We start from the raw sequence: 143,398 nt of genomic DNA, 5'->3' as shown, positions 1-143,398 counted from the left end.
ATTTTGTGTTTAATTCATGTATTAAATGCAGGAGTGGGACAGTATCATGCTTTGTGCAAGATGTTAGGAGGTAAAGAGGACTGTCCTTTACTGTGAAAAACAGAGGAAGATGCACTTGTGCTCCACAGATAACATGGGAGATAAGCTAATGCTGCACAAGTAAAATTTTGTATTACTCTGACCCTGTTGAATCTTCCCTGAAAAGATCTGAGAAATATTGTTTCCCCACTCTACTCCCTTTTAATCTGGATTGTCACTTCTCAAACCCAATGGTACAGGATTTATTTAATGAGCCTGAAGTGTTGTAGGAAGACTGACAACACCACACTGGCTTTGTTCCTGTTGCTCAGCCGTCTTGGGCATGCCCCATTGTGATTCTTCACTCCTTATGCAAAGGGACTGAAAAGGTCAGTCATTTCTAGGTAGTGTTGACAGGACTGAATTATAGCAAGGCACATTCACAAGATTTGCAAAGCTTTTCTAAAGATTAAATGTGGTTTAGACAGCTGGCAGGCCCTTCAAGCTGACACAGTTTGAGGAGAGCAACACTAGCACAGTCCAGGCACCTTCTCCGTGGTATGAGGAAAGATGTCACTTCTACATGTACAAGGATCATGCAAAGTCTATCCTAGTTTAAGTCAAGTCTCTAGTCAAGTTTCCTGTGGTTCTAAAATACATTTGTGAAGCTATTTATTTGTTTCTATAATACCAAGCCAGAGCAGAGCACATATAGCCATTCATCTGTTAGAACTGTTGCCTTCATGCACATTTGTTTATAGATCCAACTTAATGTTTTGTGCCAAGAAGATAAATGTATATCTGTCTCCATTTGCTCCTTTCTGATTTCAGTTTTACCTTAAAATTCATAAATCCCAACTGAGTTCTCTCTTACAGCCAGTATATCACTTGGACATTTAATTAATAACTCTTCGGATTAACTGCTTGCTTTAATGCCTCAGCTTACATGCTTTGTATTTAGTGGTCCTTCGAGGATCTCTATGCTCCTTCTCAGCAATCTCAGAAAATACTTGCTGATGGAGTGGAGTTGGGTGGCTTAAGGAATTGCTAATGAAACACAAAGCCTTCAGATTAGGTTACTGATTCAGAAGGAAGCGGGAAGTGAATTATGTGCTCTTACTGTCTGCGGGATAAAGCAACCAGTGCAAAATTAGGAGTCTATTCGGTCATCATTTGGGTTCCCTGACAAATAGTGCCATTTGTCAGGGATCGGGAAATGGATTTAATCTATACTCAGTGCAGGCACACCGCACAGCGTAGTGGGGGGTCGCAATGTCTCAGGGAGGTTCCTAAAAGGCAGCCCTGTGGAGCACGAGTCAGCAGGGCAGGCTAACAGGCCGCAGCATGGCAGCCAGAGTGTGGCAGAGTGCTTTGTGTGTGAGGGCCTGCAGGGACGGCACTGTCGCCACCTCTTCAAGTGGCGATTGTGACCCGCTCATGAGGACATCCAGTCATGGCATCCCCCCGGCAGAAAGCCAGGTCCTCTGTGTCCCCTGTGGCGTCTCCAGCCACAGGAACCGACACAGCTACTCCTATAGAGCTCCCAAGGGAACACGCTTGGTCCCAGGCTGCAGGCTGTGCCTGAGCTCTCTGTCAGGGTCAGACGGCAGCAGTGAGCACGCCTGTGGGAGGTGCGCCCAGGTGGAACTGCTCAGCATGGTGGCAGAGCTTCGGGTGGCAGAGCTTCTATAATCTTTTGGATTTCAGCAAAGTTTTCAATACTGTTTCTCACAGTGTCCTTCTGGACAAAATGTACGGCATATAGCTAGAATAAAAAAATCATAATGCTATGGGTGAACAATTGGCTGATGGCTTGGGCTTAAATGGTTCTAGTAAATGGGGATACATTGGCAGCCAGTCACTAGTGGGGTTCCCCAGTGCTCCATTTTAGGGCCTGTTCTCTTCAGTGTTATCATAAATATTGGGATGCTGGACTTGAAGGCATACTATGTAAGCTTGTGGATGGCACTAAACTGGGAGGAGCTGTTGACTCTTGAGGGTAGAGGGGCCTTGCAGAGAGATTTTCTTAAACTAGAAGGCTGGGAAATCACCAACTACTTGAAGTTTAACAAGAGGAAGTACCAGATTCTGCACCTGGGATGGGGCAACACTGTCTGTACATGCAGACTAGAGGACAAGAGGCTGGAGATCAGTCCCACAGAAAGATGGAGGAGCCTCATGGGAAGAGGAGCAATGCCAGCAAGCAGAGTCTCACCATGGGATTAGGGGATTGCTTGGGCTTCCTGCAGAAACGGAAAGCTGCAACCATCCCTGCCTGGAGCCACCAGGGAGCAGGAGCTCTCCCAATAAATCTGTTTCCAAGCGACCTCACGTGTATCTCTTCTTTACTACGGAGGAGCAGAGGCACCATTCCCTGCTCACTGCTCGTATCTGATCACATGAGCAAGGTGGGCAGCTCTGTTAGCACCTTTTGGAGGAGAGGCCAGGACTAGGATGGCGCTCCAGGTGCCTGAGAGCAGGGACATAGGGCTGGCCTTCCACCTGAGGCCTTCAGAGGCAGCGTGGGCTGCCCCCCTCCCTGGAAGTCCCCTGCACACCACAGCTACGGTTTGGGTCTGGGAGCAGTGTAGGTCCTTCAGGACAACAAGTGGCAGAGAGAAAGCACTCTGTGTGTCTGCAAAGCAAAAGAAGATGGAGGCCCAGTGCCTGTTGTTCTGGCTGCACTAGGACAGGCAGAACAGCAGACAGACGCCTCTGTGGGCAGGACTTCTGCTTCTTGCTGTGGAATGGGCTGGGCCCATCTCCTCCAAACCCCTGCCTCTGCCATTCAAGGAGGGTCGGAGTTGTGGCACGGAGGTGGTGATCTGAAAGTCCTGGGAGGGTGCCAGGATCACAGTCCTGAGCTCTGGGTCTCAGCAGAAGCTCTACCTGCCCTAGCATATGCTGAGGCGAGCAAAAGGCCAAGGAAAAGGACATGAGCAGGATCCCCAAGTCAGAGGAAGAGAGCAGTGAGAGCTGATATGGGGGAACGCCAGGGAAAAGCTCTCGCAAGTCCCATTGCATTTCACTAAGTGTGGAAACGTTTATGACCTTCACTTCCCTATGCCAAACCAGTAATTTGGTGATTAAATTTCAGTTAAATTCCCCAAGCTTAGTAGTCTATCCCTACGAAAATAGTCAGTGACCTATTGCCCTGCTTTTATTTCAACACAGTTTTCTCACTGTTGTCCTCCCCATTATCTCCCTGCTACCACTCGGAGAAAGGGGAAGGGCAGTGAGCTGGCTGTGGGGGTTCCTGGCTGCCCAGCCGCAGGGAGCCCTCCCCACCTTAATTCCCCTTTCAGCAAAGGACCGCTGAGTGGTCACACGCTGGGGAGCAGTGCTCCTCCTGGCTGGGGTGGTCTAAATGGGCTCCCTCGGGCCTTCACCATTGTCACTGTGTAAGCATCGTTGATTTGCCGGACGCATGAGGGCCATGAAGCAGTTCATGGTCTCTCAGAAGGGGGAGCGCAGCCCATGACCAGGGGTTCCACCCTACCCAGTGAGAGTCCAGTGGCTTTGCAGGGCCCTGCACAGGGCCAGCTCTTGGCACTGGGGTGGGTTGGCCATGGCCCCGCTGTGTTGAGCTGGCCCAGCTGGGCTGGCTGCTGCCTGGTGCTCAGGCGAAGGTCACCTCCTGGGGTTTAGCTCAGCTTGGGGAGGGCCACCTCATATCCACTGTGCTTGCATCACAAACGTTGCCATGGCTGCGCGCTGCTGTCATCACAGCTGGTGAGGGATGACAGCCCCGAGTCCACGCGCATCACAATCGGGGGCGGATTATGTAAGTGGGGCTGAGCAAGGCTGGCTGCCATTTTGCCGCGAGCTGACGAGCGAAGAGGGACAAGCTTGAGCAGAGCAGGTGGAGCAAGGGGACCGTGAGTGCGGTCCAGCTGATCCTCCTCAAGCCAGCCGAGTTTGGCTCTCTGTGGCACGTCACAGGCATGGCTGATGCCTGGGGAATGAGCTTCTTCCCCAGCCAAGAAGCCTTCTTGGTCTTCTACTCCTTCCTGTGGCTGATGTTGCTGGTGGTTGCCTGCTACTTCTTGATGCCCAGGGCGAAGCCGCAGGTAGGAGTCAGGGCTGGTGCTGAGGCAGGCCCTGCCTGGGAGGGGAGGCCGTGTCCCAGCCGGGCCTGGCCAGCCTGGGCCAGGAGGCTTGGGGCAGGCACGGGCCTGGCCCTGGCCATGCCTTGGGTTTGTGGGTGCTGCTGAGGCTGCTGGGGACTCCCTCTCACCCGCTGCTTTCTGTGCCCATGTAGGAAGGGAGGAAGACAAGGCACCACTACAGAAGGCACCAGGAGAATCACGGAGGTGAGCAGCCCTGGGCAAGGGCAGGTGCCCTGCAAAGACACCGCCTGGCCCCATATTCCCACCGCCCCCCCACAGCCTCCCCATCCACTGACTCTCTGTCTTCTCTGCCAGCAGTTTGGACCCCCCACAACTCTTCACAGCGCAAGAGGAACCAGTAAGTGGAATCATCACCCCTGGCATGTGACAGCCCCCTCTAGTCACTCCCCACCAAAGGAGGTCCCGCTAATGCTGCCCTTTGCCCCTTTGCAGATGTCCCGAGCACGCAAAGGTGGATGGAGTACGGGAACTAGCCGAACTGTTCAACAGGAACCTTGAGGACCTCAACAAATACATGCAAATGTGAGACCACTGAGGAGGGGAAGGGGAAGAGGATGGGAGTGGGAACAGGGACAGAATTTGGGGGCACGGATGAGTGCAATGGTTTGCGGGGGCACAGGGAAATTTGCAGACTAAAATCCAAGGAGCAATGCCCATGCAGAAGGATTTACCGCTGACGCACAGAGATAGCAGTGTCCCCTCTCTTTCTGGGGCAGATGGAGCTTCTGTGCCCAGCCAGCAGACAGGGAGCCTTGGGCAAGGGACCACAGGGTCTCTTGGGGGACCCCAGAGAAATGACACAGCCTGCCAGCTCCTTCGGGACAGAGGGAGTACCAGGGTGCTCAAGAGTGCTTGGCTCAGCATTCCCATCATCTTCCTTCTCCTCCTCCTCCTCACACAGGCTCGACCTGGAGTTGCCAGAGGACAGCAGTGAGTCTACCACTTCTGACACCGAGAGTGAAACCAGCTGTTCTTCAATGATGTCTCTGGATTCTTGGAGCACCATCTCCTATGCTACCATCATGGAGAATGAAAGCAGACAGATTTCACAGGCATCTACCCCCACTCCTGTGCAGAAAGCAGACTCACTTCATGTTCGCCCACCCTGCAGGAAAGAAGTGGTCAGATGCCACAGGGCCAGCAGTGTGCAGCAACATGTCCAGGTCCAGCAGGCTGCTCCCACCCATCTTCCAGCAGTGCCCAAATTGCAGTCTACGAAAATGAAGACATCTTTGCCACAAAAGAAATCCAAGGAGGCCTTGAACTACATCACCCCAAAGAAGAAAAAGGAACAGAAACTGCGCCTGCCAGCTGATGGGGACGAGCCTCCACAAGGTGACCGAGCCTCTGCTTCGAAAGTATCGAAGCGAGAAGAAAAGTCTAATGAGAAGAAGATTCCCACGGTGTGGGATGTGGCCTTCATAGACGAGGCTGCGAAAAATCGGCTGGAGCGTGCAGTGGAAAAAATGTATATACAAAAGCAATTTGGACTGTCAGAGATGCTGTTGTCCTCCGAGGAGAGCTTTTCAGCCACTGTCCTGGAAGCAAGGACAGCTGTCCCAACATCAGCGCCTCAATCACCCCAACAGCAAGCAGAGCCACATGTGGTGAGTCCTGTGGAGAAGGACCCACCCTGTGCGGAAAAGACTGTGAACAGTCACCCGGAGGGGTCTAATGGACAAAAGCAGACCAAAGGGCTCTTTGGGCTACCAAGAAGGATCCTGGCTTCAATGAAAAGCTCTTCAGACCCCGTCCTGGGACAGAAAGACACCCAGACTGAGGCTCTGCAGAGGAACACCAGGCAGCGCCACCGCTCACCCAGGATGCGCTTTCAGCAGCACGCTCACACCACGAAGTCGGCAGTGCAGCTGTCAGAGCAGACCCCTGGCCCTCAGCAAGAGGCAGCAGCCCCCAAGGACGCATTGACCCAGGGGATGCAGGAGCCTGTCCAGTCTGTGTCGGCACCTATTCTGAAAGTGGCACAAAAGATGAAGCCTCAGGAGGGTGGGGACAAACCCCGACAGAAAACGGGCTGTGGAGCAAGAGCCAACGGCAGCAGCACGACCAGCAAGACGACCCTGCCTGGCACCAGCAAAAAGATCCGGGGCCCTGGGGCAGCAGGGGATTCCCCTTCCACCCAGGCAGAGCAGGCGTCGCAACAGAGCAAGGGAGCTCCGGGGGCTCAATCAGATAAGAAGGGTGATGGCCCCAGCATCTCCGCTACGGGGGACATGGGGACACCAGCACCTCCAAGAAGAAGGCCCCCATGGAGAAAACACAGCTTCAGTGAGGACAGACCCTCAGCTCTGCCACGGCCTCCACACCATGTTTGGATCTGTCTTGATAACCCCCACACGACAGAGGTTCTTGCGGCACCAAGAGACTGCCGCAAAGCCAAACAAAATGATAAAGATCTGCAGAAGCAGGTGCAGGCTTCACAGTCAAAGCAGCTCCCAGACAATGCGGGGCAACCAAGGATGGACACAGCAGCAGAGGACACTGGGGCTGTGCCACGCAGAAGACATAGAGGGGCACAGAAGGACAAGGGATGCTCCCAGGACAGACCTGTCTTCGCAAGACTCCGCCCTAAGTGCATCAGAGCACCAAACCACAACCTGCCTGACACAGAAAGCTCCCAGGATTTGGCTCCGTCGGCAGCTGCAGTCCCAGGTGCAGCTGGAGGAAACACAGTGGGAGAGAAGAAACCATCTGCAGAGAGGGCCAAGGGGCAGCAGGACCCAGCAGGGCACAAAGCCAGCAAGCAGAAGAAGATCCCTGCCAGCCCCACGAGGGAGCGGGGGCTCTCTCAATAAACATGTTAGTGGAAGCAAGCTCATGGGCTCTAATTTCCTGGGGAAGCACTGCAGCTCCCCTGCTCACTGCTAGGCCCTCCTTGCATGGGCAAGGCTGGCAGCTCTGTTGGCTGCTTCTGTGGGGATGAGTGGGATGGGGGTGGCCTTTCCCTGAGGCTTTCAGAGGCAGCATGGGCTGCCAAGCTCCCTGGAGGTCTCCTGCATACCACAACTGCATGACCAGGCTGGGAGCAGTGCCAGTCCTTCAAGGCAGCAAATGGCAGAAAGCAATGAGGTGGGGTGTCCAGAGTGTGACGGAGAATCATAAAATCATAGAATCATAAAATAGCTCTGGTTGGAAGGGACCCCAAAGATCAACCAGTTCCAACCCCCTTGCCATGGGTAGGGACACCACCCACTAGATCAGGTTGCCCAGGGCCTCTTCCAGTCTGCCCTTGAACACCCCCAGGGATGGGGCATCACCCTCTGAGAGAAGAATTTCCTCCTAACCTCTCATCTAAATCTCCCCTCTTTTAGTTTAAAACCATTCTCCTTTGTCCTGTCATTATCTGACTGAGCAAAGAGTCACTCTCCATCTTTTTTGTAAGACCCTTTTAAGTTATGAAAAGCTGCAACAAGGTCTCCCCGGTGTCTTCTCCAGGCTGAACATCTCCAGCTCTCTCAGCCTTTGTCATAGGAGAGGTGCTTCAGCCCTCTGCTCATCTTCCTGGTCTTCCCCTGGACCTGCTCTAACAGCCCCACATCCTTCTTGGGCTGGGGGCCCCAGACCTCGATGCAGTGCTCCAAGTGGGGCCTCACAAGGGCAGAGCAGAGGGGGACAGTCACCTCCCTCCACCTGCTGGCCACTGCTCTGCTGATGGAACCACAGGACGCAGTTGGCCTTCTGGGCTGCAAGCACGCACTGCTGGCTCATGTTGAGCTTTTCACCCACCAGAACCCCCAAGTCCTTCTCTGCAGGGCTGCTCGCAATGAGTTCTTCTCTCAGTCTGGGCTCAAGTCTGGGATTGCCCTGACCCAGCTGCAGCACCATGCGTTGAACCTCTTGTTGAACCTCATTAGGTTTCCGTGGGCCCACTTCTTTAGGCTGTCTAGGTCCCTTTGGATGGCATCCCTTCCTTCTGTTGTATCAACTGCACCACTCAGCTTGGTGTCATCTGCAAACTTGCTGAGGGTGCACTCGATCCCACTGTCTATGTCACTGATAAACATATAAAACAGTGCTGGTCCCAGGACACGCACCTGAGAGGCCATGGTTGCACTGCACTGAGCTGGCCCAGCTGGGCTGGCTGCTGCCTGGTGCTTGGGCGAAGGTCACCTCCTGGGGTTTAGCTCAACTCAGGGAGGGCCACCTCATCCCCGCTGTCCCTGCATCACAAACACTGCCATGGCTGCGCGCTGCTGTCATCACAGCTGGTGAGGGATGACAGCCCCGAGTCCACGCACATCACATTTGGGGGTGGTTTATGTAAGTGGGGCTGAGCAAGGCTGGCTGCCATTTTGCCGCAAGCTGACGAGCGAAGAGGGACAAGCTTGAGCAGAGCAGGTGGAGCAAGGGGACCGTGAGTGCGGTCCAGCTGATCCTCCTCAAGCCAGCCGAGTTTGGCTCTCTGTGGCACGTCACAGGCATGGCTGATGCCTGGGGAATGAGCTTCTTCCCCAGTGTAGAAGCCTTCTTGGCCTTCTACTCCTTCCTGTGGCTGCTGCATATGGCGTTTGCTACTTCATGATGCCCTCAAGCTCCTCAAGTTCCAAGCTCAAACACTTGCCCCCATCAAACAGACATTTAGGTGGTTTAAGTCCCCCATCAGGATGAGAGCCTGCAAGTGCAATGCCTCTGGTAGCTGACAGCAAGGCCTCCTCAACAGGCTCCCCTTGATCAGGCGGCCTGTTTGTGGCCCCAACCACAAGCTGTCCTTTATCAGTCCAGTCACCACTTGAGGGAAAGGCAGAACCAGTACTTCTGAGGTTGCTGACAAGCAGATCAAGGTCATCGAATCCCAGTCATTTCTTAAAGCCAGATCTGCCCGCGTGCTTGGTGCTGCATGGTATCCAGTGTATTGCAAGAATTAAATGATATTCTTGCATGTAATCAAACAGCAGTGCCCAACAAAACAGCCAGAGATGAAATGTGATGTAGAAGCAGCATTAAAGATCTGACAGTCCCATAAAAGAGAACAAATATGGTCTGCTGGAAGGACTGACCCAGGAAACTGGAGAAAGGAAGCATTTCCTCTCTGGGTGAAGGAGAGAGAAAAGGCAAAGAAGGAGGACCTTCTGCAAGTCTGCAAGGCCCAGGGGGTCCAGGCCAAGTGGGATGGAGAAGTAAGCTTTCAGCCTTCAGCCACTCTGTGGCACGTATAAAAGAAGTTCTGATCAAACTCTCTCCTGCTGAGCTGAGAGATTTCGTGTCACAGTGTGGCAAAGAAAAAAGGTTCTCCACCAGCCCTGAAAAGTTGGCTGTGATTGCTTACAAAAAATGTGACTTTTCTAACAAAATCCTCCTCTGTCCCCTAGAAATGTCACTGCACCAGAAAAACACAGCTTGCTTCTAGAGGATGACATGACTGAAAAACAAACCGTTCACACTAAGGCAAGCCAGAAATATCCTTGGGCTTGCACACAAGGAACATGATGCCAAGTGGGGACAGGATGATGATGGACAAGATGAATGGCGTCATCATGATCTGGCACCACTCTCGCACGTTTGTGGTTTGCTAAAAGGCACTACAGAGGCAAAGAACAAAAGCACAACACTTTCCCGGTGATTTAATCTCGCTGCTGAATGAACAAGGGCATCTTTCAGATTCTTGGGCTTTGAACTGTTTGTTAAAATATCTGAAGAGCAGCCTGGCAGTTGTGAGAAGAAGGCTGGTTTCAAAGGATGGTAGGGGTAAGCAGAGAGTCTCCCAGGAAAGTGAAAAAGGGATGAGCAGACTCTAAAACACTGCACAGCAGTGTGGGCCAGTCCTTGTAAAAAATAAAAGGGGAAAAAGGGGAAGAATGGGTGTAGGGTAACATTTGAGCGTAATTTAGGCAAAGCCTGAAAGCAAAAATAATACTTTGCCGTGATTTATTAAGCAGGATGCCATGCTTAGTTGTGTGGACAAGGCAAGGCAGCTAACTGGGAGTAAGCACACAGGACCAGGAGGGACAGTGAGTGTAAAAGAAGTAGGGAAGGCTGATGCATTTGAACCAGGGTCTGAATGACCCAAATGTTATTGGTATGCAAAATGCACAGGAAATTAGGTCTGGTTGCAAGTTTGTTTGAGCAAATCTAACAAGAAGGGATGGCTTTCTGGATGGCATCCAGAGCTCGGTTTTCTTAGCCTAGGAAACCAGAGACTAAAAAGGTCTGAAGCTGCTTTCTCTAAATACATCAGGGAAGAAGGGGAAAGCAAACAGGGGAGAGGAAAGGATTCATTTAACCTAAAGCACGGTGTTGGCAGGAGAACAAATAGGTACAGACTGTCCACAAATATATTTAGGATGAAAATTAGAAGGCTTCTTGCTTCTGAAGTGATCAGGTTCTCTTCCAAAGGCAAAAAATAACATTTCTTTGAAGACAGACTTTCAAGCTGAATTCTTTCAAAAGCTTATAAAAGAGATTTGTGATAGCAGGGGAGTTGACCAGTAAGCTCAAAGGTCTCTTGTTTCTAAAAACAGCTGTCTAGATCTAGAATAGTCCTAAGGAGGTAGGTTTTGGAAAATATTTATTTTGCATGTTTACCTAGAAATCACTCAGCAGGCAGTTATGCAAAACCTCCATTGCTTTCAGGGAGCTTTCGATCAAGCCCTGTTTGTGAAGGGCTCACTGGCTCACCTAGCAGTACATCAGGTCCCTGAGAGCAAAGAACACCAGGAGAAGAGCCCCACAGAGCTGACACAAAAATCAACAACTGTGTTTCTTTGTCAGGATCGTATGGGACAGGGGGAAAACAGGAGCTGCTGTGAGCAGCAGAGCTGTGCTGCACCAAGGCACATAGAACAAAAGTGGAGAGGGACACATGACGTATCCAGATCTTTGCTGTAAAGGGCTTTGAAACAAATCAATAAATGGTCAATTTGCCAAGTGGCAGCAGTCAGAAGGCAAAGTACCAAATTTCCCTTGCCTTTCAAGGGGAGCCAAAACTCTTCCTCATGGCAGCAGGTGAAGAGGGAGACAGCTGAGCATCTGACACACGCACTCGTTTGGCCACTAAGAGTTGTTAATGATTTTTAGGGGAAAAAAAAAAAAAAAAAGTCCAAAGTCCAGTGAGTTTGCTCCCTGTCCCTCCCCAGCTAGTCTGACCACCTCATTTGCTGGGACTTTTTATTGTGATGGAACACTTCATGTGGCTCATTCTGTGTTGAGGTATTTTAGCACATTCTTCAAGATGCAGCACTTTATTTTCAAATAAATGACTCTGGATCGGCCAGGGGTATTTTCAGTGCAGTCCTTACCTGAATCCAGACTCACTTCCCTGGCTAAACAAGGTGGACAGAACCCCTGTGAAGCCATGGGAACAGGAGCACTGGGTTTTCTGTACCCTATGCTTGTGGCAAAGCACCCGCTGCCTGCCCTAGGCCCGAGCAGTTTGGCTGAAATAAATGAAGCAGCTAGAGCAGGTTCGTCGTGCCAGCATGATTACTCTCAGCTCACATGTTCAAGGGGACCTTCACATGGAAAAAAAAAAAAAAAAAAAAGAAATTGCAAGCAGAGATTTCCAACCAATCCTGCTGATTGTTTCTTGCTCCCATATCACCCCCTGGTCCTCTATAAATTGTTTCTTTCGTAATTTGTTTCGATATCTTTCCAGGATCTTAAGTGGAGGTTGCCTGGTGTCGAATCCATGGGGTCTCCTTCTGCCCTGCTTTTAAAGGTAGATGCTACATCTGCCCTCTCCCAAACTGCAAAGGTTGTCCGTGTGCCTCAGGAGCTCCCTAAAATAAGCCTTAATAGTGCAATATTTCATCCTGCTGGTGCTTCAGTATACTAGGGTGGATTTCATTGAGCATTTCCTCATTTGAATTCGTCTAACCTGACCAAATTTAAAGCCTGAAATATGATGGCTTAGACCTCTTCTAAGAGCCCTCTTCTAAGAGCAGAAAGCTTTCAGTTCCTCAGCAGAAAGGATAAATTATCACCCTGAATGAGAATTTTCACTTTTGCGATTTTTCATGGGCTTTACTGAATCAGATGTCCCAAATCTGTCTCATTTTTTTTTTTGTGGAAATTGCTATTTTTTTCCTGTAATTTCCTGATTTATTGTTATTGTCGGTTTGCCCTTAGCACACTAGTCCAAAGGCTGCTTATTGTGGGAAGCACCGATGTGCTGTTCCCTATTAAAATCGAGTACTTTGGGTTTTGCTTGGCAATGCTGTACAGCAGATTCCTGCCATTTCTAGTAGCATCATAAACGTTCCTACGCTCAGAGCCTGTGAAAATTTGTTATAACACTTAATTCGCTGCTAGAAGGTGCTCAAAACAGAGCAGATGAGCCTCGTATAAAGGGCAATGTAAATCAGGCCATATAAATAAAAATCTAAATGCTATTCTTGGCTCCCAGTGGCTGCATGGAAGGAGCCACGGGACCACTCCTGGCCACAAAACAGGCTGAGCTGTACGAAGGACTGGCCAGGGTACAGGCCACAAGGGAGAGAAGGATGCCAGCTACTAAAGGGACATGCAGTAGGACCCCCAACAGCCATAAATAATGCTTCAGGCTTAGTCCTCTGCTCACCCCACCCCACTCCCCAGGAAGTTCTTGCAATTGTCCTCAGAGGTCTTTATGATCATCGGACATAACAAACTTGGATGGCATTTCAGGTGTGGACCATGGCACTCTGCCTGAGGTCTAGCATCAGTCCATATTTCTACAAACGATTTGGATGATGAATCAAATGGTATATTTTTAAAAATTTGCTGGGAACAAGAACATCCCAGTAGATAAGTTCAGAGCTCAAAAAGCTTGGGAAAAAAAAAAAAAAAAAAAAAAAAAAAAGAGGAATGAACCAAACCCTGCAAGATTTAATTCAATAAATAAACACACAGAATACCGAACTACAGAAGGATGAGCCAAAGGCACAGACACAAACAAGGAACAAGCAGGCTGGCTGCAGTGCAACAGAAGAGAGCCTGGGGTTATAATGGATCAGAAAATGAAGATGTGTCGATTGTATGAGGCTCTCGGTGAGACAGGAGGCAATTATTCTGCTCTGGCTTGCTGTGTAGAAGCCTCGGCTGGACTGCTGTGGCTCAGTCAGGAAGGTCGTAGATAAACTGGAGAGACTGAGGCGCAGCAGCCAGGATTCAGAACTAGGACCTACAGGCAAAGGCTGAAGAACTGAGGTTTGCTTTGTCTAGAAAAGAGGAAGATTAAAGGGTAAATAATCGGAGCTTTCCATTTTGGAAACAGGGCAATACTTGGTTATTCCCTGGGTAAAGTGGAGGAAAGACAAACTGAAATAATCTTTGCAGCAAGAGGAAGGTTGGGTGGTTATTAGCAAACTTGCACAGCTGTACAGGCAGGGGCTCCTTGGCATGAAGGGGAGATTTCAGACACACTAAGTGTAATTAATCCCATATCAGGATTAACCATGCTTCATCCCGTTCACAGGGAGTTGCCCCCCGAGCTACACCTGACTTGGTTCATATCAGAGCCAGCATCCCCAGCAGATGCAGTTAGTGCGGGATGGGGAAGGGGAAGCAGCGATGCCCTGTGCTGGATGCCTGCTGGGTTCTCTGCCCTGCTAAAAGCACAGCTCAGGTGTGGCCTCCCCTCAAATCCTGCACCTGAGACCTTGGGAAAGCAAACACACGCCACGTGGGAGCCGTCCTGGGGTCTCACAGGAAGGCTTCTTGATATTTCCTCCACGGAGGGAAAGGATTTTGCAGTAGGACAGGCGAGTGAAAAGAAGAAGGGGCAGGCCTTCAAACCAGAGTGTGCAGCACCGTGTAGGCAAAGCTTGACTTTGTAATGCAAGCAGACATTTGAAACAAGGCCATAGCTGTCCTGAGTAAGGCTGGTGTTTTGCTACAGCAAATAGCTACTTCCAACAGTATCCCCCTGTCCTGGCATAGCCAAAGCCTGACACAGAGCAGTATTTATTGAACTTCTGCCCTAATAGCCCCCTAGAGCTTCAAACCTGCCAGGGGAAGAGCTTGCTAATACCTGCAATGCTCTCCTGGCTCGAGTCAAATCCACCCAAAATGGAGGCAGGTGTCACGTCCACCTCCTTGCTGGTGTTGTACCCAGCTGAGCTGCACCCCGAGGGGGGACTTGTCACCATCCTGCCCTGCTCCTTGCCACAGCAAAAGGCTGGGCCCAAAGCCTTGGAAGCAAACCGAGTGGCCAGGTCCTGCCGAGCAGCGATTTCTAGCTCCATACCCTCCATCTCCGTGTCCTGTTGGCATAAGAGAGGTTTGGCCATGCGAGGAGCAGGTCATTGAACACTTCATCTGGAACCACCCGGGACCATTCCTCCGTGCTGTGAGCAACCCAGCACTTATCACCCCCAGTAGCCGCACTGACAGGATCCTAAGTCCCCATAATTAGGTCTTTAATGTAAAAATCCAAAGCACAGCCTTTCAGTTTTAAATAGCTCTCCCCTGCGCTCACCCCGCTGCCTGGGTTTTGTGCTGCTCTGCCTTGTGTCTCTGGAGGCTGTGTCATTATCCACCCACGGCAGCAGCAGCACATTTTCTCGGGCCCGAACCTAGCTTTTGTTTTAGCTCCGCTCCTGACACCTCGCTCCCACTGGGGAACAGCTGCAGAGAGGGTGAGACATCTCGCAGGGCTGCAAAGTGGGAGTGAGATGCCCGCTCTGGCTCCAGCACCTCCCTAAAGCAGTGCGTGTGGTCCCACCTGCAGCCCCTGGAGCTGTGTGACCAGCAGAGATGGAAGGGTGGAGGGTGGCTCCCTGCCTCTGCCCACAAGCCCAGAGAAAACCAGAGCCTTTGGACATGCAAACACTTTATCTTCATGCTCCCGTGCCCTCTCTCTGCTGAGGGACGACCACAGACAGGAAGGTGTAAGCCTGTGGGTTGGGCAGCACAGCAGCAGTGGTGGCTGCATGACCAGCTCCTGGTCCTAGCAGTGGTAGCAGCTCTTGATGCCTTCTGCTGTGGCTTTTGCAGGGCTCCTTCCCTCTCTGTTCCCCGAGCTTTTTCAGCTGGTTTCACCCCCTGCCTCCACCTTAGTGGTCTCTTACTGCCATGCTCTGTGTTGTTACCTGGCAGCACCTCGGTCACGGGGCTGTCCCACGACCTGGCAAGGTGGTGGTGGAGCTGCTGACCACCTCCAGGCCCCCCGCTTGGTGAGAGGATGGTGGGGAGCTCTCAGGTTGGCAGCTGACAGCCAGGAGCTTGCTGCAGACTTGTCAGCAGAGAGCTGACAGCTGGTAGATAGCTCCACAGACAGAAGCGAGCTGACTTGAGGGACTTTTTAATGACTGGGAAGCGTTAGCAATAAGGTCTGGACACAGTCTGCCTTTCAAAGAGCTCCTGCTCAAAGCAGGAGACTGAAGCAGCTTCAACAGCAGGTAATCACAGCTCTCATCGTTGACACCAACTCTCATCCTTCTTTATGCGTCTGTATGAGCTCCAGGGTCCTTCAAAGAGGGATGAGAATTTAAATATCCTACACGCACGTGAAAATGAGGATTATTCACAGAAGAGCAATGTAAGGCTAACCTAATTGCCTCACTGTGCCTGCAAGATCGTCCGTCTAGTGATGGCTAATCATCAGAATAATTAGCATTACGGTTTAGATAAGCATGGGAGCTCTGGACATCAGTCTGCACGCTCTGAGCCCTGCCTTTGCGAACGCAGGCTGGCAGCCTCACACAGCTGGGATTTCTTGAGAGTCCCCTGGCACTACTGCCTGTGTTCCTGGCTAGGAGAAACCTCTCCGGGATGAGCTTGGCAGCCCTGCCTGCAGCCTGGGCCAGGAGTACAAAGGAAAACAAAACTGAAATGCACGTGTTATCCGACCACTTCTAAGTGTTGCAGAAGCATTTAAGGTTAAGCAGCAGTGCTGGGTATAGATATGCAATAAGAAATAGCAGCCTTTGGGAGGACAGGGCAGGAAAGCCTCGTGTGGGTTGGGTGGTTTTAATCCAGATCGGCTTTCCTGTCCCCTCGGTGCACCCAGCACCAGGAGAAAGGCACAACTGCGTGGACCAGGAGGAAGAAAGTCAAAGTAAAGGTGATCTCTGCTGAGGACTGGACAGGTGGGTGCTGCAGGGTGCCACACAGCTTTTGTAGCTGACATGGTGCTGTCATCGAGCCCTCCATAGGCATTTCCTCATGGGCATCTCCTCTGCTACGTGTACCAGAGCCCCAAGCATCTCCTCTGCTATGTGTACCTACAGACCTGCCCATTTCTGCCTGTCATACACAACCGAATAGGAGAGACTGATAAAAGCACAATGTAATTAGGCACGTGTTCAAATCGCCATGTCAAACCATAACATGACATAGATATTGGATTTAATTATAGAACTTTTTTTTTCAACCCACCCACGTGCTTTTGTTCTGCGCAAGCTCACACCTCAGTCACTCCTTGCCCAATGAAGCATTATGCAACTGGCTAATTAAGGCAGGCAGAGGCTTTGTAATCCTGAAATCTGCCTGAGAGGCCATCCTGTGGCACAGGGCTGCCCTGGGCTCCTCAGGGAAGCAAAGACGTTTGGCCATGTCAGGAGGAAACACTGCCCATCTTCCCCAGCAAAACTCCCTTTTTGCAGCATTCCCATGGCAACGGGGGGACTAACCTAATGTACTCACTGCCATCTGACCCTATAGAAGCAGGAAAGTCAATCCTGTTTGAACTCAGACTGTTTGGAGTGAGTGCAGAGCCACTAAGGGATGTGTTTTGTCAGCATGCGAGACTGGCAGGTCCTGGGTTTGCAGAGAGCTCGTGTGGTTTTGGGGGTCTGTGCTGGGTGAGAGGCAACTGATCTCAGGAACCAGAGCACAGGAAAGGGCACATTTTGGGGTTGGTGTTGGAGTGGGAGATGCTGCCTTCATGTCTCCTCCATGCTGGAGGAGCCTGATGGGGTTTCATCATTGCTCCCAGCACAGCACGAAGTCTGCAGCCCTGCCCAGGTGAGGGATGGTTATTCATTCACCGAACTTCAAACGCCAGAGCAAGGTCACTTAGCACCTGAGCACACGCAGGCAAATCACCAGCTGTGTCAAAGAGCTTTAAAAGGCACCCTGCCTCCTCACCCAGCCCCCCTGGTACACCACTGGCCTTTGATAAGGGGAACAAAGAGAGCAGTGAGCAGCAGAGGCCAAGAGGTAACGCTTGGTGCCAGCTTCAGCCCTGGGTTCCCACCTCACGGTACAGCTTCCTCCATCAGCCTGCGGATGGGGAGAGAAAAGAAGGCTGAAGTGCTATCCTGGTTTTAATGGTTCATTGCTTCAGCTGGTATTTTGGGGGGAACAGCAGACTGAAGGTAATGAGCATGGAAAACTCAAGGGACAGGGTGCCCCAGCATGTGTCTTTATGGCTGCTCACTCTTGGCTCATTTGGCATTTAATTCCTAAGACTGTTCCTGCTGTGTCTTCTGCACAGCAAAACATAAGGCTGGTCTGGAGAAATGAAGGTCACGGATGGGTGGTGGGTTTCTTTACCACTCAGAGGCCCACTGCCAACAGCAGGGAGTCCCTTAAAACCTTTTGTGGGTCTGAAATAAGGGATTCAAGCGATGGAGGAACAGGGATGTGTCCACGCATCAGGTTCTCCCCGCTGCATGATCAAAAGGGGAAGGATGAATCTCCATTCACAGCACACCCTCCTCCCGGGCACCCCTCTCTTTGATGAAAGAGTCAACACTTACAGGGCTGTACGTTGCCAGTGGCTGGAAAGAAAATAATACAGAAGCACAGTGAGATGTCCCTGCCTCCCAGCTGGCTTACAGCAGCCAGGGCTACTGCGGGAGAGCTGAGGGGTTTGTGGATCAAAGGAAATCCTGTCCCTTCTTACTCGATGTAAGATGCCTTCGCTATGCAGGGAAAGGGAGAAAAGAGATAGATGGTTCTTGGGCTTTGAGGGAAAATCTGGCTTATAGGAGCTCATTTCCCCAAGATTAAATATCCTTTTTAGTTTAAATGTCATCCCCTGTGGAAAATTTTCATGGAGGAAGGGAGATTGAAATGAAGTTCAGGTGGATCCCTCAGACCAGGAAGGCCCCTTGAATTCTTTGCAGCCATGGTTGTGTGATGGCAGCTTTCTCAGCCAAGCCCCTTGGGTCTGAGGGAGGTCCTCTGGATGGAAGAGCAAGAAGTGCTCTTGTATGAAACCAAGGCTTTGGTCTCTCCAGCTGCACCCTGGCCACCCCCATAAGCAAACAGCTTATGCAAGCCAGAGGCAGAGAATGTAAAACAGGGCAGCAAATCACACCCCATCTGAGGAGAGATAAGACTGCATTTTCTTTTTTGCCCGTGTTGTGGTCAATCCAACCCAACAGACCACCTGTGTTTGGGGTGCATTGTTCCCAGATGGCCCAGCACGAACTGGATGTTGGAGCAGCACTGCCCCGTGGCAGGGTGCGTGTAACGGGGCATGGCAGAGCAAGAGTGGGTCCTCGCTGAGGCTGCAGGGAGTCATTTCAGCAGGCAAAAATGAAGCTGATAGGAAATCAGGCAAGGCTGAGCTGTGCTGGACGGTCACTGAGCAGGGACATCACCTCTTCTCCAACCCCTGTGGCCGTGGCCGCTTGGTCAGCCAGCCTGGTGGCACCTTCCTCCTGCGCCCAGCCTGCCGTGGCGGGGGGTCTGGCTTGGTCCTGAGGCTCCACAACAGCAAATATTATGTTTGAGGCTCCCCGTGATATTGACAGCCAGACACCGCCGTCTTTCATGCTAGACATTAAATATATATCTAAATTTCTTAGCCGAAGAGAGGCTTTTCTTCCTGTCTGGCTGGCTCTGTGCATTAGCAAAGGAAAGCCTTACAGACCTTCATTTTTCTGTTATACTTGCTGTATCACAAGTTCCCCCGCTAAACTGAGAACCGAGGCATTTCTTGTGGCATCCAAGCTGCAAATTGGAATGTCAGGTAAAATGAAGACTTATAGGGTTGTAATTCCCCAGGAGAAAAGAGGGGCCCCGTCCATAAAACACTTCTGTCAGCTCCTTGGAAAGCTTTCCAGCAGGTTCAGCCTCTGAAGGAGGAATTTATAAGCCGGTGATGATTAAAATCCAGAATTGCAAATATAGCTAGCAGCCCTTGCTTAAAGGGCTACTTGGGTCCGAGTCAATAATAGCACAGCTAATGGAAAGGCAGCGAGTGCTCCGCAGGTAATTCAATCTCCAGGTGAAATGTGCCGCAGCCTGGGGATCCCCGACGGATGTCAACACCTGATGCCGAGACTCGGGTTTCCTCCAGAGGGGCACTCGGGGCCTGGCACGGATTTGGTTCAATGCACAAAATGGGGGGAAATCCAGAAGGAGTGGGCAGATTCACCTTCCCTGCTGAGGTCGGGCACTGAGCACAGGGGGCAGGATCTGGTCCAGAGGTCCCGGAGATGCCGCGGCAGAAGAGCCAGGGCCCTCCTCACACAACTCCGGTCATGCAGCATTCCCCAAGTAGAAGTCCGTACCTTTTCACCTTCAGAGCTGGCCTATTTCTGCTCTTTGGCATTCAGAAATAAGTCTCCCTCCCTCCCAGGAAGGAGCCACGCTATAAATATCTCTGTGCAAGTTTTCCGAGCCCAAACACAGAGCTGCTCCTCGCCCAGCAGCAGCGAGCCTGGCTGCTTCTGCAGTGCCTTTAAAGAAGTCAGTGTGCTGCTACAGCTCCAAGTGAGGGGAAAAGGAGACTCAGGACTGCAGGACAAAGTTAGGATGATCTCTTCTAACTTTAATATACCTGCTGGTTCAAGAGGACTGTGGAAACTGAATTAAACAGTGAGCATGTTCAACTGTTTTATAGTGGGCTCAAAGCACTCCAAAACCGGTGTCTTAGTTTTTGTTAGGTAGTGGCTGAACAGATGAAAACTCTGTGAATTGTGAGGGGCTCTGGGAGGAGGGAGGGTTTTGCCTGAGAGGATTGGCAGCAGGCCCAGGAGCAGAGCGGAAGGCTCCTGACACCATGCAGCAGTGCACCAGGAGGCCACACTTTTCCTGCCTGAAAAGAGCTTATTAACAAAAATTAAGCCATGCCAAACTGCCAGTGGCATTTCTCTGCTGACCGTCCTCCCATCCACACTGGTGGATTGGGACGGGTTGCTTTTTTTACCTCTATTAGTTGTTAAAATAAACCCAAGGTAGATTAATGAGGGTCCTCTGCTTAGCTTGGTGAAGGGAAAGGAGAGGAGCTGGCTACAAGGTGAAGCAAGGCATTCAGTCTGTCATGGAGCAGCAGGAATCCACGTCCTGTCCCCATGCTCCCACCGGCTCAGACCTCACCATCAGCTCTCCAAAGCAAGCAGTGAAGCTGCTCGCTTAACAATGTGGGAGAGGAACCCAGAGCCACAGAGCTGTGAGTCTCATCCAGTCTGATCTGCTGGACACAGCACGGGGCAGTGATGGCAGCACAGGCTCACAGGCAGCAGAGCATCGTGACGTTGAAGACCCATGCACGTGCCAAAACCAGCGGGGAGAAAATCTTGAGAGGAAGCAGGAATAATTCTGGCTAAATGAAGACACTGAACAAGCTTGAGAAGCAAGTAATTCCCTACACACACCATCATTTGCTCACCTAGGAAGCACCCCTTCCTTACACTGCTGCCTGCAGCCTGAGCAGGGCACGCACCTCAGCATGGCAGCACGGTTTGCTACGAGTGATTTGTCGACCTTGCCAAGCAAAGCTGAGCTCCTGGAGGTGTAGGAGTAAACATTTTACCAGCACAGTCTAGCTCCATCAGTCCTGATCACGAATAGGCATTTGCAGGCTTTCAATGCCATTTCCAGCTCCTCATTTAGAAGAGAAGAACAAAGCTGCTTTCCGTGACTGACAGCGATGGAAAATAAAATCAGCTGGTTTGGCCACAGAAACAGGCTGAGCGTGAGAAGCAGCGGTGACTCAGCTCCCTGTCACCTTCCCCGGTCTGATTTTGCCTCCTTGCTGGCAGAAGGCACAGGCTCGGCTTCGAGCACAGCCCCGTGCCCCTGGGCTGCATCCTCCCTGCATGTGCCCTGGGGCGCAGCCACCCAAATCCTCCCGGTTGTCTTCCCTGGCCAGGAGGAGCACCTTATATTTGGATCCGCATTGTGCACCGGGACAAAAGTATCCATAAACAAAGGTGAGATGGTTTGGCGCAAAGCCAAGGGGAATAGTCAAGATTAATAGTCCAAGAGTTTGCCTGCTCGTGCTTTTGCTGCACCATAGGGATGATGGATCTCCTCCAGAGATGCTCAAGAGGAAATCAGGGACTGAAACATCTCCCTAGGAGAAGTCCAGCTGAAAATTTTCCACCCTGAAAGGCAAATTCACAGACTGGGACATCCACCAGGCTGCAGTTCCTCCAAGAACATTTAGGAAAGGACCAAACCCCAGGGGCTTGCCAAGACAAGTAACATCTACCTGCTTTCTAAAAAAAAAAAAAAAAAAAAAAAAAAAAAAAAAAAAAGAGAGAACAATCAGCCAGGAATGACTGGGAGGTACACAAGAAATTTGTGAGCATCAGTGGACATTTAGGATATTCAGTCCATTTGTAGGACTTTAATGCTTCCCATTTAAGAACTGATTTGATCTGGTAGCTCCCTTCAGTTTGTACAGACAGCAAATATGTGTTCAGTAATTTAGAAACATGGTTTTTCTATAGCAGGGTAAAGGCACATTAACAAATGGGCATCTATCAGCAGCCCATAGGCAGAAGCTCAGATTTTAAGCACAAGAAGGTGATGCCCAGAGCAGCTTTCTGGTGTCAGAAGTAGAGGTTTGGGGAGAAGACAATTAAAAACCTGTCAATTTATCAGGATGGAAAGAGGTCACTTCTGACAAACTCTCCTGCATAGTGTGGTGGGTAGGACAGCCACCAGGACCTTTGTGAGTGTCAGCTAAGCCTCGACTTACAAGATCAGCATAATTTAGGTTGGAGGAATCTCAGGAGGTCACCTGGTCTAAGGCTGGGTTAACACAGAGATTAGTTCAGGTGAAAACACCAACATGAATTTCTTCTGGATTGGCAGACAGCTTCTGTTAGACCAAACCTCTGCTTGGTGGCAAGCACTTCATCCAGCAAAGATAAAGAGGAAAACTATCACTGCCTCTTCCTTGGGCTGTGCTTTCCCATTCAGTGCTGTGCTCCACAGAGACACAGCTCAGGATAGAAGGACTCACGGGGAAGGAAAAGCCTCTGCCAAGCCCTCATCCGTTAGAAAAAGCAGGGCTGCTGCTTCCTAGGATCTGCAGCCCTTAGCCAAGGGACCAGGCTGGTTGGGAACCAGTCCAGTCTCAGGCACCCCAGTAACTCAGCAGCGTGGCTGGGCGCTGCCGCGACGCCTTCTGCACTGGGGGATTTTTGCTGAAAGCATCTAATGGGTTCTTGGGAACTGGTGTTTTGTGTTTTGTTTATTTTATTTTATTTTCCTTCAGGGCTATTCATTATTTTTATAGTACCATTTCCAGGCACAACGGGAGTTGTCTCATCTGTGCTGTTTAAAATATAAAAGAAAGGCTGAGGAGCTTTATGAGAGACATCAGGAAATTCTGCAGAACAGTTATGAAAGTCCCAAATTCTGGAAAATTTACATCCTGCAGGTGTCATGGGTGAAGTGATCCCATTAGCATAGCTATTTGCATATGATTTTGCAGAGCTACCTTTTGTCCAGACAAATATCACCCACCAACTATCACCTACAACATACCTGCAACATTTCCCTGGTCCAGAAATGCCCATTACCGACAGTCACAAATCCACCAGGGCTTCACTCTGGGTAGAAAACGGCTTAAAATCTGATTATGTTTGCACAACAAAGACAACAGCACACCTTAGCTGGAAGGACAGGATTATTATAACTTCACGAAGCCTCGAATTAATACCTTGTCGCCTTGCCCAACAAATGCTTCTGCACTAGAAAAGCAATCTTTATGCAACCTTTGCTTGAGTTTGCTCTCCTTTGTTGGCATTGTTAGGGTTGAGAAGCCCACTCTTCATTTTGCAGAGCAGGCAGCATCCACGGGCGCCTCCCTGCAGGGATGCTGAGACATGAGTCCTGGGCAGCCCCCAGCCCTGCAGGCTTTGATTCATTCCCCAACCCAGCAAATTTTGGAGTGTGAGCACTTTCTTTTTTTTGTTTTGTTAGCTTTTGAGAGTGTAGCCACCGGATTCAACAATATCCAACAACTCAATCTTCAACAAGAAGCAACCAGTGTGTCCCTGTCTGTCCTGGGCCCAAGCCTCGGCTGGCTGCAGCTTGACCTGTACCTTGTCTCACCCTGCTTCTTGCTGCCAGTAATCCCGGCCTTCCGTGGCTTGTCCGGGCTGATTTTCCCCTGAAACCTGATCCTTTTTCAACAGATCAAAGGGAGCAAAACAAGAAACTTCTGCAGTGACCCTGCAGCCACGTCAGCGTGACGTGGCCAAGCCGTCGCTGCGGGTCAGCCTGCCCGTACCGACAAAATGACCCCGAAACAAACTGCAAAGTCCCACAGCTGAACAGTGCCCGAGCTCAGGACCACAAGGGAAGGGTGTCAGTACATTATTTACATCCCTCCTGCTATGGGCTAACCTCTACGGGACGGAGGCTGTGCTGGATGCTGCCCTGAAGGACTAGGAAGAGTCCAGATGAAGGAGGCTCAGAGGAGGAATGGCCTTTCATTAAACCCTGCTGGTCCATCTGAAAAGGGCAGTGAAGCCTCCAGGCACCAAAGCCCTTCTTCAAGCCTGAACAGTTCACACTGAGCTCCAAATTTAACAGGGCAGTGTTAATTGCTGAGCCCACCCAAGAGGAGATGCTGCGGGGCGTGGGAGCCATGCAGGCTGGTAGCAAGGAGCCCCGGCATTAGGCACACCTTTGTGAAATTCCTGGCTGCCAGGCAATTACTGCAGTTTGCTTCCCTTTTCACCTCGTTACTGGTATTTGTGTGTCTTTGTCTTGCCAGCACCTCGTTGGAGTTAATGCTTGGGAGGTGTCCTGGGCCATCAGGAGGCACTGAGCTCGCTCCCATCCAGCCCCTTGGTGCTCTAGGTGGTGGCAATGGTAGTGTCACTTCCTCCTGAACGTCAGAGAAAATCAAAAGAAATCATGAGGGAAAGTAAAAAAATGAATATATTCAAGCCTGCTTGGATACAGAAGGCTGCAACCCACTACACAAAAGCTTGGGAGCAGGAGAAAGGGCTCCTCCAGTGCCCTGGGGGGGTCGCAGGGCTGCCACCACCCCTTCCAGGGGAGGAAGGGGACATTATCCTGCAAATGAGCCCGCCAGGAAATTCGCTTTGTTTCCAAATGCCTGTCTCCAGCCCTGTCCTGTCAAACTCTGAATGAGGATGAATGGCCTGAAAGCAACAGAATTAAGCATTTTAGGGAGAAATCCCACTGAGATTTAGGTGTCAAGCAGGCAGACCAGCAGGCTAGGGCAAAAACGTGTCTGTGTATTTAGTGCATGCTGTAGGCACCCATCTGGTAATCCTCCTTCAAAACGCTTTGTGGATGCTCTGAAGGAGTGGAAATCGCTCTGTGCTTCTGCTCGGGGTGCAACTGGCCCCAAAACTTGATCTGCCTGGTCGCTGCTTCTCACCAACAGGTAAAACTGGAGGGGTGAAGGTTCCCTGTGGGAACAGACCCACAGCGGTGGGATCCAAACCATCTCCACGAGCTTCCTTGAAGCTCTCCCCAACATCTCTGCTGGCTGCCTGCTGTAAAGTGTCTCCATGCACAGGCTGGGTTACCCAGACCTCCAAAGTGGTCTTCAGCCCCACAAGTGTCCAGTCTTAGATCCTTCGAAGCTAGCTCTACAAAATAGCAAAGGGAGCTATCAATGCAATTTCCATTTATGATATTACAAAACCAGCAAAGGCAAGAAAGACCTGGATCCACCAGTGCTACAGATCGCTAAAATCTGAAAGGTCAAACCAAGCTTTTTTTTTATTTTCTGCATCCAAGGAATAAAACCTATGAAGGAGTTGCAGTCATTGACTCTGATTCTAGTAAAATATTTGTGGTTGTCCTCAAGTTACTTTATTTTTCCTCTTATTACAGGGAATTAGTGTCCATTTTTTATTGGATTGCTAAACTGGATTTGCAATATGCTGCATACATGGTGAAGCAAAGAGAGCCAAATGAAGTTATTGCTGCAAAAACAAAAGGCTGTATAAGACATTGCCACAATTTCTGCTCCTATTTATATTCAAGCAACCCCCCTGTATTGCACGAGAGCTGAAACAACCTGCCAAAAACATGGTTTGACTTCAACACGCGACATTAAAACCCCCTTTGCCAAAACTAGCAGGGATTTTCACCGGCTTCTTTCTCGCCCCAAAGACGATGTGTCACGTTTTGGCACACCAAACGAGGACTGCTTACAGCTCCTGCGGCCGTGCCTCCGAAATGGAAGAAGCCACTGACCTTCCTTCCCAAGGTGGCTTCGTTTCCAGGCTTCATCCAATCTGAAATACTGGAGGTAATTACCCTGTAAGCACCTTGGTGGGAAATATTGGTGAGTTAATTATGCAGAGGTGCAACGCTAACTCTGTGTTTAAAATACAAATATTAATGCTTTCTCCTTTGGGACATCGATAAGATTACTTCTTGCTGCAGCCCAGCAGAATTTGTACATTCTGCAGCTGTCGCAATCGGTTTAAGGCAAAAGTTTGCCACGCTGATTTTAATGCCACTGGCTGGTGGTACGCAGGATGAGGAGGCTTCGGGGGAGTTTGCAAGAATGGAGCCTTTGGCAGAGGCCCTTTAGACATTAAAAACTGAGATTTAAATTCAAAGGACCAAAAACCTTTTTAGGATTCTCAGCCTGAAGATGAGAAACTCACTTTGAACACCAGGAAAATGGGAATCCTTGGAGACTGATACCCAAAACACAGTGCTTGGTTATGTTAGGATGTCCTGGCTAAACTGGGTGAAAACGCAGCTGCCTTTCCCCATGGATCGGGTGAAACCACGCAGCAAACTCCCAGCACGGACTGCACCTTGTGTCGTATCTGAAGCCTTGAAAATTTAAAGCCAGGTTTTTCCACGTGTTCTGACCGACTTCCCAGTCGTGGAGCAAGGAGCCCGTTACGTGAGCCTGTCAGAAAAAAAAAAAAAAAGCCTGATTGCTTTCGGCAGGAGGCTGGCAGAGCCCTCCCTGAGCAAACAAGCAAACGCAGCCAAACGTGTTGTGTTTGCCTTGGTGTTGGTAAACGTTTTGGAACAATTCAGTGTGCCCCGCAAGGATTCACATGGGAGACCAAGAGAAGGCTCGACTCCTTCCTCACACCTCCGCAAAAAAAAAGGAGGTGAGAAGATTGAGAAAAATGTTAATCTGGCTGAGGCTTCTCTCACAGGTACCTAAGGGAGTTTTTCTGGGGTTAAAAAATAAATAAATAAGGAGACATCAGCACTTTGGGCACGGGCTTTGTTCTTCAGCATCATGACACCAGCCCATCTCTCTGGCCAGGAGCCACGGATGCTGCAGGTGCAGGCAGGAGCAGCACACACAGGGCGCTGGGTGAGAGGAGAGGCAAGTGCATGGAGTCAGGCTTTTTACAGGGCCATGGCAATTAAGGAGGACGGTGGTTGGGAAATGAGCTCCGTGGCTTTGGCTTCTACAGTGAGTGGAGCCAGCCCAGGAGCCCTGCTGCTGTCCAGAGAGGAGGCCAGTAAATAAAAGCTGCTTCTGTCTCAATTCTGATCATGAAAAATAATTCTTTTGGCCTAGCTGTTTTCAGTTCTCTGCCTGCTTTGTCACCTGGAAAGCCAAAGCTTTGCCTGCACGTGCAGCAGTGAGCGAAGCCCTCACCCCAGCCACAGCCTTGCCCCCCAGCCCACCTTGAGGGCAAGCAGTAAGCAGGGCGGATTGACCACCACCCCCACACAGCCACCTGTGGAAATTAAGAAACCAGCTCCCCTGAAGGCAGCCACCACCACCAGCCCTGAGAGCTGCCCATGGGGTATTTCAGCCACAGAAAGCACCAAGGGGAGTACGTGTGGGTATGGGGCAAACTCTGGTCCAGCTCCCCCCCATCAGGGTGTGTTGTAACCCCTCCAGCCTCCGTAAATCACAACACTGCTTCCTCAGGTGTCAGCATAGAATCTTTTAATACTTTACATAAAAAACTGCATACACAGTTCATAATTTTATGTAAACATCATATACATCTCAGTTTTTGCCACGTCAGTTTATTAAAAACAAAACCAAACAGTCTCAGTACCACTGTTGAGGGAAGAAGGAAAAAAAAAAGTAAACAAACATAAATGGATAAATTTGTTCTCTGAACCAGAGAAACGCAAGATTATTTTCACCCAGGTCTGCTACCCTGTGAAAATAAGTTTTAAATAAACCTAAATTCTTTAAACTGCCCTTTAGTATTAAAGTCTGATGTACTCAATGCGTAAGGAAGTGTTTTCACCCATTTTTTTTCAAGGCAAAAAGATACAGTGGTTTTATTTACGCTTGTGTTGAAGTCACAATTTTAAAAACGAGGCCCAGATGAGGTTGCTGAGTGTTTCCAACACTACAGTGTTGAATGCAGATGGCAAGTGCATTGAGTGTTTAATTCAAAAACAAACAAACAAAAAAAAAAACCTCCAAGTTGTGCAAAGTAACTTCTTTTGAAAATAAACTTAAATAAATCCCAATCAACGCATCTGCAGAAGACAACATCAAATGAAGGAGCAGGCACCAAGATCATAATATGGCAATATCACCCCCTCCCCTTGCTCATCCTGCCTGGTCTGTCAAGAACAGGATGGACACCGAGGAGGTTGGAGCAGTCCAGCTTCACTTCCCAGCCCGCAGCTGGAGACAGTTGGAGGCTCGTGCTGCCAGCAGGCAGCAGCTCGCCTCGGGCAAGTTCCTTTGCACAACACAAGTCCCAGCTGGGCACCCCCTCCCCACCTCACTTTAAATAAGCACCCCCTGCACTACCCCAGTTTTGCACAAGACAGAAAAAAAATGTAAGATATATACAGGCTTCGCTCGGGATCTCCCTCCCCGGTCCTCGGGGCACTAACTTCCACAGCAGGTCAGAACACCCGCCGGAGAGGCGAGGACGCCGCAGGCAGCCCGAGAGACACAGCCCTTCCCCAGCCCGCCTCGGGGGAGGCACATGCACGCAGGAGGCACCAGTCCCTTGGAGCATCTCAGCTCCACCGCTCTCCTCTTGCAAAAGAGAGGAGGCCACCTGGGAGCCGGGAGCAGCAGGTGGTGGGCAAAGGGGAAGAGCCGGGTGCAGCGTTTGTTCAGTCCAGTCCCAGCAGCTGTTTGTCGTTGAGAGTCAGCGATCAACTCGCAGGGGCCAGCGAAGGAGAAGGCTTCTCTCCAACCCATTCCCAAGACTCAGGGCATGCAACCCCCCCCTCCCTCTGTCCCCACGGCTGAGCCAGCACAACCCTTTTCAGCCAAGGCTAAGGGAGCGTGCCCCCTCCCTTAACCCCCACCCCAATCCATCGCCGGCCCCCAGCAGAGGGAACAGGCAGATGCTGTGTGCGTGCGTGACCCAGCTCCTCTCCACCCACCAACAGGTGACCCAGGCACCGTGCCCAGCACCACGCTCCAGCTGCCCCCTATAGCACTTTGCAGCAGTTGATGCAGCCGTTCTGGGTGCCGTAGCGCTTCTGCAAGGCCGCCCGGGTGGCCGTCTCGAAGACCTCCCGGACGCCCTCCTTGGTCTTGGCCGAGCACTCCAGGTAGTCGTAGGCCTGGATGCGAATGGCCATGGCGCGGCCGTCCTCGGTGCGCACCGGCTCCTGCTTCATGCGGGCCAGCTCGTTGCGCACGTGCTCATCGTTGCGCAGGTCTTTCTTGTTGGCCACCAGGATGATGGGGACGTTGGGGCAGAAGTGCTTGACCTCGGGCACCCACTTCTCCGGGATGTTCTCCAGCGAGTCCGGGCTGTCCACGGAGAAGCACATGAGGATCACGTCGGTGTCTGGGTAGGAGAGGGGGCGCAGGCGGTCGTAGTCCTCCTGGCCGGCCGTGTCCCACAGGGCCAGCTCCACCTGCTTGCCGTCCACCTCGATGTCGGCCACGTAGTTCTCGAAGACGGTGGGCACATAGACCTCGGGGAACTCGTCCTTGCTGAAGACGATGAGCAGGCAGGTCTTGCCGCAGGCACCGTCCCCCACCACCACCAGCTTCTTGCGGATGGCGGCCATGGCCAAGCTCGCCAAGCTGGCCTTGCCCTGCAGCAGGACGATGGCAGCGCCCTCCTGCCCGCGGCCGCCCCCCGCTCCCTCTCGCTTCTCACAGGACACCGTGGCGTAGGCGGGCCCGCGCGGGCAGGCCGGCAGGCCCTCCTCAACCCCCCGGCCTCGGGGGCACGCTCGGAAGCTCGGTGCAACCCGGCCGGGCCCAAATCCCGGCTGGGGAAACGCCGCCGAGGCCGCCTGGTAACAGCCGGGCGAGGGAGCTCCGACCCGCACCGCCGCTCGCCGCCAACTGCCGCAAGCCGCGACCGCGAGCCGCTATTTAAAGGCGCTCGCGACTTTCTTAATATAGCCAGCCAATGGGGAGACAGAGAGTGAGGTCATCCCCGGCGGGGAGCGACGCGATTGGTCGGGCTCGCGAAGGCGGGAGGCGGGGTTGGGAGGTGGGGGGGGGGAGCGGGGCTGAGGGGCGGTGGCGGTCGCGGGGCTGAGGGGCCGTGGGCGGCCGTGAGGGGAGAGCTGGGGGCGGGCGGCCCCTGAGGGAAAATCCGGCTGTGAAACCCTGTGAAAGCCGAGCGGAGGCTGTTTGGGGTTAAATATTTGGGGCTCGGTTGGATCCCCGACCGCTGCCCGTCCTGAGAGGAAAAAAAAATTGGCCCCTGAGAGGAAAAAAATTGGCCCCTGTCCTGCCTTTGGGCAAAGGGGAGCGGAGGGGCTGTGCGCCGGGAGAAGCAGCAGGCTTGAACCGAAATGCCCTTTTGGTTTACGCTGACGGATATGGGAAGTGCCAGTAAATTAATAAATGAACGTGGAGAATTAAAGAGTATAAAGGCTGTGTGGAGGCTGGGGCTGCGTGCCTCGGCACTGACTCGGCTCACGTTAATGTAGCCCTGCGCTGTAAAAGCTCACTGAAATTCCTTGAAAAGCTGGCTCTGTCCCCATCACAGCTATCGCTGTTCTCTGGGTGCTGCCTGAAGCTCGTTTCCCTGCAAGCATTTCCACCCAGGCGATTTTCTCCTTACCCCCCAGACCTTGCCTTCCCTTGCCAGCCAGGGCTGCCATTAGTGAATAGCACAGAACCCAGACAATACAACTGTTATTAAAAGCTGTATTTAAAAACACCCACTTAATGACCAAATACACCAATGAGCATATCCCATTCCTTGACAGGTGCCTTCCATAGAGTTACAGAACTGTGTGGTAATAGGGCATGTAGTTCGCTTACGACTCACTTAATCCTAGGCATTGAAATGTAATTCATCTTCTGAGAGCCTTTTTTCTGTAATTCCTATTTCTCTCTTTCAAAATAACACATCTCTCCGTTGGGTGATGGATGGGTTTGTACCTTGATCTGAAGTTTGTACAGCATCTTTCCCATGAAGTCACCATCATAAATTCAAACTGACCAAACAGCAAACTATAAAAGTGTAGTCACGGTCATCAGTGCTCTCCAGGACCTTTGAACTTCTAACATGCTAAATTTCGGATTGGCATTGTCCCTTTACCTTTATTATCACTGCTCACAATCTTAAATTCTTCACGAACCCCAAAGAAGTCACTGATGTAAAAGTCTTCTTTCCATGCTGCCATGTCCTTCTCATGGTGAAAAAGACTTGTACCTCTTTCCCCTATAAATATCCCAAGCATGCAGAACCACTTTGACAGGCAAGCAGAGTCAATTTGCAGTACAATGCGAGTCTTAATACCTTTCCTCTTTTTAAGTTCCTTGAAGCTCTCAGCACTAAATGGATGATGTTTTTTTCGTCGGAGTTCAGTGCCACCTTGCGGCAGCCCTGCTGCCTCGGGTGCTCTGTGCTAACTTAGCTGTAAGCCCCACACCTCTGAGGAATCAGCAGGAAAAGCTGCAAGCAAGTGCTTTACAGCTCGTGATAGGTGCTGCTTAAATCTGTGTTTGAATTCGCTGTTATTTGCTTTTTGGCTTGCACGAAGAATCATGCCTGAGCGTTTGATTCTGTCTTTTCATCAGCAAAACGCTTCATTAAATAGAAGAAAGAGCCACCCGAATGAGCAATTATGTTGATCGTCTCCTCCGTGCCGCTCCATGAGAGGCAGGGAAACAGCAGCTTATTCATTTCACAGCACACCGCTCTGCTGCTCACCCTGCTGAGCGCTGCTCACGCTGCTAGCTGCTACCTGTGTACAGAAAGCACACCTGAGCAGCCTACACTCACACCCTTTAGTTCTTGCAGCCTTCAGGACAGGGGGGCCGTGTCCAAACCATCTGCTCATCCCAGCTTCCAAACTGTGCTCAGGAAGAGCTCTGAAAAGGTCCAGCTAACCCACGTCACACTGATGGCAGAGGCTCTTCCCATTGAGCAGTGCAGATATTGCTCCAGTACCCGGTTAACCTCTCAGCCCCTGGTGGCCTGAGCTATGAATGCCTCACTCACTAGCAAAATCTTGCTTCTGTAGTCTTCAACGCAGTTATACTGAATGTTTGATCTCCCACCTTGCAAGAAGGACTCCGGCAAAGTCTGTGTAACTCCAGGACATGGGGTTTCCAATGCCCACAGGCCTGGTCCTGCCACTGACGTAGGCTGAGACAGTTCTCATGTCACTGGCCTAGCCAATGGCCTCGAGGTGTTGTGGTTATCACACATTTACACTTAAATGCCTTCTATACCTTTGTACTTTTTATTACCCGTGACATGATGATGGCCTGGGTTTCACACTTAATGTAAATTTGCAGTGTGCCACTTTTCTCTTGTAGTGTATTCAGCCCATAAATATCAGAAAGCTTCATTATCAAATCCCCCAGTTTAATTTTGCACTGAAGTAGAAGGAAGCACTATACGGTAGGTGTATTGAGCTGTCCAAGTGGGAGTGAGGAAGCCTTCATTTATATTTTATCAGATATATGTTTCTCTTCTCTGGAGCATCCTCTTATCAGCCTGTACATGAAAGCATGAAATGAGCCAGTTTCAAGAACAGCAGCAATCAGGAGTTGTGTGTAGGAATTCTTTCTTCCTCCTGCTTAGATCACGGAAAATAGGAATCTGAGCAGTGTTACAGTGCTGCGAGTGCAGCAGAAGGAGGAACTGCAGCAGTCCTGTAGCTGAGCACAGTGGATAATGATGTGTGGAGGTGCGTAGGCTTCCTTCTTGAAGTGGTGACTGAGAGCAGAGATGGAAAACCTGAGAAGAAGAGAAAATGAAAGCAGGCTCTGGGATAAGGTGGTTTGTTTCTCTCATTAGGGAATGTTGAATGGGACCAGTTCTGCATTCAAGCATGGCTGTGGCACAACCAGCTCACGTATTTCTTAACTCTGTGTTGTAGTTTTTGTATTTCCTTGTCAAATTTCCATCATATGTGAAACTGTACTTCTTTCAGCAAGATGAAACTCCACTTCCAATAACCCCTAAATGTGCAGTCTCTAAGCGGAGAACTTATTGGTTCTGCTGCACCACATACGTCGGTATGATTGATGAAAAAAGTATGAGGAGGAGAAAGAAGACACCACTTCTTCGCTTTCATTGCTTGTGCTGGTGGTTTTGAGATTAAAACCCAGCCTTTGGGGATTTTTTACTTGCTTTAATCCAATTGGTATTTTTCTGTTGTTGAGAAGACAATTTCAGTCAATTACTGGAGATTGTTTCCAGATTATGTGCCTCCTCCCTGTTCTCTTTGCTAAACAGATTTTCTAAAGGGCATGTCTGTAACTCGGATAATTTGTGTTCGAGCATAAATCTGCACCAAAAGCGCGAAAGCTCAGTGGGGAAGGTAATCTTCCCCCTTTTTGTCAATAAGTAGGCAAGTAAGTACATTGCCTGCTGTGGCATAACACGCTGCGGGAGCCGTATGTGCCAGTAGTGGCATACCGAGTCCTGCTCGCTGACTTGCACCGTAACGCTAGCAACAAGCATCCTGCAGGCCTCACGCAGAGCTTCTCGGGGAAACAAGAAGCTTCTAAAGGAAGCAAGAGCTTGCTAGATATGAGCAGTTTGGAGTGCTAAAAAGCTCTGAGAAGATACCAGCGAACAGGTAGAAATGGTAAGTGTCCATCTCTAAGCTGTGAAGAGTTTCTGACATATGTAGGAGCCAGAGCACTTGCTGCAAGTCACAGCAGGTTCACCACTTTCCAATGTCCCTTACAAAAAGGGACTCAACTCTCAGATCTTCAGCTCTTCAACTCTCAGATCCCTTGGTGATCAGTGCGCTCAGCCAAGAAGCCAGATCGATCTACCTAGAGACTGGAATGCCAAGGCACAAGAAGAGAAGGTGGGAAAGGCCTGGATATTTTCATTTAGGTTAAGTACAGCACAAGTAAAAGAACATCATCCCAAACAAGAAATGCCTTTATGATCCTAAAGAGCTGTACAGGACCCATTGGCATTGTTCTTCTAGTGGAGCAAGTCAGAATCCACTGACTTCAATTTTATTCAGGCTTATACGTGAACAGGACTCAAGAAATACAGTCTGCCGGAGTAAAATTAGACCACCACAGAAAACTAATTTCCTTCAGGTCTCCAGCTCTCTCCAATTAAAGAAAACAAGTTCCTAAAAACCCTCAGCTGAAGAACTCTTCGGTAGCTGCATGAAATAAACGGGCTGACCACATAACTGTACATCAGCAGGTAAGTGTCTGCATCAGCAGCAATGCCTGTGCAAACAGTTCTCTCTGCAGAGAGACCAAAGTAATCCACCTCTGGTTACCTTTGCTCTCAGTTTTTAGTGGATGCAAGCACCTTGCAGGCTTTGTCTACCATGGAAACTGAGACAGAGAGGAGAAATGACTTTCCCCATGCCAACAAGATATCAGGGAGGTCAGTTTCCACCTCTGGAGTCCAAGATAGTATCAATTACACTGGACAGTTCTTTCCCTTTAGACTGTCATGGATTTTATTTCACTACTTTGAGGATGATGAAACACTGGAAGTGGCTGCTCAGAGAGCTAATGGAGTCTCCTTCCTTGGAGATATTCAAAACCTGACTGCCCTGAGCAGCCTGCTCTAGCTGACCCTGCAAGGGAATGGACCAGATGATCTCCAGAGATCCCTTCCTGCTTCATCCATTCTTTGACTCTGGAATTCATTTCTGTGAGGTGCCTTGAGGCACGTCTGACAACTCTACTGCTCGTTTCCTCTGTCACCCTCCACCCCCTCCAAAAGCAGTTTGGCACACTCAGTACTGAAATGCTCACTCAGGATGAGCCTTTTGCAATAAGAATGAGGAAATTTCTGAAGCAAACATGCTGTGATCTGTCAATGAATTGTGTAACTTCCACTTTGTTGCAAGTTGACTCTTTAAAAAGCAATGATGTCATGAGGTTCTCCTCGTAGATTGGCTGGCTATATTAAGAAACATCAACCTATCCCTTTAAATACAGTGTTCATCGTGACAGTCGTTGAAGAGTGGTGGTAATCTCTCTAGATGGAAACGGTGACCTAAGGAAGCTGAGGCAGCCGCGATATTAGAAGAAGCCAATCTCATACTGACCATCAAGAAAGAGAAGACTGATGCTGGGAATTACTATCCTGTAAGTGCAACACTTCTATCTCATATAAAATGACCGTGAATATATGAAGAGAGAGAACACTTTCTTACCTCCCACATAAGAACAGATCTATAAGCAAAAGCAGCATGGATTTATCCAGCATAGCTATCACCGCTGGTAGAATTCCACGAGCAGACAGTGATGGGAAAAATGTAGGCAATCTGTATGGTTGTCCAGTACAGTGGTTTATGCTCCATCTCACTCACAGAATTAAGGCATTCAGTGTAGGAAATGAAATCTACTATGGACTGAACACTGGCGATAAATAACATTGAAGATGGTAAAACAGAAACACAGGACACTGAAGGAATCTTGGTTACACCCAGATTTAGTTTATACCTTCATTTTTTGATATACAATAAAGTCGAAAGCAAGGTAATCGCAATTTCAGAAGATTCTAATATCAGAGAAATTAAAAGAGAAAAAAAAAAAGGAAAAAAAAAAAAAACAGGGAACAATGGTAAGGCAGAAATATGGGGAGAAAAAAGGATATAAGGGAAAGAATCCCAAGCTAACAGAATTTCTTCTCTTCTTCTACTTTTCACAAAAGCTTTAAAAAGAAAAAAAGAAGAAAAACAAATGCACAGAATGCACAGGAATAATCCATTTTTTTCTTCATCTTGGTTTTCAAGGAATGGCTGCTGTTAGGAGAAAGCTTACTGTAGTCGGAGATGACCGCAGCGGTAAGACGTGCCTCCTCTTCGCTCTGCGTCACGAACAGCTTCCCAGCTGCTACGAGCCAACTCTCTTCGACACTTATGCCACTGACACGGAGGTAGATGGGCACGAAATGAAACTATTTTTGTTTGATGTGTCAGGGAAGGAAGAAGTCAGTTACCAAAATCTCCGCTCGGTGTTCTATGAGGACACCAACGTGATTTTAATATGCTTCTCGGTGGTTAGGCCTGACTCGCAGCAAAACATCCTTGACTTTTGGGTTCCAGAAATCAAACTGTTCTGCCCCATGGTTCCCATTATTCTGGTGGCTACCATGATAGAACTGAGGGATGATGAAGGTATCCAGAAGAAACTAGCTACTTCAGGCAATGAGCCCATTAACACGACAGAAGGAAAAGCTTTAGCAGCCAGGATTGGGGCATATGCTTACCTGGAGTGTTCTGCCAAGACAAAAGAAGGTGTCGATACAGCCCTGGAGATTATTACCCAATGTGCATTAAATGAGAAAAGGAAGAGAAAGAAACGCTGTAGGTCCTGCCAAATTTTGTAAGAGGAGCGAACATAATTTTGTTGTTAGGTTTCATGATGTGGAAGGGTAAGTAGATGTCTTTGTTGCTGTTGTGTGGGTGCTGTGAGGGCTGCTTTTACGCTACAGGAAGAAAAAAGAAATCTCTTATGTGATTGATAGAAAGCCTGCAAAGTCTCGCACTTGAAAAGTTGGATTTGTTCCTTCTCCCCTTCCAAAATAGGCTGAAGAGCACAATTCCAGGTTTGAGCTGAGCGCCAGCCCTGAGAAATAGAAATGACCAAGCTACAGATCTCCACAGAGGTGTTTTGGTCAAGGGAGACAGACACAGACTAAGACAGGAACCTAAACCAGCAGTGCTGAGACAATCACGAGAACGTGGAGCTCAGCGGATCTAATCCCAGCTCGCTGGCAGCAAAGCTCAGTGGCAAGCAGCTGTGCTGACAAGGGGTGCTGGTGTTCACTCCCTTCCGTACACTTCCTTGAAGGATGTCCTTAGGGAAGGGAGTCAGCGCACAGACACGCACAGACACACACACATACCCAGCCGTCTGCCCTACTACCAGCAGCGGGTTTCTTACTGGCAGAACAGGTCTGACTTTCTCTAGGATTGATTCTAGGATTCATTCGTAGAGCTGGCCTGGGCTTGGTTTCATAAATGCATGAGGGATACAACGTATATATAGGATATATATATATAGGATAGAGTGAGATGAAGGAAGTGCTCTTTACCTCTTCAGGCATGCGTAAATAAATTGGGATAAAACAGCCTGGCTCTGCATTAGGATCTGCTTCTTGATAGAATTCTTATCTTAGTATGAGAAGCAAAAAGACCAGACTTCAGTTTCTAAACTTCTTTGTCTCTATGGCTTGAATGTATCATAAAACTTCCTATTTTTTCCTAGCACTTGCAGGCAGAATTCACGACGTAAGGGGAATGCCAACAACCACACTCCACTTTGCAAGTCATCAACAATCTGGAAAGAGACTGAGACATGCTGTCAACCTAAGCAGAGGATCTCAGAGAGGCGCAGAGATGGAGCGAAATAGAGATTTTTGGGTGCATCTCCACACTCTTCCCTTCTCCAAGGCACTGACTGCTGCCAGCCCAAGGATCTAACTGAATTATGGGCTGACATTAATGTGGAAGTCTGGAAGATGGTAAATAACGCAGGATTTGAAGACACGTGCTATAACACAGTAAATGGACAGAAAAAAAGTCCTAAGGTAAACTCCTGATCCTGGAAGTAAGGGGGCAGGACTAACTGAGCACAACTGTCATGAACTAGGAGGACATGAGGTCTAACATTTTCTTTTACTGACTTACCTATGGGTGGTCTCATCACTAGCAGCTTGTCTACAGTTTTCCAAAGGGAAACAAAATGAGTAAACACAAATTTTGAAGTTGATCGTGCCACCTGCAGCTGGACACTCAGCAAACTAGCTTTCCCAGATGAGAGACCTAGTAAAATACTTAACATTCTTTTCTTTTTCACACTTAATATTTTTTTTCCTTACCCATTCTTCCAACAAAGATTTGTCTGTTGATGGTATCATGGGTATAGCGTAGGGTTGGCCGAGTATTATTGGATGGGTTGTTGCTACTGTTTAGGTTCGAAGTTCACAATCCCAGTGTGGCATAATTATAAATGTTTCAAGGATGATACTTTACATCTCCAAAAGTACCTTTATTCTAAGAATCTCAGAGCACTTTTCAGCACGAATTACCAACCCATCTCTTGGTGATAAGTAAGTGTTATTTTCGAAACTGAGAAATTTAAACTGCTGCCTGAAGTAACTGTGAACCATCTACTTCATGGAGTTCTGTTTTTCCTTCACTCTTTTTCCTTGCCCTTTCTCTTTTTCCTCCAGAGACAATTCTTCACCTCAATTTCTTCCCCTCTCTGTCTGTAACAATCCCCTCTATGCAACCAGCTATCGTACCCAAATTTTAAATCTGTTCTCCCCTTCCTCCCTGGATGCGTGCGCTATGCATAAGTGCTCTCCAGATTCAGGTAATAACATACATCAGTGCATTTCAAAGAGCTGCATTTATGTAGATCGGTTCAAATTGTTATTTCCATTTTATGTGTGCATGTGTGGGTGGGCAGGATTAGCCTGCAGATAGGGTAAAGAACACAGGTGTCTCAGGTGCCTCTGATGTGGGGTATTGAACTGGGGAGATGCAGTTTTGCAAAGATGCTAGGCACTGACTGCTCCCACTACTGGGAAAGCACAGACCTCCCTGGTGAATCTGAGCTTACACTGCCTGTTTTTGAGAAGGATACTGGTCAGTGCATTGGCTGGCACCTGTCTTCAGTCTAAGCAAACCCGTGTTTTTCTCCAGAAGGGTGCTTTGTTCAAGATCAAGGTAGCTGGTTTCACTCCTAGTATTCACTGTGTGTGTCTCTGAATTAACCTGCTGCTACAGTGGGCTTTGTATCTATTCCTAAACATTAACCTTTTTACTTTTTTTATGTGAAATAAAAAGTTGGTAATTTTTTTTTTTTTTCACTGTATCCACCTCTGCAACTGAAAAAGAGAAATCTGGAGGAGTTTTTTCATCATCCTCTTGCTAAAGCAGTATAAACCTTCTTTTTGCCACTTTTGTCAAAAATGCAAATGCTTTTCCTTTTTACATGTCTCAGAGCACTTTTGCAGGAGCAGGTTACTACATTTTTTTCTATTTTTTATTTCAATAAATATTAATTTTGAGTTTTGTTATAAAAAAATAAAAAGCAGAAGAAATAAATACTGTAGAAGAGAAGATGGAAATTAACTGGACATTCATATATCATTCCACAGGGCTGTTTGTGATGTCAGTGAAGCAATAATGCAAATAAATATGTCTTTCAGAAGAACAAAAGGAAGGAGGGAGGGAGGGAGGAAGGAAGGAGGGAAGGAGGGAAGGAGGGAAGGAGGGAAGGAAGGAAGGAAGGAAGGAAGGAAGGAAGGAAGGAAGGAAGGAAGGAAGGAAGGAAGGAAGGAAGGAAGGAAGGAAGGAAGGAAGGAAGGAAGGAAGGAAGGAAGGAAGGAAGGAAGGAAGGAAGGAAGGAAGGAAGGAAGGAAAATAAAGAGGAAGGAAGGAAGAAAGAAAGATGGATGAAGGAAGAAAAAGAAAGAACAAAAGGAAGGAAATCAGTACACAGGAATATTAAGGCATATAAAGGCAATATGTGAGAGCAACTTTCCATTTTCAGTGCAGAGGTAGTTTGTATTTCATGTGATAGCGTTGTAGTAGCTTCTAAGGAAGTGGTCAAGACAAGGTTTGTAGACAAGCTGACATTTTTGTTTAAAAACAGACAGGCTTGTGGACACTCAAGTCCCCAAACTTTTTTCCACATCTGGTCTGATCAAGGACCTGGCTTCTCTGTATCGATCTCTACATATTGTGATGAGCCACGGGAGCCGTAACAATCTAGAAGGTGTTTTGGACGGAGATGTGGGCAGAACCTCTATGCTTCAGTATCATCTGCAGTGACACATCAGCAGTCAGAAACACACCTGCGCGGTGCACAGTACAGGGCTTCGGAAAGAGAAGTCTGAAATAACAAAACCCCATCTGTTATTTCCAGTTTGTAGGCTGCTCATTGCCTGCTTTGGGAACGGGCTGGAAGGAGGGTAATATGTCTTGCTTAGCAAGACCATTCTCTATTTTATATTAATTTCGTGTGTAAATATTATGTCCTTCTAGTAGCCCATCTATCAGTCTACCTACTAATTCATCTATTTACTCAGAATTACAATGAACCAGGAAGCATGCTGTATTTTATGAAAATAGATTCCCGTACTCTTTTGTCTTAGTTTTCCTCATAATATCTTTCCACTTAATCAAATTCATTTTCTGAGATGTACTGCATCTGCTTTAAATAATTCATCAGCTCAGAGTGTTTCTCCGCAAACACTCACAGAATCACAAACTGATACAAGAGCCTGTAATTTGTTAATATGTTTTGATGGAAATAAGGGGTTGGATGATGGTATTCCTCCACAGCAGCTCAGAGAAGCATATGAAAAGGCAGAAGGACTGGAATTTTATTTGCCAAAACAAAATTTTTAGGTGTCCCTAAGGCCTCAAAGCCTCCTTGTTCAGCTCCATCTCTGCTAGTGGACATGGGCATCACTGAAACCAGCTTCATGCTGCTGATGTGTTCACATTTTAATCCCACACCAAGGGTGTCGTGGGCTTTTCAGTCCTGCCATTCTCAGGCCTCTCACACCCCTTTATGCTGTAGAGATTTCTGTTTGATCTGGCGTTTCACCATGTGGAGAGATGGGGACAGGATTTGGTCAGAGCAGAGCATGAACCCTGTGCTCTGTTGCTGAACATGTGCTGCCTCCTGTGTCAGTGAGACCATTTTGGGGGGTGACTGTCTCAGCACACCCCTGGGCTGTGCCTGTTTAGGAGACAGGCTGGTAGAGGATCATCCGACTCATGAATCACCAGTGACTGGTTTCTGAGCAGCTCGATGCCATCGGGAGCAGCTCTGTTAGCTCAGGTGTGCCTGAACCGAGCAGTGTCACAAGGTAGATGTGCCTCGGTGCCGAGGGGGGGTCAGCTGCCAGTCAACACCCAAATTTGAGAGGGAGTTTGCAAGCCTGAAGGCATTAAAAAGAGCAATTTCCTGCCTTTCAATCCTTTCCCGCAGGCATGTGGCCCTGTGATGGGGGGCCTGACCTGGATTTATGGCTCCCAGGTCCCCGTACACACACACAGAACCGAGTCCCTCACCCAGGCAGGGTGCAGAGAGAAGACAGGCCCTGCTCACCAGGCACAGGGCATGGCCAGGCATACCGACCAGCCAGCCCCTCACACACACCTGGCTCCTTTCATCCCCTCACTGCTCTGTTTTCCCACCCTTGTTCCTCCCCAAACTACCCAGACCCCTCCCTTTCCCCCTCTAAACATCCCATAGTGTCTTGTGCCACTGCCCAGTCCATCACCGACCACTCCTTGCTGCTGCTCTCCCGGGGAGGAAATGAAATGTGGCTGCGTTTAAGGCCTTTGGCAGGGAAAGTCTACATAAATATTTATCAGCGGAGAGAAGTGGAAGAGAGAGCTCATAAAAACGCATCTTTCGGAAGGCTCGCTGCCCACCACTCTTCCGCAGGAGGGCAAATTTAAATTAATGCTGCACAGAAGCACTGCTTTGCTATTCAAAATGACAAATGGGTCCAGGTACGTTTCCCGTGACCTGCTGGTAACAAGGTATACGCTGTGTTGGTCCTAAATTGCCAGCAGATGACAGTGCTCTGAAACAAGAGGGAGGCAGCTCAAACTTTTCTTTCTCTTCACCCCAGTGTGGTGAGGAAGGGCGCAACCCAAGCTCAAGGCCCACAAGGCCTGGTCAGCCCCAGGGCGCAAGGAGCACAGAGCCAGGCTCTTTTCTGTGGTGCCCAGTGCCAGGACAGGAGGCAATGGGCACAAACTGGAGCACAGGAGGCTCCTTCTGAACACCTGGCAGCACTTCTGTGCTGGGCAGGTGACCAAGCACTGGCACAGGTTGCCCCAAGGCTGTGGAGCCTCCTCCTTGGAGGTCTTCAAAAGCCGCCTGGACGTGGTCCTGGGCACCCTGCTCTGGGTGTCCCTGCTGGAGCAGGAGTGGGACCAGTTGAACTCCAGAGGTCCCTGCCAACCTCAGCCATTCTGTCGTTCTCTGGTTTTGTAATACATTTTGGACTTTTTTGACACAATTCTTTGTTGATATCCATGTGGACAAGGGAGAGCATTGGGGCAGACACTGATCTCTTCTCTCTGGGGACAGCGACAGGACCCGAGGGAACGGCATGGAGCTGGGACAGGGCAGGGTCAGGCTGGGGGTTAGGGAAAGGTTCTGCACCCAGAGGTGGTCAGGCACTGGGACAGGTCCCCAGGGCAGTGGTCATGGCACCGAGCTGCCGGAGTTCAAGATGCCTTTAGACAACATTCTCAGATTCACAGTCTGATTTTTGGGTGGTCCTGTGCAGAGATAGGAGTTGGACTTGATGAGATGAGACTGCAAACTCAGCATTATCTTTTTGTTAGGTGTTTGTACAGCCCCTATCACAATGGGCTGAACCTCCCCAGAGGAGAAGGAGCTCCTGGTGGTGCTAAGGTCTCTGTCCTGTGCTGCTGGTTGTCCACAACATAAATACATTAAGACAAAAAGCAAGCCATCAAGTCTGGTATATTCTGCTAACCAGGGGACCTCCCAGATTCTCAATCTGTTGAGAAAAGAGGTTAATTCAGTGCCAGCACCACTTCTCCCTATCACTTCTCCGCATGCCCAGACTCCTGATCTCAGGACCCCAGGCAGAGGAAGAGCCCGGGACCGTTCCCTCCTTACCCTGACTCACCGGGAAGCCTTCCGCCCAGTGCAGGACCTGATGCTGGCATTCGGCCTGTCCTCTAACTCAGCTACAAATTAGCGCTGAACAGAACTGTTATTTATTTCTAATTAAATATTAAGGCGGTGTGTAACAGCACTGGAGAAAGATCATATTGCTCTGTGTCTGGATGCAGCACGGCCCTCCCTAAATCACGCTGAAAGCCGATTTCCCTCCTGCTACACAGCAAATTATGTTGGGCTCATGGCTGGTACATAAGGAGAAAAATTGTTACCCTTCTGGAAAATCAATAGGCTCTTGGCAAACGGGGTTTAGTGCTGTTAATCTTCTTGAAGGCACCATCTGCCTCTGTGCCACAGCACAACCCAAGAGCCTCCCCATCGCCACGGGGAGCTGCCTGGGCACCTGCTGCATGGCTGCCAAGCCCCAGCACAGCAGGACTTGCTCCATGCCCCATGTGAAATGCTTCCAGTCAAAAGCTCCAAAAAAATCCATGTGCCTGAGGCGTCTCCACTGCTGCCTGCAGCTCCTCAATGCCCCATAAGCGCATGGAGGATGTGAGAAACCCCGAGGCACAGCTCGCTGGGTGCAGAGGACCTCGTGTTGCCACATGGGGCTTCTAGCTCCCCAGAGGGCTCTGGCAAGCCTCAGCAAGTCTGGGGATGCTCCCACGGTTCCTGTCTGCAATGCCAGGCTCCAGCAGGTTCTCCTTCACCAGCATTGCTGCAGCAGCGGCTGGAAAACATCTGGGAGCAGGACCTGGGTCTCCAGCCGCCTAACTGAGCTTGGTGCTTCACCAGCAGGCAAAGCACAAAGCAGAAACCTTCCCTGCAGGGCAAGGGTGGGCTGCAGAGGCTGGAGCCAAACCCATGGAGTCTTCGGCAGGGTTGAAGCTTGGTAACACACCGTGACCACGTGCATGAGCAAGGAACGTGGCTGGGTTTGCAGGAGGTGTAACTATGATTGAAGATCTGGGGATGCCTTGGAGAGCAGTGCTGGTTAGGGAGTGCTGAGTGCTGGAAGCTATGGGGCTGGGGCTGGCTCCTGAGGTGAGGAAGGGACCCTTCTGCCACCACCTGTGGCTTCCACATCTCTTCTGCTGGGTCTCTGCCTCTCCCCTGCCCCATCTGGAAGCTCTTGTGGTCTTCAGAAAGCCACGGCGGCTCCTGAGAGCCGGCTGGAGACGGCCAGGAACAAACAGCGGTGCCCGGCTTGTTCCTGCTCAGTATTAATCAGCACTTCTCTGAATCACAGACGTGGCTTTGTCTGTGGGATATCATCTGTGAGATTCAGAAAGCAGCAGGAATTAATTCAGCTTGGGAGCTTTGGATGACTCAGACTGCTGTGAAAACACCCCAGGGCAGAAATGAGATGTAGGGCAAATTCACCCGTGGGGTAGCTCTCAATGGACTTCAACTGCAGATAAATTTAATTTGCAGAAGTGAAGAATATTTTATTTACACTTTCTAAGTAGCGTTTTAAATTGAAATATTCAAATAGACAATCAAGAGACTCTTAATGGGTTGCATTTATGGAAAGAGATTTTGATTTGAATTCCTCAGCCTCGGAGTCCCGGGCAACATTTCTTTTTCCCTGAGCGAATTCCCTGCTGAATTTCCCTGTGGCACTAATGTATGAAAATCTGGACGCGCTGAATAAACATACCCGATGACACAGCGCTGACACTCGGTTACGTGCAGCCCACCCGGTGCTCTTGCTGAGAGATGTCTGGGAGAGCAGGATGCAGCAACCGGCCGTGCTTCGGGGAGCCTGTGAAGACAGAGGGCTTCATGTGCATCGCCGGCCCACCAGAGATGGGCCCGAGATTCAAGAACCCCTTGGGCTGCTCTAACTCTGCTGCCGAATGCCTGCCTGGAGAGAAAAAAAATCCATTTTGGCAGCTGGAAAAATATTGAGGATTTGAAACACCAGGCCATGCAGGCTGCTGCTTCAGCTCTGCGTGCAGCACTCTTCCTCTGCAGTCAGTAAACATTTCATAATAATTCTGGCACGGGGCAGGGAGCCCGCAAGGAACCCAGGTTCCACCCTTGGCTCCCTGCTCTGCTTTCTGTATGCTGCGAAGGAGCAGTTTAGGTAAATGCAGCGGGGCTCCGGCCTCTTTAGAGCATCCCTCAGGATGCTGATGGCCAGGAGCTGGAGGGAAGACAAGCAGCCGCACGCCACCAGAGAAACCCCAACAGCAGGACCTGGGAAAACTCCTTCTGAAGGAGGGCATTTGGAGAACGCAGCTGGATCCCATTTGCTCCACAGACAGCAGGAGCTCCCCTTGCGATTAAAATGGGGCAGACCTTACATCAGGTTGGGGTTTCTGGTGGTACCCGTGGCTGCGGCTGTTCCTCCCTCCTCCCCAGCCAGGGAGGCTGCACCAGGGTGTTTCCTCCACCCTTTTGTCTTCATTTTCACCATACCCTTTTTCTCCTTCTATCAGGAACCCCCCCAGCTGATAGCAGTGCAGGCTGTGGTGTTGTCCCCGCTCTGACAGACTTCTGGCTCTTCCATCTCCAGGTCTTTCTCTCCCAGGAGCTCTCACAGGTTCACCCTGTTCTCATTTCCCCCTTCTCCTCCTGTTTTCTTCAGGCCACATGTTCACCACCAGCCAAACCCCAGGAAGGAACCCAAGTCTAAGCCAAAGCCACCCGCACAGAAGCGGGCAGGTGGCCCTGCACAGCACCGAGCCTGCCATGGGAAGGGTGCTCAGCATCGTAACCCTGGAGAATTCACTGCTCGGGGTAGTAACAAAGAAACAGCACCATTACTGGGTCACAGAGACCTGCTAACAGGCACGGTGCTTGTAGTGAATTAATTAGCTATAGCAAAATGCATTCATGGCCAGCTTCCTACCTCTGCCAAGAACATTTTCAGAGCAGACAGACAAAGTTTTTGGCCTTTCTGTGCTTTCTTTTCTACATTCTCTTACAAAAGAGAGCAAGTGTATTGTTTTTACACGTCTCCTTTGCTTTGCAAGCTTTATGATACAGATTATGTTTGTATATACATTTATTTTTGAGACTGCTTCTGCATACGTGCAGCACCTCGAAAAATGCATGCCCTGACTCACAGCCACCACTTCTCTGTGCTGTGAACCACAGACAAACCAAACAAACGCCACCAGTCTCCAGCTACAGCACCATCTACAGAAAATTTACATTTAACTGATGCTTGGCCACTATCCCACGAGCTGTCTGCCGTCAGGACAGTGGAGTGAAAAAGTCAGCTTCCCTCCACCCTCGGCTGCTCAGCTCCACCTCAAGGCGAGACACAGAGCGTGCTACGAAAGCAGAGAACCTCAGGGGGCATCCCGCACAAAAGCATCTCATCCAGATTTCCAACGTGGCAAGGGAATGCTTATGTTTTGAGGCCATGAATAATTCAGTCTCCATGAATTCACCCAACTTCATAAGTGTTCCTGCTGATTTAAGGCTGGTAAACTGTCCTCCTTGCTAACTGCTGATGGATGCCACAAAGCACTGGGGCTAACATCTGCTGAACTGTACCGTGGTAGCCCAGAGAGGGCTCTGGGTGATGAAACAGTGGGCATGGAGACAATTCCTCCCTGGGCCTTCCTGCAGGGCTGAGCATGGCCTGGCTGCTTGTCCTGCTCTGCTGCCTGCTGTAGGCACGGGGAGAGGCCGATGCTGCCGAGGCCTTCATCAGATGTCTGCCACTGCCATCTGCTGGAGCCTGTTCCTTCTGCAAAATCATCTCATTCCAGCTGCCAGACCAACGCTCCTCACTCCAACAGCTGGCTGGAACAGGCAAAATATTGGACTGTTGCTCTACTTGTTAGGGACACAGAGGTGACATGGAAAAGCTCCATTATGCTCTAAAGGATAAGCCAGAATGCAAAAACAAAAAGGAAGGGAAACCCTGCTGAACCAATAACCTTTATTCTGGCATTTCTGAACTTCCAGGCATGTGTCTTTGTTGCTTAGGTGTTGTCCATGTCCGTTTTTTACGTAGTCAATTCAGACATACAAGCCAAGACTCGTGCGTACAAGAATGCTCTTTCCACCTACTTCTCATTTTCCATTTTCTCAGCTCTCCCATTGCCTCCCTGTATGTCAGCCAGGGCACAATCCATGAAATTAAACAGTAAGAATTAATGACTAACCTTTAGAAGAAAAAGATGATGGTTTACCTGTCAGACTCTCAAGCCGTGGGGTTCACTGCTGCAGAGGACAAATTTGACATGGTAGCTTGATACCAAAACCAGCTGGGCTGTTGTGCTACCCATTAGTTTCACTGCTAGTTTGCAAACCGAAGACCACCATTTATTGCATGACTGTGGATCTGAATCCTTTTTTAGCCAAAATCGTTCCTTCAGGCAGAATGAGTCACATACACGAAGACCCTGATGACAGTCAGCTAGCTAGTCTACAAAGTGCAAGATTGAGCTCCTGCTAAACTGTGAACTGACTCATCCTGTTGGGGAGATGTACCACAGCCCATCCAAAGTTTCTAATACTGGCTAATAATAAAATAAGGGCTAAGGCCTTACTATATATATTATATATAAGATTATCTTGACTTCTGGGCAGCAGCTGGTGATGCAAGAGTTGAACCTGGAGCCCGTGTTGTTCACTATCTTCCTGGGCAACCCAGGTGATGTGGCAGCATGTTCTCAGCAAGTTGTGGATGGTGCTAGATTGGAGGGACTGGCTGGCACACCAAACTGTGGAGCTTCAGCCTACAGGTACATGGAGACACTCGAGGATGAAGCCAGTAGTTGCCATCCTGCAGTTGGGCAACAAGGAGCATGAGCCCTGCATCTGGGGTGGAACAACCCCGTGTCTCATAGAATCATAGAACCATAGAATCATTAAGGTTGGAAAAGACCTCCAATATCATCTGGTCCAACCATCCTCCTACTAAACCATGGCCCTAAGCACCAACAGCTGGGAACTGTCTGGTTGAAGAAAGCCAGGGTCACCCACAGTGTGCTACAGGGAGAGAAATACAGAGCAAGGGACAATAGTATCACCATAGATTTGACACTGATGAGGACATGCTTGGAATGTTGCATCCCATTTTCTGACCTTTCCCAAGTTCAAAATGCAGGTGGAGAAACTGGAGAGGGGCCAGCAAAGAGCTCTAAAGCTGCTAAAAGCTCTAAAGATGACCTAGAGAGCAAGTTAGCACTGTTGGGGGCTCCAGTGAGACCTTGGTTACTCCCCATGTCCCAGGAAAGAGCAGGAGGGACTGGACATCAAACCCTCTGCACAGGCAGTGAGCTGGTAAGATAAATCTAGTAAATCCAAGCAGGTTAACTGTACCTACAACAGAGGAAAATGAAAATCTTTGCAGATCCTGCTCTGTCACCCAAGGGGAAATTTCTCCTCAACCAAATGATGACAACCACTTGAACCTGGGCACATGAGCAGCGCTTCACGGAAAATCACCAGAGGAGGATTTTTTTGTACCCTCTTTTCAGGCGGAGTGCAGTTTTTATGACTGCACTGAGGGCACTGCTGATGCTCCTGCTCCTTCAGGGCCCACAGCTCTTGGGCAGACGGGACCAACGTGGTGTCACAGCACGACCTGCACACACGGCAGCTACAGAGCTCTGCCTGCCGCCCCGTTTGTTACGTGCTGTGGTAATGAGCAGCAAGGATGCGCTGCCTCTCCCTGCCACTTCTATTAAAAATATCTGATGAAGGAAAGAGAAACTCTGATTTGCATGAGAAGGGGTTGAAATAAATAAGCAATCATTTTGAAAAATGAGTGTACGCACATACAAGCACCCACGCATGTAGTTAAACCTCCCATCCAAGGAGAGAGGTTGATGCTGATTGTTTATGTTCATGCAGCAAAAAATTGTACGGAATTATTCTTCTTGGATGAAAAACAGAAACAACCACATCAACTCACTTCATTTTAATGTCCATTTTATTGTAATCATCTTGCCATTCTCTGAGCTTTCAGCCTCTTGTTTTGGCATTATAAGCACCTGTGCTTGTAAACCCTAGGTATCATAAATAAAAAGAACACTTCATTACAATAATATCTACAGAAAATGAAGTTGGTGAAAAATGTGATATTTGCAGCTTTTCAGCTCCCCTACATCTATATACAAAGCAGGAATATGTAAAGGCTGCTTATCCAAAGTGCTCAGTCTATCTGGGTTCTTTATTATTATTCATATGTCACTGATGCACAGAAAGGATGGGCTAAGTGGTAAGATGCTTGACTGGACTTTGGGAGAAACAGCCATATTTTCCACACATGTCCTGTGTGACTTTGACCAAGGTATAATCCATCCTTCGATCTGCTCACCTCCTGTAGTGTACTACACATCCGCAATATCAAATGGGGGCAATAACTCCCATTCCACGAGAATTGTGTGAACAAGACCAAGGCTGATTTTACTTAGGTATGCAACTATAGGTGGTCAAAGCCACAAATATTGTGCATGTCAAACCTTAAACTTCCCACTTTTTGCATATGGACTGTAGATCTTCACGAAAGCACAGCCCTATGTGGTAGGCTCTATAAATAAGTCAAAGAAACGGAGATTGTTTCCGAAAAGACAATAACTGCCAGAATCCATTTTCTGTTGCATTTCTGTAGCTGCTGGTATCAGAGGAGCAGGAGGGGTGGCATTGCAGAACGAGATCGTAATCAGATACACAGCTCTGGGATGGGCTGGAGGAGGCCTGGAGGATCAAATGACCCTGTTCCAGGAACACAGCACTCAGTATGGGTCTGCAGAGCTGTGGTGGTTTTACCGTGCTGGGCAGCTAAACCCCACAACCGCTCTCTCACTCCCCCTCCTTTAGATAAGGAGGGGGAGAAGTAAAGCAAAGAACAACTCACGGGTTGAGATAAGGATAATTTAATTAAAGGGAAATAATTATAATAATTAAATAAAGACTACCATGAACTAAACAATTTAACTAAGGGGAAATAAAAGGGAAAGGGGAAAAAGGGAGGAAAACAAACAAACAAAATAAATGAAAGCTATATGGAAGTGCAGAGGAAAGAAATTACTCTCTACTTCCCACAAATGAGCGATGATTGACCACGTCCTTGAAGCAAGGCCTCAACGCACGCAGCCGGTGTTCGAGAAGAGGACCGACGTCTTCTCAACGAGAGCCCACCCCTCCCCTCTTCTTCCTGTTTCCACCTTTTATTGCTGAGTGTGACACCACATGGTATGGAATATCCCTTTGATTGGTTTAGGTCAGCTGCCCTAGTGATGTTTCTCTCCTCACTTTTTGCCCACCCCCTAGGAGGGTTAGAGAAAGGCCCAATGCTGTGCCACTGCTGCTCAGCAGTAGACACAACACTGGTGTGATAACACTGCTGTTCCAGCTACAAGTACAGAGTACGGCACTGAATGGGCTGCTGCTGGGAAAGTTAACATTCCAGCCAGACCCAGTACAAGAGCAAACACTGACAGAAAGTTGACCTGAGTAACATTTGTAATTTTGAGACACAATGAGACATTTTAGGGACTAACACCTAGACCTTTTTAGTCTATGACAGGACAACCCCATACAAAAACAACATGGGCAAATGGAAAGAAAACAGCATATAATGCTTCTCTTGCCCCTAGAGCAAGAGGAAAAGGGTTGAGACTGAGGATAATGGGAAACTACCGTGACTGTGGTGTGTGAGAAGTGGGTTAGAATTTGAGAAGCCCTGGCGTCACAGTGGGCAGAGCTAGGTGGAAATAATTAAAGTCATTGCCAGGAATGGCTCAGGCTCACAGCCTACTGTAGGAATAATATTTCATTGTCAGTCTTCTGTTGCCTGGTGCCTTGAAATATAAGAGCTAAGATTTAGATCTGCTCAGGATGGACAGCTCTTTTCAGGATGGAAAACTGAAAAACGTATTCCTTTGGAATCTGAATGTTATCTGTCCAGGGAGAGATGAAAAATATGTGCTCAAAATGTTAAGGAAATGTGAGGAGACATGGGTCTAGACCCTCTCAACTAAACATTTTGGTGACACGTTAATTCTGTTCATTCTCTCTCACAGAAGACTAATTCCTAAGCCTTGAAAACCACGGTGTTGGAATAAAGCAGGAGGGCCAGGCAGCCATACCCCAGGAGGGCACTATCTCAGTTCGCATCCCTGGCAGTTGGAGCAACTTCCAGGAACAACTGGAGATACAAAGTGACTCGCTGCAAGAAGCGGGGGTGGCACTTGAAGCGCACCAGGGGGAAGTAAAGAATGACGCCGCTGAATATGAACAGAACGATGTAGAGGTACTCGATCTGGGGTTGGTCGATGATGGGAGCCAACACCAGGTACACAGCTGCCATCAGCACAATTATGGGGATGATAATCGGGACCTGTGAAAGCAAAACATCAGAGTAAAGACTCATGTAATCCTTGTGGGTCTGGACAACCCTGAAACTTGTGCAGAAGGCTTTTTAGCTGAAATTCTGCTGCAGCCTGAGGTATTACCCAGAAATCCCAATTAATCCAGGCATCCTGTTTCCCAGCCCACTCCATTCTAAGCTTCTGGCAGGCCTGCAAGAGCTACGCCACCACCACGTACCCTAACCCCTTGACTTCCCTGACCTCCCAGACTCAAAGATGCAAACAGCACACAAAACATTACTGCAGAAACAGAACTCCGTCTGCTTGAAGCCCATTCAGCCAGCAGGTTGGGTCCTCACCCAGTGTCCTAGTCACAGGACAGAGCCACAGGAGCAAGTGACAGGAAGGCCTAACAGAGCACTGCTCTTCTTCATGCTAAGCCCTTCAGGACACTCGCTATTTCTTCGTACAGCCTGGCAGTGTCAGCCTGTCATCTGTCACCAGGAGGAACCCCATGGAAATGAGGGTACTCATTGTGCTTGTCTCAGGGAAAAGCCACTGTCCCACCTGTGTTGGCTCTCACCGTCTATTGAGCCCCCTGTTCCACAGGAGTATTTCCCTCAGTCACAGAGGAGGCCTTGCAACTCAACTCGCTCATGGCACCAGAGATAAAGCAGGTGACTCCTGATTTCCTTCCACTAAGCTGGTTTGTGGCAGGCAAACCCGTCCCCTGGCCATGGCAAAGGACTTGGGGCATTCTGGCTGAGTTTCCTCTCTTTGGCCAGCCTCTCACACCTGGGCTACCCTCTGAGGAGTGTCACTGCGCTCTCAGAGTGTAACCAGGTGGTTGTGTTACTGATCAGAATCATCCTAATTTTTTCTTAAGTCTTGAAGGAAGAAAGAGAATACGGTAGATATATTTACCATAGTAAGGGGTCATTATTAGCGTATCGAGACAGAGAATTCACACTTGACTTATGGCTGCACACTCACACTATCTCGCCCTCTGTAGACTTTTCTGAGACAAAATGTGAAATTAAAAAAGGAAGGACAACCACACTAAATCCATAGACAACTAACCCCAGTGCTCTTCCTTTCCTCATAATGCTGTCTCATTCATTCGGACAATCAAGGAAAAGGGTTGTGGGGGGTTCGTGTTATTACTTCACCTTATAAGATCTTGGCAGTTCTGGTTTCTTGATTTTTAAATACAGGAGGCCAGAAATAGTCATGCCATAGAAAAACCATGCTATAAAACTGGGGGAAGAAAATAAAATAAATTTGGGGTGAAATCGTACAGCAAAGTCAGTCCTGCCTTGCATATCCCAAGTGTACATATCTCCAATTAAAAAGAATAATATTGATATAAATGTAGTAGTCCTTGCATTCATTTCCTTTCCAGCACAAACAATGAGAACTTTAGAATGACCCAAATATTGCAGATTCATTTCAATATGAGGATGAATCACACCCAGTTAAGTAGTGACAGAAGCATGAATGCATTGCAGAGATGCTGGGTCTTAAGCTCTTTTCCCTGCTTCCCTCCCCGATATGAGTCAGAAAGCAGTAGTTTAGGTTGAAAAAAAAATAATAATAATAAACAAATAAGCTTCCAAAACAATGCCAAGAACCAGGGGCACAAGGGGATGCAAACAGAAGTGCTGTACTTACCTGAAAAAGTTCACGATGCTGGTGAAGTTTCCTGACATTACCATTACCAGAGACATAGCGGATGTAAACAGCAGGGCAGGGGAGGGCGTGAGGCACCGCACATGGGCCATGGACAGGATTTCTGGCTGCAAGCCGAAGCACAACAGCGTGTGGTCACCTCACATTCGCGCAGACACGCACCCATCCCCTCAGCAGCTGGGGGCAGTTCTGCCTGCAGCCAGACCCTCTCTTAATCATCAGGCGAGCACTGTGATATAAAAGCCATTCAGCTGCAAGGAATGTAAACACGGAGCCCCCCGCAAGGATATTTTTATCATGTCTCACTGATTTCCTATCTGATTGGCTTTGGTTCAGGCAAACATGATGAGCATGGCCCCGCTCTTCTGCCCTCTGTCACCTTGCTCTGGGACTTCTCCTGGGCTGACTGGAAAACGAGACAACTGTTCCCAATATATACATGCAGCCAAACATAAAGCAAACCAGGATTTGCTCCAGAACACAGAGAGGATCACTAGCCTCTTTATTTATTGGCTCATTGGGAAAGTTTAATAGAAAGGTTTCTTGTTTTATTTTAATTTTAAACCAAAATACATGTATCATCCAAGTACTTCTCCTAAAGCTCAGAGAAATGGGACAAGGGGGATGGTTGTTTGGTATGGTCACATTCATATCCACAGTTCTGTGGACTGCCTGGCACAGAGCTTGTCACGGTGCAGCAGACACTGTCACCGGTAAGAGAAGCCACCACCCCAGTCATTTATATATGTAACAGATTCCCTCCTGTGCAAAGGAGTGGAGCTGATGCAGGGTGGTATCCTTTGCCCCCGAGCAGAAATGGAGGGCACAGCGTGCCTCGAGACAGCTCAGCTCAAGCTCTGAAAGGGGGAAGCGGAGCCGAGATGCAGGTGTAGTGTGGGGCACCTGGAGGCAGAGGCCTGCATGTCCACGGTGCCAGCAACCAGAGCGAGTGTGGGTATGCACACGAGTGTGATCGACAGTGATGATCAAGGCAGGTTAGCTGGTGGGCAAGCGAAGTGGTTTGGGAGCCAGGGGCGTGCTGGCTACCAGAGGGCCCGGGGGGAGTCCCAGCTGGCTGCCACAGGGACTGTGGAAAGTCTTTGAGCGATAAATAAACCACTGAAGAGCTATTGCTCTACCAGTTGAACGTATGTGGTATTTTCCTTTCTGATTTAGTACCACAAGAAGATAGAGTTCCTCAAAGCAAACCAGACCCCCGTTATGGGGTCCTTACCATATGGCCTTCCCTCGCAGCAATGTAGCACACGCGGCCTCCGCTAAAGAACGTGCCATTCGATGAGCCAAACGTAGACAGCGCCACCGACAGGGAGATGAGCCATGCCCAGCTGCCCAGGACTTTGTCCCTGAGGTGGGAAAGAATTCACATCATGTCATCCAGCATATAGGTGGATGGGATACACACCCCAGAACCAGACAGGTTTCTCCTCTCCATTATTTTCACTGAAAGTTTTCATGTATTTATTTATTTTTCCCAAAGCCTTTCTAGTGATTTAAAGCCTTCTCTCCATTCCTGTAATATTTAGTTGTTAGTCTCATCCAGAAGCAGCAGCTTTGCTTCCTGCCTGGTGTAGATACATTGCAATGGTGTACAAAGCTGTCACGACATACAGAACGCTTTGTGTGTACACATGCTGTGGTGTGAATCCTGGAGATGCTGCTTTTAGCACCAACAATATTAAAATGGAAAATGCAGAAAGACCATTACCACCAGAGCTGACAAAATATCCTGCATTATAACCCCTTCCCCAACAGGCATAAGAATTTAACCCTCTAATCTCACCTGCACTTACTTCTGTCCTGTGGACCAGGTTAGAACCAAAGCAATAGTTTGAATTTCAGAAGTTTGGTTTTAGAATATGCTCAGACATTTGCACTTTGCTTTCTTCAGAACAGAAGAAGTAGCAGGGCTACAAATATTTCAAGGACATATAATTTTCTCACTTAGAAGTAAAGCCTGTCTTTAGGAATGAAACAGCATGAAGAATATTAATTGAGTAATAAGTGCTGGTGGTTTGGGGTAATTATCACATACATGAACAAACACACAAACACAGTCTTCATCAAATTGGCAAAAATGCGAAGTTTGAAAGTGTTTTTCTTTCTTTCTTTTTTTTTTTTAGGACAGATTTCCATCCGAATTGTGTGACTTTAAGCCTTATGTAGCAGTTTTTAGTATCACCAATCCCAAATGTTCAAAAATCAAGAGCTGGGCTTTCCAACATTATGGCAGCAGCTTATGTACCATAATAATTTCAAAAACATAGTATGTAAATTTAATATCTGGGTTATGGGCCATTGGGATTCAAGTTATTAAGCTACTTGTCATAGACAGAACTAAAAATTTCCTTTTTTTAAAGTGATGAAATCTGGGCATCTCACATGATCACAAGACTCCATAACCTCAAGATCTCAGGGGAAAACAACTTATATCACAAAAATGGTAATAAAATATTTAGCAATTGGGTATTTTGCACTTCTGAGATTCATGTTGTGCTGCTTGGGCTCTCAAAATGAACTACAGGGGCTGCCATGAATAACTTTGTACACTTTGTATAACATATAATATATATATATATATACACATTTAACATATATATGTGTTATATATATGTGTTATACATGTATACATACATATACATATATATATATGTATAACATATTTTATATATATATATATATTGAGATCTACACTTCTGTTAAATCACTGGCACCAAAGACATGTTGGGGAGAGTTTTGTGAGCCCATTTTCTGCCTGCACTTCTCATCTCTAAACAGTGTTTCTACCTAGCAATTTCCTTACTATATGGAGAATAAATGCATTTAAATGTGAAGTGCCCTCCTCTGGCTTCTTTATGCTCCTCTCCTTCCTTAATGGCTTGAAGAGCTGCATCTCTTGCTCATGAACCACAAATATTGCACCCTCCTCAGCCAGTGGCTATCCACCTGTCCTCCAGGCTTCGGAGTGCCCAGCTTTCCAGTTGCTAGTTCAAAGTTTCTTCCTGAATTGTGCTCTTGGGGTGAAAAGGTTAATCAGGCAGGAAAACAGAGGCGTTAAAAAGGAGGAAGCTCACAAGTAAGTTGTTAATCAGGAATGATGGGAAAGGAAGTGCAGAGAAAGTTCATGACACTGCAGCTTAGTAAGGCTTTGTAACCTGTTCAAACAAAGCGCTAGGCCTTTAAAAGCTCCTGTTTATAATGACATGAAAGGCTATTAGAGACCACAAGAGCTTGCTCAGATCTTCAAACTGGAGATCTTGCGAAATGCACACAGCAGCAGAGCCACTGCCAACTTTTTAGGAAGAGGACGAGCAGCGACATAATCCCTGGATATAATGTGTCATTGCTTCTGCCAGACTCATTTTCAGATATCATAGATTCTATGTCTTTGGAAAGATTTAGACTGAGTTTGGATATTCTGGTGGCAATATCAGCTGGTTCAAAGTCACTGGTGCCTACATTTCTCATGACAGTCCTTTCTATCTAATCCTAAAATCCTTGTTGCACACAGAGCCTATTCTACATCACGAAACACTTCAGGTTGATGGAAGGTACAAACAGTTTGTAAGCAAATGGGGAAATTGAACCAACACACTCTGGTCTGGTCTAATTTCCACGTGAAGAGTGGAGAGGATTAACCCAGCTGGCTTTTGTCTCTCTCCCAAACCACTGCTGCTCCTTTGGTGGGGCAGCACATTGCTCTCTCCACTCTTATGGAAATGCTTAAAATGAGGGATGTTTCCCAGTCCCCAGGCCTGGATATTCACTTGTACTGAGCCTACATGGCAAGGGTTTGATAGCAGGGGGCTGCAGGGGTGGCCTCTGTGAGCAGAGCCCAGCAGCTGCCCCATGTCAAATCAGAGCCAGCTCCAGCCGGCTCCAAAGAGGACCTGATGGTGGCCAGAGCCGAGCCAGTGAGCGATGCTGGGTGAGCCTTTGGGAGAAGAGAGGAAGGAAAGAGAGGGGAAAAAAATAAAAATAAAAATGTTGTGCAACTGCAACTGGTAGAGAGGGGTGTGAAAATGGGAGAGACCCAGCCTTGCAGCCCCCAAGGTCAGTGCAGCAGAAGGGCAGGAGGTGCACCAGGCAGGCAGCAGCAGTTCCCCTGCATCCTGTTCAGAGGCCCCTGGTGGAGCAGGCTGTCCCCCTGCAGCCCATGGGTCCCACATGGAGCAGATCTCCACGCTGCAGCCTGTTGAGGAGCCCCCAGTGGAGCAGGTGGATGTGGCCTGGAGGAGGCTGCAGCCCATGGAGAGCCCCCACAGGAGCAGGCCCCGGGCCAGAGCTGCAGCCCATGGTGGAAGAGGTCTTCTGGTAGGAGCTGCTGCCTGTGGGGTCCTGTGTTGGAGCAGTTTGCTCCTGAAGGGCTGCACCCTATGCTATAGACCTATATTTGGAGCAGTTCTTGAAGAGCTGCTGCATGTGGGCAGCCTCCACAGGCTCAGTTCAGGAAGGATGGCATCCCATGGGAGGGACCCCATGTGGAGCAGGGGCAGGGAGGGACCATGAAGGCGCGATGGAGGTGAAGTGTCAGGGATTGATCACAGCCCCCATTCCTCATTCCTCTGCGCTACTCAGAAGGTAGTTTTGGGGGAACGGTTGTTTTAGTTTGCTTTCAGTTTCTCAGTGCTCTAGTCTGTTAGTAATAGACAATAAATTATATCAGTCTCCCTATGCTGAGTCTGTTTTGCCTATGATCTCCCTGTCCTTATCTCAACCCTTGAGCCCTTTCCATCGTATTTTCTCCTCCTGTTCCTTTAAGCAGGGGGAGTGAGAGAGCAGTGTGGTGGAGCTTGGCTGCCCATCAGGGTGAAACCTCCGTAATCCCCTTACTGCATCCGCATTGTTTTCAGGGAGATGCTCCTGGTGTGCTCTTCACCCTTTCTTTACAGCCACTCTCCATGGAGAAAAGCACGGGCTGGAGGGAAGCCACAGTTTCCCAGTGTAAATGAGTGGGGATGGGGAGCAAGGAGTGCTCTGCAGAACATCACATCTTGGCAGACCTCGGAGACCATGGGCCCAATGGGGCTGGTCAGCTTGGTCTTTGGTTAGGGAAGGCTACCTGCTGCTCTGAAAGCAACAGGGAGCTGCATGTCAGCATGCTTCCTTGTCTGCTTCCATGCCCACTGGGAACAGCGCCTAAATCTCCTGAAACTCAGGGGAAAACCCGTGTTTTGTTAGACGGCTTTGGCTGCTTTGTTACCAGAAGCAGAGCTCACCCCCAAGTGACAGCCACAGCTCCCGAGGTCAGCAGTTCCGATGGAGTCATGGCTGCAAAGTAACTCACGTTCACCAGCAAGTACAGGCAGGTAACCAAGGGAATAGCAATCATCACGGCTCTGGGAAGGGTCACCTGGAAAAGGGACCACAACTGTGTTACAAGAAGCTTCTTGGTTGTTTTAACATTGATTTATTTGTTGTTGGTGTGTTATGGCTCTTGATGTGATACATCTTCCCATGAACATCCCACTGAAATAGGTGACATATCGGTGTGTTTTGCATCATATTTAACAACTCTAAGGGCTAAATCAAAGCTGGGCAGCACAAGGGAAATTTGCTCGAGGAAAGAATTATATTTTTCTTAATGATAGGATACTACCGTGGAGCTCCACAGACCATTTTAAGGCTCACAAAAATCAGCAAACACTGCTTTATGCAGATGAAAGCACTGGAAAAGAACACCCATAAGGTGATCACAAAGCAACTTTCTACGTCTAAAAACCTGAAATATCCATTTTTGCATTCCCTGTTCTCACTGTAGGACAAGATGTGGCAATTCCTTGTACTGTGGCTTCCACCTTGCCAAGGTCTCAGTATCAGTGTACTCAGTCCTTTGGGAGACAGCACCACATGACTCTGGGATCTTTGTTGCCATTTAGATTAATATTCAACTGCATATTTTCATGTAATCTGTAATATCATGTGCTCTGCACAAGCACAGTCTATACCCGCTGCACTCACACAGCTCTTTCTAAAAGAGAGTCGATACTGCTGTAGTGTCTGATCTGTGATCTCCATGGCACAGAGAGGGCTGCTGTGAAATGCGAGTGAGCTACTTCAGCGCCTATACCATGGACAGAACAATGCCCAAAAAGCAGATATTGCTTGACTTTGTGTAAAGTTCCCTCTAAGCAATGAGGAGTAAGAAGTGGGTTTTGAACTACACATTGTAGATCAAATATTTTTCAGAACACTTGGTGTTAAGAAACCTTTGTGAATTTTAGCAGAAGAGAGGCTGCAGTGCTTTTTTGCATAAGTCTCGGTGTCCGGAGTGCTATTCTCTGAACTCTAAGACAAAAGCTCATCCCCAAGACATTCAACCGCCTATAAGCTTTTTTTCCCAGCTAGTGAGGCAGTGATTTCTTGTGGGTAGGATGTTAAATTGCTTAAAGACCTATTTTTACTCTCCCTGTAACCTTTCCAAACACATCCATAGGTGTCCTGTCCCAGAACAACAACAACAACACACAGGAGGGAAGCTCAGCAGTCTTTCCTCCAGCTCTAATCCCTTGATTACTCCTCTTAACACGCTAATAGGCAGCAACAAACATAGCAGCAGCAGCACGAAGCAAGAAAAACCCAGCTCACTCACCTCAGGCTTCTTCAGTTCCTCCGTTACGTAGTTCAGGTTGTTCCAGCCATCGTAGGACCAGAGCCCCTGATAAAACGCCACCCCGACCGTCCCAATCCCCGCGGTCGTGTTTTGAAAAGCGTTCTGAAAACTCTGAGTTTGTCCCTTGGCCAGCAGCACCATCCCGCCCGCCACGATCACTAGCAAAGCCAGGAGTTTGGCAGCTGTAAAAACGTTCATGATAGACATCGCCAGCCTCACGTTGAGGCAGTTGATGATAGCTAAAACCAGGATGCAGGCGGCAGCTGCACATTTGACGACAGCCTGCGGAGACGAGCAGCCCGGGTAGAAGGGCGCAACGGCGTACTCAGCGAAGCTCAGGCAGACAGCTGCCAGCCCAGCTGGCCTCACCAGGATGACAGAAGTGTAGGCGAAGAGGAAAGCAGGAAAAGAGCCGAAAATCCTCAGGATGTAAATATATTCGCCTCCAGACTCTTTAATTATGGTTCCCAGCTCAGCGTAAGACAAGGCCCCGAACGTGGCCAGGACACCGCAGGCTGCCCAGATAAGCAGGCTGCTGGCAGGGCTCCCCATGTGATGTAGCACCCACTCGGGGGACATAAAGATCCCCGAGCCTATCATGGTGCCCGCAATTAATGACACCCCGCTAATGAGGCCGACCTCTTGCTTCAGTCTCAATTTCTCCCTTCCTTCACTCGGATCTGTGGGTGAAGGAGGTGGATCTGTTGTCTTCCTTTTCCTCATTACGGACTTGTTGGCAGATGTTTCCTCAGAGAAAGTGTGGAATAAGACTGAGTCGTTTAAATAAGAACCACCTCAGGCTTTTAGGGTTAGGTTAATAATTACAAGAGTCACACAGAACACTGACAAGAAATACAAACTCTCTTTCCCTGTTTTGCATTCTTTCATTACCCATCTTATCTCGCTAATTTATAATGGTTCAGATGCGGCCAAGTCTGATGATCTTTGGTTGTCGTTACAAGCAATGGGAATGGAGAGCATTCGGCACCACCTCAGGATCATGTAGCACCTCACTGGACTGTGTCCCTTATTGCCCCTCCTTTAAATCATGCTTCAAATGCCACCTGAAGCAAAATATAAGATAAGCAAAATCCCGTTGCAAATCTGTACTTTATTCTTTGTTTCAAAGTCAATGCCCAAACATCTCCTTCAGTGCTGAATCATATTTTCATGCTCCGCTGTAGCGTGACCCTAACAAGCCTGCCACCCAGCACGCTGTGGCTCTGCTCAATGAGCAACCTTTCCAGTGTCCTCATCAAAGACACAGAAGTGTTCTGCTAAAACCAGTCCAGACACTGCTTTCTTGCAGAGTAGTTGGGGCAGTTCTGGCTTTTCCACATTTTAGAAGCCACAGGGGAAGAGTGAAGAGGCAACAAGTACATTTTTATGGGCCCTTTTTTCCAGTGTCCATGAGGTTTGCAGATTCTTACCAGACCATGATCATCAGAGGATTTTGTCACCACTCATCATATACACATTTCATCGCACGCTCAACAGAAATGTCGAAGCACAAGGTTCTGGCAATGCCACCGGCATCTTTTTACCTACCATACAATTTTTGACTTTGGGGAGGGTTCTGCTAAAAGCCTGAAGGTTGTTACAAGGCATGAGGATGTGCTTTGTGATCTGTTAGACGTGCGAAGCATTGAGCAGAAGGGAACGTCCATATGGATTCCTTTGGACATGAAGTAAACTTTCCTGACTGCAACCATAAAGAAGGAGACTTAGCGTGCCTGGTGGTCTCGTTCAGACCTCTGTTGTGATAGATACCAGAAAGAACGAGGGAGACCTTCCTCAGCCCTTCACAGACACAGCAGACCTTGAATCTTTAGAACTATCTGTCCTCAACCATTCCGGCTAAAAACAGCATGAATATAAATAGAGAAGTATCTTTATTGTCTGTCTAAAATTTTCTTGTCTTCTAAATAGCTTTCTCTTTCTCTGCTTTTATTTTCATGAAATAATCTTCTTAGCTTTGTAGTTTTCTATGGATAACTCTTGGACTCTTAACAAAACTCAGGCACCTGTAAGAAAAACAAGGTATATGAGTCACACGATTGCTCATGTTAAAGCAAATAAAGTAGAACAAATTTTAGCATCAAGCTTCAGGTTTTAATTTTTTCAAAGATGAAAAAAAAAATCTCATTAAAAGTAGGTTTTCAGTATAAATCTTATTACCAGACAAAGAAAATCACGAATATTTTATCTTTTTTTGTAAAAGTACACTAGATGTTACTCTTAATACTAACTCACAAGTACTCACTGGGAAATGGATCCCATTTTGATTCTCATAATTTCAGAGTCACTTACAAAAATTCACCGCTGACCAAGCTGTAGCTTTAACAAAAATGAAAGGTTACTTTGTCTGTAGCAAATAAGTTTTTTAAGTCTCTCTAGTAAAGATGTGAGTTCTGAGAATAAATGTATGCACCTTGTTCTGCAAGGATGTAAATTAATGCATTTCAAGTTAATGGTTTGCAAAGTGCTGGAAAACTTGAAAGCAGGCACATTTGGCAGAATAATTTGTTTTACTGCTACTAAGTGAGAGTGCTCATCTTGTTAGCTGGTTTAGCTATCTGTAGCATATTCTTTTTAAAATTAGGTGACGGTGAAATCCTTCAGAGGTCTAAAGGCCTGATTTTTTTCTGCACTATAGACACTCAACTTCTGTGTGCATCCAGACATATATTACGTATATTGATCCAATCTGAAAATGTATTCACAAAACAGGGCTAAATCAATGCTGAAGGAAAACTTAATGTGACTACTGGTAGCTAAGCACCCTTCTGGTCAGGTTACAGAAATATTTCAATAACTGTTCTCCTGTTTTAATGAAGGGTCTTTTCTGAAGTGTAAATGCAGGGTTCTGTAAAGGAGCTGAGAGGAGCTTTTCAAACCTTTGCAGTTCTTGCTTGTACAAATAAAGGATTTCTAATCAAATGCTGTAGAAACAGAATTTCTTCAAACTTGATCATGTCAAAAATTTCTGTAAGACCACTCAGATAACACGGATTAATTAATTGGTATGTCAATAGCCTCAGTCAGTTCCTAAAGGGAATCTATTTCTAATCCCAAGATCATTGTTACTCAGTTCTAACTGCTGCTACCTAAGGTAATAATTAATCTAATTAATCATGATAAGGACCTGAGGCTATTCCTGTTGAAGCTGAGACAGTCTGACTTCTCTGGATCTTTTTCCATTGACTTTGTTCATTTTTTGGCAGGTATCAGCAGCGTGGAGTAGCCATAAGATATTATAAGATATAATTATAAGATATTATAAGATATAGTAGCCATAAGATTATTTTAGATTGGCACAACTATCAATGCATTTGTCAAAAACGGCTATATAAAAGTGCACCTCACCACTCCACTTCAAAAAAAAATATGCGTATGATCAGGAGTGAAAATAAAATACTGTTTTCCCTTCTGGGGAGTAGCAAAACTTTGTTCTTCAAGCTGTTGTGCAATAAATCTGCTACCCAAGCAACTCTCACTTTTCATGTACCTTTGACATTGCGATGGGTGGTTGCCATCTACTGGTCTCTGAACAATAAAGCAGCTTTGGCCAGTAAAATACGGCTCATTCTACATTAGGCTTTGATATCTTACATTACAGATTAAAAAGAAACCCTACAATAAAAGTTCTTAAATATTAATGTAGCACAAATAGAGAGCATACTGGATTCGTGGATGAAAATTCTCCACAATGCCATTAGGGTTATTTTTATCCCAGCAATAGCTACAAGGACTAGAGGAAGCTAATTTAAGGTAAAGGCCAATGTCAGTAGTAAGATCTAGACAAAACATGTGGGCAAGTATTTCGCAATATTTAATTTTAGGCCCCAGGAGTGGTATTTGGAACACAGCTATAGGTTTGGCTTCCCTGTACTGTGCTTGGGAAAGAGTTATAAATCTCACAGTGGGAAGTAAAAATAACCCACAGTCTGAGGATGGAGTGGCCAAAGCCATAGCCTGTAACTTCTTTCTGAGGAAGGCAACTCTTTATACCCACCAAAAAAAATAATAATGATAAAAAAAATGTGCAAGGATCAAGATTTTCTTCTTTAGAAAACAAACAAGCAAATAAACAAGTTGTGTGAGATGAGCTAACAGTTCAAGAACTCATCCAGGACATCAGATGTGGGTCCGATGGCCTTCTCTACCTGTGAACATAGGAAACCATGAATCCAAGAAGGATACCCTCGCCTCCAAAATGCAGCTTCGAGCTGTATTTGCAGGCAGATCTTGATATCTGTACTTGCAATATAAATAGAGACGCACTCTTGAAAAGAGGGAGGTAGGGAGTAAAGGCTGGGAAAGTGGAGCTCTGAAATAGGTCTTGAGCCCAGAAGAAAAAATGGGGGCAGAAGGAAAACCTGTCCCAGGTACCCTGTGTGAAAATAGCAGAAGGGAAAGAGGACTCATTTAGAGATGTCTGCCTGGAGGAGGGGTGCCCTAGAGTGTTGGACTCTGATCCCCTACCTCCCCGCTGCCTTCTGGAGCTGAGACCCAGCCAGCCTCACCCCAATGGAGTTGGTCTGGACTCACCAGGTCTGTCTGACCCAGGGGCCAGCAGGGCTTGGTTATCCCCCAGGGGTCAGCAAATAAACTCTGGCTGTGTTTCTAAAAATGCCAACGCCTGTGAGCTGCAGCTGGCAAAAGAAAACAGCTTGGGCTACTGGGAGTGGGATGAAAAACTAAGAATGCGTGGCAGCCCTAGGCTTCACAACCACAATAATCACTAAAACTGAGCTTGTGTAAGTTTGGACAGTAACTGCCTTTCCCTGTCACGTTACAATAGCATATCTGAGCCCTGGGGATTAGGAGGGAATCTCAAAAACAAGAACTTACCATAAACTGAATTAGCTTTTCCGGCCGGGTCTGCAGGCAGCTTCCAGCTGGGGCCTCCGAAAGGTGAGCTCGAGGTTGCTGCTGCTGCTCAGTAAGGGCTCAGCACGTCTTGGGTCTGCAGCTATTACACTTTGAAAGATTTCCTTTAGTTTCGCTGATCTTCTGCATGAAGAAGTAGTTGGTATCCCACATTTTGCCAATCAGATAGTAAATATTTTGGTTGGTTATCCTGTTGTGTTCAGGAGGAGGTTACTCGTGTCATTCTGTACCTTCTCTGTGCTGCCCGATGGAGCTGGACACAAGGCAGTAATAGCCCCACACCTCAGTGTTTCATGGAAATACGCTTAATTAAAAGAAATTACAGAAAATAGTAATGCAATGACACAAAACAAGAACCACAGCTGAAAAGAAAATAATTACTGTTTTCATCAGTACTGATCCCGCCACTGCTTGCAAAGGTCAGGAGTACTGACTTAAGTTTAAACAAATATCAAATAAAAATAGACAATTTCATTAGAAAGGTTTATAATTAAATTAGAAAAGATAATTCTGCTTCTAATATGGTTAGAATAGCATTCTGAAGGTAAGCAGGCAAATAAAAATTGCATTTTTACCAATGGACACTGCAAACATCAGAAGCCAATGCAACCAGAGAAGACCCCAAGAAACCCATGGAGGGAAACAGGAGAGTATCTGTGTAAGTGCTCATTCCCCAGGCTGCTGGAGTAGCAATTTCAACAAAACAAAACAAAAACTATCAGAAAACAACAGTCTTAGACTGATGCTGGCTCCAGAACTCCCTGCCTTGGCCTTGCAGACAGTTACTATACCAAGTGCTGTTGCTACATTTTCTTTCTCCCAGGAAGGAATACTATATTATTTTTTTTCCTTCATTTCTGTCCATATCTATATTTCCTGATTTTATATATCCATATACATACATAGTGTATATATGCATAAATATATAGTGTTCCAAACCTGTCCTGTTTTTTTTTTTTTTTTGTTTTTTGTTTTTTGTTTTTTGTTTTTTCCCTTTCTTTCTCTTCCTAGCATTGCTTTAAATTTGTCTTAATAATCTCTCGGCGTCTGTCTGCACTCTTAAGAATTCCTTTCAAATTTTGGAATTAATTATTTTTATTTATTAAGTTTAATTCAAAATTAGATTTTCTTGTGCTATATGAAGTCTGTTTTGCAGACTCATTATCAAATGAGTGCAGTCTTTCTAAATACCAGGATACAAATCAACATTTTCACTGAAAACTTTCTATTAAGAAAGATTAAAAAAAAAATAGAATTAAAACACGGCTGCATTTTCAACTCGGAAATTCTGTTTAATCACTTAAATTAACTCCTGAATTTATGAACAGAGGTATAATTGTAATTTAACTGACACTAAATTATTTATTATTTTTAAAACAATCTTTTACAACACATGCTTAGGGTTTAATCTATACGTTCATGCTCACTGTGTTAGGTATCACTCTATAACAAAACAGTGTTGTCTGTACAATTCTTTTTTTAAACATTGTAATATTACCGGTCAAAATCATTCAATTTTTTTCTTAGATGAAAAGGGGACAAAGCGACTGGTTGTATATAACTCAAAGCCTTCAAGACTTTACCAAAACTGACATCAATTTTTTAATGAACCCCTGTACTGTAAGTGACATTTTTGGTTATACTGGCTGTTAGAAAACAGGACGGAGGACTGGGTGAAGTGCAATTTGTTCAGTGAATTACAAGGCTGTGTTTTACACCCATAGAAAGAGCCACTCCTGCACTTTGTGCCTGCTCCTTCCTGCCCTGTGCAGCTGCAGTGTTGTGTCTGGGGGACGCAGCTGGGGGCCCAAAGGCTGCTCCCTTTGCCATTGCTGCTGTGACAGCATCTTCCTCCCAACAGCCCAAGTGCCGGAATTGCTGCTCGCCCATCTCCCACTCTTCATGCATCCAGCTCTGGTGGTGCAGCAGAGCAAAGGGCCCACGTGGGGACGAGGAAACACACTTAGAGAACCACACCGAGGAAGAAAAACAGGGTAACATGGCCTGCAGCAGCTCATGAAAGTTTCGTGGGCTGCCCCTCTGCCTGTTTACCTTCTTTTGGTCACCGTGTGAGTGCAGGGCAGGGCTGGGTTGTCTTATCCCTGCCTCACACTGCCATCTGCATGTGTGGCAGATCTTCCTGCCACTGTTCTTCCCCCCCTCTGGGGTGGGATGTGTTTCAGCGCCGCATCAGGCACAGCACGAGGTCAGGCTTTGCCCACGCATGCTCAAAACTTTTCATTTGTGGAGTAGTATGGGCTGTACCACGGGCTCCTGGCCATGCTCGGAACACTGCGAAGTCGATCTCCTAGGATAAGCTCAGTCAGGGACAAGGGGGCTCATCCTGTCTCCATGCTGGTTACTGCCTTGCTTTTCAAAAAACCAGGACAGGGGTTTAATTTTAACAGTCTGTTTAATTATAACCTTGCTTTGACTCTGCCAAATGTCAAGGAAAAAAAATAATGTTTGCCTGGAAAAGTCACATAGGTTATGATGCTCTTCTCTATCTGTCTCTGGCTGGTCCTTTATGAAGTTGGAACATGTATTTTGCACTTAATGGCTCGTCTTTCATGGCGTTACCAATAGAAAAACTAATGATCTTGGGAAGAAAGTGATGTGTTGAGATTGTAATTACTCCCATCTGTAGCTTTGGTTGAAGTTATAAATAGATACGAATAAAAGGATGAAATGAATTACACATCTTTTTGTGGGCCTTACAGGGGAAGTGTGTGTGGGAGAAGGGAAAAAAAATATCCTACCAGGTTATAATTCCATTTGTTATTTTCATTCGAGATTGTATGATGAAAAGGACTGTGCTTAAAGGCTTGCAGGATCCTTTCTGGTCCTAGATCATAGCTTCCTAATTGCCCTTGTCAGTGATGCAGTGAGCTGATAAATTCGTGACATAACGACGATGCCCAGGAATCCCTGTTAAGTCATACTGTTCTCTTGAATGCAACTGGGTGAATCTACAGACGTTGTCTTCCAGTTTTTAGCCCCTAGCTAAAACGAGTGGAAAAGGACTCTCATTTATACACGTAAAGTTCCTGTTTTGCAGTCCACCAACAGGATGCATTAGGAGGGAAGAAGAAGTTTTCCAGCCGAACTGGATTTCCGTCTGGAGCCAGCTAAAGCCAGTAGGCAGGGCAAGCCTCGGGCTGTGGGGTGTGGGCCGGTGCCTACTTTTCCTGTGCCAGGGGAAAGGGAATTGATTATTCCCCTTTGAACAGCTAATCTCTGCTTCCCACTTGCACAGCTCTTTGCCCCCAGTGGTACAGGAACAGCAAGGGCACAGCTGGGTGGGTGGTGGGTTCTTCCCCGAGCGGTTCCTGCAGAAAAACAAAGTGCTGCTCTTCCTTCTCGCCCCGCCTTTCCCATTTTCTGCCACAGACACGGGCTCGCCCTCGGGCCCCCACCCCTGTGCTGGGGGGCGCGGGTGCAGGAGCGGCTGTTGGGCCCAGATAGGAGATTAGGTGAAGACAGGTGTCCTGTACTGAAAGGGAGGGAGAGCTTATATCCTTGTGATGGCTTCTCTGTTTGGCTCTGTGTTTAACTAACTGCCTAGGAAGAGGAATGCATTGGAAACAGAAGAGGTACTTCAAAAGTCTGTAAAACCTGCAGATGTAGCTAAAGGTAAGCCCACATATGTATGAGTACACTGGCACTATTTATGCAATACTTTATGCAATACATGCATAACTTTGACACCTACTTCTCAGTATTACAGTGCTCGACCATTTTGTTTACGCTCAGGAAGCAAACTGGTATTTTCCTTCCTGAATCTCTGGCGTTGTGTATTCATTGTGTGATGCCTTGTTGCTCCGAAGGCACATTTGGCATAGAATATGCTTTGCATTCTTTATGTGCCAAGGAGGGCTCGTGGGTATGCCCTCACAGCAAAATGGCAAGCCAGAAGGGTGGCCTTTACCAGCTCTGAGTCGACGTGGCTGTGCTGCGTTTTGGTATTCAGATGATGTGTTCAGCCATGTAGACATATTCTGTTGCTCTTGGTCAGCCCTCTCGACATAGTAAGAACAGGAAATTCTGGGGAGCTTCAAGTACCATTAAAGAGAAAAGAAAAAAATACAGTAAATTACAACACAAGTGTAAGGATGTGTTGTAGTAAAATATAGTAATTACAACACAAGTGCAAGGACGATCACTGATGTCCAAGGCTGCCTTAAGCAAAGTCCCCTTGGTGCAGAGCTGGTTTTTTTGATCCCTGCAAGAAGAATCAGCTGAGGTCAGGAGGAGCAGTATTGGATACAGCAATAGGTGGTATAGTAAGAGGTGTTGCTGAAACTGAGAAGTGATAGAAGCACACAGTACTGTTGCAGATCTTTGTTCAAGTTTATCCTCTGTACTATGGCTCCTAATCTGTAAAGATTCAGAGAACTTCCAGTTCATTTAAGTTGCTGAAACTTCATGCAACAACATTACAATTTACAGATGTGCTTTTAGGATTTGTAGAATGGTTTTCCTTAACAGAAAAAAAAAAAAAAAAAAAAATTCCCATGTTCCTCCCACTCTCCCTTGTTCCGATATGTCTAAACTATCTTCCTCCTCTTCTAATTGCACAAAAGAAAATATTATCTTTTTTTTTTTTTTTTTTTTTTTTTTTCTTCCAGAGCTCGCATGATTACTTCCATTGCCTGGGATAGTTCTTTGAACTTCTTTCCCTTCTGTCAGAAATTAGAGTGTTTACTTATTCCCGCTTGATATATGAAATGAGTGAGAATCAATTTAATGCTTATCTTGGAGGCTTCATTCTTTGTACTGAGTACAATATAGGATCCTCAGTTCTGAGAGCCACGGTCTGCATTCAGTGTGAAGGGTTTCTGGAACTTATTTCTCCAATGGAAAGAAAAACATAATTCTATTGAGACATGCAGGCGTTTTTCTGGAGATAAGCACTGATAGCCACTCAGTTGTGAATGAGGTGAATATGAATCTAAAAAACAGCTGGCGTTATCTCTGACTTTGCCACTCCACAGCTATTCACATTCATGTACACGAAGTAATGTCATTAGTCACTCTTGTTCAGTTACAATGACCGACTCTGGTTGTTGTGACTCTGAGGTATGTTTATGAACTGTGTTTATACCTCAGCCAATTACCAGGAGGTGAATGACTCAGGGAGAAAAGCTGTCTTACTGGTGAAACAAGTGCTCAGCTGACACCTCTGCAATTCTAGCACAGACTTACTTGGCAAAGCACTTCCACAAAGGATACCTCTTGCTTGTAACAAGTTCGGGGAGACTTACTGCAGGGCAGCACACTCAGTTCAGTGACACCTCCCGTCACGCGTTCCCTTCAAACCTCTTGCAGAACAGCTCCTTTGGAAAAGATGATACATTTACAGAAGCAATGACCATCTAACTGAAAGATAGTTCAGCCTTCCTACATTTGGAAACAACAGCATAGTAATGAGAAAGTCCAAAAATTGGATCAGTGACAAAAGTTATTACAATTCAGCTTTGAATATTCTGGTGGTTCTAAACGGAAGCATCCTCATTTCTACTGGCTTAGTACCTTATGCCAATCCCTAGCTTGTCCAGAAATAAATAAATAAATAACCCACAAAAGAAGTTCTTCCTCAAAGAAATTTATAGTTGCATGGACAGGGGAAACCAATGAGCAATTTTGAGCAATATAGTGGAATTGGCTTTCAGCATGCTGATAGTGCGGCTGCTATTGAATGGTTTACAGGAATCATGCTAAAGGAAGGCCTTTTTGTAACAGTTTTTGTGTTGTTAAGTGAGGAATTTGAGGATGCTAAGGTAACTCAGAGGAGTTCTTCACCCCATACACACACGGAAAAAGGTTTAAAAATGTGTAGCTTTAACCATTAAAATTAGGAATTGCATACATTGGACCAAATGTTTCTGTATCAGAAGAGAGAGGACTGAGACAGGAGCAGGCCATGAAGTTTATAGGAATTAAGGCAACAGCATCAGCAAAAGCAACCGGACTGAAGAGTCAGCCCTGAGTTAGCCTGGTGAGTGGCTATGGCAGGGAACAGCTGTGCTTGTGGAGCAATGGTGTGACAAAAGGATGTGCAGGTGGGAAAGTCCCTCTGTATGAAGAGCCTGCAGCGTGCAAGCACAGCTCTCTGAGGCCCCAGGGAGAGGCTGGCCAAAGGGGACGTTGGGTGCACCAGGCTAAAGTTCTTATCTCAGTAAACACTCCCAAGTATCGTAGTCACCGGTGGCCTAAAACATGAAGTGCCAACTGATTCCTATAGCCACACATTTAGCAGTGTGTCTGGTGAATGCAGTATTTCAAAATTCCTTTGGTTTTGTTGTTGTTGGTGGTGGTGGTTTTTTAATTAACAAATTGTATGTCTGTTGACAAAGTGGAATCTAGGACTGTGCATTAGTTGCCCAGATGTACTATGCAGCATGTGGGACAATTAATAACTTCAGAACAGGATCTGCTCCTGTGGATGCACAAAGCATACATCTGGGTCAGCATATCTCAGAGATGTAGGTAACGAGGGTTGCTGAGGGTATATACCACCACTCCAGGGCCCTGCTCTGGAATGTGGACAGATAGCTCTAATCGCCTCAGATCTGCAGTGCTGTGCTTCCCTGTGAAGGCAGTAGGTAGGTAGTTAACTGTGGCTCTTATTTCAGAGAGCTGAGCCAGGCTCACCCTTTTATGACTGCTCCTCACAGGTAGTAGCATGGTAGTTAGCCTGCAAGGCCGGCAAGAAGATCTGAGACAAAGGAACTTGAATTCTTCTCTGCACCGTGACCGAGCTGCTCCCTAGTCCTGGAAGTGTAGGGGGGTTCACACTGGTTTAACTGAGTGCAGCCTTCCTTAGGAACGTGCTTCTTTCCTGGAGATGCTTTGAGAAGGTCTACCGTTTCAAGTTGTTTTATTTCCATGGAAAAATACCTCTGTTTTAATTAATTCAGGTTAATTATTTGCTACCATCCAAGATCTAACAGCCTGGTCTGTCAGAACTGCTGGCACACGTGGATGTCCTGGCACAGCAAGAGGAATTTTGTTCATGTGGAGAGTTGTAGGTCCTGAAGCATGTGGCTTTAGAAAACGTAGACATCTCCAGGATTAGACACTAGTGAGCGGGGATGGTTAGGACTGCAGCTTTCATTTTGAGTCAGTGCTCTTCGATTGAGTGACTTGCCCATGGTTGCACAGGTATACAGTGGAGGAAGGCAACATTATCCCAGTTTTCTGTCCTCATATACTTTTCTAAACTGTAGGCTGTACATCTGGTTAGTGTTTTTCATTGAGGATGATTATTTAAGGGGAAAAAAACCTGTTAGTTTAGTTTATCAGAAACATTTGGAGTGTAAGAAGAGCCCAGTCAGCTGTTAATACCTCCTTGAAAAAAAAAAAAAAAAAAAAGCTAAGAAAAGCATTTTGTAAGGGAGTGACACCAAGTTAACATACCTAAAGTATTAAGTACTTTTGAAGTTTCTTCTCAGAAGAAAGTAAGAGAGAAAGATTTTTTGAACTTTTTTTTTTTTTTTTTTAAACCTTAAAGATGTTGATAAACCGCAATGTATGTGGTTGTGGAATTTCTTTATTAGAAAAACACTTCAGAAAATAACAAAGTGATCGTATTTCTCAGAACAAATCCTGAACTGATCGCACTTGAGCATTTTTCTGTTTCTTTCTTGATCAGTTGGGGTTTTCCAGAATTGAGGAGCTCAATGTATAAGTTCTTCAAACATGTGCTTATTGTATACACGTTGAATTCTTCCTGAACAATTAATGCTTCATACAAGCACAGTTTGATGCTGATCAGAATTATCCAGGACAAACTGGGTCTCCAAAAGGGTCTGAGCTGTAGAGCTGGCCTAACATAGACCAGCTGCTGTTGTAACTTCGGGAGGGCAAGAACATTAGCGGGGTTTCTTCAGTCCCAGACTGCCTGCATGAAAGGAAGGTTGTGACTTGGGGCTGTAACTTGGAGGCCTTCTCTCCTCAAGCAAGCAGAGGATACGGCTTTCTGGCCCTGCAGCCTCCCTGGGGAGCCCAGAGGTGGCAGTGGGACAGGACGCTTGGGATCACAGGGATTAGCAGCATCAGACGTCTGGCTACTTAGCTGACTAGGATTAAACTGACGAATTCATCTTCATTTCTTGGGAAAACACTTCCAGCTCTATCGGGAGCCTGGCGCTTTTATGCTTTTAATCACATCTATAAACAGTGAAAACGGCGAGTTTTCTCCCTCAATCCACCCCTATTTTTAAGAACACGGTGGTCACAGACACCTCATCCCCTACGGGCTGCAGCGAGCGGCAGCAGACACGTGTGGCGTTCCTGCACCTCAGCTCCCTCCTTCTTGTCCTGTAGCACCCAGAATTGGCACTGGGACCACGGGCACTGGGACCAGGCCTCCCTTGTGCCTACGGGCGGCCGTGCTCTGAGTAACCCAGAACACGAGCCCTGACAGCTTGACTGTGGATGGTATCTGCGTGCCGCCTCCTGAAATGGAGTAGCGGGGCTCTGCTAGGAGCTGCTAAGAGGACAAAATAGCACGTTTCCTGACAAAACCCGTATTTTGAAATGCCACGGGCAGCCAGAGCCCCCTCTCTTTCTTTGGGGCTACTAAACGTGTGGGATTTAGGCTGGAACTCCGCGTGTCTGACAAACCCCCACCGCTTGCAGTGTTTATTAGCGTGGCGTACAAGGTCCAGTATCTAACTCTTAAGGGGAGGAAACGACCAAACCCTCCCCACACCACCACACACCAACTACCGGCGCGTTACTTTATTAATAACTCCGGCCATGCCTTTCTCTTTATTGTAAAAAAAAAAACAAAAACAAACAAACAAACGAAACGTGACCCGCCCCGCGAGCCGCACTTGGAACGAAACCCGGGGAAGTCGCCCATCACCTTTTCGCCCACCCTTTTGTCCCCCAAACCCCGGCCAGCCCCGGGGGGGTGCTGAGGGGGGCGTGAGGGAGGAGAAGGGGAAGGAGAAGGGGACGGCGAGATGGCGGCGCAGGCGCCCTGAGCGGCGGAAGGAGCCGGGGCCCGCCACCGCCTCCCTCCCGGTGCTGGGGAGCGCATGCGCTGGGGAGAGAGGCGGCGAGGAGGAGGAGGAGGAGGAGGAAGAGAAGGAGGAGGAGGAGGAGGAGGAGGAAGGGGGGGAGGGAGGTTTGCCGCGCTCTCGCTGTCCCTCTCCCTCCTCTCCCTCCGGGCTCGCCCTCCCGCCATGTTGTTGTGAGCCCCTCGCCGCGGCCGAGGGGGGGGTGGGGAGGCGGCAGGAAGGAGAAGACGCCGAGAGGAGGAGGAGGAGGGAGGAAGAAGAAGGAGGAGGAAGGAGGAGGAGGAGGAGGAAGGAGGGCGGGGGTGTCCCAGGGCCCGCTCCGGCTCCATCGCAGCGAGCAGCGCCGCCAGCCAGCCCGTGAGTACCCGCGGGGGAAGGGGTGGAAGAGCCGCGGCCGCGCTGCTTCGCTTCCCCCCCCCCCCACTCCCCCCCTTCTCCTCCTCAATCCCCCTCCTTTTTCCTTCTCCTTCTCCCAACCCACCCCCCTCCCTTCCTCCAGCCCCCTTTTGTCTCCGGGCTCGGCTGCGCGCCGAGGGAGGGGAGAAGCAGAGGAGGGGAGCGGAGGGAGGGGGCCATGTTGTGGCAGGTCCCCGGGCGGCGCGGGGCCTGCTCGGCGGCCGCCCGCGCCTCGCCGCCTTTGTGTCCTCCCGCCTCGCCGGGGAGCGGCGCCGAGGTGGGGACGGGGAGTGTGTGTGTGTAGGGGGGGGGAGGCATCGTGCTTAAAAAAAAAGGGGAAAAAAGGGAGCTGCCCCCATCCCGGGGTGGGTTTTGGGGAGGAATTTAGGGGGTGTGGGTGAGGGGGGAGCCGTGCTGAGGGGTGTTTGGGGACCCCCCCCCCCTCCCTCCCCGCCTCGTTGGTCGTGTGGGGTTGGGGTGAAGCAGGCTTTGTTTGGGCGGAATGGTGAAAACTTGTGGCTTTGTTTTTCTTTTTTTTTTTTTTTAAAAAAAACGCGTTTGGAGGGTGGAAGGAGAAGGCCGAGCGCTTGATAGAAGTCCTGGGGGTTTCATTTTTCTCCCGACCTGGACGCGCAGACAACAATAAAGAGGAAAAAAAAAAAAAAAGGAAATAAAAAAAAACAACTTGAGAAAAATGCCAGCTGTCCGAGTGGATCCGACTCACAGCTCGGGTTTTTAATCTCCTTGGCAGTCCTTGCGCAAAGATTGCTGGCATTGTTCTGTCTCGTGTTTTTCATAACCTCGGACTCCGGTTCCTTGAGAGAAAAGGAACAAATTTGGGATGCTTTCTGCCCATCCGCCCGCACGATAGCTGCCCACCCAAACATGCAGAGTATTTTTGGGGAGATGCGATGAAAGAGGTTTTTACCTGCTGGTTTTCGGATGCTTTTTCGGCGTGGTGTGGCAGGGCACGAGCTATGTAGGTCATGGCAAATGAGAATCGGGAAAACTTTTTTATATCGTCTAGTCGTTTGTCACTTGTACGCAGCGTATTAACGGAGTACTTGGAGGTTTCTTTTTAGTGTAGCTTTTATTCTCTTTGTTGAGCCTCAACTGAGAGGTGAGGCTTTTTTTTTTTTTTACTTATCCTCACTCGATGGTATGGATCTTGGGCTGTGGAACATGAGTGCGTTTGAGACGTAATTACTACCTCACGTTACCATTTTCACATATAAAACTTGGTTTTCTGTTATATTTAGCAGTGTCTAGGTCTAAAACCAAGCGTTGCCAACAGATGCAGCTTTGTGGAGAAGCCGAATTATTTTCTACCTTTCTCCGATCTACAACTCCGCCAATCCGAGCACAATAAATGTGTTAGCTTGCAGGGAGAAGGAGGCTAGACTGAAAAGGCACATGATAATTTGGTGGTGGTGTAGCTTGGGTTGTATGCTTAGAATGGCACAAAATCACCTGGTGGTTTTCTGAAGTGCTCAGAGAGTTGAAAATTTGGAATTTGTCCCAACAGAATGGTTAGTAGGCAAATGCATGTGAGAAACTGCTTGATAATGCACATTCTGTGGTTTATTCTGTGGATATTGCACGTAGGGAAGTATATTATTTGTGTAGTTTTTTTTCAGTGTTAACTGGAAATAGCAGCTCTTTTCTGTAGCATCACCCCACTACTTAATGTTTTTCTCCGGTGTTTGGGATCCTGGCACAGTGCTGAGGTAATTACAGTCATATCTGATGTCATGACTGAGTTCATAGTGCGAGAAGCTGTTGGCTGAAGAAGCTGGATTTGCCTGTGTTTCAAAGAGAAGCTCTCTGGTATATGTTGGATATTGTGTAGCATTGTGGTGCACTGAAAGCTTTGGGTATTTGTTTTCCTCGTGGTTTGTTCTCTGGAGAGTTTCTTTGCTGTGTTCTCATGGGGCAAGGTATTGCAGATGTTTGGGGCAAGTGTATTACCAGGACATCAGCTTGTAGAGTCCTGTGAACTAGATCTGATTTTCAGCAGCATTTTCTGGTTCAGTTTTCGGTTTATTTTTTCCCCCTTTGATTTATTGATATAAGTGTGCACTGAATAATCTGCATCTGTAGAATTTCTAAAAGCATTCTCTTTGATAACTTCATTCTTTTTCTTTGTGCAGTGGTTACTAAAACCCCAAAATGATTAGACCAAGTGCTTATACACAGAGGCAAGTAATGTAGTAGATTGTTTAAATTCCTGCATGTCTTCATGCCTTTTTTTTGAATGTGGAAGTACAAAAAGAAAATTTCACTGTGTATTGCACTAAAAAGAACCCTAAATTCTCTTGAATGTTATTTGTGTTGGGCTCTCCTGTGAAGCAAGCATTAATGCCTTGCTTTCAAAAATTTCTGATAGAAAATCTAGAAAGGAAACCACGCTAGGCTGTAGAAGAGACTTGCTTTATAAATACTTCTCGTGGTGTGTATCACATGTATAGGTATGTGAGTGTTATCAATCTTCTTTCTGTTCTGCAGTAAACTTAGTTGAAGATGCTTACCTCATCTGATGTGAATTTCCCCCACCCATAACATAGCTGTTGTCTTGATTATAACACACAATGCGACCGTTCCAGTGTTGTCACAAAGCCAGTGCCCAGGCTCCTGTCCCAGAAAAGGGACAAGAAGTCTTGCGCTTAACAGCTTGTTTCCTCCTGCCTAACAACAAATACCAGCTATGTCATGCTTCTAATAATGAAGTCGGAGGCACTTCATCACATAGTAGAAAAGAGTTTCAAATGGCATCAGAACACATGAACGTATTCAGTCCTAGCTGCCTCGGTGTAATTTCAAACAAGTTCTGTAACATTTATTTTATAGTAATGGCTTGTATACTGAAGCTTTATGGCAAGGTTGAGTGTAAGTCCCACTCAGAATACCTGCTGTGGCTTTTAGTGCTTTCCAGGCTGGCATATGAAATGTTTAGCTTACAAATCAAGACCAGGTGTTATCTGTCAAAATATCTTTAAAGATTCTATCTCATAATTGGTTAACTTTTTTTTTTTCTAAACACATTTATTTAGGATCAGTTCTAGACATACAGAAGAAATGTGTCTGAAGAGGTTATGACAACCATCTTATGAGTAGAGAAAAAAGAGTAAAACTGAAATGTAGCAAAAGTATCTCAGTAATAATCAAAACTTGGAATTACTGCTAGTTCCAAGTCTGTATCTATTTCTGCATTCAAGTCCCACACTAAACTTCAGAGCGGCAGTGTGATCCTCTGTCCCGTGCAGGCTGTGCTAACACCACATCTGCAGCCTTTTCAACAGGCAGAACTTTACAGTGTGTATTTGTGTGCATTGATCTAAATGATCTGATGTACGTTTCTTTTTTTTGTTTTGTTTTGTTTTCAGTTTTAATTTTTCATAAAGTTCTAAAATAGGTTACTTCTGACTTCACTGAGGAATTGGCAGAACTCTGTTAGAAGTAATAGTTCTGCCTGTCTTTCTGCTTTGAAGCACTCTGCAGGTAAATCTTAATGGAAGAAGGTTGTGTCAGACCTATGTTTGAGAACTTTGCTCTTAGTTTTCATCTGCATTATTTTCAGAAAGAAGTTTAAGGCTGGAGTATCAAACTAGTTGTATGCATTTTATGCTGTGTGGCTGGTCTGAAGTTTTACATGGAATCGGTTCACAAATTTCTTCAAAGGGGAAGTGATTTTGTAAAAGCTGGGTTTGTGTGCTTAGTTCATGAGTGTTTCCACGTGCCTATTTAAATACAAAGCTGGACTCTCTGGATTCTACTCACCTAGTGCAGTTTGAACTAGAAATAGTAAATATTACTTTTTTGATCCTCTTTTTTTTTTAAGCATCTTGCTGTTTATCTCCATTGTAAGTTCCTTAAACTTCAGTCCTGTGAATGCTGAATGAGTTGTGTAGTGTGAAGAAGCCACAGAACTGATTTTAGTAACATGTTTTCATAGTAAAGCAAATACCTACTGTAGCAATACAAATAAAACAAAGTAGCTTTAGATCTTATTCACAAAGCCATGTTTATTCAAGATTGTAAAACTATCCTGCTATCATATATCTACACATAAGATATTTTCCCTTAATGATTGGATATGCAATAGTCGAACAGGCTAGATTAAAAATGTAGGAACATGTAGAGGGATTAGAGGGCTGTGGTTCCTTTTGTCTACATCTTCAGATCTAAGTGGCCTATTTTGGTTAAGTATCTTTCTATATATGTCAGTTTTATTGTTTGGACTTGACATTCTTGTTTAGCATGAAAAGTGAGATATTTCTGTAACTTGAAAATTCAAGTAACTCCTTTTTTTCCTCCACGAAAGTACTTAAGACTGTAGAGGAGATCTGTTTTTTTTTTTTTTTTTTATATATATTTGTAGTCCTATTGACTTAGAAATTAGACCATTTACCTACTAAAGATTGAAAATACGTCAGTTATGGTAGATTGAGAATGGTGTGTCCAGGGACAGGTATTTATTTTTTTTTTTTCTTTTACCTGCAGAAGATTTTTCCAACATCGGAGAGCAATTTTTACTATTGTTGTTTATACTCCTTTCAAGTAGAATAAGTATTTTGAAAGGGAGTTGGCAAACTTCATTTCAATCTGAGCCTGAAATCTTTGTTTCATGAAAAACCCAAAATATATTATATATATAAAATATATATTATACTGTACTGGGTTAGTGGAGTTTAATGTCCATTACTTACATAGTGTACCAAACTTGAAAGGAAAACCGAAGCTGACATACCAGAATGAGATGAAGTTCGGTGAAGTTAGTTTTCTGTGTTACTTCATTTCATGGTCTACAAATGTATAAAATCAGACATAACAGTATGGCAGAATTAGTGGCTTTACACATCATGCTGAATAATAATGCAAAAGAAACTATTGCCATTATGATCTGAAATCATATTTTGATTGTTTCTAGCTAGAAAATTCACAGGCAACCATTTATAATATATGGAATTCTACCATATTAATATACTGCCTTGACAAAAAGGTTTTATTTATTAATAGAAGCCATATTTGATAACGGTATTTAAAATTTAAAGTTTAAATAAATCAATAAACCTTTTGACAATGAATGGCTTGGATTTTTTGTTGAAATCCTAATTCTAAGAACTGCGCATTTCAAGATACGTAGAAAAGCCTTTTGTGTTATTATTAAGACTTCTTCTTTTTAGGTTTCTACATGGAATGAGCATTCCATGTGTCCTCCTAGGCATGAATGAAGTGGCCTGGCAGGAGACCAGAGGAATGATGCATGCCAACATCGGTCAGGAAGCGAGTGGGGTTGGAATAGGGGTTGCCCCAGCTGGAATGGTAGTTGGAGCAGCAACAGGGCTCAGTGCAGGTGGAAACACTCCTCACCCCATCCTTGCAGCTGCAGTGTCAGGTGCTTCCCGTGTCCTCAGTGGATGGACGTTCTCAGGATGATAAATCAGGATGATATCACAGTTGGATATTCCTTCCAGAGACAGGCTGGTGAGCAGTTATGGGGCTACTCCAGCACACACTACTGGCCCACAGGAGATAGCATTCATGTATATCGTTTGGTAGGTAGCCTGTTTGTTTTTCATTGAAACAACGATGTTTTGTGTTGAATCCACATCTTAAAGAAAGATACCTGTGAGTTAAGCTACCTTTTCAAAGCCTGTAGGAATCCAAAGTCTAAAATACTCAGTTACTGCTATTAGAGCAGTTATAAATCAAACTGCGTAAAATAATTTCAAAATGCTCAGTTTGGACCTTTCATGTAATGTGTATAAGCATTTCATGCTTCTGGGAGTACCTTGTTTTAGTCAGAATACTGTCAAATAAAGCCTGAATTCATGCAAAACAATTTTTCTAGTTTAAAAAGGGACTGGCTTCTTGCCCGCTTTCTGAGAAGTAATACGTATTTGCACACAATCGTACTTGTTACACTTGTAGGTAACAAGTTTTGGTTAAGGTGCGATAGAAGCAGTGCAATTAAGTGTAGATCAAAACTTAACGCACTTCTGTTGCAGATGATAACCTGGGGGAAAAAATCCAGTTTTAAGCTTTTACTTGCAAGTGTTTAATTGATAGAGCTTCCTCATTTTTCTTTAAAAACTTGATTTTGAACTTCAGATAGGAATGTTTTTCCCCCAGTGACTCTTGTAATGTGCCACCCTAAGGGCCACAAGGAACTTGTTTTACCTTCCCAAGCACAAGAACTTACGGGATGTGTTCCAAACATGTAGTAAATGCAGGAGCAAGTGTAAATAAAATGTGCTGCTCTTAAAACCAGGAGTATCTGTTGTCTCTTTGTTTTCCCTAATCTATTTTTTTCTGATTCTTTGGTGCTTTTTTTGACTTTTTTTTTTTCTGGTTTTACTCTTCCATTCTTTTCCTTTCTTTTTCACTGATCAGTATAGCAAAATAAATCTTTTGCCCTGACATCCAGCTTCATGCTATATCCCATTCTGTGTGACATTTATACAGAAGCTGTAGTGCAGCTCTTTAAAAAGAAAACTGCAATATTCTACTTGTCCACTTGGACATACTTCCTGAATGTGTGAAAATGTTTTTTTTGACATTCAGTCTGCTACAAAGGCAGCTGTGCTGATTTTCACTGGCATTTTACACGGCTGATAGGTTGTGTAGATAGAATTATCCCATCCTCAGTGGGAATCAGAGCCACATCTTAATCAACAGCCTTGTTTAATAATTGGCTAGATCCATCACAATATTTTTGCATTCCTTTAGCAGGTAAATGTCATAAACATAAGGTGTGTTTTCAAGTAACTTGGGTTCAAGGGAACTACTCTTATCTTTTGTAGTGCTTTCATAATTTTATACACTAAAAATTTGGTGAGGGGAAAACTGCTGTGCATTATCACCTGTAGGAAAATATCTTCCAACGTGCTGTAATCAGTACTGCATCTGTTCTGCCATTTTTCACTGTTCCCATTCATCCTTGGAAACATGAACTAGCAGCAATCACGTACAGATCAGGAGACTTCTCCACTTGAGTTCTGTGATTTGAGTCTTCCTCAGTGTGCCAGTGCTTTTGGGGATTTTTGCTGAGAGAAGTTACTGCATTTATTTATTTATTTTAAAGAGGCAACTCCCGAGTTCAGAAGCACTAGATCGAGGGGGGTTTCTAAAACCTTAAATTATGCAGACTGGTAGGAACTCAGCTAGTCGCTATTGTGTTCTCAAAGCACTGGGTAGATAAGATCTCTGAATATATGGAGATTTTTTTTTTTGATACATTTAGAGAGAAATTGCAAAGAACATTAATAGAAATAAGTGTAGTAGATAACAGTTGTTCTAAGTAAGTAGAAATGAAGACACTGAAATCTTTTATTCAACATACGTTATCTAAGCATATCTTAAAACTGTGGATTTGCAATAGTTTTAGCACATCTTAGTGAAGTCACAGCATGTGAGACTGCCAAAACAATTTTTAAAATGCTTTTTGGATATAAATAGAAAGACTGAACCATTTTTTGTAAGACAGCGGAGCTCTAGCTCCACTGCTTCCAGTGAGAACTTAAACTGTATGGAAAGTAAAATACAAAATGGAAGCTAGCAATTTCAGCAGGGATTTTTTCAAGTAAAAATAAAGCAATCCTTATTTACAGTATATGAAAAATTCTTACTTATGGTGATGTGAAACTTTACAGCTCTTATGGCAAGAAACCAGCATGAGCCCAAGGCCTTAGCAGGAGGATTAATTAAACACAGAAGGTGGAAGAGCCTTGTGTTCTCTTCCATAATAGAAGATACCGAGACTTTTGACTGAGTGGTACGGAAAAGTGAGTCAATACAGTTGTGTGCACTTTGTTTTTAAGAGGAGCATCAACTTGATTGGAATCACCGATGGATTTTGAAGAATCTTCAAATTAGTTGGAATGCTAAGGAAGTCAAGAAATCTGTTCTAAGTCAGAAGAATAACTTAATAAACATGCTCCATTAATTCTAAGAAACTAATTCCTGGGAAGACCAGAGCAACATTATTTTGTTTTCCTGAAAGCAATCTGAAATGTCTGCGAAAGAACTGAACATCTTATTAAGCATAAGGCAACACAACGTCCTTAATAAAGATAATTATTTGTCTAGTAGCTATTTAATTTTTGCTCATGTTAAGACTGAAGATTTGCTTGTCGGTGTCCTTTGTAAGGGATTATTTAGAAATGAACTATGGTAATTACCAATGAAGTGTCAATTGTTGGAAACCAGTGCATATGAATAAACCGTAGCATTAGAGGCCTTGATGGCATGGGGAAGCAGCAGGTGGATTGGATTGTCCTGCAGTTCCGTGGCAGTACTGGCACCTTAATGTGTGCTGCTCTGGAAATCATAGAGTTATAGTAGAGCCTGAGTTGGATGGGACCCACAGGGATCATCGAATCCAACTCCTGGCACCACACAGGTCTACCCAAAAATTCAGACCACGTGCCTGAGAGCACGGTCCAAACGCTTCTTAAACTCCAGCAGGCTTGGTGCCGTGACTGTGTCCGTGGGGAGCCTGTGCCAGTGTGCGACCACCCTCTCGGTGAAGAACCTCTCCCTGATAGCCAGCCTGAACCTCCCTGTCACAGCCTGACACCATTCCTGTGGGTCCTGTCACTGGTCACTAAAGAGAATAGATGGGTGCCTTCTCCACTCCCCTCGCAAGGAAGTTGTAGACCGCAGAGAGGTCCCCCCTCAGCCTCCTCTCCTCCAGGCTGAACAGGCCCAGTGCCCTCAGCCGCTCCTCATATGTCTTCCCCTCTAGGCCCTTCACCGTCTTCATTGCCCTCCTCTGGACACTCTCCAACAGTTTAATGTCCTTCTTGTACTGTGGTGCCCAGAAATGCACACAGTGCTCAAGGTGAGTCCGTACCAGCGCAGAGTAGAACGGGACAATCACCTCCCTCGACTGACCAGCGATGCCGTGCTTGATGCATCCCAGGGTACGGTTGGCCTTCCTGGCTGCCAGGGCACCCTGCTGGCTCATATTCAACATGCTGTCAAACACAACCCCCAGATCCCTCTCTGCAGGGTTCCTTCCAGCGTCTCATCGCCCGGCCTGTACATACAGCCAGGGTTGCCCCTTCATCGTGAAGACCATGGTGGAAAAACTTGAGGTGCCACACACATTTAAGAGAAGAACCAGGAAGTTCAAACACATCACAGTTGAATGGCATTCAGCTCTCGGTTGAGTTGGAAAAATCTTTGATGTGAAAGCTTGTTTGACCCAGTGTCTTAAATTAAGTAGCCGCTCAGACTGGAAGCTGATACAATTGGCTCATAGAAGGCTTCAGAGTAACAGTCACATGGACGTGTGATGCTGTTAACATTTATATTCGGTGTTTTTCTAAGGCTGCCTCAGCTGTAGCAGCAGGAAATCAAAGTGATGGACAACAGTTACTCGCAGGGAGAACACTTCATTTGGGAAGAGTTGAACTACTTGCCAGAGGGGAGGGCTGTGCAGAATAATTGGCATCATACGGGAGGGCAGGGCTGGAGAAGCACTCATTTGCATGAGAGATGGTATCCAAAAGTCGTTTGGCGTTGGTTAGCTGGAAGGTCATGCATGCACAGCTCCATGATCCAAGGTGACAAACCCCAAACTGTAGTTTGAGTCAGGTGGCCTTCGTTGTTACCCCTTACAATAAACCAGATGGGAGCACATCTGTTCAGTGAACGACAGGATTAAGCAGAAATTTCTCAGTCTAGAACCATACCTGGGTCTCATTCATCTTCCTTTATAATATTTAATATTGGAAATAGCTATAAAGGATAATAAGTTATAAAGGATAATAAGTATAAAAAACTGTCTCAGTTGGGTTTTTGACTTTTTTCTCCTACCCTTAAGAACAAAAAAGAGCTTCGGGCTCTTTGATGGTGCCATCTCTGAGGACGATTACTATCCACTGTGGCATCATCCCTTCGTTAACATCCCCGTAGGGCTGCAGACAGGTTACTGACTCACCGTTAATTCACATCAGTTCAGTGTGAATTTTTGAAGCTTAGTAAAGTTGGTAAAGTTTGCTTTTACAGAGATGAGGGTTTGGATTAGTTCAGAATATCATTGCTTGGATGTCAGAGCACTTGCATGTGTTCTTGGCCACGTGCTGAAGCCAAGAGGTACGGCAGGGGGATGCTGTCCATCCTGTTCGTTCCTCCCCATCTGCCCTATCTACTGGTATCCCTCATAGCAAAGGTGTATAAGAAGTTCATCAACTTCTTTAATTAGAGTTAGGAATTTGAAGATGAGGTTAGCTATTTCTGTTCTCTTTGTCCTAGTAGAGGGGTTTGGTAGGAACTGTTGGTGAAAACATTCAAGTCTTGCAGCTTGGTCTGCTAGAGCCTCATTGTCAGATCCTGAAGAAGCGCCAGAGAAATGCTGTGATTGTAGCAGCTTCTTTGGAGGTTTCTAAGGATAGTGGTGCTGTAAACAAAAGAATGTAAATTGTTTTTTTGCCCAAAGCTTCAGTGAGGCTTCAGTTGCTGTAACTCATTTCTGGTAGAATTTATAGGCTTCTGGAGAAGTTCTCTGAGTAGCTGCTGACACAAAGTCCTTTTTGGGGTGTGAGGGGGCAATAGGGCAAAGAAGTGCCTTACCGAGATCCAGAGCTTTTTAGCACTCGTGGTATGGAGGAGAAACTGTGTATCGGTTATTACAAGTATTCAGCATGACTTGCACAAGGATCTGTTTGAATTCAGCCACAAGGACATGCATGGATGTTATTAAACTAATAAAATGTGCAAATTTTTAACATTGCCTCCAGGAGCAAATGGACAGTTCCTAGCAAAAACTTTGCCTTCGTTTTAAACAATAAAATTGTTTTTGACATTCAAATAAGATACGCACATATGTTTGTGCAGTGGAAGTGGGGAGATATTTTTGCCATATGAGATCTCACAGCCACGTAGCCCTCTCTCGGAGCAATGATCATCATCTCATGGTTCAAATTGGGAACAACATAATCTGTTTGCTCACCTTAGAGTGGGAGCCGCATCGCCTGAATCATTAGCTCTTCCTTTTGTAGAACCCACTTAAAACCATCCCTAGAAATCTGAGTGAGCTTGCACAGCATAGTTTTTTTATTTCCTAACTTTACAGCTTTTATTTAGTTTAAAAATAGTTTCAGTTGTTAAATATATATATATTTTTTTTCCAAAGTAGCTTTCATAAACAGATATTTAAGACTTTCAAGTGCTAAGCAACTATGCAGCACGTAAATAGTCCTGCTAAAAGCGTACGTTTTGTGCTACGTGATTGATGCTTCCCTCTCCCGGTCAAGTTTACAGCAATCTGAAGCTGTGTTGGAGATGGTTCATTTCTGGTTCTGCCTTACAGGTTCTGTAATAACCTCGTTACAAGTGTTGTCTTTTGATGATTTTCAGCATTTCTAATTATATTTTGCTATTTTCTTTATTTAATTACAGGAACGTTTTCCTCCATTTAACTAGAAGCTCAGTTAATGACTGTCAAATTAATGTTTTAAGCAGCTTTTTGAATTTGCAAACTAGCAAAACTTTTCAAACCCCACAAATTAGGAAGAGAAATCTTAGAAAGAATTTTTTGTCCTGGTTAACGGAGAGTTCAGGTGAGGGTGTTTGATTCCTCTTCTGGAAAACCTGTGCCCTGTCAAAACTTGTTTAATAAGTTCATAATTTTTTTCATCGTACTAGTGCTGTAGAATTTTCAGGAAGTCCCCCAAGGTTTTTTTGGGGTGAATTTTAAGGTGATGACTTCTTGTGCACTAATAAAGGTCTTGCACTGTGCATTTTTGAGAAATCGCTGTATTACGTGCTTGAGACTCCCACAGTTCTGACTTTACTTTCATAGTCAGAAAGAGGTGGCTGTTGTTCCCATCTCTTTCATTAAAACTAGGTGAAATTGTATATTTTATGGCATGCCGCAAGATGTTTTCATGTAATTTAACAGACCAAAAAGCATTAGGAACTTGTCTGTAACATGTTTCTTTATCTAGGAAGAGGGAAACTCTCTAGCTGTGAATTTTGCAGATACCTGATTTGATTTTAGCAGTTTCAAGGACATAGTACATGGAATAGCTGTCCTAATGGTCGGGAGGATGACCCAAGGGAATGGCATGGAGCTGCATCAGGGGAGGGTCAGGCTGGATTTTAGGAGAAGGTTCTTCAACCAGAGGTGGCCAGACACTGGCACAGGATCCCCAGGGCAGTGGTCACAGCACAGAGCCTGCTGGAGTTCAGGAAGTGTTTGGACAACACTTTCAGGCACTTGGTCTGATATTTGGGTGGTCCTGCGTGGAGCCAGGAGTCGGACTGATCCCTGTGGGTCCCTTCCAACTCGGGATTATCTGTGATTCTGAGGAGAGCAATTGCAGCCCCATTCTGCCTCGTACAAACAAGTTCATTCCATGCAACGTGTGCTTCAGAGACTTACTGAATCACTCCTTCCAGTCATGGTTGCTGTTCTGATGCATCTGCATACTTCATACATCTGCATACTTCCTACGTGCCCTTGTCACCCTTTCGAACCGCAGCTGATAGTTTCAGCTCTGAGTTACTCGGCCAGTCCCCACACTGCACACACTGTCTCAGATGCTGTCTAGCTGCGAACTGCTACCTCCTCCTTGTGAATTTCGGTACTGGTTGCGTCTATTACTGTAAGTATGTTCACAAGTGGGCTTGTACTTTGTTCAGTTTGTGCTTTCTGACATACCTCAACCTTTTGCCTGCCCCGATGCCTCCAAATACCTGGCACTTGTGCGTTGTTAAGTGTCTTAGTGTGACTGGCTACCTTATTCTTACTTTACCAGTTCAATTTCTTATATCAGTCTTCGTAACTTGCCTTACACTCAGACTGAAAGCTCTTTGAAGCAGAGCCCTTTATGCTCTCTTGTTCAGTAATTATTGTAGTGAGCCTGATACAGTACTGCAGCAAAACAAATGGCACGCAGTCATCTCAGCATTCTTTGATTTACATACAGATAAATTACCCTTCATACTTGTACAGCGATAGCTCTGTGCAGAATCAGGTCTGTGAGGAATTACTGACAGCAGCATAAATCTGAATGGTAGTGCTGCCTCTGGAGACGACGTGGGTAACGTGGGCTGGGAGCAGCAGACAGTTCATGTGCCTTGGAGACTGACACAGTGGGATGGATGCACAGACCCCAGCTGCTGCTGGAGCTGGTTGAGGTTTCTTTGCCTTTATTCCTAATCATTTATTCACAATCTTTATGCTCCTGCTTCTGGGTGGGTTTATGACTGGGCCTCGTTCCAAACCTGATTGCTGCCCAGTTGTGGAGTTTTGTCCCAAAGCTAAAACTTTGGGGGGAAATTCTAGGGGAGTTCGTGTAGACACCAGGATGAGCTGGTGGGAGCCAGTTAGCTTGGGGAGAAATGGCTGCAAGTAGTCACTCAGGCTTTTTGCAATTACGATGTATTCATATTTTCTATTTCAATATCTTGTAATTCGAGCTGTCGATAAATAAAAATATTTTAAATTGGGGTCAGTGTTAATTATTTTTTAAATCCAAGTTCTTACCTGCTGATGTAGATTGTATTTAGCTTTCTGTTTTCCTGTGATTAAAACCACCACAAAAATGTGTAACACCGCTTTATTGCACGGAGGTGCTACCTTCTGTTTTTTGAACTACTTCGCTTTGGTAGTTTGCAGCAAAGTTAGGGTAATCGGGATGCTTGTGTGTCTGTGAAGGTTTATGTGAAAGCTTCTTCACTTCAGCGAAGACAGGAGGCTGGAATTCATGAAGCATAGTGGTGGGTAAGTACATGAAGGGAAGCAGGGAGGTAGCACATAACACAGAAGATCTCCTTTAATTTGATAGATAGTAATTCATGCTGTTGGTAATAACAATTGTTAGGGGGCTTGTCTTTCCCCCCATGATTGTTGCTTCTCTCTGCTTGTAAATTCTGGTGTTTACGTGCTGATAGCTACCTTTGTGTGTAAGTGCGCTTACATTTTTGGTTTCTAACTGAAGAGATTGAAGAATTTGGCTTTTAATCTATTGTTACACAGGTGTCTTAATGCCCATCTTTGAACTCATTTTTGTTACAAACCTTTTATTATTTTCATTTGAATTGTAAATGGCCTACTGTAGTTCCAGTAGCTTAATTGTCATCAGCCTGCGGTGTTAGTTGAGACTTTTTTTTAAGTTCCTTTGAAGGACTGTGCTGGCCAACGTTTAATGAGATATTAATGTCCAGGGCTAAGCTGCCGCTCTTACTGAATTAGAAATGAGGCTTATTGAATTAGAAGTAGTCTCTTTGTAGGTTTTTGTGTAGTTGGCTGTTTTGTCGGCTTTTAGGCAATTGTAGAAATCTATGGTGAATTTCAAAACGCCTGTTGTCGAAAGAGAACATCCTTAGCAAACAGCTGAAAAAATTGATAACAGCCAGTGCTTTGTGTCCATTCCTTTGCTGTAGGCAGATAAAGTAGAAGACGTACTCTTCCCTATAGTAATTATTTGAAGATGCGTTGGAACAAACGCGCTTTGGTGTTCCCTGCGTAACCTTCTGGGCTGTCCTTGGTGTTAGGCGGAGAGCAGCGCCTTGAAGGAGGAAGGCAGATGTTGGTGCTGACTGGCACATATTGGAAACTTTGTTTTTTTCACTGACATTTTCTGGTGGTGATACAGGGGAGTTGTGTGCTCTAGCAGCAGTTTTCCTTCAAAAATCTAGGTATCCGTGCTTACATAGTGGAAGGAGAAGTCTCAGAATTCTGATTTTATTTGTACTGGTGTGATTCAGCTCGCTGGACAAAGAATTAGCCACTTCTGTGTCTTCATCTTTGGTTTAGCACACACTTGAGGAGATGTGGTGGTTTCACCTTGATGGGCAGCCAGGCTCCACTGCACTTGACTCTCACTCCCCATCCTCAAAAGAATGGGGAAAAAATAAGGTGATAAAAAGCTCATGGGTTGAGATAAGGACAGGGAGATCACTCAGTGATTGTCATCACGGCCTAAACAGGCTCAGTGTAGGGAGAGTGACATAATTCATTGCCTATAAGTAGCAGACTAGCACAGGGAGAAACTAACAGCAAACTAAAACCACCTTCCTCCCATTCATCCTCTTCTGCCTCCTCCCTGTGAGATGCTCAGAGGAGTGAGGGCTGTGGTCAGTCCCTGAAGCTTCATCTCCGCTGCTCCCTCACGGTCTCTCTCTGCCCCTGCTCCACCCGGGGTCCCTCCCACGGGATGCCGGCCTTCCCAAACTGAGCCTGCGGGGGCTGCCCACAGGCAGCAGGTCTTCAAGAACTGCTCCCACACGGCTCCATACCATGGGGTCCATCCCCCAGGAGCAAACTGCTCCAGCACGGGTCCCCCATGGGCGGCAGCTCCCCCCAGACCCCCTGCTCCTGCATGGGCTCCTCTCCACGGGCTGCAGCTCCGGCCCAGGGCCTGCTCCTGCGGGGGCTCTCCATGGGCCGCAGCCTCCTCCAGGCCACATCCACCTGCTCCACCGGGGGCTCCTCCACGGGCTGCAGCGTGGAGATCTGCTCCATGTGGGACCCATGGGTGCAGGGGGACAGCCTGCTCCACCAGGAGCCTCTCCATAGGCCGCAGGGGAACTGCTGCTGCATGCCTGGAGCTCCTCCTGCCCTCTTGCTTCACAGACCATGGGGGCTGCAGGGCTGGGTCTCGATCCTCAGTCTCCCAGTTACTGTTGTGCAGCAGGTTTTTTCCCCCTTTTTTTAAATCTTCTGTCACAACATCATTTATTGGCTTGACTCCGGGCAGTGGTGGGCCCCTTTGGAGCCAGCTGGAACTGTCCCTTATCTGACATGGGGCAGCTGCTGGGCTCTGCTCACAGAGGCCACTCCTGCAGCCCGCTGCTACCAAACCCTGCCAGGTGAACCCAGCACAGATCCAACTTTTGCTGTTCACTGGTTCCCTCTTACCTTGCTCTGAGAAATGACCTAGCTCTTTTTTTCCACAGGGTACACTGTTCATTATTTTTCCATTTTCTCCCCATTTCAGATTTTACAGTATCTAAATTATATTCACTTTTCTGTTTGCTGTGTGAAAAACATACATTAACAAAGAAGAATCGTAGATTACAGTGCAGAAGGCTAATTTCTGGAGATTTTCACTTGATTCTAGTCATGTACATTTTAATTGTTCTGATTCTTTATGAATTGGTAACAGATTGAATCAAAGCTTGTCGACTCTGTTAGAATGGAGTAGCTGTGTATTTAATTAATCATTACTATACATTAATTGTCCCTAGTTTCTGCTTGTGTGTAGATGATCTTTTCTGTACAAAGTTTTCATTTTCAGAAAAGGCAAATTTCAAGCTTTTGTATAGCTTACAACCTACAGAGCACAGACATTTTTGTCAATTTTTTGACTTACTAACTTTTTGAATAAGAGCTAATTATGGAGTCACGAAGGTTGGTGTCTTAAAATAGCAGTGCATCATTTTCGTGTCACGCTTCCTAATGGCATTAGCTGTAGTATTAATACTCCCTGACAAAGCTTTTCAGTACCGAATGAAATAGTGATGGGTGGAAATCCCTCATGAGTTCCTGAATTCCTGTTACCTCCCTGGTGTCACTTACCACCGTGCTGGGGCAAGGTGATGCTACTTGACTAGCTTAACAAGAAAAGGGCAGGTTTTTAAAACGAGGAAAAAACAGCTTTGCAATGTGCATACATGAAGTAATCAGCATCAATTAAATAATGAGCGTGTTGAGACAACTGCAATTCAGACTTCGTTTCACAGCTTAGTTCCCAAACCTGAATAGATTTTAGTGGCTTCCCTTTTTGTGTGTGGAGTATTTCTGCAGGAGGGTTGGAGATGCTGAATAACACAGCAGAGCAGTAGGGAGAAGGTTAAGAGTCTCAGACTCTCACCTTAACTGTTCCTTGCTGAAGATTAACCTATAAATTTTTGTGTATGAAAGTTCTTCAGTTGATTTATGAGGAGTAGATTTCAGTCCCTCCCCCCTCCTTTTTTTTTTTTGAAGAGTTGCCTTTCCTTGTAGCTCATTTAAATAATAAAATAAGTGTCTAAATAATGTATGGGCAAATATTATTTCAATAAATTAAAATAAATTTCCTGTTCATCAAAACTGTCACTGCACGAGTTTTTATGGGATTTTTTTCTTCCCTTGTTTAAGCTGTTAGGTAAATTATACATAAACACTTAAGCAACTTTAGATTTTTATTCTACAAAATTCTGTAATATTTGTCTTCCCGTTACCTTCCCTAGAAACTCTTTGGAGCGGGTAATTTTTTACACACTTAAGACTTCATTGAGAAATCTGCCCAGATATTTGGCGTGTATTCCAAGGCATGTAGGAACCTAGCGCGTCACATGGAGCAAACAGTAGCTGTTAGGAGTGGTTGCAAGTTCTGGTTTCACAGCCGCCTTATTAATAATGTGTGAGGCTGGTACTTCTGCCCGTGGGTGACCGTAGGGATTCAAGTCCTGACTTTGAGGACATCTGGCAGGAGTTGAGGAAAATTTCTGCCACCGAGCAAAACTTGAGCTGGTTGGGTGGAAAGGGGCGTGAAAGCCTTTGCAAGGAAGAGATAAGTTTCTTACATGACAGAAGGCTTGTTTGTGGGGAGCGAGGGGTATTGCAGCTTCCCTAGAGCATGTTTCATTTCACAGCCAGGAACAGAACCCAAGGTTTCTGAGTCTCACTGGGCCAGCGTAGCCACCAAATGGGCTGAAGGAGGTGGAAGGATGTGCTTCGTTTGCCTCTCTTGGTGGAGGCGGTGTCCTGTCGGACGTGGTTTGTACCCTCTGATGTTAGAGGACTGGGAAATTGGTCTGTAATTGGCAGCTGTGTCAGTGTCTTGTGGGATGTCATCCAGCATATTTATATTTATTTATTTATCTGTTTATTTATATATTTATCTATTGCTGTTTGTAGGAATCTAGGAAGTTTCCTTCTCCAGCGTGCATGATTCCAGATTCCTGGTGCTCCTATTGACAAGCAAGAAAAGCAAGCACACGAATGGTTACCCAGCCATTGGTGGTTGTGTATACACGTCAGCTGTTGGGGTCACTCCACCCTTCTGTGACTTGCATTTTCAGTGGGTCAGGCAGTGCTTTTGCAGAGTATTTCTTGCTATGTGCTACAGAAATCCTACCTTGAAATTATAGAGTCATTTTTTTTCGCTGTCATAGGTATGGATGCTTCTCAAACTTCTGCTGTAAGGAACAATAACACCCAGCGATTGCTGATGGGGGGCAGTCAGTTCCCTTTTGTTAGAGCATTTGCATGTGTGAAGGGTCATGGAGAGCAAAAGAAAAGAATTCTAAAATTCTAGATCAAGTATCAGTTCAGAAACCTAAAATACACAGATTAAAGAATTAATTCATTTGCTTGTGGAAGTTTTGAGTTGATTTAGTGTCTTGTAATTCACTTTTGGGTATTTAGGTAAATCTGCAGTTGTGTTACTGTCGTGTATGTTGTTCAGAAAATATTACTTATTTTCAAAATGTGCTGTGCCTGTAGACATTTAACCCAGGAGCATAAACTTCTATTGGGCAGCTGGGTATTGAGCGAGCTTCTGGCTCCTTGATGCTTCAAAGAGGTGTGAGTAGCTGCATCTCGCCAAGGGCTGTTTTAATCAAACAAATGCCTTGTTTTCTTAAAACATTATGCTAGATATTTAGCAGTTTGTAATTAACTTAGATACAGAACATGGTTCCATGATTGCTTATGATTCCAGAAGTTGCTTATTCAGCTGCTGAAATGCTTCTGTTATCTGGATGCAGGACTGGCTAGCCTCAAAACCAAAATAAGTGAAGTATGAAACCAGCAACATACTCTGGAGTAGAAAACCATACGTATGGCCCTGAACTACTGTATTTGGTAACACAGGCTCTGGGATTTGCAGTTCAGGCTTGTTGCATTTTTTTCCCCTTGTTCTTCTTTGTTACAAATCTCTACTAGATTTGTCGAATGCGTTAATTTATATATTTAAAAAAAATAGTATTTTTCTTCAGTCATTTCAAAATGCTGAAATGTTAAATGAGCTTTTGTGTATTTCTGACCAAGTGTCCAAGATAACAATACTGGACAGGATTTAACTTAATCGGAGGGCTGGCAGAATCGCTACGTACTGTGTTTCAAAATACAGCCACTTCTGTGTTCCAATGCTAGTTTAATTTGCTGATGTGAAGTCTCTGCCATAAGAATATACTACATATAAGAAGATAAAAGCTGCAGAAGAGCCACCCCCTGTAGAAAACTACTGAAAAGGTATTTTGCACTGAAGTCTTTCAGCAAAACACCGAAGGAGGCTCAAGCATTCGCCTTGCAACCAGCAGCTTCCCTTTCGTTCCAGCCACGCTGTTGCAGTTGCCAGGTGTTGAATCTCGCCTAGGACCACAGCTTCAGCAGCAAAACCCCTCCTGTGTTCTCTGTCCTGGGGTTACGGTATTGACCTGGGAAGGGAGGGATGGGAATCCAAATGTCTTCATGCAGGAAATGTGGCTTATGGGCTTCCCGCTCAGCTTGTTTGCCTGCTTCTGATGTATAAAGTGAGATCATCTCTCTTTTGGTTTTGGTTTTATTATTTTTTCTCATATATATATATATATGTGTGTGTGTGTGTGTGTATATATATATACACACACAGATACATATATTTAGAAAGGGCTTATCTTTGCTGTTTTATCATGGAAATTGTTCACAAGCTTACTTCTAGCAGGATTCAGGATTCTTGGAGAGAATACCACTACTGTCTCCTATATAATATCTATATATCTCCTATAATAATACTGGTCAGAGTACCTACCTCTCTGCTAGGACTCAGGTGCCTAGATTCCAGAAGGGGAAATAATTTTAAGCAGTGTTTCTTGGGGTAACTCTAGATGGCCATGCAGTCAGCAGCCCGGCTCCTGGATGCCACCCCGAGGTCAGGGCACGGTTTCCAGTTTCCACCTGGTGCCGCCGGTGCTCAACTCCACCGTGCTCCAGAGCAGCTCCTGCTCGTTGCTTTCCCTGTCCCAAATCCGTGCTGCAGCTGGATCAGCGGGCTGGGCTGGTGAAATCCTCATGTACAGAAAAGGGAAAGAAAAACCTGAATCAAAGGTTAAACCCTTTACTCGATGACTCCCGAGGTAATTGCAGGGGAAGTGGCGAAAGCTGCCACGGGAAGAATGGCCGAGCTGACCTGCTCAGCAGCAGCTCCCCAGACCTTTTTACCTCTAGCATCAGCTCAGTGTGCTGCTTGGATGTTGCAGCGTTCAGAGGGAGGATTGCCTGGTGGACAGACCACGAGGTAGGAACGAGACAGAGCCAAAATGAGAGCCCCGCTCTGGGAGTTCGAACAGAGTGAAGGAAGGTCTTTACATATGTGTTTAGGTTTAAAATGTATTTTTGGTATATTTTACAGACAGGGCAGAGAGGGAGTGTACAATCAAGAGAGAAGGAGGCTATATTTAAAAAAAAACAAACAAACAAAAAAAACAACACTATTTTTGGACTCAGCATTAAAACCTCCTGCTTAATACGGTGATGAATAATGGACTAATGTACGCCAGCACGTTGTATCCAGTTTCAGTGGGAGTGGAAAAAGAACAGTTTCAGAGTATCCATGAACTTTTCCCCCTTTCACATATTGATAGAAAATTCTGATCCAGTCTTTTAAACAGCAGTGTGTGGGAATTGTAATACCTAAAGGATTTTTTTTGATGTGTCGTTTCCATTCGTGTGTAATTTAGTGGGCCCGGGGAATGATCTGACATGTATCAGAAGTGTGGAACGACTGCCAGCTTCTCCTCGTAGGAAATGTTTGTTCGCTTTCAGCTCCTGAAAACTAAGATTAGATCGAGCAGCTAATTCCAAGAGCAGGTAGGTGGAGGAAGAGCAGACTTCAGAGTGATTGTGGGGGAGAAGACAATGAGAAAATAGATGTCACCAACCAAAAACATGAAAAATTTGTAAATGCTGAGTATGTCTGTTAATAAAAAAAAAAAGTTCAAAGGATTTTTTTTGTTGTTTTATGAATTATGCTAGACAGGGGATGAATAAAAGTTTTCTCAAACATTTTTGAATGCTCTGATTTTCTTAAGGTTAAGACCATATTTTCTGCCAAAGAAATGTACCTCTTAAAAATGCATATTTCTGGAGCATATGAATTAGCTGAACGTTGGCACCATGTTAGAGAAAACATAATTAAAACTTCCTGGTAGTGTGGATAACCACCCAACGTTTCTTTTCCCGGGAGAGGGCACATCTGTGTGTGGTGCTAGGTCTAGCTGGCTTGCCCATGTCGTAGATGTTTTCTTCTGTGGTCGTAGAGATGGGGGCTTGCACCGACAACAGCAGATCTTCTCCACATCCTAGTGCTGCCTGTATTTTCGCCAGTCAGTAAGCTAATCTGTGAAACCTGTACTCGTGATACGGGACAACATTTTGTGGCTGCTGTCTTTGATGGAAAGGCAAATTGGGACCCTCTTTGCTCCGGTAATAGGACTGTTATTTTTCGTGCTGCTGCTAGCGAGAGATAACGCTAACTTCAATACTGTCTTTGTAAGAAAGGGGCGAGCGAGCAGAACCAAAGTTCAGCGTACTCAAGTTTATTTTCAGTTTCAGGAAACTTCAGTTGACTTCAAACTCAGCAGGAAAAAAGAGTTAGCCACGCTGTTACCCCGCTTCTTGGAGTGCCTTTTCTTAGAGATTCGGAGGTGCGCGTGGCCTTGGGCTTGAACCTCATTGAGCTGGGGAAAAATAAGTATTTGCTTTTAGGTCTTGTACTAAAAAGACATTTATTTATTTATTTATTTATTTATTAGTTGAACAGTGTTTATTTGGGTAGAATTGATGGCAGATATGAGCTATAAATTCTGTTTAGGAGTCCCGTTAGACCACAACCACATATCTTGAGACCTAAAGTACTTCTGAATTGTAATTGAAACTAAAGTGCACGACTTATTTTGGGGAGCGGCTTATGGTAAGATACTCAAGTCTCCCAGCTATCTACAGGTGAAATTCTGCTTTCCAAATTCTGACAAATTCAGAAGTTCTTCAAAACTTGAATCTTCAGTTTTTCTTTCTAAAAAAAATCCTGTTCTTCTACAGCTCATTTTTCCATGTGCATGCACAAAGATTTGATTATCCCTCCGAGCTAATGAGGAGCTTGTTTCACATAGTTTACAATTAACCTAATTTTAAATTAATTTGAAAAATGTGTTTAGCTTTTTTTTTAAGATACATGACAATCTGCTTACAGTGTTTAAAAGAATAAAATCAACATAATTAACTTAAATGTCAGCATCTCTGGAAAAAAGGCCAAGGTGCTGATATTTTTTTCATAATTCGCTATGACACTCAATTTTTCTCTCACTGAAATTGTTTTCAATTGGCTTCAAAATCTGACTTTCAGAGAGAAGATTTCATCTTTGATCAGTGAACTTTCAAAAGTATAGAGACACAACCTCAAATGTAATGGTTTATAGTGATTATGGGGCAATAAAAATACTTTAAGAGTAGAATTTTGAGATTAAAACATCTGTCGGCAGGCAATACAAACTTCCTCAAAGCTAAGAAAGAATTGGTGAAGCTGTTTGTGCCGGAATATAAGCACAAGATTGTCTTTGAGTATTTGAGTATTAATTTAAGTTGATCTTAATGTGTTATCAGCTGTATGGAATAACTTTATTTTGGTCTGTTTGTCAGTGTGAACAGGTGGGCTTACTAGGGGGAGGCAGGTATCAGGAGGAAAACTTTGATTTTCCTTTTTCTTTACGCTTGAAGAATTTGTTTTCATTATTTTACCCTGCTACATCTCCCTCCTGAGAAAGATGGGTAGAGGAGAAACAACTCCAAATTCCCCTTTATTTATTTTTCTATGCTTATTATGGCTTTAAAAAGTGGAAACAAAATGTGGAAACAAATTTCTCAGGAGAGAATGCCCCTGGTGCCGCATGCCGTGGAAAAGGGGGCTGCTTGTCTCAGCAGCAGCTCTTGCACTTGTAATACACCTTCTGTATTTAAAAATACAAAATCCACCCCCACCACTCCCCGCACACACGGAAGAGTGCTATTTCCTGGAAGAAGGCAAGAGAAATTGTGCTCGTGCAGTCATGCAATCACTTACTGGGCCGTGATAGCAACACGCTACGAGTAGCTTTTGTGTCCTGTCTTGTGAGCTGCTCTTTGTTTGCTGCTAAGTGTGCTCAGTAGCGTTGTGTGCAACCAGCCATCCCCTTTCCGAACTATATCCTGTGCTCAGGTCTTCAATTTCCCTTTATTTATTGCAAATACAGTATTGGTCACTGTTCCCATAGTGAGTGATTTCCGTCTGGATGAATGAATTTTATACGTTTTTAAAATTTTCCATGGAATTTCCTACACGTTGTCTATTTTATTAACTTGGTTCATTAAATTGATCATTAACTGTGGCTGTTCGCAAGATCGAGACTCGGGTCCAGCCTAGGTTGAGTAGCAAATTTTGTGTGCTCTCAAGTGTTAAAAATGCAGAGCATTGCAGACTAAACTTTTGAAAATACATTGGACTGTGTAATGGATCACTCTTTTTTTTTCTCCTTCCTGCAGGTCCGATCTGTGGATGAGATGAATCATGAGTTTCAAGCTCTTGCCCTAGAATCTCGGGGAATGGGAGAGGTAAGTATGGAGGACTCAAAATCCAGCGGGCGGTTTGGAAATTTTGATACAATCTAAGAAGTCATAAATTATATCAAATCAAGTATGTAGCTTCTGTTAAGACCAAATTGATTTTTCAGACCACTAAGATCTCCTTCCTAAGGCAAAGATGAGCTAAGTGGCTGTGTTGGGTCTGTCTGAGCTGGAGTCACCTTTTCCCTGCAGCAGCTATGAGTGCAGAGTCCAGCACTTCTAAGAGCACTGGGATGCGTGGTGTTACTGTGTCAGTCTCAGCAGATGACTGATACTGTTGAGGAAGTGGCAATGTAATTTCTTTGAAACCTTGCTTAATTTTCTGAAATGAGGCAGGTTTTCATTGCCACTCTGTTTAAACAAGCAAAACAGTTGCTACCTCCAACAAGCCAAGGAGGCTAGGATCTGCTAAGGGGTTTTGGCTTCAGGAAAAGAGGCACTGGCACAACCTAGCAGAAATATGAGGTAATTTACTGTGCCTTTCCTGTTAACTACTCCTTAAAAGAAGATTTTAATCTAGGTAGATGGAGAGGAGGAAGTTTTTTTTCTTTTTTTTTTTGTCAATGTACTTTTTGAAAAAGTTGTGAAGGTAATAGAGGGTAACTTAGGGAACTGCCTTTGAAGGACCTGAATTGTTTGAAAGGTAATCAGCATGCATTAGGGCTATTTGCCATGGCAGGATATGATAACGAAATAAATTCCTATTGAACAAAGATTTCAAATACTGGTCCATTTGTTTTGCTGGATCGTAGATAAAGCTTTTTGATAATTGAACCAGTGACAATATTTCTGCTTAATTTTTAAAAAATTACAGGACTATATGCTGAAGGGAAACCGTAACTTACAAAAAGCAAATGTCATGTTCTAGGTGCTGAACACTTCTTGGTTGACACAGTGCTGCTATTCTTATTTGTTTTTTCTGATGTTAATGAAGCATTTAATGTATTCTGCAGAACTATGAAGATTTGTTTTAAAAAGAAAACAGTTCTGGTGCAGTAATCTGGTATCAGAGATCAGTATTATATTATGACCTTGAGCTTACTAGGCCATTACACCTTTCATTTTGATAGATTCCAGGTGTCTTCATTTAACACAGGTTTTCAAATCAGTGGGTTGACTTTAGTAATTTTCTTAACGTATTGCACAACAATAGATTAGTTCCTGGAATGTATTCCGGGATCTTTTGACCTTATTTTTTGTAATTTTAACATCCTTCCAAAATATTAGAGAAAATACCCTCATAATTACCCATGTCAACTAGAATTGGTAGTTGTACGTTCTGTGCTTTCTTCTATGAGGAGAGGTTGAGAGACCTGGGTCTGTTCAGCCTGGAGAAGACTGAGAGGGGATCTTATCAGTGTTTACAGATATCTCAAGTGTGGGAGACGGAAGGATTTGGCCAGCCTCTCTTCAGTGGTTTGTGGGGACAGGACGAGAGGTAATGGCCATAAAATGGAGCCCAGGAAGTTTGGCACCAACATGCGAAAGAACTTCTTCACGGCGAGGGTGACGGAGCAGTGGAACAAGCTGCCCAGGGAGGTTGTGGAGTCTCCTTCTCTGGAGATATTCAAGGCCCATCTGGACGCCTACCTGGGCAGCCTGCTCTAGGGAACCTGCTTTGGCAGGGGGGTTAGACCTGATGAGCTCTGGAGGCCCCTTCCAACCCCTTCAATTCCGTGATTCAGCCTGCTTCAGAAGGCTTGAAAGGGAGGTTATGTCAAGGGCTCTGCTTCTAGATACTGGGGAGTTTTCTCCCTTAATTTTTCTCCCTAGATAGATTATATCTCTGAATTGAAATTAGTTTTTTATTCATAATTCTTAGTCTTCTTGGTCTTTTTTTCCACCCACTGGGATTCAGTGCTTCCTGACATTTGGAGCCCATTAGGTCTTGCTGTTCACATTGTTACTGAAATTAAGACAGTTTATGAATCCTCAAGCAAGTATCACTTCCAGGTGCTAACACAAAGGAATATATTACAGAATCTGTTTTCATTGTACCAGAAAATACTTGGAAATAATGCATCCTGGAAGAGCTTCTGTGCAGGTATTCATCTGAGCTGGCTTCTGATAGAGCCCGGTGTGAGTCAGTGTCGGGAACAGGACTGGTAACGTGAGCCAGAAGGACTGGTTCCTAGAGCCACGGGATGATCCTCGGTCTCTTTCTGTCTTGCAGTTCTCTGCTAATTCATTCCTTCTGTAAAGAAGCAGCCTGAAGTTTTATTAGCAAGAGATCTGCTGTATTGCAGGCATCTTTCTAAAAAGGTCTCCTAAAACTTTAGCTGTTAGACTCAAACGCAGATGCTGCTTCTGGCTCCAGCTCGCAGCTATCGTGACCCTCAAGGTCACGATGATATTCTGAAGAAATACTGACACGTGTTGCTATTTCTCTTCTCTGGGCATCTGCTGTTTGCTATTTCAGGGCTGGCATATTGGGCTTCGGGACCCTTAGTTGACCTAATACAGGCATACATGAAAATTAATTGTCAAACAGAATATAAAATAATTTTATGCGGTAACATCTCTTCTTACAGAAAATGAGAGAATCAGTATGCACATAAATTGTTTTAGGGAGAATGTATCCATTTCTGGTGTCAAGACTTCATTTGGAGAAACTGTAGAAAGCTGTGTAGGAATAACTTCTGATCCTAAAAAAAAAGTCCTTAATTTAAGACCCAGTAATTGAGACTGCAGTGACTTATCTGAGCTGGTTAAGAGGCAGCTTTAGTGTAAGTGGTTATCGTCTATGCATGGAAAGGGCTGTGTTCATCTAGCAGAGACATAACGGGGTCCAGTGCCAATACTGAAAAAGATACTTTGAGTGTACTGTTGGAAGAGCTTAGTAAGAAATAGGGCATTTTTTTTCCATTATTTTGAATTAGGAATTGATGTATTTTTGTACAGTTTTTCTTCAACTACAACTGACTGCATTACATGGAGGAAATACTGAGCAAAAGGCATATCAAAGGGTAAAGCAAGATGATTATAATTACTCGTTATATTTGTGATGACCTGTTCTTGATTACCTTTTTCTGTGGAACTAATCAAATAATTTTTTTCTTGCCTCTTAAACAGGAACACAATTACTCATTTTTTCTTTATTTTTTTTAAAAAAAAAATCAATTTATTTAGATACTTGAGGAACTTCTTGTATATGTATAATTCAGCCAAGAGCTTCTCTTTAAATCTGTTCAATCTTAAATTTAGCCTCTGGATTCATAGATGATGGCATTATGTTTTGAGTTGAAGATTTTTGTTGTGTGCTGGAATAGTTAAGGCTGTAGGAAGTTGAGTGTATGTTTGGAACTTGAGCATGCACTTTAAAACAGAAGAAAAAAAATGCACACAAAACGCTAAACAAACAAAAAATAATCCACACACTTTAGCCTTTGCAGCTTTTTATCAGTGAACGGTTTCTTCCTCTGACAGAAATCCTACAAATGAGTTTTGAAATCAAAACCAGTATTGGAGTGTGTTCTGCTTAAATTTGCTTATTGTTTGCCATGGTTTTGTCTGAACACCTGTGTGACGGTGGGATTGTAAAAATGATTGTCCACTTCCATACTGGGAGGTACCTGCTAATTTTATGACACCGAAGATACTACTTGATCAGTTTTTGTTCAGACCTCCACTTCTGTTATTCCTTACAGCTCTGATCTCAGCTGGAAATATCTTTGAATTTCTATTGGGTTGCATTTAATATAAAATGTGGTTCTCCTTCCCTCTCTCAAACCTGACATTTCACAGATGACATGAAGTGCTTGCTTGCTGTTATAATAATGTCACAAAATGAAAAGCAAGTAGTGTTGTGGTCTTGGTGCAAAATTACCACATGAAGCAGAAAAAGATTAATAGATTGTCTGGGTTGATATGAAATTTGCAATCTTTTGCTTTCTAGTTGACCTGTAATTTTAAGATTCCATGCATGTTTTCAAACCCTCAGATGGCTGGCTTCATCCAGCTCTTAAACCTGTAAAACTTCATATCCTGGTGCTCCCAAGGTGGTGGTGGCTCTCCCATGTATCGAGGGAGAGGACATCTGTCAGGGCAGGTCATAGCTACGATACTCTTGCAACTATAGTACAGTCCCATAAATAGTTCTGTTGGGCTTTGGCTGTTGGTCATCTCTAACCCCAGTCTTTGTGTTACTGAATTTTTTATGTAAAGAACCCAGGGATTTAAGTATATAGCTTAGTTAATCAAAATATTTTTGTGCTAAAAGTTCTGGGAGACACAGGAAACATCAGTCAGCAATCCTTAAGTTACCAGAGAGGAGCTCCTTTCACCTCTGTTGTTTCATTATTAATATCTGTGACCTGCTAATGGCAGTCTTAACCTCTGCTTTAAGCAGCTTTCATGAACTCTTTTAAAGCTACATTAAGAAAAAAAAAGTGTCGTTAATAGTTCTATTGAGGCTTGTATTAGGCAGATGTGAAGTTGAATGATTTTTCCTATCAGATAAGCAACAGGAGAGAGATTCTTATTTGTTTGTTGCTTTGGTCATGTCACACCAAGCCTCGTTCTTGAAGACAGTACAGAAGTGATTCTGATACTGATAACTTCAACAAGCTTGAAAACTTCCTTTAGAAGTAGTAATGAAAAAAATCATACAGCTAAATGAAATGGCTGGTAGGTGCAACTGCAAATGTGATGGTCAGTGACTTGTAACCAGCAGATCCGTATGGTGTGGAGAAGCTGACGTGTCGTGGTGTGGGTTGGTTGCTTTCTGAAGTTTGGAGCATGATCCGTTTGAGTGAGCAGAGCTTTATAATGAACTGCTTCTGTTTCTGTTCGTCACGATGGTGTTGGTTAAAGGCCAAGCTTCTGAGCCAAAATGTGGAGAAGGCAGCGTTATGTTAACATTTCTGAGAGGATTGACTTGGTTTAACACAGGGATTAATGTGATTAGCGTTTTATCAGAGCTGCTTCTATATTCACTATCGCTTCCTCATAACTTGAGAATCTGTCTTATTGGGGTCATTTCAACATATATTTTTTTTTAATACAGCATCAGCAACAACTTTTAAGTCTTTTTTTTTAAATTATTCCTTGGTTGTGCACGCTTCCTTATGTAAAGCTAACTTTGGTATTGGCCTCTCTAAAACAAATTGCCTGTCCTCTTTGTTATACTATTTATTTTTTTACCTATCTATCTATTTTCTTTATCTGTCTTTTTTACCTATCTATTTTAAATAAAACAATTTTCTCTTTTTAAACAGCTTTTACCTGCCAAAAAGTTTTGGGAACCTGATGATTCAGCAAAAGATGGACAAAAAGGGATATTCCTTGGTGATGAGTGGAGAGAGACTGCATGGGGAACTCCTCGTAAGTGATAAATTATGTACTGAGAAATCAATCATGTTTAGTAAGTGTTATTTCAAAGTAAAATATTACAATAAATGATAGGTGTATGTTTAATTTGTTTTTCCTTTTGTTTTAGTTGGAAAAATCTATGTTTCACTGGTGTTTGTGTGCTAAAAATACTTTTTGAAAGTGAGGTTTGGATTTTCTTATGTACTTGAATTTTGGTCTCGTTTCACTTCTCATCTGCAATGAAATGCAAAAATATAACAAGTTGTGTTCAGAAAGTACAATTGTGATTATTTATTTATTTTTAACAGACCATTCTATGTCCCAGCCTATTATGGTACAGAGAAAGCCTGGACAGGGTTTTCATGGAAACAGTGAAGTAAATGCTGTATTGTCTCCGCGATCAGAAAGTGGTGGCCTTGGAGTGAGCATGGTAGAATATGTGTTAAGTTCCTCTCCAGCTGATAAATTGGATTCCCGGTTTAGGAAAGGAGCTTTTGTAAGTAACATAGTGTTAAGCTTGCTTAGTTATCTACTGTAGTCTTACTGAATTACGTGGTTATATTTTCTACCTAATTTGTTCATTTTTTTATCTCTTCTTTTTAGAAGGAAGTGTGTAGTTGCTATCTGCCTTTCTTCCTTGGTTGGAGGGGGCAGAAGAGGTCAGAGGGAAGTGGTTTGGGAATCTTGACTAAATAGCTGTCTTAAAAACAGTACTTTCCTAATACCTTTAAATAAAGGTAGGAAAAAAGATCGCAAATCCATTAATTTAAAATCTGTAATGGGCTTTATTTTAGAACTTCCTATTTTGTGTTTCAGTATAAGGGGGTTTCATGTACTGGATGTTTTAACTGTGTAAGATAAAGTTTAATTTGAGGTGTTACTGCTTTAACAGTGCCGCTATAGTTAAGGTTGAGTTAGCTCTTCCATTATAAATCTTGGCATTCCTTTTCACATTCTGGCAGTTATTAATTGCATGTGGTTGAAACTTGATGACCAAGTTACCCACCAAATGCAATTTCATTGAAAACAAACTGTTTGTATTGTTTACGTGCACTGTAGTGTAGAATTAGGTCACCTTGTGGTGCTCCTATTGTGTTCTGTTAAATACTCAGAATCAAACAGATTCTTTTTCCTCAGGGCACTAGAGATGCTGAAACAGATGGACCTGAGAAAGGAGATCAGAAAGGCAAGGCTTCTCCATTTGAGGAGGACAAAAACAGAGATCTTAAACAAGGAGATGATGAGGATGTTACTAAAATAAATGGCAGAGGTTTGCCAAATGGAATGGATGCCGATTGCAAAGATTTTAAGTAAGCTTTTAACTGTTTCTCAAGAAGACGAGCATGTCTCTTAAGGCATTATTACAGTTCTGGTTTGTGTGTCAGCTTTAAGCATTATCCAGCTGCAGAGTGATTCTTGCTGCTACCTCACGTCCTCCCTTTCCCACTGTGCCACATGTTTCTTAGGATGTCATTAGTGTGTGTATCACTTCTCATGAGCCAGGTTCATCTTAATAAAGTCTTTCTTCAGAGTAAGTGAGTACCTTCTCGATGTGGTGAATTAAAGAGGGATGAAAGCTTTCACCCTTTTAATTGCAAAGAAAATTCCTTTCTCTCTCTCTGCTTCTTTTTAATACTTTATAACTTTTGCATCTGATTGTTGCTGTAGAGAGATAGCCCTGCAGAATTTTAATTTGCCTTCTAATTTTGCTGGTGGATACCGCAGTCTAACACAGCTACTTCCCCACAAAAGTTTTTGTAGAAACCATTTATTTGGCTAAGGGGAAACGATGTATTTCTCTATTCACACAGCTGAATGTTACCTATTTGCAATACAGAATGGTGTTACGATTTAATTTGCTTTCTTATTAAACAAAATGGAGCAAGCTCAATGTTTTTGAAGTACAAACTCCTATAGGACAGCACAGCCACCCTGTTTTTGTTTTTGGTTTTTTTTTTTCATAATAATAAAATGCATTTTAAATTGGGTGTTTTTAGAGAACTAATCTTTGGTTTTAAATGACTGGTGCATTTATAACTGTCACACAGAAGAGTTAGCAGGGTTAGAAAACTAGAGCGCTGCTCATAAATTTGTATTGATGTGATGAACGTGACTGAATAGTTGTAATTTCATTAGTTTATAATTAAACACTTATATTAAAATGTGTGTTTGAATCCCATATGTAAGTATTTCTTATCCTTTTTAAAAAAACAACACAGTGTAGTCACTTGAGGCTAAGGAAGGAGTTTTCAGGCCTATTTTTCAGGACACGTCATTGAAAAGAATATGTATCAACCATATCAGAGAGCTCAAGCTAATTACCTCCTTCCGGGAGCATATGCAAAATAAATTTGCTTCCAATATCATAAGTAGAAAATGCAGAATAAATTTTGTCCCGCTTTTCTTTTCCGGAGTTTATTTCAGTTTTAAAATACTTGATTGCAAAGTACCTTTTGTATTATTTAAAGAGGGAAATGACTAAAAACTAGTGCAAAAAAGCATCCAAAGCCAGTAAACCTCTCAAAACATAAGGTCGTCCAATTTAAATGGCCCATGTAAAGTGATGGTATAGAGCCCTCCACTTAGAGGTTTATAATTGAAGTATTGACACAACTTTAACTATAGCAAGAACAGCACCAATATGAGGAGCTTCCTATGCTACGTAAACAAGTATTAACAAAGAAACTTTGTCCTGTCTTCCTCCTTGTATTTTTATTGTACTTACTCATGGCATTTTTTTAAACTAAAATACGTATTGAAATAACTGCCTCTTCCTTTTGTTCTTCAGTCTTTTGATACTGTATGTCACTTGGGAAGAATAAGGAATGTTAAATGGCTTCAAACTCAGGTTTATTCATTGAGCAAGATACACTTGCTAGCTAGGATACTTAGATGATAGCCTGTACGTTGTACATGACTGAATGTGACAAAAACAAAACAAAACAAAAAAACTACTGTAAAAAAAAACTGCTTTATCCTGAAATATTTTGTCCAAAGTAGTAGATTATATTGTACTGTTGACTGAGCACATGAAAAGACTGCTTTCAAGTTAAACAGTCTTTAGAGTTGATATTAGCAAGTGCATAAGTACTAGCAGATCTCTTGGCATTGATCTTATGCTTTGGTGAAGAAGAGGGACTTCAGCTTTGGAGCCCTGAGGAGGGAGGAGAACAGGTACTAAAGGCTGTGTCTCTATCTTAGAATTAGTGTTCAGGCAGTGTAGTGTTGGAATAGATACAATTTTAGTCCTGCAGGGTTGCTTTTTTTGATTATGAATCCAGTCTTCACAAATAAAGCAGGTTTGCCTGGAATTTGTGTGTTTCCTGCGAAATGATAGATTGCTGTAATCACAGCGCTCAACACAACTAATGTGTTAAGGGATCATAGACACAACTCACTCCTGGTAGCTGACATTAAATTATTGTCAGTAAAGAAAGGCTAGTCTAAACAGAAGATAAAATACCAGTCCAAATTAAGGTACCCTAAATTTAACGAAACGCAGGATTGGGAATCTGTTGAGGATGTGACTCCACTGACACCTCAGTTCAGGTGTTTGCATGCAGGTATTTGCAGGTGCACTGGGAGATTCTCCTGTAGTCAGTGGAGATGCAGTCAGTAAAGCAGTGGAGATGTGAGAATGATTCAGCTTTTACTCTACAGTTACTTCCTAGTGACTGGTCAGTTGAGTTGCTATCTAGGCTCTGTCAATGGCACTAACTAAATTTTCATCCTCAGTAGGGTTTTAAACACCAGTGCACCTACAGATGCCTAAGTGTAGCCATCTAAATCCCAGACAGTCCCCTCCAGCTCTTCCCATTTGGAAAGCTGAACCTCAGGGCTTTGACACAGTAAACAATTTCCAGCTGCATCTCTCTGACTTGCTGTCAAAAGAAAAAAGGACACTCACGTTTTTGCTCCATCCTAAGGATTTTCCTCTGGAACAATGGGCTGTGTTTATTCTTAGGAAAGTTGAGATGGAATGGATGGGGTTATAGTAGGGACACTTTTTTCCCCTGAGCAATCATCTGGTGTAGTCTATTAAATCACTTGTGTAGGACATGAAATGTTTTAATTGAGTGCTAAATGAGGGACTTCCAGTTTTACTTAGAGGTGAAAAATGTATTGTTTGCTTTGAGATGTGAAGGATACTAGCTCTATTGTATGTTTGTCTTTCCCAGTTGAAGTTTTATTGTTTCCTTCTCTCCTTTGGCATGAGATCCACTTAGCCATGTCCTTTTATTTATTTTTAATTATTTCTCTTCAGTGTGCTTTATAGTAATTGTCACCCCCAAAATGCAGTAAAGAGCCATCCCAAAAGTTACAGGTTATTGCAGTTTACTTCACTGTAAATAGCCTCAAAGTTTAGTTTGTTGTTCCTCTTACAATGATTTAGAGACATGTATATTCTAAAGTTTAAAAGAAAAAAAAAAAGAAAGAAAAAGGAATTATGCTTTGAAATGAAATATATCCTTTATCTTGAGCCATCAGTGCATGCTGGTTAAAATCAGTCTGTTGTTCTCCTTTGTAACATCTCTGTTCAGAGATCCCTTTAAAGTAGAAATGCTGTACTCTGCCAATAGACAGTGTTATTTAAGACTGTAAGAGCCTATCTTGAATTTCTTCTAAACAGTCGTACCCCTGGAAGTCGACAAGCCTCCCCAACAGAAGTAGCTGAACGCTTGGGTCCCAATCCTAGCACCACAGAAGGATTAGGTCCACTTCCCAATCCTACAGCCCACAAGCCTCTGGTAGAAGAATTTTCAAATCCAGAAAATCAGAATCTAGATGCCATGGAACAAGTTGGTCTTGATTCTCTACAATTTGACTATCCTGGCAATCAGGTACAAATGGACTCTTCGGGAGCTACTGTAGGACTTTTTGACTACAATTCTCAGCAGCAGGTTAGTACTGGACTTGAAAAGATGCCAGATGAGTCCTTTAAGTTATGCATTATCCAATTTGATAGTTGTTTAAGCATGTAATGAATTTTGTTTTATTATATGTCCTTGACGTAGTTAAAGGGAAATATATATTTAATCTGGAAGAATATTGGTGTGTAATTTTCCAGTTAAGTAACTTAGGGTAGAAGCCTGGTTTAAAATCTTTTTTTTTTTTTTTTTTAATAAATAAATCCCAGTAAATTATAGCCATGACTTTTGAAAACTGAAGTGCTTCTTTTTTTTTTTTTTTTTTTTTTCCTAATAGCTTTTCCAGAGGACTAATGCTCTGACTGTTCAACAGTTAACAGCAGCCCAGCAGCAGCAATACGCCCTGGCTGCAGCTCAGCAGCCACACATAGGTGAGGTTTTTGTCAAGTGCAGCAGGTGTCTGTGGCAAACATTTGTGTGTGATGCTCTGATATACTCCTGTGTTTCACCTGCTCGATTCTAATTTAGTTAGATTGGTCTATTTTAGCTCATTTTAGTGGTCCTTCTGAAAACTGCCCCGAATTACTGCGTAAGACAGTCCTGCCCTTAGAAAATGCTGTTTCCTGATTCATTCTCGTGTGTAATTTTTTTAATTTTGAACTGTCAAGGTAAAGAAACGAAAGGTACTTTAAATAAGAAAAATCTCCAATAATTAGTGATAGAAACAGCACTTTTATTATGCTGTTATGCAGTTCAGTATTTTTGATAGTCCAGCTAAAACCATTGTATAGTAGAATTTGGAAATCAAACTTAGTGTTTGGGTTGATTAATTCTTTCTTTGTTAATGGCATCAAACAATACCTCTTGGTTTCTGGAAAAAAATTCTTTAGCAAGAATTTTTGCTGTCTGTTAAAGTAATGCAGTGAACGAATTGAATGCATAAAGTTCTTGCATGAAGCTCACTACCAGCTCAGCAAGGAGGCTAAGTTTCAGTGACACCAGTATCAGTTTTATCAGCCACTGTGGCAAAGATGTGCATTTGGGGAGGTAGAAGCATGTGAGGTTGGCACATACGAGGAAGCAGTTCCTCATTTAGGGAAGGGAGCTCCTCAAATTCTGGCACAGTAGGACAGATATGAAGACACTGTAAAAGTGGTGGCTCTTCAGCATCATCCAGTTGATGGATACAGACTTGGAGTTGGGAGCGAGGCAGGCTGAGACATTTGTGTGAGACCACGAGTCCTCTCTAATGCCTTGCTTTGCCTTCTGAACTGCAGAGAAGCCCCCTTCCTACTAAGTGCTGACTGAGCATTCAGCATTCGTAACAAATTTAGCAGCCAGCCTCCTGTTTGGAAGGAGGAACATAGTTTGATGCCTAGCTTGATGGTTCTTCAGTTGTTGCCTTCCGTTACAATCTTTACATCAAATTTAGATGCTTGTGGAAGTGAGGTTAGCATTTCATAACTGGATAATTTAAATCAGATACCTGGTTTTTAAATATCTGATTGTTGTCTTTTTGTTTTGTTTTGCTACTGTCAGTGGAAAGAGGTTTATGTATCTAGCAGGTGATTCCTTATCTGGCTGATGCACCCAAGATACTAGATGGTTTGTCTGATGCAGATTTAGTTGTAAGACTAGTGAGACACGTAGATGGTTAAAGTTTGGCAAGGTAAATTCCACCTGGAATATTCCATTCTGTTTAAGGGTGGATAGATATATGAGATAATTTCTTTGGAGTCTGTAGATCAGCACTACAAAGCCGTTAGGCTCTGGGAGCAGTAACAAAGGACTGGTGAGGAGAGAAAGAAGCTTTGATTTTTATAAGGCTGTATCTGCTCTTACAAACTTCCGAAGTGTAAGCAGTTCTGATTGTAACAGATATGCCTTGTGATTTGTTTGGTTTGAGTATGATAATGCTTGCTAAGTATGTTAGCTATAATTAAACTCTGTTTATTACTGTAGCAGGCGTATTCTCAGCAGGCTTGGCTCCAGCTGCTTTTGTGCCAAACCCATACATTATCAGTGCTGCTCCTCCAGGTACTGACCCATACACTGCAGCTGGATTAGCTGCAGCAGCCACCCTAGCAGGTAACTGAATGCTTTCTGGTGTTTATCTTGATCATTTTCCTGAATGAAATTAGAAAGTCCATCCCGTTTATTTTTTGTTAAAGGTATTTCTAGGAAGGAGGGACTTGTAGGGAAATATTTGCAGTTTTGAATTTTTTCAATCTGTAAAGGAGTTCAGTTCTCGTTACATATGCATTCGGAATATTTCTTTCCTTTGGGCATCTGTATGCAACAGGTTTCTTCTTTTCTAAAAAAGAGTTTATCATTAATGAGGTTGTATCTGACATTAGTAGAACATCTTATTTTCAGAAGATGAGACAGCTGGCATTTCCTCCTACGTTTTTACTCAGTGCATGAGTTTTCTAATTCCAGATTTTCTCCTTCCCAGTGGGCATGAGAATAAAGTGGGTCTCCAGTGTGCTCAAACCCAGGCACCAGATAAAAAAAAAATCTCTTTAAAAGTTGATACCGCTGTGAAACAACACTACTGAGCATTCAAGTCCCAGCTTAGTGCTCAGACCTGAGCCTAACATTTCAAAAAATTCCAGAACTCCAGTTGGTGGTTTCACAGGAAAGGCAGTAGAACAGATGTATTATGTATTCGCATATTTACTTGTATACAACACAATGATATAAAAAGCTCTTTATAAGAAGAAATAATAAGCATTCTTCTGTGTGTTCTATATACCAGCAGGTTGAAAGGTAAGCGTGCAAGATTAAGCACACGCTGCAGTGTGTGTTGTAGCGGGCAGGGAGGGAGAGGCAGTAGTCGTACACATAAAGGAGTTACACAGAAAGGAGGAACAGTGGATGGCCAAAGGCTCAGTAAATCACTGCTGGGGGGATGAATGTGGCTCATTCCATGATGTCCTTTTTCCAGCCGTGGGAACTGATTTTGAGTGTTCTTTGATTAAGCATTAATTACTTTAAGTTTTCCCTTTTATCACCTGAGCTTTATCATTTTTCTTGGAGAAGTTACAACTTCATAAGAATCGTTTAAATTAACCCATTTGTGTTAATATATCCTTTTGGCTAATATGGGAGAATTTATTTTTTAATACTGATTTTCGTTTGACATTTAGAAGATAGATCAATGAGAGATGCTACAAGCAATGTAAACAATTATTTTAATTGGCTGCAACAGATAGAATAATCAAGTTCTCTGTTTTTAGGTCCTGCTGTGGTTCCACCTCAGTATTACGGTGTTCCATGGGGGGTGTATCCAGCCAATTTATTTCAGCAGCAAGCTGCAGCAGCAAATACCACAGCAAATCAGCAAGCGGCTTCACAGGCACAACAGGGGCAGCAACCGGTACGTTCCTCCTGTAAAGGAGACATGCCTTTAAAGCCCTAACTTACCTTTTTCAATCTGTAAAACGGATTAGATTCCAGAAGACTTTACTGGACTCCTTGTTCTGTTGTAACAGTGGCTGAACATTAATGAATTTACTGTTTGATTTCTTTTAGTTCTCAATTTCTTTACATTAATGTACATTACTCTTAAAATTCACTTATTGCATACCAAATATTTGGTTTGTTTTGCAATCTCAATTTCTAAAAATAGATGAAAAATAATTCCTTGAATCTAGGATACTGTGCTGTTATGAGTTTACCTGTCCAGATAACATGGTGTGTGTACTTAAACTTTAAAGTAAAATTTAAAACTAATCTAGGAAAATAAACATGAGGGCTGGAAAGGGGATGGAATGGTAATTTATATTACAACAGCCGTGTGTTTCCTGTTATTTTTACCTTGGTAAATCATGACTAAGGAATTGGTACAAGAACTTGTTGGGATTTTCCTTAAGTGACTTTAAAAAATAATAATAATTTTCTACAGTTATTCTTGATGCAGTTTTGAAGCCTTAATGTGATACTCCAGTACAAAAAAAAAAAAAGGCCTTTTTTTCCAGAAATGAAAAATTCAAGATTTACAATAACGTTATGCTTGACAGATGCTTGAATGAATGTTAGTTCATTTTCTACTACCTATATGGTTAACGTCAGTGTCATTTGTAGAATTTTGATGTATAAGAGATGACTTAGAGTTACCATGAAAAACTTCAAGTTTCCTTATCATCATGGTTTTGCTATTTGGTGGAGCTTTCCTCCTACTGATCATGGTTATTGGTGAACTGCATCAGTTGAATTTGCATCTCCAGTAGCCTTTTGCTTTCTCTATAAAAATTAATATCCAGTTGGTACAAATCACATATAATATATTTTATGGGGATATATTGTAAATCTAAGGGGTTGGAGTTGGATGATCTTTAAGGTCCCTTTCAACCTGAGCCATTCTATTATATTGTTTTCTTATTATTTTGGACCCAGAAAATATTATTTAAGCTGAGAGGAATAAAGTAGTTGCAATAATTTTGATTGCTTTTTCAATCTGATTGATTCCCACAGATAGGCTGTCAGAACATAATAAAAGAAACTTGTGTTGTAGGGTGATGTGTTACATGAATTTTTAAACCTTAATGGGTGCATTTTTACAGCATTGTTGGCAGAGTAGTATTAATTATTTAGACTACAGGCTTTGAAGTATTTATACTAACACTGATCGAGTGCCTGAGAGTAATGTAAGCAAGTAATAAATGTATTTGTCAAGGAAGGACGAGTGTTCAGTTAATCTGGATCACAAATGTTACCTCTTTCAGATTTTCTTTCTTACTTCATGCTCATTATCATTGATGAAGCATACATATACTTTGTCACACCTGTGAGCAAATTCATTTGCTTATTTTTCTTTATATATCCTTGAAACTGATAAGGTGGAGTATTCACAATACGAAATTCAAAATTTATATCAAATATGCAAAGCAACTGTTCTAGACCTTTTGCAGGATATGATGGATTTGTTTTCTCACCTTTTAAGAAAATGGTGTCATGTTGGTCTTTTGCAGGTTCTGCGTGCTGGAGCAACTCAGCGCCCACTTACCCCCAATCAGGGTCAGCAAGGGCAGCAGGCAGAGTCACTTGCAGCAGCTGCAGCAGCAAATCCAGCTTTGGCTTTTGGTCAGGGTCTTGCTACAGGCATGCCAGGTATGTACATCTACCACTGAATTAAGAGCATACTTGAATGTTAAAATATTGGTGGTGTTAGATACCAACTTAACTATCAAAGTCCTGCTATGTTTATGAATAACTTCTTAGAATTGAGTTTTACATAGTCATATGTTCATAAAATACTCACACAGGATTCTTCAAACACAAGAAGTCAATCGAGCATTTTTGATTTGAAGCATTTTCTCTGCTGTTACAAATGCATGCACAAGGGATATCACAATTTCATATGTAATGAAGCAAATCATGCTGTCTTAAAAGGTTATTAATTGTTTAAATGGTTACTCCGATGCAACATGAAGTAATAATTTATCTTTCTGAAGTATTTTTTTTTACCTGTGTCATGTTATAATAATATAAAATCTAAAAATCAGAACCCAAAAATAAATTTAAAAGGAAATTACTGCCTAATTTCCTCTGAAGACCTCAATGTGCTTGAAGTGGATGTACTCCAAAGTTTTTCCTAATCCCATTCCTGCTGAAAACTCCATGTCTTCAGCACGCATGGCTTCTGACTTCTAGGGAATGGTTATTCTGTGTCTCAGTACATGTGCCATAAATTCATAATGTCAGTTTGAATTTCAGCATCCTTTTTAAATGCTAGGTACAATTACCTGAGCAAGAACAAGTAACGCATACTTGGCCCTTCTTCAGTATCAAAGTTAAGTTTTTACACAGTTAAATCAGGTAAAGTTGATGGTAGCTGCAAACACACTCCACTTGTACAGGTTGTGTCCCTTGTTAGCAGTACTGCGAAAATGCCTTGCAGCCTACAGATGGATGGATACAGTTTGTCACTGGGTGCTCTGGGACTGCACTGCGTGCTTCACCCAGCAGTGGGATTTCATACCTCTAGCTGCAGAATAGACTGACTATTGTACGTTGTCTGCTCTGTTTTATAACTTTTATTTTGTTCCATGCAGTACTATCTTCAGCTTTTAGCATCTTTCTCTTCCTCCTAAAATGAGAAGTCATCAAAGTGTGCTGTCATAGCACCTTTCAAGTGGTTTCTCTGCGCCTCCCCAAAGCAGCAGAGAAGGCCTGCAAACAGCACAGCTTATCAGAGATGCTGTAGGCATCTTTGCAAAAGCCTCAAAGGCTTATCTGTGCCTTTTTGTGTGTGTTCTGTGGTTTGCTTTTTTGTTTGTTACTGCTGCTTATTAGCTCTTCCTTTCCACATGGAGCTTGAGGATTGTGGAGTGGCCTGTGCCTTGTAGCAAGCTTGTGACACTTAGCTGTAATCAGATCTGAGAAGGCCTTCGTTATAGGAAGACTTAAATGTGGCATTATTTTATAAAAGTATCCACATTAGATAATTCAAGGGTAGTTCTTAAAGCTCACAAAAGGCAAAAGCCCCCTCTCATCCGAGGTGCAAAGAGAATGTCTGAAATCTACTAAGTCTATTTCTAAAAAAATTATTGGTCTCTTTTAAAATCATCAAAAGTGAAATAGGTTTGTCACTGGAGTTGTGCAGTTACATTTGAAGTTCTTCTGGTCCTGTAGCAAGTCATCCAGTAACAAGAGTTCTTAAACCAGGCAGTTTCTGGTAAGAAGAATGCGCAAGGCAAGGTTGGAGGGTACTCCCAATTTCATCATCTATGTTCAGTACACATCTGTTTCTCCAAATAAAACCAGTCTTTATCACAGAGGAGGGCTGCGTTGGGCTTAGTCATCTGGATTTGGGAATTTCCGTGACCTCAGTGGTCTGAGGAGCTGTTGTGCTCCCAGGAGATGTAGCTGCTGTACAGATGCTGCAGGGCTGCTCTGTTTACCCTTAAATAAATGTCTGGTGGCTTAATCACGTGGAGGATTTTGTTGCTTGCATAGGCTAAGTCAGGTGTAACTCCAGTTATATCCAGTTCACCCAAGTCTAGCTGACAATGCAGTGGTGCATCTAGCGTGCAGATGGACGTCATCACAGAATGGCTTGGGTTGGAAGGGACCCCAAAGAACATCCAGTTCCGACCCCAAAGATCATCCAGTTCCAACCCCCTGACACAGGCAGGGACACCTCCCACCAGACCAGGTTGCCCAAAGCCCCATCCAGCCTGGCCTTGAGCACCTCCAGGGATGGGGCATCCACAGCTTCTCTGGGCAGCCTGTGGCAGTGCCTCACCACCCTCTGAGTAAAGAACACGTATATAAGTTGTCTGAATTATGTGCATAAAACACTAAAATCAACAGTTTCGGTTTATTGGCATTGGGAGTTTTATTACCTAGAAGAATTTGTAGTGTGCCATTGCACTGGGCTGTGCATTCTGTACCTCCCAGGAAATAGAAGTCAAATTTAATTGTGGCAGATATACAGGGAATTAAGGGTATTGGCAAAATTGCAATGGTTATAGCAAGTCTAAATCATTTACTGATAGGAAAATACGTGCTGAATGTGATTTGTTGAGAGGAAAAGCACAGAGATAAGGCTGTGTATATCTTTGTCAAGACAAGCAAAAGGATACAGCACTTCAGTTCTCGGTGAGCTTGGGAGACTGAAGCGGAGGATGCAACATTTAAGGAAAGAAGATGAAAAGCTGAATAAATTTTCAAATCTGTATGCAGAGGAGAATAGCTGGATCTTGGGAATGTTCAGAAGGAAGAAGCTGTAAATTTCTCTACACAGGGACTCCACAGTGACTTGCAGGTTATGATCCAGAGTGGGGGGAGAGGTGTCAGGGTGGTGGTGTTAAAAGGGGCAGATAAGTGAGCTGGCAGTAGGAAGTGTCACATCTGTCAACTTGAGCAGAGAGAAGTGACAAACTTTGACATATGTTTGGCGTAAACCTGTGTCATCAGCGAGGGAAGATGCATAGAGAGAAAGGAGTAGGAGATCTGGGCAGAGCTTTGTGTTATTATATATATAAAAAAGTGAGAAGAGTGTACGAACTAGCCAATGAAAGGCACTGAAGAAATTACTGGATGGATAAAAGCAATGCCGAGCATGGGTTGTAAGAGCCAAGAGAACATAATCTCCTCTCGTTTTCTCATTCTGTAAGAACATTTAAGGTTTGTGTGACAAGAATCGAAAAACTTCAACGTGTGGCTTTGGAGACATTTGGAAATGATTTCAGTAAAGCAGAACACTGGTAAACCAGGATGTTTATTTTAGTATTCCCTGCTGATCTTGAGACAGTAAGTGTAGGTAGAGCAGCCAAGTTCTAAGATGAAAGGTGTGCTTAGGATATGATTAGGAAGCAGAGTGTGCTTTTTTTCTTCTTGTTCCACTCTAAGACCACAGGAAGCTTGAATGTGAAGTCACCGAAATGAGGTTTGATGGCTGTTAATTTGAGGGGGAAATTGCATAGCCACAGGGAGGAGGAGAGTTGATGGAGAGGTAATAAAAAACAAAACGCGAGGAGAGAAGGAATTAGAGTGGAGAAGACCTGGCAAGTCACCATCGTGCCTTTGAGAAGGGAGAAAGGTGGGAAATAGTGTCTGTTGTTGTGCATGCCTCTCTGGGGTAGGGCACAAAGCTTGTCAAATACAGTGTGATGAGGGAGGGGATGGCAGAAGGCTTCAACTTTGCCATGAGAGCTGCTGTTCTTCCATATTTGTGATGTCAAAGCAAATAATTTTATGCCTCGCTTTGAGGCTCCAGATGCACTTGGCAAGGTCTCAGATATTAAATAATCTCTGTGTTGCTTTCTTCTGGTGGCTTGAGTAGAAAGCAGAGAGGTGCTGTTATGTGTCACCTCAGAGACGAGGAGTGTGGAAGCATCCCTCCATTCTCATACTTAGCTCAGGCCTTCTGAATCACAGAATCATCTGGGTTGGAAGAGACCTCCAAGATCACCGAGTCCAGCCTCTGACCTAACACTAACCAGTCCTCCACTAAACCATATCCCTAAGCTCTACATCTAAACGTCTTTTAAAGACCTCTAGGGATGGTGACTCAACCACTTCCTTGGGCAGCCAAATTCCAATGCCTAACAACCCTTTTGGTAAAGAAGTTTTTATTTTCTGGATGGGCTGTATCTCAGTGCTAATGACTTAGCTTATTATTACTAGTTTTAAGTGGCCTGTTTGTGGTTGGTGTAAGAGTGGCAAGTAAGTGTCAAGAGAATTGTGGATTTTTTTAATACAAAGGTCAAGTGCAAGTTGCTTCTGTTTTTTAATTTGGTGGTTATTGTTCTCAGTTACTTTATGAAAACTGAAATTAATGTGTTAAACTACATTAGTATTAATTCCAGAAAATTTAATTACTACAGTAGGGTAATTTTTTTTTAATTTTTCTTTTTCACATTGGAAGATAGGCTTATTTACATTATGTGGGCCTGAAGTCATATAAGAGTGCTGTGTATTAGTTTCAGGTGAGATCAAGGGTGTAAATACATGATCAGTCCTTTTTTAGCTGTAGCATTGTCTGTGGGTTCGAACATCTGGAGAGAGTAGGTGGACAGAGCAAATCCTGGTAAGTGTTAACCAGTTCTGAGTTTTGGAAAAGTGTTTTTCTATGATAACAGCAACAACCCAAAGCAGGACCAGCATGATCTTACCAATTAAACGTGCTATGAGTAGAAGTAGAAAAGGAAAAGGTAATTAAATATTGTTAAATTAAACATTAAAATTATCAGTCTCACATCTCCCTAGCTTGGAAAGAGGTGAAGGTAGTGGAGCAGCACAACTCAGTTGTGCAGGTGGAACAGGCAGTGGCAGTTAAAGTTTTTGGACCAATTTCATTGTAAGACCCTGCTTTGGTTCTTTTTAGCTAAGTCACCCTGTGCTGCTGATGAGGAAAGAGAATATAGATGCACCTGCACCTAGAATGCAAAGCAAATAATGAGCAGTGAGAAAAAGCAGGTTGAGGATGATAGTACTGGCAAGTTTTTGTAATTAGCACTACGCATGCATCTTGAACATGGAATTGAACCTGAACTTCTGGATTTTCATCACTCCTTTCCTGTTCGGGTAATACCTGAGTCTCTTCATATCTTCAAATTTTCATAGTGTGAGAGAATTTGGACTTGAATCTCCAGCTTCCCTGCCCATAGCCACCAGGCTGTAGGCAGTTGGTGTTTCTAGCTCTGTTTTTGAAGCGAGGCTTCTGAGCAGAAGAGATTATACATCTTGTTTTAGAAGTTGAGGAGAACAAACATGACTTGGGAGCCTGGTGATGAAGGTACTCACCTGGAATTAGAGGCCCTGGTCCTTATGTTGAGGTCTGTACCTGTTTCAGAGAGAACTTGAGAAATTATGCCCTCTGTTAGACCTGGTTTTAAACATGCATATTGACTGCAGACGATGTGCAAAGTCTTCGTTCTTACAAGCACAAAACAGTCATTTGTGTGATTTTTGCGAAATCATTTTTTTTTCTTAACAGCATGAGTAATATTTGAATATGGAAGGAACATTGAAATTCTCTTTTCTCACTGCTTTATATTTAATAGTCAAACTACAAATTAGTGCTACATTTCTGTTGTCAGTTTCCTTTCCTAGGTTATTCTAGCTCTTGTCTTCCATTTTTGGGGATTCTTATTCCAGTTCTCCAACTTGATTATAAAGTATCAGAGCTTTAAAATTAATCCTCTTGCTCTTGTGCTAAATAAGAGGTGTTTTTTTTCTCTTTTGTATCTTTTCCTTTGCTTCATTCATGTCTTTTGTAGTATTTTTGTTCCTATTGCTTGCTTTTTTTCCGTTTTCAACTCAACTTCCTTTCTCCTCTAGTTCCAACTCTGTCAACTGAATGAAATGGTACTTGGATTACAGTCTGTTCTGTGAAACTGATTGGGACTAGATCGTTTTTATTGTTCTAAAATACTCTTGCATGTGGAGCACTCGTTTCGTAATGTATTTTTGTCAGTGGTCTTTAAAATGTGGCCAGGCAATATAAGGAATTGCTGAACTTGCACATGGTCCGGCCCTTTAACTGTATAGATTTCAGTACCTTTTCAGGAGTATGAGACAGTTGTAGAATATTTAAAATTGCTGAAAAGAAGAAAAAAAAGATTCAGTAGTGATCCAGTTCTGACAAGTTGTGGCATTACTCTACCTTTTCAACTGTGGTATTGGAAACTTGATTTATTAACCTTGAAGATACACACTCAACTTCAGATCACTAAATTTAGCTGTTGTTCTAGTTTCTTAAAGATGATGTAGAATACTCCTAGGCTTTTATAAGATTTTGGAGCTCTTTTATGGTGTTCTTTTTTTTTTTTTTTTTTCTTTTGATGTCTGGTTGATGTTCTGGGGTGCTACTGCAGAAATGCTGTTTTCCCCATCGTGGTGTGGTGCCAAGATATTTCAATGAGAGAAGCGTTGGCTGATCAAGACAACATGTACTCCTAATTCTTTTATTCTGTATTGTGTAGGCTATCAAGTACTAGCTCCCACTGCCTATTATGATCAGACTGGTGCCTTAGTAGTAGGCCCTGGAGCAAGAACTGGCCTTGGAGCACCAGTCAGATTGGTGGCCTCAACCCCTGTTATAATCAGTTCTGCAGCAGCACAAGCAGGTAAGTATTGGGTCCTCCAGGGAGCTTTCTTCCCATTTTGTACTGAATTTCAGTAATGTTAGTTGACTAGTATTTCATATTGTTGCTTTGGTTGATATGCATCCTGTGAGGCTTTCCAGTTGTGAAGGATATACCATGCATGATCTTTTTTATTTTTTCACCTCCCTTTCTCTACCACACACAGCTGTTTTACTGTTTTTCGGAGATGCAGCTTTCCTTTTTTTTTTTTTTTTTTTTTTAATTCAGGTTTGCAGTCCACTCCCTGTACACATACAGGCACATTTCTGCAAATGCTGTTGCTACTCTGATAAGAACAATTTCCCCTTTTCTCTCCCCATGCATACAACACACATTGCTCGTTGCTCCCCAGAATGGAAGCATCGTTTAATTGCTTCAGCCTGGCAGAAAATGATGGAGTATTCTGGGGCCTTGCTATGCTTTTCTTATGAAAGTATTCTTTTTTTTTTTTTTCCCATGAGAAGTATGGCAAGGAAAAAAATACTTAATGGATAGCAGAAAAGGAGAATTAGTACTGTGAAAAGTATAGAGCTTTCTTTTTCGTTAGGTTAGTGGTAGTCTGGTACCACTTCATTAAAACGCTGTATTTATTGTATTTATTACATTAAAATCCAAAATATTAACACCAGATGAATTAATGTTTAGAAAATGAGATTTTAAGCTAATCTATAGGCTTCCTACTGTGGCATTAGTTGCTGAAGATGTCTTTGTTAGCTGCAACTCTGCCATTGTGAATTTGTGTATTGAAGCACAGTTCAGTGAACAATAATGTCTTACATGTTTACACTGAAAATTCTCTCCGTTACATTAACTATTCTGCATCTTTGAATAGCTTACAACATACGCTGTCTTCATTTTTTTCCATCGTAATTAAGACTGCATTATATTATAAAGTCTCTTTTAGTCCTTTAATATGTGAATTTTTGCTTGTTTAAGAGGGTTTCGTAAAAATAAGATTTAGATCTGAATAGTCCATTTTCAGTCAGAAATGTTTGGGAGAGTAATGACAATTGAAAACGTGTGTTTTACAGCTGCAGCTGCTTCAGCTGGAGGAACAGCAAACAATCTCGCGGGAGCCACGAACGGTCTATTTCGGCCCCTTGGTGCCCAGCCACAACAACAGCAACAGCAAACAAATAGTAGCCTACAATCCAATTCATTTTATGGCAGTAACTCTTTGACCAATAACTCCCAAAACAGTTCCCTTTTTTCCCATGGTCCTGGCCAACCAGGAAGTACATCTCTTGGCTTTGGAAGTAGCAGCTCTTTAGGAGCAGCTATCGGCTCCGCACTTGGTGGATTTGGCTCATCAGGTAGGTCGTTAACGTAGTGAGGACATTGTGAGACTTGTGTGATAAGGAAAAAAAATGTATCTGTATCCAGACACATTATATGCACATACATTTCCAAAATCAATGTTGAAAAAAGTTATTCAAGTTTAAAGCAAATTATAGGTGAAGAAAAAGGGGGTTTAATTTTGTTCTGTATACAAGATTAATTTTTGAAAAATACCCTGTAGTTACAGATACCTCCAAAATGTTTTTCCATATTGAGCATTGTACTTTGCCCCAGAACTTTATATTGATTTTTTTATTAAGCTTATTTTTTTTATTTGCAAGCATGTCTTCATTTTGTGTTTAAAATAACAATCGATTACTTTTAAGATACGCATTCTTTTGTTGTTCTTCCTATATCAGGAAAATTTCCATTTTTTTTTTTTTAATATCACATGATACTCTAAATTTAATCAAATATTGCAGTGTTTCTTTCCATAACATTTTTTGAGGATTTAGGCTGTCATCCTGGAAGGACTGAAAACCTAATAATAGTCCTCGTTAATTTCAATAGGTTTAATCTTAGATACATTTAAGCAGAGTTTGGGGCCTTAAATTATAGCAACAGATGCTCCTGTTTGTGTTATCAAAAAAAAAAAAAATAGTTGTCATCTTTTTATGCTCTATAGCAGAAATTCATTCTCACAGATTTAAATATAAAAGGTAGGTTTTCTTATATTTAAGGTTCAGCGTTAGTAAGGGAAGTTAGGTGTTTTTTCCAAAGAATATTTCTTTTGGCCTGTTAGTGTCTGAGTTACAGAACTGATTTGTTTACTTTTATTATTTTAATGAGATAAATGGAGCATATTTATATTATGAATCCTGCAGATGTGTAGAAATTGGAATAAAAAAATTATACTTAAACAGTATTTTTCAAAGCAAATTGCCCCATGAGGCTTTATAAAAATGTTGAAAGGAGCATAGAAAGTGACTATTATTACAAAATAGCTCGGTATGTGGAAAAACAGAAGGAAAAACACACCCTTCAGTGTTAAAACATGATACCTCTCATTTGGTAACTAAGTGGAGAATAGTGACATCAAATTACCACATACCAACGCTGAGATCTTCTCAGTATTGTTTTTTCATAAAATAATCTGACAATTTGCTTTAACAAAACTAATGCTAGGAAATCCAAAATAAAGTTTTACACTGGTCCTCTCTAACCTCTGCCTTTAAAGAGTGGAGCAGGGAACTCTAAACATGCCATTTTCAAATTATTTTTTTTTAAAAGGCCACTCAGATGGGTAGGGCCTCTTAACAATTTTCTGTAGGGCCACAGCAGGTAAATCTCACAAAACAATTGTGCTATCCCAGTGCTGTATTTTGTAGTGCAGATTTTTCCTCAAATACTTGCAGGAGTTCAGTGAATTCTTAGCAGCTGTGTTTCGCTCTAGATACAGTTTCATTTCATTGATAGATGTGGTCATAAGCATATCTGTATATTTAATGCAACAGGCCCATTTTAAGGCTCTAGGTAGAATACTTTTAAGCCATAGAAAGAATTAAGCCACAGAAGTCTTTATCCAACATTATCACAAGGACCTCCATACAATGCAAATTTTAGTTTTGTCTCCTTAAGAAGAAACAGAACAGGTTTTGTTTTGTTTTGTTTTGTTTTGTTTTCCTGGCACAGGAGATGATGCCTTTTTCTTGTAGCAAAGTTCAGTTGCAGAGCCTCGTGCAGAGCCTTCAGCATAGACAGCACGTTCTGAAATCTTGCAGCCGTGTCCTAGGTGATTTAATTAGCCTGGTAGTTTCCACAGAGGAGCAGGAAGCTGGTGCTTTTGCAGTTTGAGAAGTGCTGATGAAAGGTGCTACCTAAACCTGAAAGATTTTTAGTAGTATTACTGGAGTAAAAGTACATTGAAAGTGCCCTTCTGCCAAGTATAAATTGTACTTGCCATAACAGCCACTTAAAAATATGCTTCCTGATTTTATTATTTTTTTAAAAGCAACAAATAATAAAATAAAAATAAAAACTAAGAAAAAAAGAGCTGTATGTACATATGAATTGAATTACACAGATGAGTACTTATAAAAACACTGTTAATGCATGTTGAGGCAAATTAAAAGCGAGTTTATTTTTTGATTTGCCAAGGCTTCAGCTTATCTGTAGCTTGTCTAAGCGTGTTGTAAGGGCTGGATTTCAGTTAACGTGTTCCATGAGGTCTGACAGATGGCGGTACTGATCTTGCCCTTACACCTTGCTTATGTTTTCAGTTGCTGCTGGGAGGGAGCAGAAGAAGCTCTGTTTAAAAAAAATAAAAATAAAAAAAGGCAAAGTTGAGCCTGTTCTAGCAGAATGACTGAGCAACAAAGGAGAAAATAGGAAGAGGCAAGCATAGCATGTAAATGAAATCACGTTACAGTCCTCTTTTATTACAAAGTTATTCACACTCCACTTTAAATATTTAGGTGCATGGTAAGGTACTGCAGCTTAACAGGTAACTGAGAATTAGATGGACCACAGCAGCTTCCCAGATGACTTCTTTCAGCTTGTAGCTAACACGGTTACATTTGTTTAGTGATAAAGAGGGCTGAGCTAATTCAATTTATCTTGTTTCCATGAGCTTTGCTTGTGTGTGTGTAAAGATTCAGCTCAGCTGGCTCGTGGTGACTTGTCAAGCTGCAGTAATCTAGCTGAATGAGAAACCCTAAGGTTTAGCTTTTTTTTTTTTTCTCCCCATAGTCAGTTGGAAAAATAACAATCCATCCCATAGCGCTGTATTAACATGCACATAGCTCATCAGCTGAGCCAGAACCTGTAGAGCTAGTCTCAAACCTCAAGATTTCTTTCAACTGTTCCCTTAATTTGCTCTTCTTACTCTCAGTCTCCTTGCCTATTTAGCCCAGTATCTTTTCCTCCTGGCTTCTCCTCCAGTATGTGTGCCTTCCCAGCTTCCAGGCAACATTTATCTCCCCTCCTGCCCCCAGTTTGTGTCTGTTGCTGCTCGTGCCGTGTGGTGTTCCCATTATCAGCTAACTGTTCCAGGCTCTTTGCCCCACAGTCGCATACACTTTCTATAAGCCTAACTTTTCATCAGATCTGCTTTCGTTTCCATCCTCAGTTCCACCACTTTTGAAATTGCCTGCCAGTTTCCTTGCAGTCTCCTTGTTGGCTCCTTTGTCTGACCTTTCTCTCCTCCTGGTTCTGGTTTCATTTTTTTTTTCCTGGTCTATTTCTTGTGTTTGGCTTTTGTCTCCTCTGCATTTGAAGTAGATTAATTCCTTTCCACACTGCCTGATGGGGCTTCTGAACACAAGGTGGGATCTTGGACAGCAGCTTTAGAGTCCGTTTTTGGCATGGGACACAAAAGCCCAGAAGTTCAGTTGCAGGAAAACCTTCATCAGCCATCTCAGACGTGCCATGAATGGGCAGGAGTTTGAGTTTTCAGCTACGAGTCTGTACCAGATCTCTGCTGAACTTGGATGAAATGTGATTTTGCTAAGATATCTAGCTCAGAGCATGAAAATAAAGGTCTCCTGTTGCTAGCATGATGATCTGAGTAAATGAAAGCATCAGTTTCTCAAATTAAAGGTGTCTGGATTACTTCACTAAACTTGAAGCATTTTTCCTGCTTTCTTAAAACAGCTGTGTCGTTTGGGCAGAACTTCTTTGAACAATTTGGTCCAAGGAGGTACTTGCCATGAAAAATACTAGCCACGTTGCTGATGTTAGGAGCAGCCAACCTCTAGTCTCTCAAAATGGGAAGTATCAGGCGACCTTTATGTGGGACCATGCTGCCAGATGTGGTAGGATACATTGATGAGGATAAGAATTATGGAAGAATAAACTTTGACCTTTTCCTTTTTAAGATGAAGTAGAAATCAGTCTTCCAAATTCAGCTTAAGAAGCAGCTTTACATTGCCAAAATATCCATAGTCTTGGATCACTGATATAATATTCCAGTGTTTCAAATAGGCGCTATAGTTAAATATGTCACTAGTATGCCACAGATAACAGAATTTAACATTTCTAAAAGCTTTCTGTTCTCCTAATTTATCCTAGACTGTTCATCGCCCTGCTGAATGATGCTGTGCAGGATAACCAGTCCTTCACTAATACTCTGTTAGCCAAACAAAGCTCGTAGTCTAATTTGTTTGTCAGAAAGAGTGATAGCAGTAAAATTACATTTTTAGTTTCTCACCTTAATTTTCGTATCTCTGCTCTGCTTCTCATCTTCTTCTTAGCCTACTCCCTCTTTATATTATCTTTCCAAAACGCTTCTTTGAGAATTATAATTCTCTCAGGGAATTTGAAGTAGGTTTTTTTTTTTCCTAAAGATGAGGGGTTCACAAACAAGAGGAAGTTCAGAAACAGCTGAATAGTGACACAGTGTATTTTCTAAACTCTTAAAAAATTGTTTCTAGCCTTTTGCCTGCACTCAAGTATTGCTGACTAATAATTTCTGTTGGAAAAAAATTCTTGAAGAGTTTAGTGGGAATATCTTTAGAAGCACTTACTATATGCAGTGACACTGTAATCTCATAAATTTCGTGTTTGTCCCGATGCCTGAAGCCAGGGTGTTCAAATGGAGTACTGCAATATTGCTGTGAGAAGTCTAGAATAAAATGTTGAAAGACATGGGCATTGATGAAATTACTTACCAGTGGTATGTTTATACCCACTTAGATTTACTTAAAAGCATGTGTGGTTATCACAGTAATTGTCTTTGTCATAACGATTGCTGTAATTATTGTGATCGCATCTGTTATTGCCCAGCTGTAGTTGGGGATTAGGTTTTATTCAGTTGACACTGTGTAATTAGGGTCTTTTTATTTCTTCTTCAGTTGGCAGTTCTGCAAGTAGTAGTGCCACAAGGAGAGATTCTCTATCTACTAGCTCTGACTTGTACAAAAGATCTAGTAGCAGCCTAGCACCCATAGGGCAGCCATTTTACAATAGTCTGGGATTTTCCTCCTCTCCAAGTCCAATAGGCATGCCTCTGCCAAGCCAAACTCCAGGACATTCACTTACGCCACCGCCATCACTTTCATCACATGGATCCTCATCCAGTTTGCATTTAGGTAAAAACAACAAAAACAAAAAAGCAAAAAAAAAAAAAACCAAAAACCACGTTTTGTTTGTATGTGTGTATGTATTTCTATGTGTGAAATTATATGTTGCATAAGAGATGTCACGTTACCTTTGCTGTTGAACAGTTTTGTAATGAAGAGGGCCCCTTCCTGAAGGCTGAAGAGCACAGTCAAATGCTCGTTGATTTGGCAGTGGAGGGCACTCGAGCTTTTTTTGCAGTATCGGGCCAACAGCTGATTTTTCTTCCCTTGCAGATGGCCCAGTAAGATTTGCCCATCCCTTTTGTACTATGTGAACTGTCTGCAGTATGCCGAGTGAAGGTGCATTATTTTTGTTTGTGCTCCAGTGTGTTCCCACTTACGAACGCTTTAAGACGAGCTCTGTGTGGAGCAGTGACGTGACTTCCACTGCTGCCCCTTCCCATGACGAAGTGAGCAAAGCTGTCGCTGTAATGTGTACCGAAGGGTGGTTCTGAACCAGGGAGCCTGCTACCGTACGGCCCCGATGCTTTGCCAGGATGACAAGTGCTTACCGCCAGGCTGGTGGAAGAAAAGAAAATGGATTTATTAAAGACACAGCAAAAGCTTTGTCAGGGGTGGCTCTCTGTTATCAGATGTATTTTTAAGGAATGATGACAGTAATCTCAGAATTTTTTCAGCTAGCTAGATGACACGGGAGCTCAATCTTTAAAATAAACGTTAAAATCTAAAGAAACTCCACCACAGCCTACAGTATATTTAAAAGAGAACGCCTCTGACCTGAGGTTGCTTGATAAACTTTCCTTTTTTCACTGCAAGTATTTGCAGTCATTTAATTTGAATGCTAAAATTGTACAACAAAACTGGCTACGCTTATGAGATTGAGTTGCCTGTTGCTCCAGTGTGCACTCCTAGTAGGAAACCTAACCCCTGTACTTTGGTTTAGTGCAAATAAAACAGGGAAAAAAAAAAAAAGTTAAAAGTGCCCAGCAAAATGCACTTTGTGAGAAATGTGTGATTTCTGTAACAATGTTAAAAGTAATTTAAATATATTACATTTGCAGTTCAGTATCCCCTTCATGGTTATGTGCTGAATACCCAAAGTAAAGCTGGGCAAGGGGATGTTTCAGCACGTTTTATTTTTTTTACTTACCTTTTTTCCTTTTCCAGGTCTACAAAGTGCACCTTTGGGCTGAGACCAAGCATGGAAAGTTTCAGCCCAAATGGAGGCTTTTGAGAAAGTTCTGAACATCTGACAATGGGGTTATCATGGAAATCTTTTTCTTTCTTTCTTTCCAAAGTACTCTCACAATAGTTTTCATATTACTGAAAACTATACTTCAGCCAAATTTTGGAAGGCATTATCTAAAAATCAAAATATTTAAAGTCGTGTTGCTTTACATCTGAAAAAATGCTAAATAAAAGGCTTTTAAGTATTGGAGAAGATAAGCTGCAATCAGTATAGAGGACTACCTCTATCGGCAGAAATTGTTAATATATACTGATTATAATCTATTTCAGACTGTTTGGCAGTGTGAACGAATATTTTTAACAATATTTTGTTAAAATCGTGTACCAGATCAGTGTGTGAACAGCCAGAATGTACAGTTGTACTCTGAAAATTGACACATTTTTGGCTTCCGTGCCTGCAGCCTCTTCATCTTCCACAAGCAGTGGACTTTGTTGATGGGTAAACTTTTTGCTGCCTTAGCAAACCAATCAGAAGTTTTGAATTTGAGGATCTCTTGGATATTTTCATTAAAAAATGCAGTGATTTTTTTAGCATTTCCTGCACTCTGCCCTTTGTGTTAATGTCATCGTGCAGTTGCATCCACGGTGCACCATTGCGAAAAGTCCAAGACTTTTTCTGTAGTTGTCTGTCCCGTTAAATTTATTCTGCTTGTGTTTATCCAACACTCTTAGAAGATTTGTTTTGTTCTCACGTAAAAAAAAAATACTAATAAAGGCAAAGCTTTTTCACCAAATAAGAAGTTACACCTGAAATCGAGCAGGGAGTGTGTTTTGCGAAGGGTCACCCGGTCACTTTTCAGAGTAGAACAACATTGTAAGTTCATGTCTGCATGCAGTTTCCATTGGTACTCTGATAATGCCTGTCAAATGCAGCTCTCCCTCCACCTTCAAAACTCGTTGTCCTGCCTGCTTGTATCAACAGGTTCAGCTAAGTTTAACTCCTGTTTTAAAATGGGCATCAAACTCGGTTGCTCCTGTTTCAGCCACCAGAATACTAGAGCACAATCCTGGGGAAGGGTGCATGGTTTTATAACCCCTTTGTCAGACACTGCTGCAATTTGTAGCTAAAAAACAAACAAAAAAAAAAAAAAAACAAACACACAACACAACAGTTGCCCTTTTACAAGAAACTTGTGATATTTTGCTGTTTTTATCTCTTCTCACCAACTCTTACCCAACGTCCTAAAACGGGAACGCACTAATTACTTTGGTCTAGTGTCAGTTTTCCTGTATCTGAAGGGATTTATCAGTTTGTAACTGCTTCTTTACTGTAATCAGTTGGAGCAGCATGGTCATGAATTTGAACTACCCTTTCACTCCCAGGGACAAAAAGGTGAAAACAGAAGTATTTTTTCCCATGTTATAAAAATTCCTTTAGATTGGCAGCGCTTCCTTGTTGGATGGTACATTGCAGTGTTTCAAGGGTTGGTTTTAGGGATAGGATCTTCAAAATGTGGGCTTTTGGAGGTACTTCTATTCAGTCTGTGCCTTGCAGACCGAGCTTGTTGGTAGATGATGTCGGTGTTTTTAGGAACGGCTTGTTCGGGGTAATAGGGCTATGCCAAGGGACCTCCATTCTGGGGAACCTTGCCTTGCCTCTGTCATGTACCTACTCTGTAGGACTTTGGTAAACCAGGCATAATAAGCACTTGCATTGATTCCTAAAATGCATATGCATGGCTATACAGTCACACACACATACATAGTCCATTTCTCAGGAGTAGATAAAATGTGTACTCGTTTTAGCTGAGGATGAGATTAAGCTGATTTTTTTTTTAACAGATAAAAAAAAAATATTTTGTATAAATCAAGTTTAACATGTTTATATAATTTTATGTTTTACTAAAAAATAACAGTGCTGGCTGCATTTAAATAGCAGTTTCTGTGCAATAAATCTGTTTTATGTCTTGGTTAGAAATAATTGAACCAAATGCTTTGGTAATAAGTACTAACAGACTAATGCTATCAATAAATCTGTATAGACCTAGATAAATCTAGTTTTTAATACTTTTTCATACTACCTTTTACATTAAATATGTTGTCTAAGCTAAGGAGTTCAATAATTTAACATGATTTGTCTCCTTAAAGCTTAGTAAGGCTCTGTTTTAGATGGCCTATATGCCTTTTATGCCTCTGAGCCTCTTCTTCCCTATGGACTAGGCACTGGGATTTGGGTTCAATTAAACTATAAAACAACTTAATATTATTCCTTGCTTTGGAGATCTTCCTTTTACAAGATCAGGAGTGATAGCTAAGTGATTAGCTACAAGCTCCTTGCTTTATTCCCCAGTGGTTTGTAATTATGTGGACACACGGATTCCTGACAGCAGTCTTCTGAAGTGCCAGCATTTGCAGAAAAGTTTAGACTAGGTGTTTTGATCTAGTAGGGTATGCTTTTTGTGTGTGTGTGTTTTTTCCCCAAAGTAATTAGTAAGAACTAGTACGTGTTACGTTCTGGTAGGAAGTCAGACTCTTTAAAACAATATTAGAAGTTCTTGAAGAGGATGGGGATGTGGTAGATGTGGTAGGCCTACCAGGAGGGTTTGGGTGACTAGAACTCACATTTCAGTTCTAAGCCATTCACAGTAAAAGTTTTTGGGAAGGAGGAGAGCAGTCGTCTTCAATGTCCACACTAAGGCTTATAGCTGGCTTTGGGCAGAGAATTTAATGAGAATATAATATTTAAGAAAATAGTCCTTTTTATACAAGAGTGTATTGAGACATAGCAAGTATCTGTGACAACAGGATTTATTTTGTGGTTTTCTTATTTTTCAAATCTGCAAAGTTGCCACTCAACTAACATTACTGCATAAATTAAAAAAGAGAAAAGCTATTTTTTTGTGGGAAAAAAAATACCAAATCAGTTTTTCTAATAGTTTCCAGGGTTTTACAGCTTAAGCTTTTGAAGTGTGAGTTTCCTCTAGGAATTATGGATATGTTTTTAGCCATCCTGCATTATGACCCTGCTTAATGCGATCATCTCAGGTAGTTTTTCAGGCTAGAGAGGAGTCTCCCAGCTGCAGCATTGTGTTCTTAAGCCTTAAAAAGGGACCATTCCCAAGCGGAAGGACTTGATTGATAATCCTGAGTGTGAATTGTATACGTGCAGCTTTACTACACACATAAAACATTTATTAAAAGGTAGGAAGTTTCTTAATTTGTTTTAATTGTTGGATAGATTGTCACATTTATTTCATACTTACATGGAGACTCAAGTTAAAAATATATATATATAAAGATGGATAAATGATTCCTGACTCACATGCGCAATTTGACTGTTCATGCTAATTAGACCCATGCAGTATGTAAACTCATAACTGAAACTCTCCTGTTAGTTTCTGGCAGAGAATTGAGCCTGTGATCCAGGAAGCAGTAGAAATGTTAGAACAGCCCATTAAGGCTGCTTTTAAACGGGCTTTGCTGCCCTCTACTGGCATTAAGTACTGTTACTGCACAGCACTTGAAGGAAGACAGGTTTCATTCCAGTGTTTTAATCATTTAGATCACAAAGTCCATGTTTTCAGGTACACAAGTTCTCTGTTGTTTAGGAGGCCATTCCTAGAAGAAGAATCACTGTAGAGCATCACTGCATCCTGCTTCACCTGCAGAATGTTGGGTTTCTTTTTCCTTTGTCTGTTAGTATCATGTCGCTGTCGTCTCTCTTCTGGAAGTAGTGATTGTCAATGAAAACTAAAAATGATAGTTAAAGCTGTTTTTTTTTCTGGCTATAAAGAATTAAGAGGCTTTAATTTTAAACAAAAGAATTTGTGGGACAAATTATTTACTGATTCTTTACTAATTCTTACCACTGAATTTTGAAAACTTGTATTTATTTTAGGGCATAATCCTGTAGAATTCAATAAATGTGATGCTTGATACGTCTTGCAGAGCACTAACATATCAGATCCTGGTATTTCAGTTTGACCTTTCGAAAAAGATACTTGACCATTACTACGTTACCAGCCCACTGTAGCTCTGTTGTTGCCTGGCCTTATAAATGCTTGGAACTGAAGGAAGGCTTGGCTGGGGCACTGTCAGCTGATACATTTTTTTGTTCACTGTGTAATAGAGCACCATTCAAACAGCACATACTGCAATTTGTTTAAAATTCAAATTTAGTTGCTTCTGTTGACTTTGACAGGGCTTTCAGTTACTTTCTAGATCATTTGTGGGGAAAATGAGAATATTTTTTCTTTTTCACTTTTTACTCGATGATTTTAGCTTGGTATTTTTTGGATGCTAGAGTTGAGGTATTGTGTCCTGCTTGTGTTACAGCAATATTCCTTTGAGAAAGCATATCGTAGTTGCAAAAGATGCATTGTTTGCATGCTTATTATGAAAATTGCTGCCTGTTGTGGAGGAGAGAGGCCTTGTGGCAGAGTTAGAGGGATGTGAAGTGGTGGAAGAGCAGCGTGTGAGGGGAAATTCACGGGGCTGGGAGAGGATAGCCGTAGGTGGGACCACTAGGAAAAGGACCTTAGCAAAGCAGTTCAGCTCATGGAAAGGAAGGAAAGACAAAGTGTAGTGAGTGGTGCATGTTTTCACAGCCAGGCGAGGACTTGATGCTTTTAAAAGGAACTTGTTTAATATGTTTTCTGGTTGTTTTAGAATTAAGTAGAGCGTTCTTAGTTTACCTGCTTTGAAATTTGACGCATTTAGTGCATAGAGAGAGGTACCAGATCTAAAGCCTGGGATGCTGAAGTCATCAAATTTCCTGCAGAACAGGTACAGCCTGACAAGAGGCATCACACGTGCCTCCCCAAAAAAGCCCTTTCACGCTATGAATTGACAGAAAGGAACCTCAGCAGGGACTGAAGGGTAGTTCAGATTTCATGGTCTGTTTTGAAACAATTGGCTAACTTCAAGACTACTAACAAGAGTCTGAATCATCTGAATTGCTTGTGGAGATCTGCCCACTAAGCCGAGGCCCACCCAGCCCTAAAGTTTCTGTATGTCTGGGTGGTCACTTTACCTGCTTCGTTATCCTCTTCTCACGAGATTTCTTTTCCTGGTGCCCTTCACGTAAAATGAAAACGAGGAGGAGAATGGTTTTATTTCTTGGCAGATAAAGCTATCTAACTCCTCAAACCAAAACGAGGTAAACGTAAATAACAAGACACCACTGTTGTTTCCTTTGGCTCCAAGGGTATCTGTAGTTGTAGTACACTTGCTGTTTTGCTGTTGTTTATTTTCCTTACGGCTTTCACTGACAGAGCTGCTTCCTTGTAGGAGGACTGACAAATGGTAGTGGTCGCTATATTTCTGCAGCACCTGGAGCAGAAGCAAAGTATCGCAGTGCGGCAAGTACCTCCAGTCTTTTTAGCTCCACCAGTCAGCTCTTCCCTCCTTCACGCCTCCGTTACAGTAGGTCTGATATAATGCCTTCTGGACGCAGTCGGCTGCTGGAAGATTTCAGAAATAATCGCTTCCCTAATCTTCAACTGAGAGACCTTGTTGGACATATTGTTGAATTTTCCCAAGATCAGCATGGTTCTAGGTAATTACTACAGTAAAGTTAATGACGTTTTACTGCTTTGATAATGTCATATTAACATTAAACATGCTGGGACTCTTCTTAATGCAAAGCATGCTAGTAATTGGAGCACATGCTCTTACACTGACCTCTTTCTTTTCTAGGAAATTGCATTGTAACAGTAGTATAAATTTAGCTGCTTATAGAAGTTTTCAGGTTAGGAACAGCCTTATAACTAGGCTTGTAAACTCTAGTTTTTAAGTATCAAAAAGGTGTTGATTAAGAAAACAAAATATCTGGCATCTGGAATGTTAAAACCATTTTTAGCAATACATCATCAGGTACTTGTTTATTGTTCTTATTCTTTTCATCTTTAATACTTTTCAAATGAAAGTTTTAAGGATCGTTATACCGAAATGCATCCTTTCATATGCAAAGGCACTACTTTCATTTTAATAAGTTCTATAACGTTGAACGCTCGCTTCAGAGTGTTGAGGTGTCTCATTGAAACAGTGTTTGAGAGGTTTTCCTGTTGTTCATGTAAAGCATAATGTACATTTTTTGCACTTAGATTTATACAGCAAAAGCTAGAGCGAGCTACTCCAGCTGAGCGCCAGATGGTATTTAATGAGATCTTGCAAGCAGCATATCAATTGATGACTGATGTGTTTGGAAACTATGTAATACAGAAGTTCTTTGAGGTAAGCCTAACACAAAGTGTATGAACAGAAACTTGAATGAAAAGCTGTAAAGTCTGATTAAATTTAAATGTTTTTTTTTTTTTTTTTTCTTAACATCATAGCAGAATTCTACTGGACTCTCACTACAGAACCCAGGGGTCTAATAGTGCACACGTGTTTTCTGTTCTGTTCCACCCCCTTTTTTCATAACAGGCCTGAGAATTATAGGCATTGCTTTCTTTTGCACTGGTGATACACGTGATAGTGAGCAGCATTGGCTGCACACTCGAGTTTTTAGCTTGATTTACGTAGACTTCCAGTTAGTGATAGGGATCACAAAAGATTTGAAGGATACTTGTAGTGGTTACTGCATCTTGGCCAAAAAATGGGTCTGAAAAATGTTCTTGCACCCAGATAAATAGATGTGCGAATTTTGTCCAGTGCTCTGAAGGAACTTTTATCAAACAGGCAGAAAAACTTTGAGGAAGGACTGTCATATGATACATTCAGTACTAGTAAAATTAGTATTTAAAACTGCTTTGCTTTTGTGTTATTGTTGCCTTACCAAAGAGCTACAAGATTCAACCTGTGGAGAGGAGGAGAAAAGGCAATGCCTATGTCTTGTGGAAACAAAACAAAACACAACGTAGGACAGATCTGAAGCATGGTGTACTTCAAATCAAGGACCATATCAAAATACTTAGTTGGATAGAAAGAGAAGCTGGAAAGTGTTCAATAAGAAAAAGTTGCCCAATTAAAAATACGATTGCTCACTCTAAACAGGAATGTAATTTTTTAATAAGTCTACAGAGCCTACGAAACGGTGTGCTCATTTTTTTGGTCTTCTGAAAAGTGTGGCTGATGTACAGCATATAAGTTCTTGATCTTGCTCAAGAGAGATAATTATTGACCATTGAGAGATGTTTCATCTTAATTTTGCGTAAGAGTTCCCAAGAAAAATACATAATCCTTTACACATAGTAAGGGAGTTTGTTCATCATCTAAGTGGGAGGGACAAGTTGTTGGAGCTTTCTTCAGAGCTTTTGGTGACTACAGGTTTGGCATTTAATATTTCCCACAGGGTTGTGTTATTCTGAAGCCAGTCTGGCATCTTCTTTGTTAAACAGGAAGCAAAACAGAAGGTTGTAGTGACACTGAGGAGGGAATGATATTGGCAGGAGCTAGCTACTGCTGAACAAATGTTAGTTAGCTTATACATTAATACAGCCAGCATATAAAACCATTTTGATTTTTCTCTGCAAAGCCTGAGTATTTCTAGATTTCCCCAAATACTCATGGTGAGAATCATCCTCCAAGGCACATGAAGTTACCAGGAAGCTGCTACAGGGCAGATGCTTCTTTTTGTTGTTTTTGGTTTCTCTTTCTCCTGTTACAGCTTGCTTACCGTACGTAAGGTGTAAGGTGACCAATACAAATTTGAGATGGTGAAGAATACATAGTTTGAATTGGTATGCTATGGTAATCTGATGTAATTAATTTGGCTGATACCATTTGTCTAAATAAGTGGGTTATTGCACTTAAATCTTAATCTGTATTCCTACAGACAGGCAAGTATAAAGTACTTAGATTTTTTTTTTTCTGCTGCCTTTAAAGCCATGCAGTTGAAAGCAGGTACGTGACTGGAATGTAGAATATTGCAGAATGTTGCACTGAGGGGTGGGGGAAAGCTTTTGTAAATATACCTGTCAGAGGTAAAAAGGGAAAAATCATTCAAGGCCCAGTAAATCTTTAATATATCATGAAAGTTCTGACTGTCATGTAAATTCCAGCATACTTCATGTCTTCATTTGTTAACAGCATATTTATTTTCTTTTAGTTTGGAAGCCTGGATCAAAAGTTAGCCCTAGCAACACGCATACGTGGTCACGTTCTGCCATTAGCCCTACAGATGTATGGTTGTCGTGTTATTCAGAAAGCACTTGAGTCTATCTCACCTGACCAGCAGGTAATTGTAAGTTAGAACAATATTTTTTTTTGTATTTCATTTCTTTTTAATAGCACCCACCTTTATACTTGCTTAAATTGTGGATGGTTCCCTTCATTATGAAAAGCCCTAGGGACCAAAAATAGTTTAAATTATAAGGTTATGATATGCAAGTAGATGACCAGATGACTTCTCTTTTTTTTGAAGAAGAAGAAGAAGAAAAATCACTGAAAAGATAATCTTTTTTTTTTTTCCAGAACGAAATGGTGAAAGAGTTGGATGGTCACGTTCTGAAATGTGTGAAAGATCAAAATGGAAACCATGTTGTCCAAAAATGTATTGAGTGTGTTCAGCCGCAGTCGCTCCAGTTCATCATTGATGCATTCAAAGGACAGGTAGTGTTAACAGTTGGTTTCCTTTTCTGTAGGGTTGCTTTGATTTGCAGATCTTTTTCCATCATTTGCATATACAAGATAGCACTTGACACTTTACCAGTCAGCTTGTATTAAGTAGGATTAAAGGAGGGGATGATAAAATGGAAAAGCTGTTGAATAGACAGTTTCACGCTGTAAAAAGATGAATCTGTTAGAGCTGAGGATCTAGAAAACCTGTTTGGGTGTGCTATAAATACTGGTAGAAGTATTTGGCTTATGGCCAGGCTGTTAGAGTTTTGTGTTGTGCAATTTTAAATTTCCTTTACAACTTTCAGCATTGCTATTTTTTATGTAATAATAAAGTATCTGATCCATGGCATATACTTTTCATTAAAATTTCCTTTCCATTTTTTTCTTCTGTTGCTTATCTCGTACGTCTGTCTCAGTGTTTTCCAATTAATACCTGTCATTAAGGAAATACTTTGAAGAAATAGTAATCTGTTCCCTACACATGGGCTAGTGTTAAGTGAAGGGCGGAAGGTATTTGTTTATTTAAAGTTTTTTTTTTATGTTTCCAACAAAATTACATTCATACAAGATTGGTATTGTGCCGCGGGCTAGAGAATATATTCTGTGACAAACATGTACTTTTATAGTCTCAAAGAATTGTAAAACATCGTACTAACTTGGCTGTGTTGCTAAATTTTACTTTAATGGCTGACCATATGTGTTTCTTAGCAAAGTCTACGATAAATTCTCTCGCACTTACAAGAGCACTACCAGAATTATTGTTGTACGTAGCAGTAAATGGTGTACCAAGATGCTGAGGGGCAGGTCTTTTCACATCAAAAAATGTATATGGGGTAGATGAGCTGCAGTTTATAAACTATAAGTAGAGCCCCATTGACTGAGGCATGACTGCTTATTTACTGCACATCCATCTACAAATCCAAGTCATTGTAAATTTAGAAGTATATATGTATTGGCTAATCTCAAGTGGCAAATAAAAAATACTGCACTTCAGTCATGTCACCCAATGGTTATGTATCTTTGTCACCTCCTTCCACCATGTGGATCTCTGTTTGATCGGCCAAGATTCTCTCTGTTCAGTTCTGACCGATACTGACTCTTAAATAGTCTGAATTAATTCCCAAAACACAAAACTGACTTCTGGAAAAGGAATAAGTAAGATCATGTCTGTATGTTTTAAATGCTTACTTACAAATATTATATGTGTGACAGAGAATGTGAAAACAGTGAAAATCAGCTACTGTAATTGAGCTCCTTTTTGTAAAAGACAAAATCTTAAAATGAAGAACGAAGTTGAAGGCTTGAAAGGTGAACCATGTTTAACTAAGGGTTAGACTTTAGGGGTTTTCTTTGCAGTTAATAGGCTAGAAACATCATAATGAAAACTTGGTTCTTAGGCAGCTGTATCATTACTGGAGTCCTTGATAAAAAGGAATATTATAAATGGCCTCTTAGTCTTCTTTTCTGGCTTTTACAGGGGATTGAATTCTGATACTAGCAGGCAAAAGTGTTCATATTTTTATAGAAGTAGTTGACAAGTTCAGTTCCATTTTGAACATGGCAATAGTAGTGCATCTGTAAACTTCATTTGGATTAACTTAAATTTGCAATTCTATTTTAAGGTATTCGTACTTTCTACTCATCCATATGGTTGTAGAGTAATTCAGCGTATTCTGGAACACTGCACTGCTGAGCAGACTTTACCCATCTTAGAAGAACTGCATCAGCACACAGAACAACTAGTACAGGTTAGTATAGTCCTTTTTGCAATGCATTGTAGAGCTTTTTTATATTATCATAATTTATTCCCGTTTCTTAGTGTATGAAATAGCTTAAATGCATTTGTTTCCTTTTAGCGTTGTAGACATTGATTTTTGTCTTTCTTTCCTTCCATAGTTTTAATGAAAATGAATTTGGAAGTTGGGAGGCAAAGAAGATATAAAAAGCCATTTCCTTACACTTTTGGCTGTAGCTTCAAGTATACATTGTACATGCACAGAATTAGGTTTTTGGGTTTATTTCTTTCTATATTCATTTATTGCAAAGATTGCCTTTTTGTAGTTTCTCAGTTCATTCCGGTGTCCTTCACATAACTTCTAATAATATCTAAACACAAATACGTTGTCAAAAATATACATTGTGCATTCCTACACACACAATATACATTGCATATTCGTACACAATTAGGACATTTCTTCTAAAAGAAGGCCAGGCCAAAGACCTTATACATGATTTCCTGTCTTGGTCTCAAATGAACAAAATTTATGGCTTTGAAATGGATTCAGGTTAAAATAATGGAAGAGACTTGTTCAGTAGGAATTTCTACATGTTAAAAGGCATGAATTGTCTTTTGCTTTATATTCAGTCTAGTTTACTTCTCAGCTTTTTGTATATAAAGTCTCTATTAGACTGCATTTGGGGAACCAAATTTCAGGGAAATCTTACAGCTGTTACAGAACGATGATCTTAATTTTGAAGACTTTTTCTTTAAGAGAATAAAAGGTACTCTAGCAAAATGCCATTTTTACAGATAATTTCCATGTTCCATGTAAATTTTGTGGTCCATTAAGTAATTCTTGATGCAGCGTTTTTTGCATCCCTTTGTTTCTGTGTTGTTGACATTACTGCAGGTTTCTTATATCCATATAAATAGTAAGTTGAAAGTTTATACAAATAGACAATAGCTACATGGATTGTTTGGTATGAACACAAAAGAAAATTGAAGTCATCTTATTTTCAGGATCAATACGGAAATTATGTTATTCAACATGTACTGGAGCATGGTCGTCCTGAAGACAAGAGTAAAATCGTTTCAGAAATCAGAGGAAAAGTTCTAGCTCTGAGTCAGCACAAATTTGCCAGGTATTGCCCAGCTTTCATATAATATTGAAGGTTCGCTAACCTTTTGAAGTTGTAGTATTGGATTTATTTAGTATGTTCCAAAAAGATTTGTTATTTTTCCCTTGTGTAACGTTTTCTGAAATTTCGTATTTTTATAGAGATGAACAGTGGTGGTATCTTACCCTCTGTGAAATATGGATTTGGGGAAAGAAAAGGGGAAATGCAACTCTCCAGTAAAACAAACAAGATTTTGTGGGTTTTATGGAATGTCTTGTGTTCACCCTCTACAAGTTCAGGGAATGGGGTTTCCAGACTCCAAGGAGAGGCATATGAGAATCCCCAGAGCTAGGTGAAAAGCTCTCCTAGAAGTTGCTTGATACACTGCTGAGCTGAGACCTCCAGTTTTGTTTTTTTTTTTTTTTTCCTATCAGTCCAGTCAAGCAATTTCCAAGCATAAAAAGGCTAGCTGTAAAACGTGGTGCTTCAGCACGAAGCATTAGGAAGACTCAAAGTCTTTATTTAGGACCTAAAAATCATCCTTCAGTGTTTCTTACTGAAAGGTACATCGCACCTTTTTCTAATTTAAGTATACTTCAGAATTCATCCTGGATGGTATAGTGAGACTAACCTTGTCATCAATCTTAAGTAGAAACATGCCGTGATATTTTGAGGGCATGGGTTTTAAAAAATCAGTTGTATGCAAAGTAGCAAGTTTGTCTGGATTTTATTTTTCTTTGCCTAAGCAGAACTATTCACATTCTTCTTCTTGGAACTTGTTTAATTTCTAAAGCAGAAACTCATGACAAGAATCATTTTGTTGCTGGCTTATAACCACTGATAGCATTTTCAGCTTCTGAGACATCTGGAGGTTGTGGACTTCATCTACACAAAGAAATATTTGAGGGTTTCTCTGATTTAGGCATGCTCCTGAAAAGATCCTTTATTCAAAAAGTAGAAAGCCTTGTATCTGGCTTTCTCTATATCCTAAAAGGGTCCACAACTAAAAACAGATGTACTACAGTACATATGCAACCCAAGGTCCAGTATATCTGCCATAGGACCAGTGGAGAATCTCTCCTAAAAGTATCAGAAAATGACTTTTGGTGGTAATCCTTTACCTTCCTTAGCTATTACAGAGTAAAGGTTTGGAAATCAGGACTTAACATTTTTAGAATGGACTCTTCAGTAGCATTAAGGCACTTGAACTTGTTCAGATAAATGTAAAATCAAATTGCTACTTGGAAGAATGTTACATATTAAATCACAGGATGCATTTGTCTTATTTTTCAGCAATGTGGTAGAAAAATGTGTAACTCACGCTTCTCGTGCTGAAAGAGCTTTACTTATCGATGAGGTCTGCTGCCAGAACGATGGTCCTCACAGTGCCTTATACACCATGATGAAGGACCAGTATGCCAACTACGTTGTTCAGAAGATGATTGATATGGCTGAACCTGCTCAGCGGAAGATCATAATGCACAAGGTATATGGTTTTATTGTTTCAGAACATTTTCTCTTTATATTACTGCCTTATCTGTTAGAATCCCTTTCCCTCCAGACTTAAAACTAGCTGGTTCTGTAATCTAGAAGTTGGTGTATAAACATTACATTTGAGGGAATTTGATAAGGCATAATATATTCAGGTCTGTGAGCGCTGTTTTGTAAGCTGAAAATGTAAATCTATAGAAAAGTTCTAAAAGTTGGATTACAAATCAACTTTTGGTGTCAGCTTTTCTGTGAAAATACTTTTTTTTTTTTTTTAACATTGAAAGTATTTGTCATGTTTATTAACAGAAGAAAGACAAGTTTGTCTTTTTAAAATAATAACAAATAATGCTAATATAAATACTTCCTGCAGTTTCCTCTGAAAAGATTCCCATGCTTCCAACAGGCGGTCACATTTTCTAGTTGAGAATACCCAGAGAGAAACAAAAATGCCATTGCCCCAGTTGCCCTGGGCTATTTGCTCCCGTGGGAAAACTTTTTGGGGGTGTTCTCCTTTGCACTCCTGTGCCCCCAGCTGTTCAAATGCTGGGTTGGATTTGGGGAATGCCGTATGTGTCAGACAGCTCGGCCTCATCTGCCACTGTGGGTTAGGTCACACCTGAAAATACCCCCCTTAGCCTTGCCTGATGTGTTTACATAGTGTAGTACTGAGAGGTTTTTTGGTTTTTGTTGATGTTTAACAAATTCCAGTAGTCTAAAGTCTGGCTTCACCCATCTAAAAACAAAAGTGGAGTCAGTCATCAGTTGAATTATTTATAATGTGACAGGTACACCAGTTACTTTGTGATTCAGCCACCATTTTTATATCTTTCCAGAAACTTCCAAAACTTTGACAGGTTTCTGTCATTTTTTTATAGAATTGCTCACAAGTGTAGTAACTCTGCTTACGGTTTTTGAGGAAAAAAATGATGGGTTTCTTCTTACAGATTCGACCCCACATCACAACTCTGCGTAAATACACCTATGGCAAACACATTCTGGCCAAGCTGGAAAAGTATTACCTGAAGAACAGCGCTGATCTGGGGCCTATTGGTGGACCACCAAATGGGATGCTGTAAAAGACAAAAAGGAAAAAAAAAAAAAAAAAAAAAAAAGGAAATGGAAAAAAAATTTATTGTGAATGATCAAAACATACAACTTAACTATAAATGTTCTGATTTTTTTAAATCTATTTATTGACTTTGTTCATCCATTTGTAAAATTTTTATTCTTTTGTATATTTTTGGGGAGTGAATTATAAAAAATAAAATAAAAAAAAATCTCCAGCCCTGATCCGGAGACCTATCAGATTGGACGGCTGGCAAAGCACAGAATGCCTGTATATGATGTAATTGTATCAAAATAGCTGTCACATATTTTGTAAATTTTTACCTTGTAAAGTCACTGAAATAGTTTTTAAAGGGAAAAAGTACAGTATTCTTTTAATACACTGGCTTGCAATCTGGTAGGTCTACCCAACATCATAGCACAACAGGTTTATAGAGTTGTATATAGAATTGATCCTTATTTTTCCCTTTCGTGTGAAGTCTTTTATACCAGATTAAAATTGATCAGCTGCATAAACATTATTTAACACGTCAAAAAGTTAAGTTGTGTTTTGGTGGTTCACAACATACTATTCAAAAAATAAACTGGGCACGCAAATTAAAATAGGGAGTAATGAAACAATGGAAACTTCAAAAGACAGTTTTCACCACTTTGTGGACACACTTTATTTCTCTTTTTTTTTTTTTTTTTTTTTTTTAAATTAGTGCCCTAAGGTTTTCTCTAGCGATGTATTAAAACTAAAAGTGCTGTATATACTTATATATTTAATTGTTGTACAAGGTAGAGGAATAAAATGATGGTGGTACTTCCATTCAGTAAAGTACACTGTTGGAGAAGGAGTGAACCCTGTATTAACTTTACAGTCAGTTTTACAATGCAGGAAGAGTAGAGATTTGTATTTTTTTATTTTGCATATAGAATTGTAAGGATTTGGAAGTGTTGAGCATTTATTTTGCTTTCTCACTGTAGATGCAAAAAATAGGTATTGATGAAGAGAAAAGGGGCCACTGAAAAGTAAACTTGATAGCTCAACATTTAAGCATGATTGATTAAATATCCAGATAGCTTTTTTGCTTCCTATAAATATATGCATTGTATACGTGTAGTTAATAGGTGTAAGTTTACAGTTTGAAAACAAATCTCTTGTTTCGATGTTTATTACAAGCCTTGCTAATTTAGTAGTGATGCTTAACCTTGGTTGTACAGATGTACATTTGTAAACCTTCATGCTGTAAATGTAATTTGTTTTACCCTTTTTGGGACAAAAATTTGCATTTTAGTGTATATTCATATCCCCCTTCCCTTTTCTCCCCCTGGCATATAGTGTTGTATAATGTAAATTTATTTCAGCAAATCAAGAGTGATTTTTTTAAATTCTATCTTTATATGGTTTCAGAAATATGAACCGGCTTTCTTTTTATCTATTGTGAGAAACATTATGTTTTGTTTATAACATAGCTGTTGATTCTGTTAATATGGACACTTTGGGAAATCGATCTGTTCAAATTTTAAGTTGGGATAATAAGCATAGCAAGAAAGAAATGGACTGAAATACTTGGTTATCGCAGAAACCAATGCTTCTTCCATCTTAATAAATGTGGCATGATTTTTTTGTACAGAAGAGTACTGTATTTTTGAATAGCCTTCTCCCAGCGTAAAGCAAATATGTATGATACTGTCAATTTTTTTCTCTGGACATATGACATTGTAACAGTAACATAAAGATGATGTACATTTACAAGCGGCCTTATGTACATTTCCCAATGATCTTTTTAAGGCAGAGTTGTGACCATATGTGTATAATTAAAATCCTTTTTAATCCTTTGCCTATGGAAATATTTTGGAAAAAAAAAAAAAAGCTTACTTTGTATATTCAGTTTCTGAAAGATAAAGGAAGTGCTTTGTATGTTGTCGAAGTAAGTATTTTGTGTAAAACATTCGTTTGGATGGCATAACCCGAAGCTGTGATCACCAAGATAGGTTGAAAGCAGTGTCGAGCATCGAGCAAATAAAAGGCTGTAATGGTAGGGCTCTGATCATGAGGAAAGACAATAGTAGTGGTATTAACTTGTGTAAGGAATTCTGTTGTGTTACTGTTTATATCAGGTTGACATAAGTCTTACTGAAGCATACATCTGAGTTGCTACTTTTTTTTATATGCTAGTGTTAATTCATCAATAGGCAAATGGGAAAGTTTCTTCTGGCCTACCTTTGGTGTCTGAATCTGTCATTTAACGCCTGCATTAAGTGATGTAGTAGGCCTAATTATTTTTAGTAATCGCATTTCTAATGGCCAAATAGTTTTTGAATGGCAGTTCACAAAATTCCCTTCAAGAGGCACAAGCCTTGTCATTGGAGCCAGGGCTTTCCTGTAGTCACACAAAGGATGGCATTTGAGCACCTTTCTTGAACATGTTAATTCTCCAGAGTATTTTTTTCCTGTGCATAAATGTTGTATGTTTTTATCTGAAGAGCTGACATTCTCTCCAACGTGAGGCATTAAATTAGGCTTTTGGGAATGTCCAGGCAGAAATTGGTAGTGTCCAAGTAGCACTCATGCCATGGTTGAATTTAAACAGTCCTATAGCCATCATCCCTAGTGTTTTCAGTACCTTGAACATCTTCCACTTGCTATCCTAAAACCTTTTTTTTTTTTTTTGCACAAATTATATGCAGGAACGTGATCACTGGTTTTCCTTCCAACTGTTTTAGGCTTTGGGTAGAACCACTAGACTTTTTGCTATCATATTGCTTTTTTGATATAGATTGTTTATGGACCAGTTTGATTAGGTTTGACTCCAGGTGGCTCATATCGAATAATGTAATGCTCACGTGTATATACTGTAAAAAAATCAAAATGAAAATGTGTGAATAACACTGTGTGAAATACATCTGGTCTTGTGTTTTTCGTGCAGGAAACCAGCATTTCGTTTTGTTCTCAGTTACGCCTCTTGTTTGCTGTCTGTGGAGCTCAGCTTTGAAAAGGTACCCGCTTCAACTCAGTGATCTGAGGAGAATTATTTGAGAACCCTGTGTTAGATCATGCAGATTCCAGCTCTGAGCAGCTAAACCATCATCATAAAAATGTTTACCGGTGGGTAATTAAGGCTACAGCCTCGCAGCAGTTCTTTTGCCCCACTGAAACCCTGATGAGTCCCCGAGCATTGGAGAGGGCTGGGAGTTGGGGCTGCTCTTGCCATCATTGCACCCAGTCTCTTCTGTTACTCCAGGATTTTCTTTCAAAGGGCCACTTTTGGCTTAAGGTGGGAGTGAAGTGGTCTAACTGCAGGGCAGCGGGTGCACTTTTTGGTATGACATTAACCCTCCTAAGTGGCCCATTACGGACACAGAAGCCATAATACCATTACTTCCATTG

At 43.6% G+C, this 143,398-nt stretch overlaps 3 protein-coding genes and 1 pseudogene across 8 annotated transcripts; 2 read left to right on the top strand and 2 right to left on the bottom strand.

Annotated features, from left to right (window-relative positions):
• Nucleotides 1-27,122: 27,122 nt before the first annotated feature.
• Nucleotides 27,123-29,477, bottom strand: LOC116488015 (rho-related GTP-binding protein RhoB). Its single transcript, XM_032185298.1, has one exon. The coding sequence runs from the start codon at nucleotides 29,202-29,204 to the stop codon at nucleotides 28,614-28,616; it is 591 nt and encodes a 196-aa protein (XP_032041189.1). The 5' UTR covers nucleotides 29,205-29,477; the 3' UTR covers nucleotides 27,123-28,613.
• Nucleotides 29,478-34,643: 5,166 nt separating this feature from the next.
• LOC116487505 (rho-related GTP-binding protein RhoB-like) lies at nucleotides 34,644-35,938 on the top strand. The gene is made up of 3 exons (XM_032184500.1): nucleotides 34,644-34,692; nucleotides 35,343-35,485; nucleotides 35,534-35,938. The coding sequence occupies exons 2-3, from the start codon at nucleotides 35,345-35,347 to the stop codon at nucleotides 35,936-35,938; spliced, it is 546 nt and encodes a 181-aa protein (XP_032040391.1). The 5' UTR covers nucleotides 34,644-34,692; nucleotides 35,343-35,344.
• Nucleotides 35,939-50,326: 14,388 nt separating this feature from the next.
• Nucleotides 50,327-60,695, bottom strand: LOC116488279 (annotated as a pseudogene).
• A 12,362-nt stretch (nucleotides 60,696-73,057) lies between these two features.
• On the top strand, nucleotides 73,058-140,044 carry PUM2 (pumilio RNA binding family member 2). Of its 6 annotated transcripts, none has more exons than XM_032185677.1 (21): nucleotides 73,058-73,130; nucleotides 96,667-96,735; nucleotides 101,964-102,069; nucleotides 102,366-102,553; nucleotides 103,195-103,367; nucleotides 106,688-106,958; nucleotides 107,263-107,356; nucleotides 108,891-109,013; nucleotides 110,165-110,304; nucleotides 111,899-112,037; nucleotides 118,361-118,504; nucleotides 119,554-119,835; nucleotides 124,651-124,887; nucleotides 131,356-131,623; nucleotides 132,171-132,300; nucleotides 134,117-134,245; nucleotides 134,482-134,619; nucleotides 136,251-136,376; nucleotides 137,369-137,490; nucleotides 138,760-138,952; nucleotides 139,902-140,044. In XM_032185677.1, exons 2-21 carry the CDS (start codon nucleotides 96,685-96,687, stop codon nucleotides 140,031-140,033), a joined length of 3,186 nt encoding a protein of 1,061 aa, XP_032041568.1. In that variant the 5' UTR covers nucleotides 73,058-73,130; nucleotides 96,667-96,684; the 3' UTR covers nucleotides 140,034-140,044. The 6 variants fall into 6 exon arrangements, with proteins under 6 accessions (XP_032041568.1, XP_032041566.1, XP_032041567.1 ...); XM_032185675.1 differs by having other exon boundaries at nucleotides 134,117-134,251; XM_032185676.1 differs by having other exon boundaries at nucleotides 108,888-109,013.
• The last annotated feature ends 3,354 nt before the right edge of the window (nucleotides 140,045-143,398 follow it).

This window comes from Aythya fuligula, chromosome 3 (genome assembly GCF_009819795.1).
Source record: "Aythya fuligula isolate bAytFul2 chromosome 3, bAytFul2.pri, whole genome shotgun sequence".
NCBI classification, from domain to species: Eukaryota; Metazoa; Chordata; class Aves; order Anseriformes; family Anatidae; genus Aythya; species Aythya fuligula.
Note: the sequence above shows the minus strand (reverse complement) of the source record. Positions and strands in the feature narration are given on the sequence as shown.

Bases quoted from the DNA above. Each gene is read 5' to 3' on its own strand.
- PUM2 (XM_032185674.1), top strand. From the start codon at position 96,685: ATGAATCATGAGTTTCAAGCTCTTGCCCTAGAATCTCGGGGAATGGGA. The intron at 118,505-119,553 runs GTAAGTATTGGG...TGTGTTTTACAG, and splicing joins TTCTGCAGCAGCACAAGCAG to CTGCAGCTGCTTCAGCTGGA. The intron at 131,624-132,170 runs GTAATTACTACA...TTTTGCACTTAG, and splicing joins CAAGATCAGCATGGTTCTAG to ATTTATACAGCAAAAGCTAG.
- LOC116487505 (XM_032184500.1), top strand. From the start codon at position 35,345: ATGGCTGCTGTTAGGAGAAAGCTTACTGTAGTCGGAGATGACCGCAGC. The intron at 35,486-35,533 runs GTAGATGGGCAC...GTGTCAGGGAAG, and splicing joins CTTATGCCACTGACACGGAG to GAAGAAGTCAGTTACCAAAA.
- LOC116488015 (XM_032185298.1), bottom strand. From the start codon at position 29,204: ATGGCCGCCATCCGCAAGAAGCTGGTGGTGGTGGGGGACGGTGCCTGC.